This window comes from Megascapheus bottae, chromosome 28 (genome assembly GCF_031878675.1).
Source record: "Megascapheus bottae isolate mThoBot1 chromosome 28, mThoBot2.hap1, whole genome shotgun sequence".
NCBI classification, from domain to species: domain Eukaryota; kingdom Metazoa; phylum Chordata; class Mammalia; order Rodentia; family Geomyidae; genus Megascapheus; species Megascapheus bottae.
In genome coordinates this window covers 17,189,485-17,301,772 of record NC_143536.1, presented here as the reverse complement: position 1 = coordinate 17,301,772, position 112,288 = coordinate 17,189,485, and the positions used below count along the sequence as shown (strand labels likewise).

At 43.5% G+C, this 112,288-nt stretch overlaps 1 protein-coding gene, 2 long non-coding RNA genes and 2 pseudogenes across 3 annotated transcripts; 3 read left to right on the top strand and 2 right to left on the bottom strand.

Annotated features, from left to right (window-relative positions):
- Positions 1-1,885: 1,885 nt before the first annotated feature.
- Positions 1,886-1,981, bottom strand: LOC150045347 (U6 spliceosomal RNA; annotated as a pseudogene).
- Positions 1,982-12,512: 10,531 nt separating this feature from the next.
- On the top strand, positions 12,513-20,796 carry LOC150045346 (uncharacterized). The gene is made up of 3 exons (XR_016532904.1): positions 12,513-12,691; positions 20,535-20,603; positions 20,740-20,796. It is a non-coding gene; the product is annotated as an uncharacterized LOC150045346 (long non-coding RNA).
- Positions 20,797-24,123: 3,327 nt separating this feature from the next.
- LOC150045345 (uncharacterized) lies at positions 24,124-41,499 on the top strand. The gene is made up of 3 exons (XR_016532975.1): positions 24,124-24,490; positions 28,215-28,313; positions 41,376-41,499. It is a non-coding gene; the product is annotated as an uncharacterized LOC150045345 (long non-coding RNA).
- A 13,172-nt stretch (positions 41,500-54,671) lies between these two features.
- Positions 54,672-57,150, top strand: LOC150045344 (soluble lamin-associated protein of 75 kDa-like; annotated as a pseudogene).
- Positions 57,151-71,952: 14,802 nt separating this feature from the next.
- Upb1 (beta-ureidopropionase 1) lies at positions 71,953-103,256 on the bottom strand. The gene is made up of 10 exons (XM_090320688.1): positions 103,055-103,256; positions 93,133-93,304; positions 90,240-90,327; positions 87,019-87,113; positions 83,307-83,462; positions 81,102-81,271; positions 76,810-76,891; positions 75,884-75,926; positions 74,583-74,737; positions 71,953-72,789 (listed from the first exon to the last, which is right to left on the bottom strand). The coding sequence occupies exons 1-10, from the start codon at positions 103,156-103,158 to the stop codon at positions 72,628-72,630; spliced, it is 1,227 nt and encodes a 408-aa protein (XP_090176814.1). The 5' UTR covers positions 103,159-103,256; the 3' UTR covers positions 71,953-72,627.
- Between the last annotated feature and the right edge of the window lie 9,032 nt (positions 103,257-112,288).

Genomic DNA, 112,288 nt, shown 5'->3' with positions numbered 1-112,288 from the left:
GCATTGCATAGATTTTATACATAAATATATTTTATTTCTAATGAGCCATTCTCAATAAACATTACTCTTACTGTATAATAATGACATTTCTTGGCTGTCTTCATGAACTTGTGCTGAGCTGCAGAATTCCTGTCTCATATAGTTCCTAGCATGAGCACATGAGAATCCTGGTTCTTGACTTACCATATCCCATTTTAGCTGCAATAAATTCCTCCACTCAAACCTTGATGTTTATCCAAGGCCTCAAGAGGCATTTGGCTGTAGAAGGGCTTCAGAATCCAGACTACTTTTTAAAGAGGGTGGAGAAGAACAGCTGGTTGTGGGAGGAACTAGGAACCAGGGAAACAAATCCACAGGAAGGAGCAGAGCTAGCAGTTCAAGTAGGCAGGATTCCAACTCTCCCTGGATCCTGCACCGTGTGCCTTGACCTGTGACTACACTTGCCAGCCAGGTAATGGATTCTAGGATTTCACTTAAATCATTTTATTTCAGAATTCTGCTCAGAAAAAGGAAATGTTTGAAAGTTGTGGCTGATCTAGCAGCCTTGAAATTGTTACAAGAGCTGGGCACTGGTGGCTTACACCTGTAACCAATCCTAGTTGCTCAGGTGGCTGAGATCTAAGGATCTCAGTTCAAAGCCAGCCTGGGCACAAAAGAACCTGAGACTCTATCTCCGATTAACCTCTAGAAAATGGGTAGGACAGTAGCCTTAAGCTGAAGAGCTCAGGGACAATACCCAGGCCCAGGGGTAGGGTGGTAGCCCTGAGCTGAAGACAGGCAGCGCCCAGGCTGAGTTCAAGCCTCATGACCCATTAAAAAAAAATCTCGCAGACCAGACTTTCCTGCCAGGATTGGCTTTGAACCATGCAAGTCAGATCTCAGGTTCCTGAGCAGCTAAGATTACAGATGTGAGCCACTGGTGCTGTCTCCTCAATTTTCTTAATTTTGTAGGATATACATTTGTTGCTAACTGCAAACGGGGTGGAATACCAGAGCCAAAGAAATAAGAAAAGGTAGAAAGTGGGGAGCCAGCGGGCCCAGTGCTCACCAACTTCTGAACCCCAACCCTTCATAAGCAGGTTTATTTATCTAGTACAATACAAGAGAGGTCACTCCAGGTATATGCAGAACATAGGGTATCAATCTGTCTTGTGGTTACAACCATTAACATGAAGTATAGTTTGTATACGTAATGATAATTGATTCCCTTGTTAGGTAAACATTTACCTGTAACACAAATATTTATCTTACTTCCAAGGTCTCAAGCTTTTAGGGCTCAACCAACCAACCTCTTAACCCTTTCCTAGGCTCACTGCTTATCCCCAAGAATTCCCTCACTTCCTCTCTTCATTCATCTACTTTCCCCACCTCCACTCCCATTTTTGAGTACATTATTCCTGGAGTTAACTTTGTTGAACTGTGATTTACACCATTTGAGTTTTCCCCATAATCTACCATATTTTAGTTAATATTACTGTATGTCCTTGGATACCAACCCCAAAGTATGTGCGTGTGCGTGTATGTATGTATGTATGTATGTATGTATGTATGTATGTATTTTTGCCTGTCTTGGGGCTTAAACTCAGAGCTTGGGCACTGTCCTTGAGTTTTCTCAAGGCTAATGTCTACCATTTGAGCCACAGCACCACTTCCAGTTTTTTCTGTGCATGTGGTACCAAGGAATCAAACCCAGGTCTTTGTACATGCTAGGCAAGCACTCAACCACTAGGCCCACACTCCCTACTCCAATTTATAGGTTAATTCTAGCTTTTACATATGAGAGGGTTTTCTTATACATCCTTTGTTTCTCTAAGCTTGACTTATTAATGTGATTTTTTTCTAGGTCCTTCCATTTCTTTGCAAATGATACAATATCGTTCTTTCTTAAAACTTGGAAAGCTTCATCAAGTTGTGTGTCATCCTTGTTCAGGGGCTGTGCCAATCTTCTCTGTTTCTGGGGTGTCCAGCTAGAGTGTGCTGGGATGCATTCAGGTGCTGTGTGTTTGCTAACTGCTTATAAGGTTGGTAGTGAGCTTGCCCTTCACTTCTGCTTGAGCACATCTTGGGCTCAAACCCCAGTGCCAACAACAACAACCAAACATCTTTGCTTGTACTTGCTTTGGCAGCACCTACACTAAAACTAGAAGCCCAGTTAGAAGCTAAGAGGCAAGGTAGGGCAAAGATTTGGGCCCCAGAGAACACACCAGTACTTGTACCCAGAAGTTAGAGGGCACACATGCCATTCTATCTTGCTAATCTATTTTGTCCTACCTGGTGTTTGGTAGACAGACTATAGTACCGCCTTGCCATGGTGAACCTGTCTGCACATGCCCTGGAGAGGCCATCACCCTCTTTCACTGTATGATTTCTATGGGCCACCAGGGGACATTGGACCCTCAGTTCCACGGAGAGAGACAAAAACATGTTACAAAATGTGTCATTTCTACCATTACACCTATAAGCAGTTTTACCAGTCACACATTGATGGTAGTAGACTTTATGGAATTTTACTAGTTGTAAATTAATGATATCAAACTTACCAGTTTGAAACAACAAACACCAAGGATTATGAATCTGGACGCACTAAGCTAGCACCTATGGCTTAGAATTACTCATACTGTTTCAGTCAAGCTGTAGGTTAGAGCTCCAGTGGGTTTTGTTTTTGTTTTTGCCAGTCCTGGGGTGTGATTTCGGGGCCTGAGTGCTGTCCTTGGGCATTCTCTAGAGCTCTACCACTTGAACCACTTGTGGCTTTTTCTGTGTAGGTGGTGCTGTGGACTCGAAGCCAGTCTTCATGCATGCTAGGCAACCACTCTACCACTAGGCCAAACTCCTGGCCCCCAGGGCTACAGTGTTTTCAAGGCTAGTTGGGGCTAGACCAACTGCTCACTCACAGGAATGCTGACCACCGGCTTCCTAAGTGTCCTTACATAATGGCAGTAACCTGAGTCATGATGATGAGTCTGATGAGAGCCACGATCTTTTTATAACTCTAGTTTCAAAGTGACATTCCAGCACTTCTGCAATATCCTATCTGCTAGAAGTGAATCAGTAACCAGGAGTTTGTCTCCACCATCAGAAAAGGTCAGTGGCCTCAGTTGTACATACCAGTGTGGCCTTGTCCTGAGTGAAAATGAAACAACCAGGCCCCAAGCATGCAGGATCCCAGACACATATTAGGTTCAGAGGCCAGAATTCATCTCTCCTTAACAGAAAGAAAATGTTTATTCATGGGGGAAAAAAAGAAATCTGTAAATGCAGTGGTGAGAATCTAGAGGCAATGGGATACCCCATTAGGCCAGTTTGGCAAACCCTTTGTGCTACAGTCCCCTCCAGGAGATTTAGGATATATGGAAAAGGCTCCATATAATTCCATAGCAAGAGGAATCCATTCAATATTACGTGGCCATAAGATGTGTTGTTATATAGCACTGGTATTCAATAGAATATGTTAAAAACTTAAATAAGGCCAGGGTCACCGCTATCATTCTAGCTACTCAGGAAGCTGAGATCTGAAGATAGTGGTTCAAAGCCAGCCCTGGCAGGAAAGTCCATGAGACTCTTATCTCCGTTTAACCACCCCCAAAAGCTGGAAGTAGAGCAGTGCCTGAAGTGCCTAGGCACAGAGTTGAAGCTCCAGAACTGGTGCGCGTGTGCGTGCCTGTGTGTGTGTGTGTGTGTGCGCGCACGTGCCCTCATGCACATGCATGAGTACAGGTCTAGTCCAAAGTAGAGACTGGGGCCCAGAGAGGGACAGTGACTGCTCAAGGTCATCACTCAACAATCTAAAGACAGACTTAGACTCAAACTTGTTTACCACGGGGTCAACCAATGCTGGAAGAATCAGAAAATAAACTCTGAATTCTGGAGCCAGATACTGGGGTGCTGCTGGCCCTGGGAGGCCTATCCCCAAGTAGAAAGGTTATCACATTGCCTAACAGCTAGGGGAGGACAAATTCTTCACTGGCTTCCTGGCTTGCCTCCATCTGACTTGCCCCAGTGGATGATGTGTGTATTTGCCCCTAGGTTCCAGTTTCAAAACAGTATTGAAGAAACCAGGAAACCAGAGGAGCCAAACGATGGGACCACACCGGGGCTTGAATGTTCATGGGAAGACAGTGCCTAAGAGTAGAGACTCACTGCCATCCCCAGGTTCACACTAATAATCTCTACAGTGGCTTCCTTCCCCCTTCCTTCCTGCTCCTTATTTCTCTCCTGCCTTGCCCAGACTGAGGCATTTCACTACCACCCAGAGATCTCTATGGATCTGGTATACCCTTCCCCAAACTGATTAGAGAGCCGGATGTCCACAGCTTATTTAATCTTCACAATAAACAACCCCTTCGCTGTTCCTCCCACTTGTCAAAGTCCTCCCTCAGGACCTTTGCAGCTGCTGCCTCTCCAGCTCCCCAAGCCTCTCCTGTTAGGGATTTGTCTAAATTCCACCACCATATCTATCTATCTATCTATCTATCTATCTATCTATCTATCTGTCTGTCTATCTAATTTTTTCCCATAGTGCCAGTTGCAGGTTTTGTTTTGTTTTGCCAGTCCTGGGGGGCTTGAACTCAGGGCCTGAGCACTGTCCCTAAGCTTCTTATACTCAAGGCTAGCACTCTATCACTTGAGCCACAGCCCTTTTTCTGTTTACGTGGTACTGAAGAATCAAACCCAAGACTTCATGCATGCTGGGAAAGCACTCTATTACTAAGCCACATTCCCAGCTCCCACCTGTTTGTTTTGTTTTTGTTGGTTCTGGGGCTTGAACTCTGGGCCTGGGTGCTGTCCCTGAGCTCTTCAGCTCAAGGCTAGCGCTCTACCACTTTGAGTCACAGTGTCTCTTCTGGTTTTCTGGTCGTTAATTGGAGATAAGAGTCTCAAGGACTTTTGTGCCTGGCTAGCTTTGAACCTTGATTCTCAGATCTCAGCCTCTCGAGTAGCTAGGATAACAGTGTAAGCCACCAGCTCCCAGCTGTCCACATCTTTTTTTTTTTTTAAAGAAACATCTCCACTCCTTCCTATCCTTCTTCAATTATATCACCTTGGCAACCTATCTCTGCTACTAGAGTCTAAGAACCTCACACTAAATTAGTTTAAGTGAATAGGCAGTAGGTGCTCAATCTGTAGTGATATTTGTTTCAAAGCTTTTCTGTATTTTTTTTCAGGTTATCATTACAGGAAAAGCTGCATTTGAACTTTTAATATAATGAAGAATTCTACTGACAGTCTCTCCTAACAAGGAATAGTGAGATTATCCATGGATAATGGATTTTTACAGGGTAATTTAGCAGAATAGTAAGCCTATACCTGGGCTCTGTACACACAGATTCAGCCAACAATGATTCAAAACATTTTAGGCTAGGGATGTAGCACAGTGGTACAACCTTTGTTTAGCATATTCAAGGCTCAGGATTCTATCCCTAGCACTGCCAAAAAAGCAATACAGTAAAACAATGATTAGACTGATTATATTATATAAAGTATCATAAGTAATCTAGATATGATTTACAGCATATTAAAAGATGTATGTTGTTTTAGGCAAAAAAAAAGCATGCCTCTTTTATTTTTTTTGTACTGATCCTAGGGTTTGAACTCAGGACTTGGGCACTGCCCTTGAGCTTTTTCATCCAAGGCTAGTACTCTACCACTTGAGGCACAGCCCCACTTTCTGTTTTTTTTGGTGATTAATTGAAGATAAGAGGCTCACAGACTTTCTTGCCAGAACTGGCTTTGAATTATGATCCTCAGATCTCAGCCTCCTGAGTAGCTAGGATTATAGGTATGAGATGCCACTGCTGCCAGTGATGCCTCTTTTTTTTTGTCAGTCACTGGGCTTGAACTCAGGGCCTGAGTGCTATCCCTGGGCTTTTCTGCTTAAAGCTAGTGCTCTACTACTTTGAGCCACAGCTCTACTTCTGGTTTTCTGGAGGTTAATTGGAGATAAAATTTTCATAGACTTTCCAACCCAGGCTAGCTTTGATCAGCAATCTTCAGATCTTAGCATCCTGAGTAGCTGTGTGAGCCACCAGCTCCCAGCTGTGTCAATTTTCACTTTTATCTACTTGGTATGTTTTGTTTTGTCAGTTGTGGAGCTTGAACTCAGATTCTAGGTATTGGCCCTGAGCTCTTTTTGCTCAAGGCTAGCACTCTACCGACACTTTGAGCCACAGCTCCATTTCATGTGCCATTCTTAAATAAGGGACTTGAGTATCCTAGGAGTTTTGGATGAGGATATCCTGAAACCATCGATACAGAGAGTTGGCTGTGTGCTGTTGGCTGGCAACTCTAATCTCCCCCCCTCCCTCTCTGCATATATACATAGTAAATCGAAGTACTTTGCTCTAAATAATATTTGTAAGCATGTTTGTATAGCAAATAGCCTTGGAAGACAGTAATGGTGTCTTCATTCAGAGCAAAAGACAGACATTGCCCATTAAAAAAATTCAGACCGGGCTGAGCACTGGTGGTTCACATTTGTAATCCTAACTCCTCAGGAGACAGATCTGAGAGTCAAGGTTCAAAGCCAGCCAGGCAGGAAAGCCTGTGCTACTGGAATATCCATTTAACCACCAAAAAGCTGGAAGTGGAGGTATGGCACCAGTACTTGCCTTGAGCATAAAAAGCTAAGGGACAGATCCCAGGCTCTGAGTTCAATCCCCAGTACTGCCATAAACAAACAAAAAGGCTCTGAAATTTTTTTTTGAGAGTTGGGGTCTTTATGTTTCTCAGGGTCACCTTGAACTCAAGGAATCCTTTTGACTCGGTCTCCAAAAAAAACATTCAGATTTTTTTTTTCTAGTTCTGGGGCTTAAACTCTGGGCCTGGGTGTTGTCCCTAAGCTTTTCAGCGCAGACAGGATAGTGCTCTATCACTTGAGCCACAGCGCCACTTCCAGTTTTCTGTTGGTTAACTGGAAATAGACTTTAGTGCCAGGGCTGGCTTTGAACCTTGATCCTCAGATCTCAGCTTCCTGAGTAGCTAGGATTACAGGCATGCTCAGCTTTGTATTTTCTATTGTAACAACTAGAAATTGAACTTTGTCTCAGGTGGGCAGATGTGTTCCAGACTCTTCCAATTACTGTGATGCTCATCCATATTAAAATGAAAATGGGGAGATCATGATCGCTACATGCAGAAAGCAGGAGAATTGTTGGAATACTAGCTGATTTGCTTAAGCAATAAGGTGGGACATATAATACTTTTTTTTTTGCCAGTCCTGGGCTTGAGCTTAGGGCTTGAGCACTGTCCTTGGACTTTCTCAAGGTTAGAGCTCTACCACTTGAGCCTCAGCACCATTTCTGGCTTTTTTCTATGTATGTGGTACCAAGAAATTGAACCCAGGTCTTCGTGCATGCTAGGCAAGCACTCTACCACTAGGCCAACTTCTGGCCCGGGACATATAATACTTTTAAAGAAGAAATATCATACCTTGTCTATCTTTCTGTAGAGTCTCTTATTCTTACTTTGTATATGTTAGGTCCTCCCAGAAGAAATCGCCCCTTCCCTTAACTCTCCCCATGCGCCCTAGAAGTTCCTGCCCAGCACCCATAACCCAGGCAACTGGCATGGGGGGACAGATCCCCAGACTGAGGTCATTTCCCCATCCTCTGACGTCACTTTTGCTTCTTCATCCTTCCCCTATATAATCTTTCTCCTCCCACTATAAGCTCTCTTGCTCTGCCCAACTCCATCTTGTATGCATGGAGGTTTACTCTCTCCCTGTACAATAAACCCTCTTCTCTTGAACTGGGTAGGAGTTTCCTTTCTACAACCCATGCAGAATGTCCTTGGCATGTGTCCTATCACTGAACTGTAAGCACTGGCCCTTTTATGCCAACCTTAAATCCATTAGGAAATAAAGGTAAAAGGTCCTGGCGTTTGTTATGCTTTGTTTTCTAGCAGGTTCTGGCTGCTAAAAATGATCTCTAGCCCTCTCAGGAAAATTCCTGTGCAATAAACTCCTATAGAAAACCATAGAGGGGCAGGGATATAGCTCAGTGATAAAGTGCTTGCCTTCAAGTGCAATATACTGGGTTCAATCCCCAGTACAAAAAAAAAAGCCAACAGCAACACAATAAAAATAAACAATAAACAGAAGAGTCATTTTGGGTAGGGAATGTGGGTAGAGTGCTTGCCTAACATGCGTGAAGCCTTGGGTTTGTTTCCTCAGTATTACACAAACAGTAAAGGCTGGAAGTGTGCTAGCCCTGAACAAAAGAGTTCAGGGATGGATAGTGCCCAGGTCCTGAATTCAAGCCTCAGGACTGGCAAGAAGGAAAGCGGGGAAGAGAGGGAGGGAGAGGAAGGAAGGAAAACCATAGAGAGAGCACTGACTGCTGACTACTATTTGAACTCTTATTGCACGAGATTGGATTTGCAATTATCATAAAGACAGCCCATTGGAGAATGAGAAATGAGCCAAAACAATTAGGAAGTTTTCCAGTTTGGATGTTAAAACTAGACAAAACCAGCCAAGCACTAGTGACTCATGACTATAATCCTAGCTACTCAGAAGGTTGACATTTGAAGATCTTGATTCAAAGCCAGCCTGGGAAAGATAGTTTTTGTGAGACTTTTTTTTTTTTGGTGGGTCATGGGGCTTGAACTTGGCCTGGGCGCTGTCCCCAAGCTCTTCAGCTCCAGGCTGCCGCTCTACCATTGAGCCAAGCCCGACTTCCCATTTTCTGGAGGTTAATTGGAGATAAGAGTCTCAGGTCCTTTTGTGCCCGGGCTGGCTTTGAACCTTGATCCTCAGTTCTCAGCCTCCTGAGTAGCTAGGATTACAGGCATGAGCCACCTTGCTCGGCAGTTTTTGTGAGACTCTTATCTCTAATTTACCACTAAAAAGCTGAAAGTGGAGATATGGCTGGAGTATGAACATTGAGCAAAAAGCTGAGGAACCCCAGTTCTAGCACCAAAGCAAACAAAACAAAACAAAAAAACCTAGTAAAAACTAAGCAACGTATGACAAACAGGGCAGAAAATATTTTGGGTTTAGGTTGGATTTCTCAAGCAACCAACTACCAATTAGGTGTAGAATGAGTCAGCCAAAATAAACAGCCTGACTGGGCAATGGCGGCTCTTGCCTGTAATTCTCTCTACTCAGGACATAGAAACCTGGGGATCACAGTTCAAAGCCAGCCCGGGAAGGAAAGTCCATGAGACTCTTATCTCCAGTTAACCACCAGAAAAACCAGAAGTGGTGCTATAGCTCAAATGGTAGAGTGCTAGCCATGAGCAAGAATAGTGCCAAGCCCCAAAATTCAAGCCCCATGCCTGACAAAAATAAATAAATAAATAAAATGAACAGCCTGAAATGCCAGCCAAAAAGCAGTATAGCTTTCACATGATGGTCCAGGAGTCTAAAAGCTGAAATAAATGCCAGAGGTGAGAGCTCTGCCACCTGACCTAGGGCTAGGATAGACTAAAATGGCAGCAGATCATATAGGCAAGCCCAAAATTCCTGCCACACCCTTCAAACTGCCAATATGCCTTGGTGTTTAATGATCAAGAGCCACTTTTGTAAGTTTTTTTGTTTGTTTGTTTGTTTTTGCCAGTCCTGGGCTTGAGCTCAAGGCCTAAGCACTTTCCTTGGACTTTCTCAAGTCTAGGGCTCTACCACTTGAGCCTCAGCACCACTTCCGGCTTTTTTCTATGTATATGGTTCTGAGGAATCAAACCCCAGTCTTCGTGCAAGCACTCTACCGCTAGGCCAGACTCTCAGCTCTCCTTCTGTAAGTTTGATTTCTTTTCTCTCCCCCAACCTGAGCTGCTTCAAGGAGAGATGACTAGTGATAGAGGTCTTTCTGTGCTCAATGGGAACAAAAACCATCTGTACCTGCCTAAGAATATCAGAGAATTTGGTGATAAACTTCTCTTGATCTGTTAAGTTATGAGTGCCCAAATCATTATCTTACATGGTATCCTTGGGAGAAAAAGAATTTCTATATTCATCTGATGGGGTCTGAGCAACTTTCACAGTGGGAGGAAGAAAAGGTAAGTACCTGGACCCTTCGGTCCAATTAAACGTATTGTATTGTATCAACACCTGACATAGTAGGGGCTGATGCTGGCCTTCCAGCCTTGGAGTGACAGGATTCTCCAAATACAGAAGAAGTGCAGTCAAGAATGGCATCCAGGTGTGGGTAGTATGGATATAAACCATCTCCCCTACAAGGAGCACATATTGAAGATTTGGTTCCCAGCTGGTGGTGCTATTGAGAGGTGATTTGATCTTGAAGGCACTGATGTAATTGATCGATTAGATCGGGGATGGATTCACCACATGGCATTGTTGGAAAGTAGGATCATTTTAGAGGAATTAGGTTTCTGGGAGAGGATGTCTTGGAAATATATAACATGCCCTGGACCTCACGATATAGCATCCTCTACTATACACTCCCACTTTCATGACATCCTACCCTCAGGCCCAACGCAATGCATTCAGCTGACCAGTGACTAAAACCGTTGAGACCGTGTGCCAAAATAAATTCTTGTCTTGTTTTCTTTCAGATATTTGTCACAGAAACAACAACAAAAACTGCAGCCTTGTAATCTCAACACATGAATGGCTAAGGCAGGAGGACTACAAGTTCAAAGCCAGCCCAGGCTACATGGCAAAACCCTGTCTCAAAGCATAATTTGTTTTTAGGGGGAGGCAGGCACTAATGGCTAATGCTAGCTACTCAGAAGGCAGAGATTACAAGGGTGGAGGTTCAAAGCCAGCCTGGGTAGAAGGATTTGCAAGAGCCTTTTAACAGGTGCTGGGAATGTGGCTTAGTGGTAGAGTGCTTGCCTAGCATTCATGAAGGCCTGGGTTCAATTCCTCAGTACCACATACACCGAAAAAGCCAGAAGTGATGCCATGGCTCAAGTAGTAGAGAGCTAGCCTTGAGCAAAAGAAGCTCAGGGACAGAACCCAGGCCCTGAATTCAAGCCCCAAGACTGGCAAAACAAAAGAGGCTTTCAACAATAGAAGGAAAAACCTGTTCTAGCTACTTGGAAAGCATAGCTTCCAGGCTAGCCTGGGTTGGGGGGTGGTGGTGCAGAAATGACTATCTCCAAGTTAACCAGAGCAAAAAGGGCTGGAGGCATGACTCAAGTGGTTGAATGCCTGTCTAGCAAGCATGAAGCCCTGAGTTGTAACCCCAGGACTACCCAACCAAAGTCCAAGTCAAACACCATTGTGAGTATAAATGACCCTGTCACTTGCTTGCAATGTGTAAGTCAGGCTTTAAGTGATTCCCTTTAAACTTTGATATCTAAAACTTCCGTGACCCAGATGATGTCCTGTTAGGCAGCTAGATAAGAGCTGCAGCCTCAGACATCCCGTCTGTAGCTTTATGATACCACTACCAGCAGAGATGACAGATAATGTCTGCCCAGTTTCTGTTTCTTGGGAATGAGTGGGCAGACTCACCTAATCCTTCAAGCAGTCAGGGAAAAGCTACCATTGTCTCTTAATTCTTCTGCCCTTTCATCACCATTAGAAAATGAGGCTGTGTACCTTTTGGACGCTGGCTATTGGAGATAGCATATGCCTTTTATTGTACAAATCAGTGCTATTTGAGTGGGACTCAGAACAATAGGCAACATTGGAAGCTGTCCAACAAACTGGGTCACTATCTACTTTGGGAGTCCAGAAATCCTAATATGATACCATATATATATATATATATATATATATATATATATATATATATATATATAGTAGCTAGGCACGGTGGCTCACACCTGTAGTTCTATTCAGGAGACTGAGATCTGAGGATCAAGGTTCCAAGCCAGCCTCGGCAATAAAGTCTGTGAGACTCTTATCTCCAATTAACCACTAGAAAACAGGAAGTGGTGCTGTGGCTCAGGGGATAGGGTAGTAGCCTTGAGCTGAAGAGCTCAGGGACAGCCCTAGGTCCAGAGATCAAGTCCCATGACCGACAAAAAAAAAAAAATAGTAATCTTTTTACTAGGTGCCAATGGCTCAAGCCTGTAATCCTAACTACTCAGGACGCTGAACTCTGAGAATCCTGGTTTAAAGCCCCGTGAGACTCTTATCTCCAAGTAATCACCAAGAAAGCTGGAAATGGAGCTGTGGTTTAGTAGTAGACTACTAACCTTAAGCAGAAAAGCTCAGGGACAGCACTCAGGAACTGAGTTCATATGTGCATATGCACACAATTCACTTTTTCTCTCTCTCATACACACACACACACACACACACACACACACCATAGAGAAATTATTAATCTTCAGTGATAAAAAAAATTATCTTTGGGCTGAGAATGTGCGTTAGTGGTAGAGTGCTTGCCAGGCATTCATGAAGACCCAGCTTCTATTCCTCAGTACCACATACACAGAAAAATCTGGAAGTGGTGCTGTGGCTCAAATAATAGAGTGCTGGCCTTGAGCAAAAGAAGCTCAGGGACAGTGCCTAGGCTTTGTGTTCAAGCCCCAGGACTGGCAAATTTATTTTTCAATTTTCCAGGTCTTCTTTTCCTATTAATCTCATTGCAGGGAATGCTTTATCTCTGAAGGCCATAGACACTGAACAATGCAAGTCAATTCAACTGAGAGTCTGCCTCAGGACCTTAATGGAGATCACGGGATAGATTCACTGAACAAATGTTTACCGAGTATCTACAAATTCCTGCAACTCTGAAATGACCCTGCCTATGAAGCTGTTTCTAGGCAAACAAAGGTATGGATGATCAATAGAAACTGGTACATTAACATTCATTTCATAAAAGCACCAACTTGTCACCTAAGTCCCTATATGAGACTGACTGTCTGCTTCTCCTGGAAATCAGAGGCATGAAGGTTTGGGATGCTGAAAGAACCCCCATAGAAAAAGAGCATCCTACCTGCAGGAATATATTACATGAAGATCCAAGGAAAGCAGTGGCCCTGTAGCAGTAGCTGGGAGGTTAACACAGTTGTGGTCAGGCAGCTCTATTAGGCTTTCTCAGCTAACGGGCTATCCAGGAACACCCTGTCTAACACAGGGTTGTCCATGCAGTTCAGCTGCTGGCCCGTCAAGACATGAGGCTACCTTCTCTGATTGGGTAAAACTACTGGACACCATCCACCAGCCTTGATACTCTGCTCAGCTGTTACTTGTGGCTTAGCCGGTTGAATTCTTCCCATGTGGTTGGTGTAAGGGACAGAGCCCACACAGACAGGGCATGCAGTGCCAGAGGGCTCCTCAGTTCATGTACTCTTCTCCTCAACAACATTGTGGGCCAAAGCAGGTAAGGATGCATGGTCCATATTGCAAATGTGGAAACCAAGGGCCAGAGAGGTGAGAAAGCTGATGTGCAAAGCTGATGTAGCTGATCAGCTACAGAAGCTGAGCAACTAGAATGGCTTCTCAGGGAAGCCTGAGTTCTGCTCTTCAGGCCTTTCAGATTTGGTGAGGCTCACTCAGACTGTCTGGAACATTTTCACTTGCTTAGTCAACTGGTGATGGACTTTAATTAATCACAATGAGAAAAGATGTCTGTTTTATACAGGGGTGAGTGTGGTGATTCATGCTGGTGGGCTCAGCTACTTGGGAAGCCGAGTCATGAATCTCACAACTTGAGTCTCAGAGTTAAAGGTCAGCCTGGGAATTGTATTGAGACAATTCCAAGAAGCCTAAAAGCTTTTATGTATTGAGATAAGTGTCTGACTATTAGCTAAGGGATATAGTCAAGCCAGGCCAACATAAGCAAAGGCCATTTCCCTGCCCAAGCCACCCTGAAAGCTGTGACTCCGTACCTGTACTTACCCTCTTTCCACATGCACATAGACTCCTCAGTGATACAGTGACCCTCCAGCATCTTGGATTTTTTTTGCCAGGCCTGGGACTTGAATTCAGGGTTTGGGCATTGTCCTTGAGCTTCTTTTGCTCAAGACTAACACTCTACCACTTGAGCCACAGGGCCACTTAACCACTTTTTCTGTATATGTGATACAGAGGAATCGAATCCAGGGCTTCATATATGCTAGCAAGCACTCTACTACTAAGCCACATTCCCAGCTCCATGTGTTAGAATTCTATGTGTCTGATTCCAAATCCACTACATACGCAATACATGGTTCTTTTTAAATTACATTAGAATTCTCATTTCAAATGAGAAACAAAACATGTTAAAGCATATAATCTGGTAGTACTTGAATTATGTGGAGTCTTGTGAAACCAGCATCTGAATCTAATCCAAAAACATTTCCATCATCCCATTATTTTTCTTCTATGACTGTCCATCATACCTGTCCCCAGCCTGTGCATTTAAAAACTCCTCTGGGGGACAAAGGATGGACAAATTGGCTACTGTGTTGAAAATGAACTATACAACTTATGAGTAAGGATAGGAGGCAAAAACTGGGAGAGAGTGAGGGAAGGGATGATATTGTCCAAAAAGAAATGTACTCATTTTTTTGTCTTTTGCCTGGGCCTTAAACTCAGAGTATAAGTACTATCCCTGAGCCTCTTTGTGCTTAATGCTAGTGGTAGATCTACCACTTGAACCACAGCCTGACTTGTGTTTTTTTTTTCTGAGTAGTTTATTGGAGGTAACAGTCTTTTGGACTTTTCTGCCCAAGCTGGCTTCAAACTGCAACCCTCAGATCTCAGCCTCCTGAGTAACCTCTCTATACATCACCCCCCCACACACACCCTCCGCCCCAGGCTGAAGCCAAGGACTTGTTCATCATGGGGGGGCTGTAGTCTAGTTTGACATTGTTGGCAAACTCTTGAGTCTTATATTTTCACACCATCTGAAAGCAAACCATATTTGGAATTTCCAGTTTACAGGCATTTGCCTGTCACTTATTTGCCACCACCTTTTGCCACTAGGGGGCAGCCACAGCACAGGATTCATCAGGCTGGCTGTCAGGACAGTTTCAGACTGGAACAGAAAAACACCTCCAGGGTGACCCCTCTGCACTGATTCCAGCAAAGTTCATGAATGGCAGGCTCTCACAGCCCAGCCCAGCCTGCTGAGACCTGAAATCAGCACCTTCCAGGAGGAATGGACTCCTCTGATGCAAGCAGAAGGCAAGCAGGGTTTCCCAGAGTTTGATGAATCTCAGAGGAGAGCCTAAGGTTAGAGAAGGGATGGACTTACTCCAGATCACCAACCAGAAGCAAAGAGGGCTGGGAATCTGAACTCAAGTTTCTTGGCTGCGTTTGATGTATGTAACAATTTTGCCACATACTTGTTAGCAAGAGGTGGTTGTCAGTCTTGGCTGGGACTCTGCGTTCACCTTAGCTGCCCATAGAAGAAATATAAATACATGAAAAAAAATTTCAACGTTCTCAGTAGTAAAGAAAATGCAAATCAAAACTACACTTAGGCAGAATGCCCATGGCTCATATCTATAATCCTACCTATTCAGGAGGGTGAGATCTGAGAGTCTGTTGAAGCCAGAGCAATCAGGAAAGTCCATAAGACCCTTATCTCCAACTAACCAGTAAATATCCAGAAGTGAGCTGTGGTTCAAATGGTAGCACACCAACCTTGTGAGAAAAAACTAAGGGACAGCACCTAGTCCCTGAGTTAAAGCCCTAGTTCTGGTGCCAAAAAAGAAAAACAAAACAAAGAAACTACACTTTGATTCTACTGGGTCCCAAAGGCACCCAACAGTAAACCCAACTAATCGGAAGGCTGAGATCTGAAGATCAGAATGCAAAGCCAACCTGGGCAGGAAAATCCATTATACTCTTATCACCAATTAACTACCAAAAGTCAGAAATGAGCTATCTAGCTCAAGTGGTAAAGTACCAGCCTTGAGAGAAAAAGCTAAGGGATAGATAGTCCTTAGTTCCCAAATCCAAGCCCCAGCACTGGCACCAAAAGAAAAGAAAAAAAAGAAAACCCTACATTTAGATTCAACCAGGTATCAGTGGCTCGCCCTCTGAAATCCTAACTACTTAGAAGGCTGAGATCTGAGGTCTGGGATGTAAAGTCAGCTCTGGCAGGAGTCCATGAGATTCTCATTTCCAGTTTACCATCAAAAAGTCAGAAGTGGATTGTGGCTCAAATAGTAGAGCATCAGCCTTGAGAGAAAAAAAATTAAGGGACAGCACGCAGACCCTGAATACTGGTGTACCCCTCCCCCCACAGCCCACCACCCACCTCCACCCCCACCACCATCAACAATAAAATAAAACAAAGCCACACTTAGAGTCCATCAGACTCGCCATCACTAAGAAAACAAACAACTTCAAATGCTGTTGGGGGTGTGGGGAAAATGGAGCCGTCAAACACTATTGGTAGGAATGGAAACTAGAAAAAACTACAGAAATCAGGATGGGCAGTGTGAGGCCTGGATCCAATTTCTTATCCATTTCCCACCATTGTCCAGGCCTACAGTGTGGAGCCTGGTCACAGACAGAACCAGACACACACATTTATCTTTCAACAAGTGCAAATGCCTGGAAAGGAAAAAAGGATTACAGAAGCCAATCTACTCGAGTCTCTGGACAAATGAAATTGAGATTAATTTGTGTGAAGGCGCTACACTCTAAATCAGATGAGAGGGGAACTTGAGGCCTGCTGCAGGTGCATCATTCAATCCAATGGCTCATCCCTGCAGGCGGTAGGGAAGCAGAGGCCTGGCTCCCTGCAGGTTGTCTGAATATAAACCAGGCAACTGCAATTTCTGACCCAATAGGCAGGATGATGAAAAAGGAAGAGAGGGAGCCAGGCACCCATGGCTCTTGCCTGTAATCCTAACTACTCAGGAGGCTGACATCTGAGGATCAGGGTTCGAAGCCAGCCTGAGCATGAAAGTCCGTGAGAGTCCATGTGGGCTCTGCAGAGGGGCATTCACACCAAGGGAAAACAAAGTGTCCACATCACCCTCTCCAGAGTCTGGCAAATACCTAAGCCCAAAGAACTTGCCTGCTTTCTCCTGCCTAAACACCTACCAAGAGGCTGCAAGATGACCTTCTTGGCATTCCACTTGGACCGTGAGAAAATTTCTAAATGTCATCCTTAAGAGGTGCTGGCCTTTCCTTGCAACATTTCCTTGCCAACATTGCCCATCCACCACCCCATAAAGTCATGGGGCTTCTGGTATGACCCATTTCCTACATATTTTATTTGGAAAACTGGGGGGCATACTCCTAATATCTTCCAGTTCTGTCATATTACTCCCAGTTCATGCCTCAGCTCCCTCACTAATCATGGGGAGCTAAGAGATATCCCAAGAAGTAGAAAGGGTACATGGATGCAGGGCCAGCCCTGTCTAGCTATGACACTCATTCCACTACCTCTTTCCTATGGTCATGTCCAGTGTGCTAACTGATACTGAAGACTGAGTCTGGGTGCCATCTGGGTACTCATAAGACAGATATATCTTTTTTTTTTTCCAGTCCTGGCTTTTTTCTCTGTATGTGGTATTAAAGAATTGAATCCTGGTCTCCGTGCATGCTAGGCCAGCACTCTACCACTAGGTCAAACTCTCAGCCCAAGGCAGATACATGTCAGCACCCTGTGGTCCCAGGTTCAGGGGGTGACCTCCAGGCAATTGAGACACCTAAATGAAGAAAGAAGCCCTTCCCCACCCTCAGCCAAGAAATGAAACCTGGTGATATAGGTTTCCTGGAAGAGGTATGGTGGGGTTTCTCAGATCAAAACCAACTATGTACTCTAGAAGCCTAAGGCAGTCTTTTCTGATTCAAAGGCATTTGTACAGCTTGTTTAGGGGAAGGGACAGGTACAGGAGGCAAAAATTTAAAAAAAATAAGTAAAAAGGAAGGTGAGGGCTTTGTGAGCTGCAGGGAGCCTTATAGGGAGTTCTCACACATTTTCACAGTCCATTTTCATACCAGTTCTGGGAGAAGTATGGAGTCTAGTCCAATTCTCATCGTATCCTCTTTTGGGGTATGAGGTGGCCCCAAGCCCAGGACTGCTGGCCATGCCACAGAAATTCGCCCACCACAGGCAACAGAGCAGAGGAGTCAGTGTCTCCTCTGTGCTGCCAGGCATATAGACTCAGGCTGTGGGGCAGACCCTGCCAGGAGTGAGCAGATGGAAAATGGGAGGGTGGGACCCACCAATACGAGAGTCTATGGAATCTACCTTTCTTCCCATCTCCAGAAGTGAATTCATTGGGGAAGTGCTCCTGTGAAGGAAAAGCAAGCAAGGTCAGAAAGAGCCTGTGGGTGGCATCACTGTGACATGCATTCCAGATCATTTGTCCAGAGCAACAACAGTGGGTCTGCTGAGGGGCAGTTAGCTAAGAAATAGTTGAGGGAGGTGCAAGGATCTGCAGTCTCTGGAAAAACTAAAATGCATTAAAGGTTCTACTGAGCACTCAACTTTGGACAGCTCACAAGGAATTTAAGAAGGCAGGTAAAATAAGGAATTTGTACTGAAGGGAAAGGGAAAATAAGAGAATGAGTACCTAGTTCTTAGAATTGTGGAAGGCAAGGAAGGTTGGCCTGGATAAACCACAGAGTTTCTTTGCGTTCCCAGAATCAGACTTACTACACAAACCTTGGTGGTGCATTTCTTACACAGAATGAGTTTCACATCAGATTAATAAAAACAAGGGAGTAAGCATCAGAAGCTCTCATCTGTAATCTGAGCTACTCAGGAGGCTGATTTGAGAATCGTGGTTCAAAGTCAGCATAGGCAGGAAAGTCCATGGGACTCATCTCCAGTGAACCGCCAGAAAATCAGAGGTGGTGCTGTCTATCAATGTGGGGAGAGTAAGAAACTAGAAATAAGTGAATGAAAATTCCCAAATCAAGATCCCCTCAGAATTATTTTAGTTGAAACAAAAATATAGAAACTGGGGCCAGGAGTTTGGCCTAGTGGTAGAGTGCTTGCCTAGCATGCATGAAGACCTGGGTTTGATTCCTCGGTACCACATACATAGCAAAAAGCCAGAAGTGGTGCTATGGCTCAAGTAGTACAGCCCTAGCCTTGAGAAAATCCAGGGACAGTGCTCAGGCCCTGAGCCCAAACCCAGGACTGGCAAAAAAACCCAAAACAACAACAACAACAAAAAACCACATAGAAACTAAGTAGGGCCAGGAGTTTGGCCCAGTGGTAGAGTGCTTGCCTAGCATGTGTGAAGACCTGGGTTCCATTCCTCGGTACCGCATACATAGAAAGAGAGAAGGAAAAATAAAAGGCCAGAAGTAGAGTTCTAGTCTTGAAGAAAAAACAAAAAACAAAAAAAACCAAGGACATTTCTCAGGCCATGAGTTCAAGTTCCAGGACTGGGAAAAAAAAAGAAAAAGAAAATATCTAGGTAGCTGGGCGCTGGTGACTCACACCTGTAATCCTAGCTACTCAGGAGGCTGAGATCTGAGGATCCAGGTTCAAAGCCAGCCTGGGCACAAACGTCTGTGAGACTCTTCGCTCCAATTAACCTCCAGAAAACCAGAAATGGCACTGTGGCTCAAGGTGTAGGCTGGTAGCCTTGAGCTGAAGTGCTCAGAACAACACCCAGCCCCAGAGTTCAAGCCCCATTACTGACATATATATGCATATATATACAGACATTACACATACGTGTGTGTGTGTGTGTGTGTGTGTATACCAACGGCTCATGCCTATAATCTTATCTACTCAGGAGGCTGAGATAAGGATCATAGTTTGAAGTCAGCCTGGACAAGAAAAGCCCATGAGACTCTGATCTCCAATTTGCCACCAAAAAGCTGGAAGCAGAGCTCAAGTGGTAGAGCACTGGCCTTGGGTCACAAAGCTCAGGGTCAGTGCCCAAGCTCAGAGTTCAAGCCCCAGGACTGGCACAGAAAAAGGAAAGTAAAAAGAAGAAAGAAAGAAAAAAAAAGAGAAAGGAGAAACAAAACAGCACCAGATGAAGCCAGTTTCCCCTTCTGAGCTGGCAGCGATGGATGCATGAAGAACAGGGTGGCACCTGTGATGTGTCCCCACCAAGACCACAGGACAGTGGCTCCTTTCCTCAAGGACAATTCAGAGACTTATCTTGCCCACACGGTTAATGGCACAAGTCAAACAGTGGTTGGCAATGGCTGCGTTTCTGGCCTCATTTGGCCACGGGGATTCACTGAAAAAAGAAAGGGAGAAGTTTTGACTAGTCCAACTACATCTTTTATTTATTTGTTTATGTATATTTTTTTGCCAGTCCTGGGGCTTGAACTCAGGACCTGGGCTGTCTCTGAGCCTCTTTGTGTTCAAGGTTAGTGCTCTACCACTGGGGTCACAGCACCATCTCTGCCTTTTTCTGAGTAGTTTATTGGAGTTAAAAATCTCCTGAACTTTCCTGCTTGGGCTGGCTTCAAACTGTAATCCTCAGATCTCAGCTTCATGAGTAGCTAGGATTATACAGGCATGACTCACCGGCACCCAGCTTGACTATATCTTTTAATTGTTCATAGGCATCTGTTAAGACTTTGCATTGTCTTTATAATAACACTTCATTGTTTACTTTTTGTCCATCATGGGACTTGAACTCTGGGCTTGGGCCAGATAAGTGTCCTTATCTGTCAAGGGGCATGACCACTGCAAGAGCTCAAAAAACATACTGCTTTGCCCTAAAACCTGCTATGGTTTTTATTGCAGGCCTAACCACACCTTTAAAAGCTGAAGGCTAGATGATTTGGAGCTAAGGAAGATAAATCAACCATTTCGGTAAGTTTAATAGGCTGCAGAGAACCTAAGAAGATATATGCATATTCAGTAGATTCTGTTGGCTCAGGGAGAGCCTCTGTAGGCACAAAGCGATGTGGCTGCCTGTATTTGCAACAACAGCTTTTTTTCTGCCCAGAAACCAGTTCATAGTCAGGTTGGACACCAGAGCACTGGGCTGTCCAGCACGCCTCCCTGCTGTCCCCACTTCAGCACTGCTAAATGGCACTGCTAAAACCTGAACACAGGACACCTTGTGGAAGCCAGCACCAAATGCTGCAGGCGTCCTGCCTTGGAGGAAGTGAGCTGAGGACAGAAATATTTGCATATAAATTCCCAGAGCGCTATTACTTGTTAGGAGGTAAGGTTGGAAAGCATCCAGGTGCTCGGCCTTAATGGAAGATCCAAGTGGCCAAGCATGGTCTTGTAGAGCTATCTCAGCTCCCGTGCTGCCCACATGAAGTGAGGGGCACTGAGAGTCCTGCCCCGGGGCTCAGGGCCCACCAGAACCTATGCTGTGGTTTCAAACGTGGGATCCTCAGGCTTCAAACTCCCGAGTGCTGTGATTATAGGTGTGTACCACCATGCCTGGCTCCAATTTATTTCATAACCAATCCACTCTTGAGACTCTGAGATCAATCCATGATTAGGGTAGAACGCTCAGCTCTTTTTTTTTTTGTTTTGTTTTGTTTTGTTTTGCCAGTCCTGGGCTTGAGCTCAGGGCCTGAGCACTGTCCTTGGATTTTCTCAAGGCTAGAGCTCTACCACTTGAGCCTCAGCACCACTTCCGGCTTTTTTCTATGTATGTGGTACTGAGGAATCGAACCCGGGTCTTCGTGCATGCTAGGCAAGCACGCTACCACTAGGCCAAACTCCCGGCCCAGAACGCTCAGCTCTTAAAAGACCTCCCTTGTAACACCCATCATGGGGATGGGGGTCAAGTTTCTATGACTTGAATACATTCAAGTCATAGCAGGCACTAAATGATAATAAAGGTGAGCAGCCCAGCTGGTCACGTGCCCTGTATTCTGATTGGTCTATCATAACCTCTAGCTTTAATGACAGTGGATAAGGAAAGGTTTGAATGGCACCACTAGGGGCTGTGTCCATGGAGGTCTGTCTCTGCTTAAAGCTGGCAAGTGTCCTCCCAGTACCAGTTTTCATTCACACCCTCTCACCAGCCTTAGTTCAGGCTTATTAACTACAATAGCTTCCCATCCAATTTTCTATCTGCTTTATCCATAGCAAAGAATCTACAGCCTGATGAATGAGAGATTTTTATTCTGTTATCCTAAGAATACCAATGTTTAGAATAGGAACTCAGTATTGATAAAAATCACTATGACTACAGCTCTGCCTAAAACTTTAAATGTATGTATAAACTCTGAAAGAGAACACCGAGATATGAAATGAGTGATGCTTTTGTCAGAACCCAGAATAAAGACAAATTACCATCTGTCACCTCTTTGAATGTTACTGAGTTTTTTAGATAACAGATTTATTAAATCGCAAGCATAAAACTCACTCTTTAAAGTATGCACTTAAGTGGGTTTTTTAGTATATTCACAGAATTGAGCAAATATCACAATCTAATTTTGGGACATTTTTTTATCACTTCAAACAAAAGCTGTATGCTCCTTCTTCCCTCACAACCACGAATTCTTCCCTGGGAATCATGAATTTGCTTTATGTCTCCAGTCATTTACCTTCTGGAAAGCTCATTTTTAAATGAATTCATATCTGAGCACTAGATCTGCCTCTTGCCAGACTTACTCTGTCCAGCCATATATGGGTGGCTCATCTCTAATATCAGCTACTCAGGAGGTTGAGATTTGAGGATCCTGGTTCAAAGCCAGCCCAGGCAGGAAAGACTGTCAGACTCTTATCACCAATTAACCACCAAAAAGCCCTAAGTGGAGCTGTGGTTCAAGAGATAGACTGCCAACCTCGAGCAAAAAACCTAAGGGACAGCATCTGGGTTCTGAGTTCAAGCCCAATATTGGCACAAAAAGAATAAATAATCATACTCTGTCTCTATGGGCTGTAGCAACCTCACTTGACAAAAGCACTAAGAGCTCTTTGGCTCTGAGACACTACAAATTTAAGTGAAAGTATACTTTTTAAAAAGGTAGCAAATAGCCTTTTTTTTTTTGTCAGTCTTGGGGCTTGAATTCTGGGCTTGGCACTGTCCCTGAGCTCTTCAGCTCAGGGCTAGCACTCTGTCACTTTGGCCACAGTGCTACTTCCAGCTTTCTGGTGGTTAATTGAAGATAAGAGTCTCGTGGACATTTATGCCTGGGCTAGCTTTGAACAGTGATCCTGAGATCTCAGCCTCCTGAGTAGCCAGGAGCAACTGGCGCAAATAGTCTTATCTAATCTTATCTGGCAAAACACCAGGCAGGTTCATTTTCCATGGTGTAAGGTCCCATCCGACAGAGTACACTGTGATCCCCAGGTTGGCGGCTGCAACCCCAGGAGCAGTTAATGTCTTACCATCTGACAGAAGCTGGTGGTGAGCCCATTCTCTGCCGACTCAGCAAATTCTGTCCAAGGGAGCTTCTCTCTTGTACAGAAGGCAAAGGGCATAGCTGCAAGGAGAGAGGGGTTTGAGTCACAACACATAGGGACTCTGCAGGTTGTCCTCAGCCCGGCAGCAGGGGACTATTGGGACCCTCCCCCTTCCAGGATAGAAGAAATAAGAAAAGCCATTCAATGACTCCACAAGAAGTTTACAAACTGATGGACAGGATGAGCATGCACAAGGATTAATGTATAGCTTCAGGATCTGTGCATAGATCCAACTAGGAAATTTTAATTCAGTAGGAAATTATGTTAAATACAACTCTCTCTCTCTCTTTCTCTCTCTCTCTCTGTCTCTCTCTCTCTCAACATTGTATTGAGGACTACACACAGAGCTTTACACATGGTTAGACAAATTGGCTCTTCCACTTTTGTGATCTGGAGTTCCACTTGCCAACTTGGGAAGAAGGGTTGCTGGCAAATAGACTTAGTCCCCACACATTAGCTCATGGTTTTGTTTTGTTTTGTTTTTTTTTCTTTCTTTCTTTTTTTCTTGAGGAAAAGTTTACAGATGTTGTTCCCTCCCACATTCTCACATTTCCTGGATTCAAAATGACAGTTTCCTGTGCAGCAGTGGATTCTTTTTTGTCAGTCCTGGTGCTTGAACTCAGGTCTGGGCACTGTCTGTGACCAACAGTTCTGGCTTTTGTTATGTATGTGGTACTGAGGAATCAAACTCAGGGCTTACTACATGCTAGGCAAGCACTCTACCACTAAGCCACACTCCCGGCCTATGGGAAGGACATTTTGATAATATCTATGCACTTAAAATCTCCCTTCCAGGGACAAGATATAGCTTATAGGCACCTCCTGTTTAGTATGTGCAAGGCCCTAGCTCCACCCCCAGAATTCCAAACAATAAAATGAACTAAAATAATACCCTCCTCCCATCTGTAGTTGTTCAACAGATAAAGAAGAGCTGGGAATACCCTGGCAGGGAAGCCTCTAGAGCCAGAGTCCAAATAGTCTTGGGTGCAGGGAGACTAAGCCATGAATGAACACTAAAGTGAGTCTGGACTTTATCTGGCAGTAGATGAGGAGCTCTAGCAGGAGGCAGCATGGGTAGGTTTGGCAAAGGGAAAAAGTGTAACTAATCACAAGGTTAATTTTTTGGAGTTACTGACATTGGGACAGGTATTAAAATCCCAGCAGCACACACAGAAAGGAGAGAAATGATTTCAAGCCTAGGGACGGGGGTCGTCTGGGAAGAATGGGGGCTCAGGAGACAAGCCTGATAGAGCAAGAGCTGACTATGAGAAGGAAAAATGAAGAAGGCCCTACAGGAAGGCCATAAGGAAACTGAGTCTCAGGTGGGTGATCCCCAGGGCCCTATCCTCTGCTGCTCCTGCTGAGGGGTCTGGTACTATATCTGGTCCTAGGTGGGCTCCATGGGCCCAAATATTCAGATGAAAGATCCAAATATTCAACCAACAGTGTAGTTTATTAACAAAGCCTAAAGGCTTATTTATAAACACCACCTTTACCCAAGTGACCATTGGTCGGGCAGCAAATGCCCCCGGACACTTGTTACATGCCCAGGGCTGGGGTGAAACCTCCAGAGGCACAGTTCATGGCCCCCAGCCAGGAAGGGCTTACCATGTAAGGATGAGAAGATTATGAAATCCTCAGAGAACACCTCAAAAAAGAGCCTGACAGCCATTATCTAATAATAATATTTCTCTCCTGCTTTAAATGGCTTTCTTAAAGACATTTCTCTCAAAATCACAGCCCTGTCAGTCCAAGCCCCCTGTTGCCGCCCCCTGCCAAGTGCTTTCCATGTGACAGCCCTGACAGCTCTGAGTTGGGCTCCACCCCTGACAAGCAGCCTGCTTTTCAAATAGTCAAGGTTCCCTTCCCTCCAGCAGTTAGAAATAGCAGCTGTGCCCACACCTTGCCTCCCCTGGCTGTGACTGCCTGTCAGTTCTCCCACCCTTGGGTGGAAGGTCCCGGTTGTGGGCCACAGTCCAGGGAAAGTCATTCATGGGGGATAGAGTCATCCAGCTTTCTCTTCAGAAGCTACAACTGGAGAGTTCAGGGAAGTCACAAGGAGAAAAAAAAAAAATGTCTGGTGGCCCCTGCATAGGACTTACCTGGGAGAGTCTTGTGCTCATAGTCCAGGAAGATGTCAGGTAGAACAAGCCCAGGGGAACCTACCACACTGTGTACATCTTCCTTCTTCCATAGCCCACATCTGTCCTCTCTCACCGTTGTTCCCCCTGTCTATGTAGAGTTTTGCTGCTCTCCCTACCAGTGCTAAGGTAGTTCACGCACTCATTCAGCTCCCTGCTCATTCATTCTCTTAGGGTCAGACCACTCCATCTTCTAGGTCAGCTGCCTTTGGGGCTCTACCTCTTCCCAAAGGCTTTATCTCTCCTCTTTCTCCTCCTCCTCCTCCTCCCCCTCCTCCTCCTCCTCCCCCTCCTCCTCCTCCTCCTCCTCTTCCTCCTCCTCTTCCTCCTCCTCCTCCTCTTCCTCCTCCTCTTCCTTCTTCTGTCCTGGGGCTTGAACTCAGGGTCTAGGCACTGTCTTTGAGCATTTTTTGCTCAAGGCTAGCACTCTACTACTTGAGCTATAGCACCACTTCAGGCTTTTTCTGTGTGAGTGGTACTGAGGAATCGAACTCAGGCTTTGTGCATGCTAGGCAAACACTGTACCACTAAACTACACTCCAAGCCCCATCATCTGTTTTTCAACACTCATAAAAATCTCCTTTTCCTATTGTTATCCTAAGTGTCCTGACCCACTAGATCTAAGATATTCCAAACTGACACTCAGGGTGAACCCTTGCACATACAATAAGCCTGTTCTGTGTCCACCAATGCTTGGCGTGGGAGATGAGGTAGCATGGTAGGATAGACTGAATGTATGTGTCCCCTTCTCTTCTCCCACAAATCATGATGAAACCCTCATCCCCAAGAGGTCCAAGGAGCCTTCACAAATGAGACCAGCGAAGAATAAGGTAATGATCCATCCATCTAATTTCATTTTCTCCCCCACTTATCTGTTCTTTCCAAGTAGCCCTTGCCTTCAGTTTTATTTTAACTATCAAGTCTGATTTAATATCTTGAAAAGCAAACAGAGATTACTCTTTCCTAGGACCACAGGCCAGATAGATACACATCCCGTGAAGCTAATGGAATTGGTCCCAGAGATGCAGGAATATCTTCGGCCTTGGTAGGACTGTTTTCTGTGAAATTCCTCAAATCTTACCTTGGTTTCTTTGTTTGTTTGTTTTTTTGCCAATCCTGGGCTTGAGCTCAGGGCCTGAGCACTATCCTTGGACTTTCTCAAGGCTAGAGCTCTACCACTTGAGCCTCAGCACCACTTCCGGCTTTTTTCTATGTATGTGGTACCGAGGAATCGAACCCGGGTCTTCATGCATGCTAGGCAAGCACTTTAACCACTAGGCCAAACTCCCGGCCCTTACCTTGGTTTCTTTCCTGCTACTTAATCACTAGTGTGCCATTATCACACTGAGGATAGCCCTTAGACTTGTCCTCTCTGTGTGGCCACACTGCAATGATAGTTCCTTTTCCTACTTCCTCATCAACTTTTCCACTTGATTTCCTTCTTGGAAAAAGTGGCTGAGCCTCAGTTACTGGGACACTCAGTATGGGTTTCTGCCCTGGGCACAAATCGGGCACGCTATCCAAGAGGACAAAGCTGGACTGACAGGATTGCCACCGATTACTAGTCAATCTTGGCCCCAATGGTAAGAGGGGAAGATTGCTGCAACTGCTGAAATTAACTTCATTTGGGGGTTTGTTTTCCTTCCATTTCAGATCTCCATTGTTTGGCTCCACCCCCTCCGTTTGGTGAAGCACAGAAATTAACCCTTGAATTCACAGGTACAGTTTGGACCTTGTTCTTTTCCTAGCTCCTTTTAGTTTGAGCTCTTTTTTTTTTTTAAGGTTCTCAGAGCCTTAAGCCATTTGTTTTAATTGGGAAATTTGAACAATTTTTGAATTTGTGGTATTGAATAGTGAAAAAGAGATGTGAGATTCCTAGAGGAACCAGGGATTTGCGGCATGGGGAGATATCTGTGTTTATCTGTAACTATAGGAAATAGTAAAAAAGCTTCCTCAGGAGAAACTTAGCTGACTGATTTACCAATAGCTTTAAAGTCTAAGAAAAAGATGTCTCATGCCATGAAATGGCCTGGCTGGGTGCCAGTGGCTCATGTCTGTAATCTTAGCTACTCAGGAAGCTGAGATCTGAAGATTCAAGCCAGCCAGGGCACTAAAATCCATGAGACTCTCATCTCCAATACACTACTCAGAAAATACCTGGAAGTGATGCTGTGGCTCAAGTGGTAGAGCCCTAGCCTTGAGCACAAAGAGGCTCAGAGACATCACCCAGGCCCTGAGTCCAAGCTCCAGGTATGGCAAAGCGACAGAGAGAGAGAGGGGAAGAAGAAGAAGGAGGGAGGGAAGAAGGGAGAGAGAGAGAGAGAAGGAGGGAGGGAGGGAGGGAGAAAGAGAGAGAGAGGGAGAGAGAGAAAGAAATGGTGAATTCAGAAAAAAGAATGACCTTTGAATGGGTCATTGCATTGCCATACTATTTTACAGCTCTATTTTACAAACTATTTTTGTTTTGCCCACTATCAAGGCTAAAATACCATATGCTTCATCGCTTATACTTTTATACAATCAAAACTCTAAAGAATGGACTAAAGCCGGGCACCGTTGGCTCACACCTATAATCCTAGCTACTCAGGAGGCTGAGATCTGAGGACCATGGTTCAAATCCAGCCCAGGCACAAAAGTCTATGAGTCTCATATCTCCAATTAACCATGAGAAAACCAGAAGTGGCACTGTAGCTCAAGTGGTAGAGCACTAGCCTTGAGCTGAAGAGCTCAGGGACAGTGCCCAGGCCCAGAGTTCAAGCCCCATGACCAACCAAAAAGTAAAATAGAAAAAACAAAACAAAACAACAGACTAAACTTATGGCAGGAGGATCTTAGATGTCTCTGCCTGATGACAGTAAATACGTAGAATTGAATGTTGCTGCTTTAAATCCCTGTTCCTTCACAGTCTTCTACCTGCTTCAACTGCATTTCAACCAGCCCTCCATCCAGACATGGAGCCAGAACCATGGGGCGTCATGAGAGGCCACTCCCCCTGGATGTGGTGGTAAGTCCAAAACTGTCTTCCCCTATAAGACTTATCAGGACACTCTATTAGGCTAGAGCAGGGCAATTCCCACTAAGATAACATCTCTTGGGAATGCCAAGGGTCAACCACTTGGTTGTTTATGGACCTGCACTCCATTTTCAACCTTTCTTGGGGGGGGTGCCAGTTCCAGAGCATGAACTCACTATTGTTAAACTTCTTTGCTCACAACTAGTGAGCAAAGTGGAGGTTGTGGAGGTAATGAGGTCCATTTTCTGACTTGTTTACATGGAAAAATTTTAGCCCTCTTTACGCCATGATAACCTCCAGAAAATGGGAGAACAACTCCTTCTCCTCGTTGTCGTCGTTGTCGTCGTCGTTGTCGTCGTCGTCGTCGTCGTCGTCGTCCTCCTCCTCCTCCTCCTCCTCCTCCTCCTCCTCCTCCTCCTCCTCCTCCTCCTCCTCTTCCTCTTCCTGAGGAGGGCCTGAGCACTGTCTTTGGGCTTTCTCAAGGCTAGAGCTCTACCACTTGAGCCACAGCACAACCTCTGGCTTTTTCTATATATGTGATACCGAGGAATCGAACCCAGGTGCTGGTGCATGCTAGGTGAGCACTCTACCACTTGGCCAAACTCCTGGCCCATCTCCCACCCACCCCCCTTTCTCTCTCTCCCCTTGTTCTGAGTTCAAGCCTCAAGGATGATGCTGTTCTTTTGCTCAAGGATAGTGCTCTACCATTTGAGCCACCACTCCACTTTCTGGTTTTTCTGGTGGAGAAGCAGTCTCATGAACTTTCCTGCTAGGATTACAGGTGTGAGCTGGTGAGATCTCCCCCCCCTCCCGCTCTCTCTCTTTCTCTCTCTCTCTTTGCCAGTCCTGGACACTGTCCCTGAGCCTCTCTGTGCTCAAAACTAGCACTCTACCACTTGATCCACAGCACCATTTCCTGCTTTGTCTGTGTATGTGGTACCAAGGAGTTGAAGCCACGGTGTCATGCATGCTAGGCAAGTACTCTACAACTAGGCCATGCTCCTAGCCCAAGATGTCTCATTTTAAAATAAGGCTAATAAGGAGTCTCTGCTCCTTCATCTAGGCAATTCCCTAAACATTGAATCCAGAAGATGTAATGCCCACAACACAACTGAAGTGAAATCTAATAATGATAGAACACGAGTCTATAATATACTAGTAAAGTATATCCTGGAATGGCTCTACTGGAGAAAACCTAAGTCAAATAGCTTAATTAAAACATAATAGCTACATACAGCAGAGGTCCTCAGAGGCTTCCTCAGTCTGGTTTAAAAATGTATATCAGGGACCGGAAGTTTGGCCTTGTGGTGGAGTGCTTGCCTAGCATGCACGAAGACCATTCCTTGCTACCACATACATAGAAAAAAGCCGGATGTGGTGCTGAGGCTCAAGTGGTAGAGCTCTAGCCTTGAGAAAGTCCAAGGACAGTGCTCAGGCCCTGAGCTCAAGCCCAGGACTGGCAAAAAAAAATTTTTTTTTAAATGTATATCAGCCTTGCAAACAATGTGCTGAATTAGAACTACAAGTCCATCAGAACGTCACAAATCATCAGTATGAACTTTAGTGAATGGAATATTCTTCACATTAGGTGAAAACTTCATAACACTGAGGGAGGCAAAGTTTAAGACTGAAAGAGTTGTGGGAATAAATCTTTCCCAGTGGGTGGCTATAGACTACAAGGTTTATACTGAGTAAGCAATTAAAAATGCTATTAAAAAGTCACTATTTTCATTCAAAGTAAAATAATTTACCAAGATGAGAAAGTAGGAGAAACAAAAGTTTATTAATACCATATTAAAGGAGGTTCAATGGCCGGGAGTTTGGCCTAGTGGTTAAAGTGCTTGCCTAGCATGCACGAAGACCCGGGTTCAATTCTTCAGTACCATATACATAGAAAAAAGCCGGAAGTGGTGCTGAGGCTCAAGTGGTAGAGCTCTAGCCTTGAGAAAGTCCAAGGATAGTGCTCAGGCCCTGAGCTAAAGCCCAGGACTGGCAAAAAAAAATAAATAAATAAAAATAAAGGAGGTTCAAGGCCTTGAGTTAAAACTCTAGTACTTCAAAGAAAGAAGCAGGGGAGGAGGGGAGGGGTGTCATCATTTTGGCTAAATTTAAACAATAAAAAAGTTTAGAAGTGTCACTTAGGCCGACTTACATGGTCCATTGCATTTAAAGATAATCTTCTAGCTCAAAAATGTTGCTCAGGTTGCGATTGTTAAGAGGCATACTTTTGCACTATGCCACTTGAAAACAGTTACAATGTTTTACAAGGAAAATACAAAACAAAGCCCAACAAAAACAAATATCTAAAAGGTACCTCATTTGGTACATAAGTACTTGTAGGTGTCAAATGTCATCCTCAATGAACCCAACTCTAAATGCTCCAAAAAAAAAATTGCAATGACAAAAGACTTGGAATAGCACTGGTGAAATTTGAAAGAACATATGGCACAGTGGCTCACGCCTGTAATCCTAGCTAATCAGGAGGCTGAGGTCTGAGGATCTTGGTTCAAAGCCAGCCCGGACACTAAGATCTATGAAACTCTTTTATTTTTTATTTTTTTTTACCAGTCCTGGGCTTGAGCTCAGGGCCTGAGCACTATCCTTGGACTTTCTCAAAGCTAGAAGCTCTACCATTTGAGCCTCAGCACCATTTCCGGCTTTTTTCTATGCGTGTGGTACCAAGGAATCGAACCCGGGTCTTTGTGCATGCTAGGCAAGCACTTTAACCACTAGGCCAAACTCCCGGCCAGATCTATGAAACTCTTATCTTCAATTACCCTCCAGAAAACTGGAAGTGGTGCTGTGGTTCAAGGAGTAGGGCAGTAGCCTTGAGCTGAAGGGCTCAGGGACAGCACCCAGTTCCAGAGTTCAAGCCCTGTGACTGCCAAAAAAGAAAAAAATAGAAAGGACAGTCTAGTTATTTGTTTTTCATGCAGCATTTTGGAATAATTATGATGGACATTACATTAGAACCATTACATTAGCATTACATTAGAACCATTAAGCAGCCCTGGTTACAGTTTGGAACATAGGGACATAAGCCCGTAAAGGGATAGCTTCAATAACAATTTTAATTTGCACGGCACCAATTTGATAAAATGTTTTCTTTTCTTTGTAGTTTAGGAGACCTATATATATGAGGAACGGTCACTGTAGACCAGTGACACAATATAACAGCCCCACTATGGTGGTTGGTAGTGGCTGTGGCAGTGCCAGTGGTAGTGGTGGTACCAGCTTCCTCCTCCCACATCCTAGAGAGGTTGTGTCAACTGGTAAGATTTTACCAAAGGGCTTTCAGATGGAACTGGAAGCCACTTTAAACATGACACACAAGCACAAAGTATTTTGTGTTTGGGGGCATATTTTGTTTAAGGTCACAGAGGGCTAGGGCAGTGGAACCAACATTAAACTCTCCCAAATTAAATAGTGCTTTCTCAATTATTAATAGGGCTGGCATCATCCTAGGGGTTTGGGGAAGTGAGCCAAACATATTCAGCATGCTTCTTACCTGTCTGGATCCTGTAAGAGGAATGGGAATGCCTGAGACATGAGAGACCTTAGGACATCAGGAGGAATTGGGGCAAAAAAAGGACTAAGATGGCCACACACCAGTTGCACGTGATTATAATCTTCTTACCCATACAATCCTAGCTACTCAGAAGGCTGAACCTTGAGAATGGAGTTGGAAGCCAGGCTAGGCAGATAAATCTGAGAGCCTCTTATATCTCCAGTTACACAGCAAAAAGCCAAAAGTGGAATTGTGGCCCAAGTGGTCGAGTATCAGCTGTGAGTGAAAAAGTTGAGCAAGAGTACGATGCCCTGGTCAATAGAAACATACTAGAATCTTACCTCCCATTCAATCCCACCCCAGTCCAGAGTTTTCCAAATGTGGATAAAATCCCTCTTGCATGGGAGTCTTTGATTTAATCAACCTACATCAGTCATTTCTGTGGGAAACTTATTTTTCCCTTCCTAGCCCCTCAGTTTTACCTCTCTCTGATACCCAGCAGCTCATTCCATCATTTTCTCCAGCATACTACACTGTATTCCCCTTTAAAATAAACAAATTCGATTGGCCATTTGGGACTCACATCTGTAACCCTAACTGCTTTAGGAGGGTGAGATCTGAGGCTCTTGGCTTAAAGCCAGCTCAGGACAGAAAAGTGTAAGATGATTTTTTTTTTTGCCAGTCCCAGGGCTTGAACTCAGGGCCTGTGCATGGTCCTTGGGCTTTCCTCGAGACTAGTGCTCCACAACTGGAGCCATAGCACCATTTCCGGCTTTTCTATATATGTGGTCCCGAGGAATTGAACTGGGTCTTTGTGCATGCTAGGTAAGCACTCTATCAGTAGGCCAAACTCCCAACCCCAAGATAATCTTAGCTCCAATTAAATACCAAAAACTCCGAAGGGGAGCTGTGGTTTAAGTGATAGAGTTCTACCCTTAAGCAAAAAAGTTCAAGGACAGCACTAGGCCCTGAGTTCAAGCCCCAGAACCTGCACTAGATAGAAATAGATAGATAGATAGATAGATAGATAGATAGATAGATAGATAGATAGATAGATAGATAGATGCTAATTCCTTTCCCTAGAAACTAGCTTAAGAAGACAGAAACCTCAACTCAAACCCTTCTTCAGTGATTTGTCTTTACAGGTGCAGTGGAGGGAGAGCAGAGCATGGATGTATTGGGAGTGGATTAGGGTAATTCAGCCCCAATTTGAGTACGAAGAACCTTTTTGAATTTGTCAGTCATGGGGCTTGAGCTCTGGGCCTGGGCGATGTCTCTGAGCTCTTCAGCTCAAGGCTAGTGCTCTACCACTTGAGCCACAAAGTCATGTCCAGTTTTTCTGGTAGTTAGCTGGAGATAAGAGTCTCAACAGATTTTGGGGCCCAGGATCCTCAGATCTCAGCCTCCTAGGTTGGTAGGCTTTTTTTTTTTTTTTGCCAGTCCTAGGCTTGAGCTCAGGGCCTGAGCACTGTCCTTGGGCTTTCCTCAAGGCTGGAGCTCTACCCTGAGCCACAGCACCACTTCCAGCTTTTTTTCTGTGTATGTGGTACCAAGGAATTGAACCCGGGTCTTCGTGCATGCCAGGCAAGCACTCTACCACTAGGCCAAACTCCCAGCCCAGTAGGCTTTTTTTTTTTTTAAACAAAATGCCAAGGTAGTTTCCTTACTCTTCCCATTCACTGTGAAAATCTGCAAATCTTTTTGCATTTGACCTCCCTGGACCTACCTCACAGTGTCTGGAATCCACTGATTCATTCACCACCATGCAGTTAGGGGTGAGCTACTCAAGTTCCTGATGCAAGGGTACTGGCACTAGGTGGAGCTAGCAGTCTGGTTAGATTGAGGGGAGGGGATACTAGAGCCCTAACTGAGCAAGGAAGTGGAAAGAGAGTCTTCCAGCTGCTCCTAAGTGCCGAAGGTTGCACTTCTTTCCAATAATTAGGCTCTCCCAAACTAGATGGTGCTTGCTCTCCTCTGATGGGTCCTAGGCACTTTTATGAACTGTAGATTAGGCATTCTAACTTTAATTTTATGCATATAATTGTCAGCTCTTCCCTGGATGAATTGGCTAGGGAATAGTCTATCATTCAAGATTGAATTTAGGCATATATAAAACCACAATTTTAGTGACATAGTGTCTTTGTCTCACTTCTGTTTAAACTTTCTACAGGATTTCTGCAGAAATGGACCAAAATCACAGGTCAGCCCTTTCTGTTTTTGCTACTTTTTGAATATAGTCATGCTTTTTGCTCCTGTACCTTGATCCTACTCTTTATGTTTCCTGCATAGCTAGGAGGACAGGCATGTGATACTGTGCTCTAAGTCCCATCCTGGTCACTTGGTCCTGCTGCATCTTATTAGACTTTGTAACACAGACTATGTTGCCAAATCCCTGGGTCTCAGAGCCTTCTATTTGGGTGTGGTGATTGCTATAGTAATTCTAAGAACCAGACATCACTTTATCTTCAGGAGCCTGTTCTATAATCCCAAGTTTCTTTTGGATTCAAGACCAAGTTGGTCTGACCATAATGTATAACTTCTGTATATAAGAAGTTAAACTGGCTTTTTTCCTCTTCTTTTTCATTACTACTAAATTGATTTTTGATCTATGTCCAGAGAATCAGAGAAGGCCATCTTCCAAACTCAACCACTACAAAAAAGAGTTTCTGGGCAGGGAGTGTGGCCTCATGGTAGAGTACTTGCCTAGCATCCACGAAGCCCTGGGTTTGACTGCTTGGTACCACATACACAGAAAAAGCAGGAAGTGGTGCAAGGTCTCAAGTGGTAGAGCCCTAGCCATGAGAAAGTGCCCAAGCCCTTAGCTCAAGCCCAGGACTGGCAAAAAAGATAAAAAAAAGAAAAGAGTTTCCTTAAGCTTGTGCTATGTATCTTGCTGGGCTTTGGGGAAAGACAACTCCATCTCTGCTATGGGCTTTTCATGACTCAGATCCGTGGAATTAGTTTCATCACTTCACAACAAGCTTTACCAAATGATGAAGGGTCTCACAAGGGCCTTTTAGCAATTCAACATGTGTTAACTTTATTGGCTAGTTTCTTATACATATATCAATGAAATAGATGTGGTTTTTTGTTCAGGGATTGGAGTCTACTATGGATATGGTTCTTGTTTCCATAAATTATAATCATAGTAGCTTTTGTTGTTTTTTTTTTCTTCTCTTTTTTATTCTTTGCCAATCCTGGGGCTTGAATTCATGGCCTAGGCAACTGTCCTTGGGTTTTCTCAAGGCTAGAGCGCTACCACTTGAGTCACAATACCACTTTGGGCTTTTATTCTATGTATATGGTACTGAGGAATTGAACCCAGGTCTTCATGCATGCTAGGCAAGCACTCTACCACTAGGCCAAACTCTGGCCAAAGCTTTTTTTCCCCATATATTTTTATTGTAATTAATAAAAGAGTTACATTATATTCACCATTACTTCACAAACATTGATACCCTTTCTCATGTCTTGGTCCCCATTTCCCTCCCCCACCCTCATCTTATTTTCCCCCTTCCCTATTCTATTTCAAATAACCAAATAAACATATGCACAATATATCAGATAACAAGGTGAAATACTGTAACCATATGAGATAACCAAGGGACAGCAAAAGAGATGAGAGATAACATAGTACATTAAGGATAACAATCACTCATTATATGGCTTTTGTTTCTTTATCCTGGAGGTCCTTTCACTTAGCTTCGTACTATATGGCCTTACCTATCTAGGTTTTGCTCTATTGTAAATCTCTGCTAGGAGAGACCAAGGTTTCTACTGATTATGACAAATGAGGGAAACCATTGAGCCTATGTTCCTTTGAGTCTGGCTTACTTCACTTAATAATGATTTTTTCCAAGTCTTTCCATTTCCTTACAAATGGGGCAATGCCATTCTTTCTGACAGCAGCATAGAATTCCATTGTGTATAAATACCACATCTTGTTGATCCACTCATCAACTGAGGGGCATCTGGGTTGGTTCCATATCTTTGTTATGGTAAATAGTGCTGTAATGAACATCATTGTGCTAGTGGCTTTAGTAGAGGAAAGGTCAAACTGGAACAATGTATGGGAAACTGAGCTAGACAGTTTCAGAGGCAGGGAGAACAACTCTTGCTGTGAAACCCTTTACTGCATTCACAGGAGAAAATGACTGAATGGATTTGTAAAACCCAACGAATCAGACATAAGCCTGAAAAGTATCCAGTGAAAGGAAGGAAGATGGCAGATTGCTTAGTCACCTGCAGGGAGAGAAGAGTTTACCAAATGAGAGGATTACATCACTTAAGTGAGCATTGATCAGCACACTTGGCAGGAAAGTAGAAACATTTTTCTCTTAAATAATTGAAGCCTGCAGGCTTCCAACTCAGTTTAAGATGATCAGAGTTTGCTATAAATAGTGTAGAGTAGAATGAGTGAACTTAGAGGAGGCGAATGAGGAGAACTTAGAGGAGGAATAGGCAAAATTTGTTGTGTTCAATTCCGGGTGAATGAAAAAAGGCTCTGATGGCAAATGCACAAGAGCTTTCATTTCATGGCATTGTATCAGGGGCAGGAAACTCAGTTCTTTGACAACCAGCATTCTAACATACTCAAAACTCTACTGTGCAATCACAATCAGAGAGTATCACACCTGATGATCATAAGCGACTTCTACTTATTATATGCTCTTTCTATGAAGTAGGTTTAACTCAAAATCCATGAAAAATTTGTAATGGCTGATCCTCATATTATCCTTAATAATTCCTTTGACTTAATTAGCTTAGAGAACTGTAGGGAATCAAATGAAGTGAAAAACATAATGAAGCCTAGCACTGGTAGTCCAGGCCTGTAATCCTAGCTACTTAGGAGGCTGAGATTTGAGGATTGAGGTTTGAAGCTGGTCTGGCAGAAAAGTGTGAGATTCTTCTTGCCAATGAATCACCAAAAAGCCACAAGTGGAGCTAGGGTTCACATGGTAATGCATTAATTAGCCTTGAACGCAAAAGCTCAGGGACAATGCTTAGGTCTTAAGTTCAAGCCCCAGGACCAAGAGAGAGAGAGAGTGAGAGAGCGAGAGTAAAGGCCAGAGATAGAGACAGGGACAGAGACAGAGACAGAGACAGAGAGAATGGGAGCTATAAACATATACTATAGAATCACATAGTAATGATACTGTTAATAATATTTCCATCCATTGGAAGTGGTTTTTATTTTCTTGGAAACAACATGGAATAGTAACAAAATCGTAAGTTTTTCTTAACTTCTTAAGCTTTGGTATGTGTATAGTTTTGTGTAACAGAGCCAGTTATTTCTCCTCATCCTCCTGCTACTGCCATTGTTCTTTTACTTCTCCCCTTCCTTTTATCTCCTCTTTCTCATTCTTCTACTTCCCTTCTTCCTCAGCCAACTGTGTAGCTGATAACATAGACTGGTACCACATGGCTCCTTTATCTTCATTTTGTGGGTGTGTGTGTGTGAGGGAGTCATGGGGCTTGAACTCTGGGCCTGGGCATTGTCCCTGATCTCTTCAGTTCAAGGCTACCACCCTACACTTGAGCCAAGCCCCACTTCCCATTTTCTAGAGATTAATTAGAGATAAGAGTCTCAGATCCTGACCAGAAAAGGACATCCCACCACCACATTATAATCCAAACACGATCAATAGAGACCAAAGAAAGGATCCTAAAAGCAGCCAGGGAGACCTTGATCTTCAGATCTCAGCCTCCTGAGTAGCTAGGATGACAAGGCATGAGCCACCTCACCAGGCTAGCTTTGTTTATTATACCATAATGTGCTCATATGATTGCTTCAATGAGTAAATGAAATTTTGAGCTATTAATTTTATGTCAGGCTTTAAAGTCCATAATTCTTTTCAGTTGAAAATATTATTCTACTTATAATATATCCAAATTAATTGAATAAACCACTTTATATTGGGGCAAAAAAGGATGAAACAAAAAGTAAGTATGAAATAATTACAAGTTTAATGTCCAACTCATAATTAATTTCTGTTCATTTCTTTCCCATAACAGTGTTACTCTTCTCAGAAAGTCTGGGAAGCCACTTTCAGAGTTTTCTGAATCTATGGCATAACTTTTATATAAGTTCTTAATGTTGATATTCAGGAATCTCTTTCTTATTCTTTCTGGTGAGAGTAGGTTTTTACTATTGAAAAAAAAGGTTCATTCAGACTGTTAATGGGTGATCAGGTTGAAGATGTTTACAAATAAAGTATAACAACATAATGTGTTACTAAGCTATGATGCTACAACTTAGTGACTTCAAGTTTATATCTGCCTTACATTGTCTTTATTTAGGTCTAGCAACATGCTACCAAGAATTACCTATAATTTTTTTATTTGATTATAGAAGGATTCAGAAATAAACTTTGCCAAAACTCCAGAAAAAAAAGTCCCAGAAAGGCTTTTACCCAATCATCCAGAAACAAGGACATACTAAAGCCACTAGCACAATGATGTTCATTGCAGCACTATTTACCATAACAAAGATATGGAACCAACCCAGATGCCCCTCAATTGATGAGTGGATCAACAAGATGTAGTATTTATACACAATGGAATTCTATACTGCCATCAGAAAGAATGACATCACCCCATTTGTAAGGAAATGGAAAGATTTAGAAAAAAATCATATTAAGTGATAGGGACCTCCAGGATATAGAAACAAAAGCCATATAATGAATGATTATTGTCCTTAATGTACTATGTTATCTCTCATCTCTTTTGCTGTCCCTTGGTTATCTCATATTGTTACAGTATTTTACCTTATTATCTGATATATTGTATATATGCTTATTTGGTTAATTGAAATAGGATAGGGAAGGGGGGAAAACAAGATGAGGGGCGGGGGTGGGGGAAGGGAAATGGGGACCAAGACATGAGAAAGGGTATCAATGTTTGTGAAGTAATGCACCTTCTATCTGGTGAATACAATGTAACTCTTCTATTGATTACAAGAAAAATATATGGAAAAAAGAGTGCCAGAAAGGGCCAGGAGTTTGGCCTAGTGGTAGAGTGCTTCCCTAGCATGCACAAAGAGCCGGGTTTGATTTCTTGGTACCACATACATAGAAAAAAGCCAGAAGTGGTGCTGTGGCTCAAGGGGTAGAGCTCTAGCTTTGAGAAAGCCCAAGGATTGCGTTCAGGCCCTGAGTACAAGCCCCAGGACTGGTAAAAAAAAATTGCTAGGGTGGGGGGTGTGGGGGGGAGGGAAATGGGTACCAAGACATGTGAAAGGGTATCAATGTATGTGAATTAACGCACCTTCTATCTGGCAAATATCATGTAACCCTTTTACTAATTACAATAAAAAATAAAAAAAAATTGCTAGAAGTACTTGAACTCAGTTCTGTATAAATTATTGTAGTATTGTTGCTTTATAATCATATGTCATTTTTTGAAAGGATGATGTAAACCAAAATTGATAATAGAGACTAATGAGGAGAGTAGAACAAATAAAACTATAGAATATATACATAGATATCACCTAATTGGCAAAGAGCCCAATTAAAGCATTTTAGAATTAGTCCTCCCTCTCTCCCTTCCTCCCTCCTCATTCTTCTCCTCCTCCTTCTTTTTTGCCAGTCCTGGGGCTTGAACTCAGGGCCTGGGCACTGTCCCTGAGATGCTTCTACTACTTGAGCCACAGCACCACTCTGGCCTTTTCTGTTTATGGGATACTGAAGAGTTCGAACCCAGGGCTTCATGCATGCCTGGCAAGCACTCTGCTAAGCTACATTCTCAGCTATGATTTTGGTTTTACTATTGAGTTGTTTTGTTTCTTGGCCCCTTATCAGATGTCTACTTTGCAAATATGTTCTCCCATTCTGTAGGTCATCTCTTTGCTCTGTTGTTTGTTTCCTTTTCTGTGTAAAAGTTTTTAGATTTATGGAATTCTACTCCTCTATTTTTGGTTTTGTTTCCTGTCCTTTTGCGATCTTAGCAAAAAACAAAAGACAAACCAAACCAAAAAACAACCCTCCTTGCCTGTCTCTAAGTCCTCTATGTTTTCACCTAGTAGTTTTAGTTTCCAGTCTGACATTTTAGTCTGTAAGCCATGTTATGTGTTGATTTTGTATATGATAAGAGATAGGGATTTAATGAAACTGTATGTGGATATGTGATTATTCCAATTCATGTATTTAAGAGACTTTCCTTTACCCACAGAGGAAAGTTGCATGTTCTTAGCACCTCTGCTGCTGGTTTGCACAACATAACTTTTAAAGGGATTTAGGGTTTTAGTGTTTGTGGCAAAACTGTCAAATTTTCTTCACTTGGAGCCACGATCGCTCTGCATACATTTTGTCTTGAAATTGGGCCTGTTGTTTTTAAAAAAAGTTAGGTAAAAAGTACATTTCCTTTTGGACAGTGTCACTTTTCCCCTCCCTTTCTTTCCATTTTTCTCATCCCCACCCACAAGTTGTAGAGTTCATTTTCAGCATAGTGTCTAGTGACTTCCTCTGCTGCATTTGTTCACCCTTTATTCCTCCATTTCTGTGCTCTCCTTGCCCTTCCAAATACAGATAAACAAGACAAAAAGAAAAGAAAACAAGAAAGAAAAAAAACTCAATGTTTCCATTTCCTGGAGTTCATTTCAATAAATATTTTATATTATCAGAGGCACATAGGCATTGTACCTTTGTGTTCCTCTCTTAAGAGTATACTTCTTTCGTCTCACTTTGGGTGAATTCCTAGAGTTTGATACAGTTTATCATGCCCGGTTATAATTTAGATCTAGATTCCACATGTGAGAGAAAACATGTGGTCTTTGTAGCTCTGAGTTTGGCTTACTTCACTTATCATGAATGGAGCTGTTCGTTGAAGAAAGATGTATGTTGCATATCTTGAAATGTCATACAATATACAATATTTGTTTATTTATTTATTTATTTATTTATTTTTGCCAGTCCTGGGTCTTGAATTTGGGGCCTGGGCACTGTCCTTGAACACTTTGTTAGAGGCTAGTGTTCTGCCATCTGAGCCACAGTGCTACTTCTGGCTTTTTGTGTGTGTGTTTGTATATGGTACCAAGGAATTGAACCCAGAGCATTGTGCATGCTAGGTGAGCATTCCACCACCAGACCACACTCCCAGCCAACAAAATTTTATATAAAGAAATAGTGTCCAGAAATTGTCATTGATCAGTTTATAAGGTGCTCATTATCAAGGGTTAAGCCCCAAATCTTTCTATGAATTATATTTTATACTGCTCTCAAGCTTTTCTTCTTTGTAAAACACTTTTTTCAAAAAAGTTACGAGTGGAAGGGGATAAGAGGCTCATTCATGGGGAGGTTAGAACTCAAGTAAAGAGAGGATTCTGAGTGGGCAAAAGGCCCAGAGAAGCAGTAGGTGTCTCCTGGACAGAAACAGGAGATGCCAAAGAGTGAGCAAAAAGAAACAGAATTGAGAGCCCGCCATCACCACCACCACCACACACTTGGCCTACTTGAAAATCTACTCAGCCAAACAGACATACACAAGTGCCCCTCTAGATCTTAGTATTTCTACAGCTGTGACTGAAGTGCTGCTTATCTTTCCTCCAGGAGATTCCTTGGAATGAAACCAATGGGAGTCCAGGCTTCGGGAGAGTCTCATCAGAGCAGATGGGCCGGCAGCAGCCAGAAAGCTTGTTGCCTTTGGCTGAGAGCAGCATCCTGGAAGTGCATGTCTTGTGAGTAAACTCCAGCAGGCTCAGCCACAGGCCTGAGTAGCCTGGCCTGTGTCTCCTTGAAGCAGGACCCCACATCTTCCCTCCCTTCTCGTGCAGTCACAAATCACATTCCCAGAGCACTCCTCATCTTAAGGCCAGGCCCCTGAGCATGGCTGGCAAGATGGCTTCTTAGCACTCTTGGGCCCATGGTAGATTTAGAACTGTCTGGCATGGAGGGTCACGAGGCCTGAGTTCTGTCACTACAGGGCCATTGATTTTCCCTGGGAACCCTGCTTCTGTGGGCCTTCCTGTGTTCCTCCTTGGCTCCAGTTTCTTCACCTGCAAGGTTGTTTAGAAAATGAACAGTTTTCATTTGTGACATGTTTACTATGTATTATCTCACTGAATTCTTTCAAACAATCCTATAAGATACTATACAGATGAGGAAACTGAGTCTTAGAACTTTATATTCCAACCAGTGTATTTAAATTCCTTCCACTGGACTGGGAATATGGCTTAGTAGTAGAGTGCTTGCCTTCCATGCATGATGCTCTGGGTTCGATTCCTCAGTACCACATAAACAGAAAAAACCAGAAGTAGTGTTGTGACTCAAGTAGTAGAGTGCTAGCCTTGAGCACAGAGAGGCTTAGGCCTTGAGATCAAGCCCCAGGACTGGAGCCCGTGGCTTATACTTTGAATACTAGTTTTACTCAGGAGGCTGAAATCTGAGGATTTTGGTTTGTAATCAGCTGGGTCAGGAAAGTCCATGAGACTCATCTCCAGTTAACCAGCAAAAAGCCAGCTGGTAAAATCTGGTTAAGTGGTAAAGTGATAACCCTGAACAAAAGAACTCAGAGATAGTGCCTAGACTCAGAGCTCAAGTGCCAGGACTAGAAAACAAAAACAAAAACAAAGCAAAGCAGTGTCATCTGCTCTGTGTCCAGAAGATTCTTCTCCAAGGAGGTGAGTAACTGTGCTGGGGGTGATCTTTTCTTCCTTCTTTTCACTGGAAAGGAAAAAAAAAAGTCTTAGAAGTTTATGACCATGAACTCATACATTGTAGATGTGCCGTCAAGTCTGCTCAGCTTATATGTGCTAAAGGACTGAATGAATGGATATAACACGTTTTACAAATGAGGACTGAGAGGTCCAAGCAGCTCAGGATCTTCAGTGGCAGAGCTGAGGCAAGAAGCCAGCTTCTCTTCTCTGACTGCCAGCCTTCTTTCCTCCATATCCTATCAGATTTGGGATCAGAATATCTCAGAATATAGTAGAGCCCTTTCCTTTCCCAAATAGGAAAGTGAAGCCCAGAACAGAATGACTTGCTCAAGGACCCAGAAAGAGGCACTGCCAGAGCCAGCCAAGTACAGAGATCTTCAGACTCCTAAGCCAGTGCCCTTTCTTCCTAAAAGCCTAGAAAAACACCAAGTTACATTGGGCTTCTTGCCAAATCCCTGCAGGAGGTCACATAGCCGAGCAGCTCTCAGAGTTCCTTGTCTATTCTTAGCCTGAACTTTGAGTGACTCTGGTCTTCAGCAGAAAGGGGAAAGGAATAGACAGATAAAGAGAAAAGAGGAAGAGGCAGAAAAATGCAGAGATGAACCCAATGTATATCCTTCAGATTTTTTCCTGTACATTTAGCTTGTTATGCAAATGTGGTGGGTGTTTTAAATGAATGGTGTCCTAGAGCTGACCTTCCTGCTGCTTGTCATAGCTGCCACCATAAGACTAAATCCCCTCACCCAATTAGGAGGAAATTGCCAGAAGCAATTTGCAGGAATGAATAATTGATCATCCAAAGCCTCCTTTTGAGGCCAATCAAAATCAGTTACTTCGTAGCTCTAAGTCATTTATCAGTCAGCCACCAAGCCTGAATTCTGTCACAATTCTAGCCTCTCTGAATCTACCCTTTTCTCTGCTGCACCAAATGTCTGTCCTGAACGAGACATGCTGCTTATGACAGGTAACTTGAAGAGGACAGGAAATACATTTGATGGAAGGTATAATTCATTAGTGTCGCTAACATACACAGCGACCGGTGAGAAGGGCAGCTCTTCATTACGTTCAACTGAAGCAGGTTTGCTCTGTGCAAGGAAAAGTCCAGGAAATTCACGGAAGCAATTTGAGGCTGGTTTGTGTGTTATGTATTCCTATGTAACATATTTATTCCTCCTTTGGCTATTAGATGTTGAATGCTGTGTAACAAATTCCTTTAATATTTATTGTCTTAAAAAAAAGAAATATACATTCTCCAATATTTTCTGTGGCATCATTTATCTGGGTGCCTCTGGCTCAAAGGCTCTCATAAGGTTCAGTTGGGCTCACAAGCAAAAGTCTCATTTTGAGTTGAAGGAATTCTAATCTCAAGCCCATTGAAAAGGTCTCTGGGATCTCTCTCTCTCTCTCCCCCTCCCTCCCTATTTCACCCCCTCCCCCTCTCGTTGTTGTTCATAAGGCTTGAACTCAGGGTTCATTATCCTTTAGCTCTTTTGCTCAACACTAATGCCCTATCACTTTGAGCCACAGCTCTACTTCCAGTTTTTGAGAGGTTAATTGGAGTTACGAGTCTCACGGGAACTGGCGGGCTTCGAACTGTAAGACTCAGATCTCAGCCTCCTGAGTAGCTGGAATTACAGGTATGAGCTACCAGTACCTGGCTTTCTTGGTCTCTCTGACACAGGCCTCTCTGCAAGGCTACTTTAAGACTTTGGAAAAGCCAGGGTAAGAGATTTAAGAAAGAGTAAGATTTATAAGATTAATAATTTGTATACACTTGCATGCCAATATATTTTCTTCTGAACTTGTAAGCTAAATCTAGCTTCTACACATAAGGGAAAGCATGGATCCTTGTCTCTGGGCCTGACATACCTTCACCTGACATAACTTTATCCAAGTTTTTCCATTCCTTTACAAATGGTACAAGTAGAATTTCATTGTGTATATATACCATATTTTCTCAAACCATTCATCCATTGAGGGGCATCTGGTCTGATTCCATACCTTAGTTAAGTTCATAAAAATAAAACATCAGGAATCAAAAAGGTGGGTTCATGGGGCCAGGAGTTTGGCCTAGTGGTAGAGTGCTTGCCTAGCATGCATGAAGACCCGGGTTCACATACATAGAAAAAAAAAAAAAGCCAGAAATGGTACTGAGGCTCAAGTGGTAGAGCTCTAACCTTGAGAAAGTCCAAGGACAGTGCTCAGGCCCTGAGCTCAAGCCCAGGACTGGCAAAAAAAAAAAAAAAAAGGTTGGTTCAAGGGGAAGGGACAGATGAATGAAGAGGAGAGGTGGAAAATGGAGACAAGAATGTACTATAGGGCTGGGACTGTGGCTTGGTGGTAGAGCACTTGCCTAGCATGCATGAAACCCTGGCCCCCAACCCCTAAAATAAGATTCTACAGTATAGCCTACAAAATTAAGAAAAGTGAAGGAAAGGTTGAGTAGGGAGGGATAGGTGAGACTGTTGAAAGGGTGACATTGATCAAGAGTCTTGTTAAATGATAACCCCTCCCCAACTTTTTTGCCAGTCCTGAGGCTTGAACTCAGGGCCTGGGCAATGTCCTTGGCCACTTTTTGCTCAAGGCTAGTGCTCTGCCTCTAGAGCCACAGTACCACTTCCAGCTTTTTCTGTATATGTGGTACAGGAATCGAACCCAGAGCTTCATGCATGCCAGGCAAGCACTCTACCACTAGGCTACACTCTCGGCCATAAATGACAACTCTTTTGTACAAATTTAAAGGTGAATTTAGACAAAGAAAAGGAGGAGGGGGGAAGCAAGAGTGATCATGAATCAACTCCACAGTTTTTAGTCATCTCATCTTAGAAGTAATAGCCCATCTTTTTTGCTGTATAGATTTTAGAATGTTTAATTTTATGATGATGTGACAGGGTACCATGCAAGCTTCCTGTTTTCCTCCTTCAGCACAGTATTCAATAAAGTATATCCTGAGTTCATCAGGACATAATCTCACTGTAATTGTAAGTCAATAGCATCTACATGCATTTTTGGTGTGGGGGATGCGCTGGGGTTTGATTTCAGAGTCTTGCACTCCCTTAGGCCTCAAGTGGGTTTTGTTTTCAGACAGCATCTTATTTTCTACTCTAAGACCAGCCTTTGGCCACAATTCTACCTATGGCCTCCTTCCTAGTACAATATTTTTTTTTTTTTTTGCCAGTCCTGGGCTTGAGCTCAGGGCCTGAGCACTGTCCTTGGACTTTCTCAAGGCTACAGCTCTACCACTTGAGCCTCAGCACCACTTCTGGCTTTTTTCTATGTATGTGGTGCCGAGGAATCGAACCCAGGTCTTCGTGCATGCTAGGCAAGCACTCTACCACTAGGCCAAACTCCCGGCCCTCCTAGTACAATATTTACATGCATCATGACACTGGCTTCTTTTGTTGAGATGAGAGCTTGCTAACTTTTTACCTCAAAATAAGATGCATCAGATCTCTACTTTCCATATAGCTGGAATTACAGATTTGAGGTAACACACCTACCAGTATTTTCTTTATCAGAAGCAAGGCATTAAATTTAGTGCACACATAAGGATGAATATCAAGAGATGACATCTCTATCCTAGAGACTGCCTATCACATTTTTCTAAACAGAACTGAATTTTAAAACAGCCAAGGATATTCTAGAAATATTCTAGGAATATCTGACTGATGGTGATTTAGATACAGCCAAGTGTCTGATAGGATTGAGGTAACTAGAAAGGTTGATTTTTCCTTCCTTCGTTCCTTCCCTCCTTCCCTCCTTCCTTCCCTTCTTCCCTTCCCTTCCTTCCTCCCCTTCCTTCCTCTATCTCTCTCTCTTTCCTCCCCCCTCTCTTTGGTGGTATTGGGATTTAAACTTAGGGACTTGTGTTTACTGGGCAGGTGCACTATCACTTGAGCCAGGCACCCAGTCCTGCATGGTTTTGTTACATTTCAAATAGTTTCACTTTTTGTTTGTGCAGGTCAGCCTGGCCAGCCATCATCTGGATTTACAAGTTTACATTTAATGCAGAGCTAAGGTGATAGGCATGTAGCACGGAATCCAGCTTTTTATTGGTTGAGCTGTGGTCTTGTGAACTGTGCTAGTCTCAGACTGTCCAGTCATAGCAACCTGAGAAGCTAAGATTACGTGTGGAAGCCACCATTCTCAACTCAACTGGGTATTCAAGACCAGGCCCAAAACTGTCACTTTTTTCCCCATCCTGGGACTTGAACTCAAGGCCGAGGCACTATCCTTGGACACTTTTTTGCTCAAATCTAGTGTTCAAGGCTAGTGTTTTTCCACCTGAGCCACAGCACCACTTCAGACTTTTCCTGTTCATGTGGTACTGAGGAATTGGACCCAGGGCTTTGTGCATGCTGAGGATTTTTGTCTTTATTCTCTCATTCAACTCTAAGACTTAGATAAACAGGAATTATACACATTTTGTTCTTCTTGAACCTCTATGATTTATAGTAAACATCTCCATAGAATATGTGTGATCAAGAAAAGTCAAATGGAAAGAGGAAGGGTCAGAGAATGCAATCATAACATTCAACATGTATATATCAAAATAGAACTGGGAAAACGGGAGGATTTTGGATGCTGAGAGAGATGAGGGAGAATGATATAAGAGATGACAAGATGTAATGTAGGGCTGGGAATGTGGATTAGTAGTAGAGTGCTTGCTGAGCATACATGAAGACCAAGGTTTGATTCCTTGGTACCGCATACATAGGGAAAAAAAGCTGAAAATGGTGCTGTGGCTCAAGTGGTAGAGCTCTAGCCTTGAGAAAGCCCAAGGACAGGGTTCAGATCCTGAGTTCAAGCCATAGGACTGACAAAAACAAAATATGAAAAAGAAAAAGAAACCATGATTTTATAAAGAATAATTCAGTGGGGCTGGGAGTTTGGCCTAGTGGTAGAATGCTTGCCTAGCATGCATGCACAAAGGTTCAATTTCTTAGTACCACAAACCACACAGAAAAAAAACAGAAGTGGTGCTGTGGCTCAAGTGGTAGAGCTCTAGCCTTGAGAAAAACCCACGGACAGTGCTCAGGCCCTGAGCCCAAGCTGAGGACAGACAAAAAAATAAAATTCAGTTAGCTGACTACAAAAAATGTGACAGGATTTAATTTCACACCCATGTAATTTTGAAACTACCAACAAAACGTTTGCTTTTATTTTTATGAAATTATTATTCAAATTATCTAACATATACCAAAGAAGGAAGCTGACTTTAATTCTTCCCTTGAACAAAAGTTCTTAAAACTCCTCATCTTTCTGTTGAGCCTCAGGATCTTGGCACACAGGTAAAAGAAGATAAACTCAATGTGTAAACACAGAGAGAGCTGATTTCCACTCACCCAGCAGTCCAGGAGCATAGCCTGCCCTTGGACTGGGCAAGATCCGACCCCGTAGCCCTTCCCATTATCCACACTACTGGGGGCAGGGATGTCTCAGGAAGGTCTGTGTGTAGCACCTCTCATTAGGAAGACAGGAGCTGTTGTGGAGGAGAGAGTAAAGGAAGGAGAACTGTAAGGGGAGTGTTAGTCTGTCTGGACAATCATAACAAAATACCACAGGTGGGGTGGTTTATACAACAAATTTATTTCTACAGCACTGAAGGTTAGATGCAAAGACTAAGGTGTTGGCAGGTTTGTTTTCTTTTCTAATAATGGTCATCTCACTGTGTCTTCACATGGTCTTTTCCCTGTCTGCGTCTATTCCCTGTGACTCTTCCTCTTCTTCTAAGAACTCCAGTCCTATTAGATCAGGGCCACTCTTTTTACTCTCATTAACCTTAGTTGCCTTCTTAAAGCCTTATATTTAAATACAGTCACATAGGACTCTAGGTCTTCAACACAAGCATTTTAAGTTAGACACAATCCATAGCAATGGATGGCTTATTATAAGTGTAACTCCTATCTCTCCATCCATACTTTTTTTTTGGGGGGGTGGTGGTTGTCATGGGGCTTGAACCCTGTGCCTGAGCACTGTCCTTGAGCACTTTAGCTCAAGGCTATTGTTCTACCTCTTGAGCAACAGCACCACTTCTGGTTTTCTGGTGATTAATTGGAGATAAGAGATTCACAGTCTTAGGGCTAGGCTAGCTTTGAACCACGAACCTCACATCACAGTTTCTTGATTTGCTAGGGTTACAGGCATATATATGTATATATATATATGACTCTTGAACGATAATGCTCCTCTGCTAGGATTATTTTAGACATTTATTTATTTATTTTTCCAGTCTTGGGCTTGAGCTCAGGGCCTGAGCACTGTTCTTGGACTTTCTCAAGGCTAGAGCTCTACCACTTGAGCCTCAACACCAATTCTATGTATGTGGTACTGAGGAATCGAGCTTGGGTCTTTGTGCATGTTAGGCAAGCACTCTACCACTAGGCCAAACTCCCGCCCCCCCCCAGACATTTATTAATTATTACAAATGAGGGAAACCATAGAATGTATGTTTCTTTGGTTCTGGCTGACTTCACTTAATATGTTTTTTTCCAAGTCTTTCCATTTCCTTATGAATGGGAAAACGTCATTCTTTCTCATAACAGCATAGAATTCCACTGTGTGTGTGTGTGACATTTTCTTGATCCATGCATCTACTGAGGGGCATCTGGGTTGGTCCCATACTTTAGCAATGGTAAATAATGCTACAGCGAGCATGGTTGTGCTGGTAGCTTTAGTATGGCCTTGTTTGTGATCATTTGGGTAAAATGCCCAAAAATGGGATTGCTGGGTCATAGGGGAGCTCTATGTTTAGTCTTTTGCCAGTTCTGGAGCTTGAACTCAGGGCCTGGGTATTGTTCCTGATCTTTGTTGCTCAAGGCTAGCATACTACCTTTTGAGCCACAGCTCTACTTCCAGCTTTTTATGGTTAATTGAAGATAAGTCTCATGGACTCTTCTACTGAGGCTGGCTTTGAACTGTGATCCTCAGATCTCAGCCTCCTGAGTAGCTAGAATTACAGGTATGAGCCACCTACACAGCTTTTATTTAACCTTCTTAACAGCAGTGTAGAAAAGATTCTCTGTGTTAAAAAAAAAGAAAGAAAGAAAGAAAGAAAGAAAGAAAGAAAGAAAGAAAGAAAGAAGGAAGACAGGTAATAGAACCTGTTCAACTTCAAAGGCCTTCTTTGCTCTAGTACCTCTATCCACAGGGACCCCAAGCCATCACTCTGCTCATAACAGGGAACCCAGCAGTGTAAAATCCCTGGACAGAAATAGGGGGATCAGGGCAGGGAGCAGAAGCCGAAGGTCTCCCACCCTTGGTACACTCCCACCCATTATTCCTCCTGCCCTACTCTAGGGTAACTCATACCCTAGTTGGCCTTTGCCCTCCAAGGAACTGCTTGTAAATGCAGAGCTTGAAAGAGTAGAGCAAAGGCAATATTCTAACCATTTGTAGGAAGAGTCCTATAAGATGTTTTCATTATAAGCTGTGCTCAGCCCAGCACAGGTAAGGGAGGAGACACACAGGTGGTTCACTGGATTCAATTTAACATTTGTTGGGAGATGGGCCAGGCACAGCCCCCATCATGGTCCTTGTAGGCATCAAATAGCAGGATACCTAATAATTGTGGATAAGAGACTGTATAACAGTAAGGAAAGAGGTAGTAATGTCTAAACTAGGGACAAGGACTAGGGAAGAAGTTTTACAGACAAACTTGACCAACCTCAATATTTAGCTAGGGCTGGCTAACTCTGTCCCCAGGAACTCCAGACTTCCTGCTGGTCTTCCTGTACTAGACAACTGAAGGGACACCAGTCCTTCTAGTAGGAAAAGACAGGAAAAAAAACAAGCAGAACCGTATATTTCTGCTTCTGGTATAAGGCTAGCATTCTTCTTCAGTTGCAAAATTCAAAATCAAATTTATTTATATATTGAACATCTCATGACCCTTTTAGCAAGAGGGCAGGCAGGCAGGCATTTCTACATCCTGAGAAGAGGAGGAAGGACCTTTGAGTTTTCATTTTGTTTTGTTCTGTTGGTCATGGGGCTTGAAATCAAGGTCAGGGCACTATTCCTGAGCTTTCATGCTCGAGGCTAGCACTCTACCACTTTAAGCCAAAGCACCATTTTTTTTTCCTGGTGATTATTTGGAGATAAGAGTCTCAAAGACTTTTATGTCCAGATTAGCTTTGAACCACAATCCTCAGATCTCAGCCTCCTGACTTTCTAGGATTACAGGCATGAGGCACCCATGCCCAGCTTAGATTCTTGTTCTTTTGCTGATTCATTAGTGTGGTTATGTTGTATAGCAAGATGGAAATTGTTATCAGTTTACAGATAAGAAAACTGACACCAAAGGATTGGCTTATTTAGAAAGTCACACAAAGATTGAGTGGCTTAAGTATGTCACAAGCTAATAGGGGACATAGAAGCTGAGACCAGAGCTGTCTGGTGACGTTTGAGGGACAGGGTTCCAGGCTGGGCAGTGCGATCCATTCTCTTGGCTATGTTGTGTGATTATCTGTGGCTTTACATGCTACCAGGAGGACCCAGGGATGTTTGGGGAGAAAGCAGCACCTACATACATGGTTAAAATTTTGGAGCTTGACGGGAAGTGTGGCCTAGTGGTAGAGTGCTTGCCTGGCATGCATGAAGCCCGGGGTTCAATTCCTTAGTAGTGCATACACAGAAAAAAAAAACAACAACTGGGGCTCAGTGGTAGAGTGCTAGCCTTGAGAAATCTCAAGGATAGTGCCCAGACCCTGAGTTCAAGCCCCAGGACTGGCAAACACACACACACACACACACAAAACCCCAAAATGGGAGCTAACTGTAAGCAGAAGTGTGATAACCATGAATACTGGCACATAAGATAGAAATTCAAGGCCTACCTAGTCTGGAAATAGAGAAATTTACCTTGGAATACACAATGGGAGTTGATATATCAAGTTCATGTTATCTTCTATATGATAGCTTGCTAAAGGAAAAAATATCACGACTTTATATGTCCATTCCACCTCTAACACTTGTTAAATACTAAGAAAAATAGTTATTTTTATTCTTTCACTAGAAAAAAAAAGCTCAGGGAGCTGGGGCTGGTGGCTCACACCTGTAACCCTAGCTACTCAGGAAGCTGAGATCTGAGGATCAAGGTTCAAAGCCAACCGTGTGTGCACAAAAGGACCTGAGATTCTGATCTCCAATTAACCTCCAGAAAAAGGGAAGTGGGGCTTGGCTCAAGGGTAGGATAGTAGTAGCCTTGAGCTGAAGAGCTCAGGGACAGCACCCAGGCCACCCAGGCTGAGTTCAAGCCCCATGACCCACAACAACAACAACAAAAAAAAACCAGAAACCAAAACAAAACAAAAAACCACTCAGGGACAGAGCTTATGTTCTAAGTTCAAGCCTCAGAACCAGAAAAAAAAAAAAAAAGAAACAAAAACCTATATTCCAGTTGGAAGGGATTGTATTTGATTTTCAGGTTGATTTGGGGAAACTACCAGTTTTATAACATCATCTCTTCTCATTTATGAACATGCGTACAGCATTTGAATCTCCTCTTTTTTTCCTTTTCTATTCCTTTGCCTCCTCCTTCTCTCCCTCTTCCTTCTTTGTGCGTGTGTTTGTGTATTGTACAATACAAGCCCTTATAACTATTGACTACAAAATAGCTCAAAAGCTATGTGCATGAGGCTAAGCAAAATGAGCTCCAGGGTAGGGAAATGAGATTTATCCTTCTGACTGTTGTCTTTAAATGTACTGTGTAAAGTTATTTCTTTACTCCTTTTGCCTTCCTTTTTCCTTTTTCCCTTATGGTTTATCCTCTGTTGTTGCTATATCTGACTTTGGTACTTGGTGTATTGTACATACATTTATTTGTTTATTTGAATCAGGGACGGGAAGGGGAAAAACAAGATGATGAGACAAAGGACAAAGGATGAACCAGTGTAACAGTGATGCTCACAAGACAATATGTTGGAAATAAATTTTACAACTTGGAGGGGGAGGAAAAGTGGGAGAAAAACATGGGAAGTGGTAACAATGTTCAAGAAGTAATGTACTCACTACCTTATGAATGCATAACCCCTGTATACATCACCCTGATAACAAAATTAAAATATTATTAATAAACAGAATTAAATAAAAATAACCACTAAGCACAAACTCTACCACTGAGCTACACATTGTTTCAAGTCTTCTTTCTTGTGCATTTTTATTATATGTATGCTATAGTTATCTTCTGATTTTCACGCTATTGTAAGCTATATATTTTAAATTTCTTCATAAAGTTTTTACCAATATATTGAAACACATGATTGATTTTTATGTTGTTTTTCTAAGAGACTTTGTGAACTCTCGTTAACTAATTTTTTTCAGATTTATATATATAGACAGTTAATTCAGCTGAAGACATTAGCCTTATAGCTTTTGGTTTTCCTGTCTTATTGTGATAGCTAAACTCTTTACTATTTTATTGACCCAAATAGTAGGTTTGCTCTTGACTAGAAAAGGAAGGCCACTAAGTTCAGCCACTGACTATTTGTGAGATTTTTGAAAAAAATATCCTATACTGGCTAAGAAATTATAAAACATTTCCATATTTATTTGAATGGTTTCTCTCATTTGTCATAATTAGTATAAACTTTGGACTCTCCTAGCAGAGGTTTACAATAGGGCAAAACCTAGATACATAAGGCCATATATAGGATGAGGCTAAATGAAAGGACCTCCAGGATGTAGAAACAAGAGCCATATAATGTGATTGTTGTTCTTAATGTACTATGTTATTTCTCATCTCTTTTGTTGTCCCTTGGTTATCTCATATTGTTACAGTATTTCACCTTGTTATCTGGTATATTGTATATATGTTTATTTAAAATAGGATAGGGAAGGGGGAAAACAGGATGAGGGGAGGGGGTGGGGGTAGGGAAATCGGGACAAAAACATGAGAAGGGATATCAATGTTTGTGAAGTAATGCACCTTCTATCTGGTGAATATAATGTAACCCTTCTATTAATTACAATAAAAACATAAACCAAAAAAAGAAAAAATTCCAAGTTTATTTGAATGGATGTTGAATTTTTATCACATGTATTTATTTAGTATGTGTATGGAGAAGCTCTTTAGTTTTTTTTAAATTAATATGATGACATTACTTAATTATCTAATATTAAACCATTCTTGAATTCCTGAGATAAACCTAAAGGGTTTATTTATAAGGGTTTATATTTCTGTTTTTTCTCTTTTTGTAGTACTGGGAGTTAAACTCAGGGCCTTGCACTCACTAGGTAAATGTACTCTCACTTGAGCCAAATCCCCTTTCCTTCCTTCCTTCCTTCCTTCTTTCCTTCCTTCCTTCCTTCCTTCCTTCCTTCCTTCCTTCCTTCCTTCCTTCCTTCCTTCCTTCCTTTCTCCTTCTCTTCCTCTCCCTCTCTCTCTGTCTCTTTCTTTCTTCCTTCCTTCTTTTTTCCTTCCCTTTTTTTTTTTTTAAACTAGTCCTGGGCGGTGATCTCAGGGTCTGGGCACTGTCCTTGGGCTTTTTCAAAGATAGCATTCTACCACTGGAGCCACGGCACCACTCCAGCCTTTTCTCTGCACGTGGTACCGAGGAATTGAACCCAGGGCTTTGTGCATGGTAGGCAAGCACTCTACCGTTAGGCCACATTTCTGGCCCCCATTTTCTTTTCATTTGTATTTCAGATAGAGTCTTACACTAACTTTACCTGGCCTGGCCTTGAATCAAGGGCTTCCCTTCTCAAATAGGGTAAATTACAGGTATAAACCACCCCTCCCTAACTATATTATTTGGTCTACATTTATAGATATGGTTTGTTAATATCTAGTATTTTGTATCTCTGTTCATGGAAAACAATTGTCTTCTGATTTTTTTCTTTCTCCTTTCTCCATACTGTGTACAGGTATAAATAAAACTACTTAGCACAATTAAAGTAATTATCTCCAGATCAAAGTCAGGGAGGTGGAGTCTCCCGGCAGACACTCGCGGGGGGTGGGGGTGAGGGGGCATGATTAGAGTGAAGGGGGAGGGGATCCAGACTGGCTGGCGCCCCTGCCTCCCCTCCCCCATCTGCCCCCCCTCCCCCGCCCCATTCTGGGCCCAGATGGCCGTGCACACCTGGGGCGATTTCAGGTGTGGGGTATGCAGGCTGGAGCAGAACACCACCAGCAGGATTCTACAAAGGCTGACTATTCAGCCAACGGCTCCCCCCATCTATTTTTATGCAGAGGATGGCATTCCCTGTGTGTCTGCTGGATAACTGCAGTCATGAGGAATTAGAACTTCTGCTGAAGATTACATGTCAGATTTAAGGTGTGGGGACCCTGAAAATCCAGAATGTGATTCTCTTTTCAATATGACGATTCCCATTAGCCTCTCAAATGTAAGCTTTGTACCTCTTTATGGTGGAGATCAGTCTCAGAAAAGTCTTGCTTTTTTTTTTTTTTGCACCTGCGGAATCACTTACAGCGGTGGCACTTTACCTTGGTAATCAGTGGTGGGCCATTGATATTGTGAAAAAAATCTGTTCCTTCTAGAGAGGGGCTTAAGCCTGTGAGCCTCTTGGAGAAAGCGTGGTTCTGTATGTACTCAATCGAATTATTTCTAGAAAACAAGAAATGAGGAGAAATGAGGTCCCATTCCTGGGTCACAGTAGTACTGATTATGCTAAGATTCCATGCAAGAGAGGAGAGGCTATTGGGTTTTATTTAGTTAAGCCTACAGGAAGCTTATGTAACTCATATCTTATACAAAGTTACCAACTGCCAGTTCTCAATACAATGTTTGTAAGAAAGAAACACATAGGCAAAGATGGTGGGCTTGTTATGCTCGAGGATGTTGTTGATTCCTTTACAAAAGACGGGCTGGCATTGCACTATACACTGTCTTCTCTCATGTACACAGCTTCCAAGCAATATGTGGAAAAGTATCCAGGAGACCATGAACTACTTTGAGGAGTTGAAAGTGTTGGATACTGGTACCAGTGAATACCAGTCACCAGAGCATTACAGAGAGGCTCTTAAAATCACAACCCTTTCTCAACATGAAGCCAAGCGACCTCTGTCCGGGGAATGTAGTCTTGCAGCAGATTCAGAATATGAACTGGGTGCTGAAGACAATCAGTCTAGTGAGATATTGCTAATTATTGATTCTCTAAAAGATGCTTTTGCAAGCACTTTGTGTGGGGGGGAGTCATGGGACTTGAACTCAGCCTGCCTGGGTGCTATCCCTGAGGGCTACAGCTCAAGGCTACTGCCCTACCCCTGGGCCTGGGAGTTGTGCCTGATCTCTTCAGCTCAAGGCTACCATCCTACCCTTGAGCCAAGCCTCACTTCCCATTTTCTGGAGGTTAATTGGAGATCAGAATCTCAGGTCCTTTTGTGCCAGGGCTGGTTTTGAACCTTGATCCTCAGATCTCAGCCTCCTGAGTAGCTAGGAGTATAAGTGTAAACCATCTCGCCCAGCTGGAAACACTTCTGAAGGCCATGATAAAACCCCTGTTTCCACCCATACTGGAAATGGTCATCTAAAGCGGCCAGAGATAGGAAAGCAGTTTCAAGATGGTGAATTTAGTAATTCTCAATGGGAAAATGAGAAAACTGTCCAAACTTTACCTACAGCTTCAATAAACAAACTGGAGTCTACTGTACATACTTCAGAGAGCTCAGAAGAATTCCTGGAAGAACCTGAGCAGCAAGTAACAGAATTTGATGACAAAATCAGTGACAAAGATGCATAGCCTGCACTAGAAACCCAGATAGGCCTAGAGAAACAAGATGGTACAAAGGACCCTGGTATAGAGCCTATGAATGTCGAGATAATGGATGGTAATCTTTTTTTTTTTTTTTTGCCAGTCCTGGGCTTGAGCTCAGGGCCTGAGCACTGTCCTTGGACTTTCTGAAGGCTAGAGCTCTACCACTTGAGCCTCAGCACCACTTCCGGATTTTTTCTATGTATGTGGTACCAAGGAATCGAACCCACTAGGCCAAACTCCCGGCCCCATGGATGGTAATCTTAAGACTTCACTTATAGCTGAAGAGGAAGGTTCCACTAGTGAAGGTTTAGAAGAAGAATTAAAAGTAGCCTTTTCATTCTGGTGAAGATGCTACAAATCTTGTTCCATTGATGGCAAAATCTTCAAAGCCTGCTGTGGCTGTTCCACTGGATAAGGCTTGACATATAACTGACTCAGAAATGTTGATGGATCAAGGCCCATCTGATGATAAGGGTGCACACTGGAGAGAAACTGTCCCTAGTTTCAAAACAGAAAGCACATGAGGGAAGTTCAATGTTACTATCTCAAATGAAGAACAATCTGATAGTGGTTTTCCAAACTCTGTGGTAACAGAATTTTCTGAACAACTCGTCTCTGAGAATTGATTACCCCACACAACTTCCTCATAAGAAGACCCAGGTGAGGAGGTTGCACCTGAGCCCAGGAAATGTCGAACTGCTCTTCCTCGGAGTTCTCTAATACAGGTAGAACTTGAGGATGTGCCGTTTTCTCAGATTGCAGGACAGAAGATCCAGGCTGAGGAGCCGTCTGAAGCATCTTTGGAGCAACTTGATCAGTTCACCGAGTCAGCAGAAAAATCTGTAGATAGCAGCTCAGAGAGAGAAGTGGACGTGCCTGTAGTGGAGAGGGGGAATTTAAGAAAAAAGGCCAAAGGGCACAAAGGACGTGCCAAGAAGAAAACCAAGATGACCTGAATGAAGAAATGCATATGATGAGTTTTCTTTGCGACATAATCATTGTTTTTTTTTTTTTTTTTTTTTGCCAGTCCTGGGCTTGAGCTCAGGGCCTGAGCACTGTCCTTGGACTTTCTCAAGGCTAGAGCTCTACCACTTGAGCCTCAGCACCACTTCTGGCTTTTTTCTATGTATGTTGTACCGAGGAATCGAACCCGGGTCTTCATGCATGCTAGGCAAGGACTTTAACCACTAGGCCAAACTCCCGGCCCCATAATCATTGTTTTTAAAACATGATAATTCATGAACAGCATGGGGCACAGGACAAAATTTTCTACAATTTCAATGTGAATAGTGTTTCTCTCCCCTTTAGAACTAGTGTTCACCATCATTTTTAATTTTGAAGGCTATTTTGTGTATATAACAATTTCTTATTTTTATTTAACCATGTTTCAATTTTGGGAATCCAGATCATATTAGATTTTTCTTTAGCAAGTGGGATATCTGACCATTAGTATTAAAATACATATACAGGGGCCGGGAGTTTGGCCTAGTGGTTAAAGTGCTTGCCTAGCATGCATGAAGACCCGGGTTCGATTCCTCGGTACCACATACATAGAAAAAAGCCGGAAGTGGTGCTGAGGCTCAAGTGGTAGAGCTCTAGTCTTGAGAAAGTCCAAGGACAGTGCTCAGGCCCTGAGCTCAAGCCCAGGACTGGCAAAAAAAAAAATACATATACATATACATTAAAAAGTTGTGAAAGTAGTAGGCTTTTTTTCCTTGTAAGGGTCACAGAAATCTTTTCTATTAAGGGTTTTTTTTTTTTTTTTTTTTTTTGTGCCAGCCCTGGGCTTGAGCTCAGGGCCTGAGCACTGTCCTTGGACTTTTTGAAGGCTAGAGCTCTACCACTTGAGCCTCAGCACCACTTCTGGCTTTTTTTTTTTTTCCCATGTATGTGGTACCAAGGAATCAAACCCGGGTCTTCATGCATGCTAGGCAAGCACTCTACCACTAGGCCAAACTCCTGGCCTCTATTAAGGGTTTTAATAATAAAACATAGTGAGGGTTCTAGAAGTTTTAGATATCGAAACCCATTTTTTTGTTGTTGTTAGTCCTGGGCTTGGGCTCAGGGCCTGAACACTGTCCTTGGGCTTTCTCAAGGCCAGAGCTCTACCACTTGAGCCTCAGCACCACTTCTGGCTTTTTTCTATGTATGTGGTACCAAGGAATCAATCCTGGGTCTTTGTGCATGCTAGGCAAGCACTCTACCACTTGGCCAAACTCCTGGCCCCCAAACTCTTTTTTTTTTTTTAATGTAGGCATGCCTAAACAAAAACAAGCATAAATAAATAAGAATACATATAATGTCAACTAAATGAGAGCACAACAATTTATGATCAGAGATTTCTGAAGCCATTGTTCTGGTTTTGGGCTTCCTACTGTTTCTTTTTTTTTTTTTTTTGCCAGTCCTGGGCTTGAGCTCAGGGCCTGAGCACTGTCCTTGGACTTTCTCAAGGCTAGAGCTCTACCACTTGAGCCTCAGCACCACTTCCAGCTTTTTCTATATATGTGGTACCAAGGAATCGAACCCGGGTCTTCGTGCATGCTAGGCAAGCACTTTAACCACTAGGCCAAGTTCCTGGCCCCCTTACTGTTTCTTTCTGCAACGTTTTTATCTGTGGAATGGTATACATAAGATCTACTTCTGACCCTTTATGATCTTGTATTAACAGCACTAGTCTCTGCATATTTGCTTACAAATTTAGAGTGTACTACTTTTGATCTGGTACACACTCTTAACTAGGGGAATGGGGTATAGCTCATCTTGAATATCTCTCTGGTCCTGCTCACAGATAAATTTAGCTAAGTATATACTTTTGATCCTACCTAGTTAATACCTATACTTGAGAAATATGTAGTTTTCTCCTAATCCTCCTTGTGACCTAATTCTATAGTCTTATTTTCTCCTCAGTTTTCATCTGCCCTTCTAACTAATGGAGTCCTTCTCAGGACTTTGTGTACTTGTATCCAATGTTTGAATAGTTATAGAACTGCACTTTAGGTCTTAGACCTAAAATGTCAGGGATATATCTGCCCTAGAAGCTGTAGTTACAAAAGCTTCAATGAAATGGGGAAATTCAGCTGTTGCTTAGGTCTTGTCAATCTAGATTCATTCCAGGAGTTTTGGTTTAAGCTAGATCACTGTGTGTGCTTCATGTTGCCATAATAAGAGCATTTATTGTTTAGAGAAGTCTAGAGGGAAAGCAGACATTCCTCAACTGTTTTTTTTTTTTTTTGCTGTATAGTAATTTATTTATTTATTTTTGTGGGTCAGGGGGCTTGAACTCGGCCTGGGAGCTGTCCCTGAGCTGTTCAGCGCAAGGTACTGCCCTACTCCTGGGCCTGGGTGTTGTCCCTGAGCTCTTGAGCTCAAGGCTACCTCCCTACCCTTAAGCCCAGTCCCACTTCTGGTTTTCTGGAGGTTAATTGGAGATAAGAGTCTCAGGTCCCTTTTTGCCCGGGCTGGCTTTGAACCTTGATCCTCAGATTTCAGCCTCCTGAGTAGCTAGAACTACAGGCATGAGCCACTGTGCCTGGCTGGTAATTTATTTTAAAATGAACAAGATAGTTATTTTAGAACTCAAAAGAATCTCAAAACTAATTTTGTTCTTTGCCAGTCCTGGAACTTGAACTCAGGGCCTGGGCACTGTCCTTGAGCTTTTTTGAAGGCTAGAGCTCTACCACTTGAGCCATAACACTACTTCTGGCTTTTTCTGTGTATGTGGTGCTGAGGAATAGAACTCAGGTCTTCATGCATGCTAGGCAAACACTCTACCACTAAGCCACACTCCCAGCCCAAAACTAATTTTTTGAAATTATATGTGTACTTTAGTTTGTGCTTGATTGGAGAATGTTTTCATACCTCTTCAGCTGTTTGAACTAGCTTGTTCTTGAGTCATATATAAAAGTGCCAACTGGGCACTGGTGGTTCATGCCTGCTATCCTAGCTACTCAGGCGGCTGACATCTGAGGATTAAGATTTGAAGTCAGCCTAGACAGACAAGTCTGTGAGACTCTTATCTCCAATTAGTCAGCAAAAGAGTGGCAAGTGGCTTCTGTGGTAGAGTATTAGTTATGAGCAAAAATCCAAGCAAGGGTGCAAGGGCATGAAGTCAAGCTACAGTACTGGTACCAAAAAAGAGAAAAAAAGAAAAACAGAAGAATGTTATACAAGGAAGTCAAGAAGTCAAGTTATATTATGACTTGTGTACTTGTTTGAAGTGTTATGTTTATGTTGAAGGTCTGCCCAATCTTCAGTTAAGTTATATGTTATCACCACATTTTATTTTTGGATGTTATTTTTATAAAGAACTAGTTAAAATATTTAAGCAGACAAAATCGACTCTGCCATTCATGTAACATCTAGATTTATTGTATTTATCATTTTTTTTGCAATTTTTCAGAGGCAGTTAAATAATTTCTAAGTGAGGACAAAGTAAAACTAAAACTTGTGAATCTATAACATATGCTGCTTTATGTTTCTGAAAAAGTTGTTAATATTACATCGAGGCACATAAGATTCTGAAACTCCCATTCTTTTCATTTCTTAAAATGAATTCTTTAGGTACTTCACTAATTCTTTTTTGCCATTTTTTTTCCTTTCAGATACTTTCTTTACATAAAAGTAAGGTTTCTAAAGAAAGATTGCATTCACTGGCAAGTCTTGACATGTCAGTGATTCTCTTGAGTTTATGAAAGTATTTGCTCAGATACCATCAATGGAGACTAACAGTGTAAACTTACTAAATTTTGGTTTCAAGAGTAAAAAAAAAAAAGAGAGAGAGAATTAAAGTAATTGGAATCAGAGGGGAATTTAAAGAGCACCTAAACCAGTCAGTTGTGATTGTCCATATCTGTAATCTTAGTACTTCAGGGAAAGAAGCAGGAGAATCAGGTGCAAGAGCAGCTTGGGATAGCCTAGCATGACTCTGTCAATAAAGAGATGGTTATCTGGGCATCTCTGGCTCATGCGGTAGTTTTAGCTTTTTAGAAGGCTGAGATCTGAAGATCACATTCAAAGCCAGTCTGGGCAGGAAAGTCTGTAGTTTGTGAGACTTTTTCTTCTTCTTCTTCTTCTTCTTCTTCTTCTTCTTCTTCTTCTTCTTCTTCTTCTTCTTCTTTTTTTTGTGGGTCATGGGGCTTGAACTCTGGGCCTGGGCACTGTCCCTGAGCTCTTCCACTCAAGGCTACCACTCTACCCCTGGAGCCACAGTGCCACTTCTGGTTTTCTAGAGGTTTATTGGAGATAAAGGTCTCACAGATTTACATTTCCCTGACAATTAAAAAAAAAAAGTCACAGATTTTAGTGCCCAGGCTGGCTTTGAACCGAGATCCTCAGATCTCAGCCTCCTGAGTAGCTAGGATTACAGGTGTGAGCCACCTCGCCTGGCTTGACTCTTATCTCCAATTAGCTAGCAAAAAGGTGAAAAATAGGAATGGGAGGGAAAAACTCAGAAAAGGAAGGGGTGACATTGTCCCAAAAGAAATGTACTCTTGCTCGGCATGGTGGCTCATGCCTATAATCCTAGCTACTCAGGTGGCTGAGATCTGAGGATCAAGGTTCAAAGCCAGCCTAGGCACTGAAGACCGTGAGACTCTTTTCTCCAATTAACCACCAGAAAACTGGAAGTGGCGCTGTGGCTCCAGAGGTGGGGTTGTAGCCTTGAACTGAGAGCTCAGGGATAGCACCTAAGCCCAAAGCTCAACAACTGACCCCCCCCCCCGAAAAAAAAAGTGGTAAAAGAAAAAAATCCTGAAACTCATTGCAAGAAATGAGTCTTTATGAAGTCACATGACATTAGAGACAGAGTTGACCTCAAGTTTCTGGCAAAACATTCAAGTTTCAAAGGAAAGGTAATGTTTATTGCCACCCTTGTATGGATGGGGTAGCTGAGGTCCTGAGATATCCCATCCTGAATTAGGGGACCCAGCAGGGCCAAGAATAGAATAGAAGCCAAGCTTTGACTCCTAGATCAGACCGGGCCTTCTCCAAAATTTTTCTTGTTCTTCATCCAAACCCTGTGACAAATCCACCTGTTATCCTGATATAGTAAGAATCCCATCAGCCTCACATCCAGAATTACATCTTTTTTGTGTGGGTGCTAGTCCTGGGGCTTACACTCAGGACCTGGGTTCTGTCTCTGAGATTTTTTTGTTCAAGACTCGCACTCTACCACGTGAGTCACAGCTCCATTTCTCACTTTTTCTTGGTTAATTGGAGATAAAAGTCTTAAGGACTTTTCTGCCCAGGCTGTCTCTGAACTGTGATCCTTAGATCTCAGCCTCCTGAGAAGCTAGGATTATAGGCCAGAGCCTGACTTAATATTAGCATTTTTTTTTTACAAGAGATTAGCCATCTTTTCAAAGGTATGTCAAACAAATAGCTCATCTAGGAGCTTACAGTGTGACACTCTTAAGCCAGGATAAGTCTGTGGTATCTAGGAAGTTCAAGGTCCTTAACTGAATTATTTGTAGCAAGGTCAGAATGAAAGTTTCCCCGGGGGTCTGTCTTCAACATCCCCATGGAAAAGGCTGCCAGACACCTACCAGCCCTCCCCCATCTCTCTCAGCAAGCTGCTTCCTGCACCAGCGCCCTTATTTTGCTTGTGCTATTTGTGTCTGCTTCTAACAGCTGGCCCCAGCCTGGCAGCCCCTAGCTCTGAGGATTATCCAATTATCCCATTAGCCCAGCATGTCCTTCCTTCCTCCCAAGCTATTAGCTCTCCCTATCTCCCTCTCCCTCTTTCAGGGTTTGTCCATAGCCTCCCTGTGTCTTCCTTCCCTAGCCAGTCCTAAAGCCGGGTCAGTCTCTACTCATACAGGAACATGGAGCTAGAAGGGACAAACACAGGTGTCCCTGAAGCATGCTTTATGGTAGAGCCAGCATCCCAAGAAGAGGCCTGTCTGAAAGTAAATGCAAGGAACGGATTAAGAAGGTTGGTAGAGTGGGGCATCAGTGGTTCATGCCTGTCTATAATTCTAGCTTCTCAGGAGGCTGAGATCTAAGGATCATGGTTCAAAGCCAGCCCGGGCACAAAAGTCCATGAGAATCTTATCTTCAATTAACCACTGGAAATGGCACTGTGGCTCAAAATGGTAGAACACTAGTCTTGAGCTCAGGAACAGTGCTCATGCCCAGAGTCCAAGCCCCACAACTGACAAAAAAAAAAAAAGTTTGTAGATGCTTCAGTTTGGCTCAGTCTAGGATAAGAGAAAAAATCTATAATCAAAGACAAGACTGAGCTTATGCCCCTAAAATGCTCAGGCCCCCAAAATGTCCATCCCCAAAAAATGGAAACTTGATCCAAAACATTTACTCTCTTCTTGTCTGGAATAGGAAGCTCTACTTGGGAAAGGATAGGATTAATAGATAGTGGCTGAAGCTAAACACAAAGAGATTGGTTATGATTTTTTTTTCAAGTTGAACTGGGTGCCAGTGGCTCATGCCTGTAATCCTAGCTACTCAGGAGGCTGAGGATTGCAGTTCAAAGGCAGTCCAGGCATGAAAATCCATGAGACTCTTATCTCCAATTACCCACCAGAAAACTGAAAGTGGTACTGTCACTCATGGGTAGAGTGGTAGCCTTGAGCTGAAGAACTCAGGAACAGTGCCTAGGCACAGAGTTCAAACCCCACAACTGACCAAAAAAGAAAGAAAAAAGGTTGTTATTAAAATGTAATGTACAGGGGCCGGGAGTTTGGCCTAGTGGTTGAAGTGCTTGCCTAGCATGCACGACGACCCAGGTTCGATTCCTCGGTACCATATACATAGAAAAAAGCCGGAAGTGGTGCTGAGGCTCAAGTGGTAGAGCTCTAGCCTTGAGAAAGTCCAAGGACAGTGCTCAGGCCCTGAGCTCAAGCCCAGGACTGGCAAAAAAAAAAATGTAATGTACAGAGGAGTTATAGTTACCAAAGTCAGGTAAAGGCAATAATCCTTCCCTCACTCTCTCCCAGTTTTTCCCTTCCATTTCACCCACAAGTTGTATAGTTCATTTTCAGCCTAGTGTCTAGTACCGCTGTTGTACTTGCTCACCTTTTGTCCTTCTATTTCTGTGACCCCCTGCCTTGCCCAGGATAGAAAAAAACAAAAACAAAAACAGCGACAAAGATTAAAAAAACCCAAAACAACCCTCTTGTTTCCATTTCTAGATAGATCTTATCTACATGCGTAGACATGATGGGGCGAGGGTCCAGGTACAGCAGACACAACGGTTTCCAAAGATGTTTGGGGAAAAGAATTAGCAGAATGTAGTAGATTGGATTTGGGGTGATAAGGAAAGAGTAGGAGTCCAAACCAGTGGGACTGGAGAAATGAGTGACCGTGGGAACTACAGGGTAGGGCAGAAGAGAGAGTGAGGACCTTCTGCTATTCAGTGGTGACAGCAATTTGTCACATTGGCAAAGTCTTCTTTAATGCTGTGCTTAGGGGACCTTCACTCTGTGTCCCAGTGCCTCAGTTTCTTTGCCAGATGTTCACAGGCTGATCCCATAAGCTTCATGCTGCCACACCAGACAGCAAAGGCCTGTCACTTGGAGAGACACTGATGTCACTAAGAATGAATTTCAAGGTCTTGGAGTCAATCTCATTGATAAAAGACTCAGTGTTTCCTCTATTCCTTTATGCAACTAGGTGCCTTCCTCTTTATACATATACAAAATTCAGATAGTGACTTGTCAGTAACTTGTCATTTCCTCTTCCCAATCTCTCGTCTGCATGTTTCCTTGAGCGTCTATGAACCAGAGATGGGAAAGCACCGGCCTTCAAAGATGAACTGTCTTTCCTGGGCCTGAGCCCTGCAGGTGCAGGCCTATACTTTGTGTAGGCCTGAATGTCCTTGGAGCACATTAAGCACCCAGCCTTGAGTCTAAGGTGGCTACTAGTTGTTCTATCAGAGCTTCTGTGAGCCCTGGAACTCCAGTTTATCACCCATCACCCATCAAGTTGTACCTTTGGACCAGCTCATGACAAGCTGGGTCTTCCTGCTGCTCTGTTTACCTGCTTTCATATATCTCCCTGAGTCTTCTCTCACCTCACTTCTGACTTTCCAGACTCTCCCTATCTTGATCCCCTTCCTTTGGTCATGTGTTGCTTCTGTTACCCAGCAGGCTTGTCCTCTGCATTAGTCCATTTCGTGTTATGGTTTATATTTTGTATATTGAATTATGTCCAAGTATGTTATATGTAATTAGGTATATTTGACCCATAATGCTGATGCCTGGAAGGTCCAGATAGTGTGGCACTGGTGTCCCAGCAAGGACCTTTCCTTGGCTATGTCACATGATGGCAGAAAGGCTAGAGAGCCAAGCGTAGGAAATAGCCTCTTTCATAAGAGTTCATTCGGTCACATGGCAGATGCATCTATGTCTTCCACCTCTCACTAGTCCTACCACTCTGGGGAACAAGCTTCCAGCACACAAATGTCTAGGGGACACATTCAAATCATATCTTGCATCCACATAGGGTATTTCAGTTTGTTCACCATCAATGAGATGCTGCAGAGACCTGAGCAGCATCTTCTGCCTTGAGTGGGGACCCCACACCCCCTTGCCATGGGAGAGTCCTATTAATTTGGCTTCATGTGCACAGTGAGGCTGCAGGTGCTCGTTTCCCAGGCAAGCCGTCTGGAGTTATCCAGTGTCAAACTTGGCAAATGAAATGTCTGCCATAATTTTTAAAACTTTTTGTGTCCATCCTGGGGTTTGAACTCAGGGCTTGGGTGCTGTCCATGAGCTTTTTATTTTGCTCAAAGCTAGCAGTCTTACCATTTGAACCACAGCTCCATATTTGGCTTTTTGGGGGTGGTTTAATGGAGATAAGAGTCTCAGGGCCTTTTCTGTCCAGCCTGGTTTTGCATCCTGAATCTCAGATCTCAGCCTCCCTGAGTAGTTTAGGATTATACAGATAAGCTACTGGCACTCGGCTCTGCCACACTGTTTTGGAATTACTTTCTTATAAGCCAGGTTTATCACTTCTACATCTCTCTGCACATTGGCCTTTTCAAACTTGTGCAGGAGTTCGTCTATGTGTCCATTTTGTCTAAGAAATTCTGAATCCTGATGATTAGTTCAGTCATTTGCTATCTCCTTTTCCTGTTCACCTTTTCTATAAACCCCCACTTCACTTGTTTCTTGACATAAAGCTATGGAGTTGGAGATAAAAATGATCCACATTCATATTCCCTGTCTGCATCATTTCCCAGTTACACAGTCACTTCCCAATAAACTTTGTCAGCAGTCTGACTATAAAAACCAAGTCAGTAGCCCTCTGTCTTATTTCCTTTCCAGTCTTTTTTCCACTCTGATATTAAGAAACATGGAGCTGACACTGGTGAATCATACCTGTAGTTCCAGCTACTCTGTCAGCTTAGGCACAGAAATCAGTTAGACTCCAATTTCTCATGAACTGCCAAAAAGCTGGATATGGATCCAAGACTCAAGTGGCAGAGCACTAGTTGTTGAGCAAAAAAGTCTCAGTGCCTAGGCCTGGACTTCAAGTCGTAGGATTAGTGCATGCACACATGCATGCACATGTGTAGATGTACACACACACACACACACACACACACACACACACACCACTACCACCACCACCACCACACCAAAAGAAGTGAGGAGCTATTGACTGGTTTCCCGCTTGTGTTTTTAAATTGAAAATCGATTCGTTATTATAATAATTCTGGGTAATTATGTTATATATGTGTTCCCTGTACTTCTGCATTTATTATCTATTTTTATCTAAAACTAGCATGACATTTCAGAGAGGGATTTGCCCACAGTCAAGAAGCCAGGCACTTATCCTAACTACTTAGAAGACTGAGATCTAGGGATCATGGTTCAGAGCCATCCTGGGCACTAAAGTCTGTGAGACTCTTAGCTCCAATTAACCATTAGAAAACTGGAAGCAGCACTGTGGCTCAAGAGGTAGAGCATTAGCTTTGAGCTGAAGATCTCAGGGACAGTGCCCAGGCCTAGAGTTCAAGTCCTACAATGACAAAAAAAACAAAAAATAAAACAAAACAAAAACTCATGGCAAGGTCTTTTGACTCTCGTTCAGATGGCTGTTGGAAGGGAGGAGTGGTGGGATTATTTGGTATTTCTGAGCTAGGCAGAAAGAAGAAGCAAGGTGGAACCCCATTACCTAGCCTGGTCTCTCTCTCCCTACTACCTCTGAAAGTGACAAAAGAGCTGTGACACTAAGGGTTTTTTTTGTTTTTGGTTTTTTTCTTTGTGGTCATGATGCTTGAACTCTTGGCCTGGGCACTGTCCCTGAGTTCTTCAGCTCAAGGCTACCGCCCGACCCCAGGGTCTGGGCGTTGTCCCTGAGCTCTTTGGCTCAAGGCTACCACCCTACCCTTGAGCCAAGCCCCATTTCCCATTTTCTAGAGGTTAATTGGAGATAAGAGTCTCAGGTCCTTTTGTGCCTGGGCTGGCTTTGAACCTTGATCCTCAGATCTCAGCCTCCCGAGTAGCTAGGATTATAGGTGTGAACCACCGCACCCAGCTGACATTGAGTTCTGTGATTAAAGTTTCCTAAGAGAAAATTCAGTTTCTGAAAGTCTCACTTACCTTTAACAATCTCCACACCACCCCCCAAAAGTCTCTAAAGCGAAACTAGGATCTCTCACCTTCTCTTACTCCTCTTCCAAACCCAACTAGAAAAATGTGGGTGGATTAAGAAAAGAAAGATCAAAATGGTGACAACCCTCTGACAACAACTTAACTTGAAAATTGCCTCTAAATTGATGGCATAATTCTGTGTAGGCAGATGTAAATCAGGCACGAATTTATTCAAGTCCTTCTTGTTCTGATTTCCTAACCACCATATTGATAAGCCAGGTGATCACCATCACCTTGGAAAGGTCAACTTGACACGACCCCTTTCTGGGAAGCCTGCCCTCACTGCCCAGTGGATGTGGTTTAATCCCCCTCATAGCCATCACCACACAACATCTGCCTTCGGTCTCCAGCTCAATGTACAACTAGCAGGTATTCATAAAGTGATTGGAGAGGGACAGAGGCTCCGGACCAAGGCAACATTCTCCATTGTCTTGCTCAGGTGCCAATCCAGTTGTCTGATTTGACAGAATCTGTGCTTCCCCAGATCCCAGGGGGAAAAAGTTACTCAAGTTCCTTGGACAAGGCAATGAAGTATTTGTGTGGGTAAAGCCTTTCTTACTGGTAGGAAGAAAGTTCCTCCCTGGAAGGACCCCATGTAGATGCCATGAGAGTTGTATTTTCTCTACTTCCTTACCCACAGTGCTTGTCTGGGTTTTGCTGACACTAGTTATTCGAATCAGTGTTAGGTTTTATCATTGTTGTCTGGGTCCCTACTGACTCATGAACTTCACAGGTGTTTGCTTTAGAGAAATGTCTATTTGAGTCCTCTGCCCAAGATCAAAAATTTTGTTGTTGAATTTCAGGAAATCTTTGTGAATTCTGGATACTGCCTTTTCAGTATTCATGTTATGTGTGTTTTCTCCCATTCTAAGAATCGCTTTTTTGGGGACCAGGAGTTTGGCCTAATGGTAGAGTGCTTGCCTAGTATGCAGGAAGACCCAGGATTGATTCCTTGGTACCACATACATAGAAAAAGCCAGAAGTGGTGCTGGGAATCAAGTGGTAGAGCTCTAGCCTTGAGAAAGTGCAAGGACCGTGCTCAGGCCCTGAGTTCAAGCCCCATGACTGGCTAAAAAAAAATAGCTTAAAAAAAAACTCTGTTGGTAGTGTTTTTTGATGTGCAAAAGTTTTTATTTTTGATGACGTCCAGCTTGTCTAGTTTTTGTTTACTTGGCCTGTGGCTCTGGTATGGTGTTCAAGAAATTATTATCGAACTTAATATCCTCTTAAGATTTTTATACTTTAAACTCTTACATTTGCATCTGTGTGTGTGTGTGTGTGTGTGTGTGTGTGTGTGTGTCGTGCACATGTGTGCACATTAGTCCTGAGGCTTGAACTTAAAGCCTGTCCCTGAGCTTCTTTTCCTCAAGGCTAGTGCTATACCACTTGAACCACAGCCCCATTTCTAGGTGGTGTGTGTGGGGGGGGGGTGTAGTTTATTGGAGATGAATATTGTAGACTTTCCTGGTCTGGCTGAGTGGTGATCCTCAGATTTCAACCTCCTAAGGTTAGCACTCGACCCCTTGAGTCACAGCTCTATGTCTGGCTTTTGGAGTAATTGGAGATTAAGAGTTGCACAGGGCTTTCTGTGAGGGCTTTGAACCTCTATCTCCAGGTCTCAGCCTCCTGAGTAGTTAGTATGACAGGCATGAGCCATGGGCACCTTGGCTTGTCTGTAGTTTTTTGTGGTGTCTCATTTTGGCACTAGTCGTATTGGCCACATAGGATAAGTTAGGCAGTATTCCTTCAATTTTTTTGGAAAGGGTTTGAGGAATGTTACTAGTTCTTTAGGTGTTTTGGTACAATTTATTACCAGGTTCAATGTCTTTATTGATTAATTTTCTTTGCTAGTTATGTCTATTCAGATTTCCCTGTTCCTTCATCACTCCATCTGAGTAGGTTTTGCTTTTATAGCTTCTATAGTCCTTTGACCCCTAGAGTATCCAGGTTGTTGGCATAGACTGCCCATATGATTCTCTTTATTTCTGTAAAATCAATAATAATGCTCCTATTTTTATTAACTTTAATCACCAGGTATTTTTTTTCCTTAATGAAAAAGTTGTCAATTTTTGTTGTGTCTTGGTCATGGGGCTTGAACTCTGGGCCTGGGCACTGTCCTATGCTTTTCAGCTCAAGGCTACCAACCTACCCCTGGAACCACAGAGCCACTTATGGTTTTTTAGTGGTTAATAGATAAGTCTCTTGGTCTTTAGTGCCCAGGCTGGCTTTGAACCTCAATCCTCAGATCTCAGCCTCTTGAGTAGCCAGGATTACAGGCATGAGCCACCATGCCCAGCAAGGCTGTCATTTTCTTTTTATGATACAGCCCAGGCTGGCCTTGAACTCACAATCAATCCCCCTGCCTTCACCTCCCAATTACTGGGTTTACAGGTATGTATAGACCACCCAGCTTTATCTTTTTGAAAAATAAACATTTGATTTCACTAACTGCTATTTTTTTCTTTAGTTTTTTTCCTCCTGGGATCCTTTGGTCAGTACAGGGTTTCATTCCCTCTTTGTTCATTAACACGTGAATAATGGGTGATGTTTGGTTGTTGGTTTGGGTTTTGTTTGGCTGTAGTGGGATTCGAATTCAGAGTCTTCTGTTGCAAGGCAGGTGATCTGACACTTAAGCCATGCCTCCCAGCCCTTTTTGCTTTATCAAATGGGCTCTCATATTTATGCATTTGGGTCTAGACTGTGATCCACTTCATGTAGCTGAAATGACAAGAGCAGAGTACCATGCCTAGCTTTGAAATGGAGTCTCACAAACTTTGTCCGGACTGATTCTACAACTGCAATCCTCCCTATCCTTAATGGTGTTAACAAGCACAACAGGTCTGTATCTCTGCTGCACAGCCATACCACCTTTTTATTAGGTTGAGATGGGATCTCATGGACTTTTTTTTGCCCAGACTGGCTTCAAACCACAATCCTCCCAATTTCAACCTCCCCAAAAGCTAGAGAAACCTATTTTTCAATGTAAGAATTTATACTACATTCCTTCTTGGCACAGCTTTTTGCTACATTTCGTAAGTTCTGGTGTAGTGTTTTTTTTTTCTTCTTGGGTAGTAGTAGGGTTTGAACTCAGGGCCTTATATCTGCTAGCTGTAACGCCTGCCCCAAGAAGGCAGTTCTGGAGGCCTCCCCCTTTCCTGAGGTCAATCCAAGACCACCCCTGGTCACCTCGCATGGGACCATAGATGGGCCCTAGGCTCTAGGTCACACCTTTCCCTACATAAGTGGGGGCCAAGCTGCTCCATGGCCCCCTTCAGTCATGTGTCTCCACCAAGCATGGAGGGAGCACACAGTTCCAAATAAACTTCTTCCTTCTTGCCTGAATCCCAAGTGGCATTTTCTCTTTTATCAGTCTACCTTAATTTAAACCTAACACTAGCCAGTACTCTACCACTTGAGTCATGCATCCAAATTTTCTTGCCTTCATTATTCCTTTAAATGGGTTCTTCTTGCCCAGACTGATCCTATTTATGCTTCCATGTAGTTGGGGTACAAGTGTGTACCACTGCACCTAGCTTTATTGGTTGAAATGAAGTCTCATGAACTCTAGCCTGGACTGGCCCTAATTCTATAGACAAGTCTTACAGACAAGAGCCTCCACTCTGGTGACCCTGTTTTTTTTTATATGCATTTTAAGATATTTTCTAACTTTGCTGTTTTGTTGAGTGGGACACCGGTGGCTCACGCCTGTAATCCTAGCTATTCAGGAGGCTGAGATCTGAAGATCGTGGCTCAGCATCAGATCAGGTAAAAAAGTCCCCAGGAGTCTCTTTTTCTCCATTAAACTACTCAAAAAAACCCTAAAAAACAAAACAAAACATGAGTGTTGTGGTTCAAGTGTAGAGTGCTGGCCCTGAGTACAAAGAGACTCAGGAACACACCCAGGTCTCAGGTTCAAGTCAGGAGTATAAAAGAAAAAAAATGTTTTGTTGAGCAGAATAGGTAGCTCACTGCTGGAGGGCTTGCCTACCACAAACAAGGCTCTGGGTTTGATTCCCAGCAGTGGTGAAAAAAAAAAAAAAGAGAAAACTATAAAGAACGTTCATTACTTCCCACCAATTTTCCTATGTTCCAGATTTCTTTTCAGTTGTATTCAGATAATTGTTTTAAGGTATAACATATGGTCTATTCTTGAGAATTCAGTATGGGTTTATTATTTATGAGGCTCAGAATTCAATCACTAGTACCAAAATAATTCAGTGACCTATCATTAAAGTTGCGTGTTAGAACTGGAGGATCTAAGAAAAGCTTTGCATCTTAGTCATTTCATAGATGCCACTTTCTCATGGCTGACAAAACTGAGGGATCTGAAGACTTCCTCCAAGATTTCACAGGGATCCTAGGGTCACAGATCCCCTCAAGTTCTTGACTGGGAATCTGTCCTTTGACATCTGTCCTAATCACAGGGCAGAGTCATTGAACACATTTTCACTATGCAACTAAGTTCCAGGTATGAGGCCAACCCTGAAATGACCCCATCCATCCAGGGTCTGCCTACTCTTAAGGCAAGTGCCTCCATTCTGTTTCTATACAATCAAGGATGTGATATCAAACAGTGTCTAAGACATTAGTATTCATTTCCTAAAGGTATCAACTTGTTACCCTGGAGGCCAGTTACCCGCTTCTCCTGGAAAAACAGAAGCAGAAAGATTTTGGATGCTGAAGGACCCCCACAATCTGGTGGAATCTAATTTCATTCAATCTTGTATAATCATCACTGAATCTAACACCAAAATACTCTGTACACATTCTTAGCAGTCACTCTGCATTGCACCTCCCTCTGCAGGTAGATTCAGAATGCCTCTACGCACTATGACATGAATTGGCTAGGGACATAATTTCTTGGTCCTCCCCTTGTTGACAGGCAGGGGCTGAAGCCAAGGACTCCATCATGATGGTGGGATGGTAGCTGGGTTTGACAGCTTCCGCAAGCTCCCGAGCGTACATTTCATATCTGCCAGTCATCTGAAAGCAAAACACACACATTTGGAGTTTTCTGTTTATAAAAGCTTGCCTCCACCTTTTGCCACTAGGGGGCAGCCACGGGATAGGAATTCATGAGGCTGGCTGACTGGACAGTTACAGACTGGAATAGAAAATCATCTCCAGTGTGACTCTCTTCACGGATTGCAGGAAAGTATATGAATGCCAGGCTCACTCTTACAGCGCAGTCCAGCCTGCTGACATCTGCAACCAGAACCTTCTAGGAGGTAAGTACTCCACTGAGGCAGTTGGGAAGAATTTCAGAAGAACAGCCTAAGTAAGGCTCAGAAAAGGGAGTGACCTCCTCCAGGTCACTGGATCCAGGAGCAGAGAACACTAGGAATTTAAACTTGACTTTCCTGGTTGAATATGAAGTATGTCTGCCCCATGTGGAAATTGCATATGTAAACAGCGACTAGGGATGAAAAGCCAGAAAGGCCACTCAGCTTGCTCATTCCCCTGCCTCTCTCCTCCATAAGTCAACTCCTTCTAAAAACTTGGACATCAGCTCATACTCATCACAATTATTGGGAAGGCTTATGTTCTGAGAATGTCTAATGAGAAAGTGATAATGGTTAAAAGAGGTAGTTGGTAATATTGGCTGTGCCCTCTGAATTACCAGAATACTGTATTCATCTTAGCCGCCCAAAAAGCTATCGGGGAAAATCTTTGTTTGTCTGGCATAGATTTGATGTTGGAGGACATTTCCAGTGCCCCATACACAGGTAAATGGGAAATCAAGGCTTCACACTCAGCTTCCTTATAAGCAGCCCCAATGATGTCTGATTGTTAGGACTCAATGGTTTAGTCTGGTTGGATGAGGAGGACCCTAGACTGGAAGTGGGACAAAAAACACTTCATGAAAAGAATATAACACACATTGTACTTTCCAAATGACCTGAGACTTGGCAGCCTGTCTCCCGCCTCAGGCGACAGGCCTCAACAGTCCTCTCAGACTCACTGTGGTGTTCTCAGGGTGCTCCATCTCAAAAGCAGCAGAGAGTCTGAGTTGGGTCCCTCATTTGATGATCAGTCCCAAAGCCTAGAAGCAAAAGCTGCCTGCAAGGCCAAGGCCAAGCTAGAGCCAGGCCTGGATCCAGTTTCTCTACATGATCCATTTCCCACCATTGTCCAGGCCTACAGTGTGGAGCCTGGTCACAGACAGAACCAGACACACACATTTATCTTTCAACAAGTGCAAATGCCTGGAAAGGAAAAAAGGATTACAGAAGCCAATCTACTCGAGTCTCTGGACAAATGAAATTGAGATTAATTTGTGTGAAGGCGCTACACTCTAAATCAGATGAGAGGGGAACTTGAGGCCTGCTGCAGGTGCATCATTCAATCCAATGGCTCATCCCTGCAGGCGGTAGGGAAGCAGAGGCCTGGCTCCCTGCAGGTTGTCTGAATATAAACCAGGCAACTGCAATTTCTGACCCAATAGGCAGGATGATGAAAAAGGAAGAGAGGGAGCCAGGCACCCATGGCTCTTGCCTGTAATCCTAACTACTCAGGAGGCTGACATCTGAGGATCAGGGTTCGAAGCCGGCCTGGACAACTAAGGTCCATGAGACTCTTATCTCCAATTAACCACCAGAAAACTGGAAGTGGCCCTGTGGCTCAGGAGTAGAGCGATAGCCTTTAACTGAAGAGCTCAGGGACAGTGCCCAGGCTGAGTTCAAGCCCCATGACTGACACAAGAGGGGGGGGGAGGGAGGAAGAGGAGTGGAGGGGAGGGAGATAAAGCAGCAGCAGGAGGGGGCTTGGGCACCCACCTTAAAGTTCCACACATCATTCATCTGCTGGCAGAGGTTGAGGTTGAGCTCAGCAACTAGCAGCCCATCCCGGTTACGTGACAGCCCGGGAGTCCGGCTGCCATCAGGGGCTGCCACATAGCTCGAGCCATAAAAGTAGCCAAAGTCATGGTGAGCTTTAAGAAGCAAAAGGAAGCAATCACAAGCTTGCACAGACACAGTGTGGGCTCTGCACAGGGCATCCACACCAAGGGAAAACAGTGTCGACATCACCCTCCCCAGAGTCTGGCAAATGCCTAAGCCCAAAGGACTTGCCTCCTTCTTCCTGCCTAAACATCTACATCTACCTGAACATCTGCAAAGGTAACCCTGGCGTCATTCTACTCTGACCCTGAGACACTTTCTAAATGTCATCCTTAAGCAGTGTTGGTTCTTCATTATCAACCTTAGCCACCCACACTGGAGGGCTTCCTGTATGACCCACTTCCTGTGGTGTCCCGCTAAGTAAACTGTCCTGCTATCTCTGTCACTTTACTACCCCAGCCCCCCACCCTTGACCCTCTCATCAGTCATGGGAGGCCAAGGGATACTCCAGAGGCTGTGAAGAGTTTGTGGCTGCAGGGCTGGGCCTATGTAGGTAAGACACTCATCCTTCTGCCTCTTTCCTACATTCGTGGCCAGTAGGCTAATTGATATAGAAGACTGCAGGTCTGGGTTGTCATCTGGGGACTGGTGATGGGAATGTGGAATCCCTTTAAGAAGTCTTTTCTTGGGAAGAAAATGGATCTCAACATCTGGCTAAATCTCTAGGTTCTTCGGGAGGGACACCCCCCCACTTCCAGGAAATGGAGACACTGAAGCAGGAAGGAAACCCTTTCCCATCCTAAGCCAGATAGGATCTGTGTAGGTTTCCTGCAGAGGTGTTGTGAGGCATCACAGATCAACACAAGCTGTGGGCTCCAGAAATCTAAGGCTCTCTTTGTTGACTCAAGGGCCAGTTGGATAGCTGTGGGTGGTGGCAAGGAAAGGAGGGGAAGGGGTTGTGGGTTGCAGGGAGCTGCCTTATGGGAAGTTCACACATTTTCATACAGTTCTGGGAGAGTATGACCATCCTCCTTTTGGGGGAATGAGGTAATCACAAGTCCAAGATTACTGGCCATGCCACAGAAATTCGCCCACCACAGGCAACAAAGTAGAGGAGTCAGTGTCTCCTCTGTGCTGCCAGACATGCAGACTCAGGCTGTGGGGCAGACCCTGCCAGGAGTGAGCAGATGGAAAGTGGGAGGGTGGGACCCACCAACACGAGAGTCTATGGAATCTACCTTTCTTCCCATCTCCAGAAGTGAATTCATTGGGGAAGTGCTCCTGTGAAGGAAAAGCAAGCAAGGTCAGAAAGAGCCTGTGGGTGGCACCACTGTGACATGCATTCCAGATCATTTGTCCAGAGCAACAACAGTGGGTCTGCTGAGGGGCAGTTAGCTAAGAAATGGTTGAGGGAGGTACAAGGGTCTAACTCTCTAGAAAAACAAGATGTACTTGATAAATGTCTCACTGAGCACTGAGCATTGGATAGCCAGCAAGGAATTTGACAAGGGAGGTAGACAGATTCTTTTTTTTGTCTATGAGGAATTTGTAATCCAGGAGGAAAAAAAAAAGATACTGGATACCTAGACTTTAGGATTGTGGAAAACACATGAGTCTAGTCTTCCTAAAGTACTGAGACCCTAGACGGCTAAAGTATGGAGTTTATGTTGCCAAATGTGTGAAGGCAGTCGACACTGTGGATGTGTAGGAACTTTGATTTTCTCAGACTGCTCAGATGTTTTAATGAGAGTTTAACAAAATCTGATTATGAAGAAGGAAGAGAGGTTGAAAGTGTGGCTATTGTATAGTAGGCATGCTTCAGATGTACAGGGCCCTAGATTCAAATTGTGAGGGACACACATACCCAAAAGACAGAGGAGGAAGAGGGTTAGCATGAAACAAAAAATATCTACCAAAACTATTCAATTCATGGGATTCATTCATGGGGTCAAAGAAGAAAACTTGGCAATGAGTGACAGAACCACAAAACCAAAGATACTCTCAGAATGATTTTGGTTAAAACAAAAACATTAAAAAAATGCACCAGATGAAGCCAGTTTCCCCTTCTGAGCTGGCAGCCATGGATGCATGAAGAACAGGGCGGCACCTGTGATGTGCCCCCACCAAGACCACAGGACAGTGGCTCCCTTCCTCAACGACTTACCTCACCCACCCGGTTAATGGCACAAGTGAAACAGTGGTTGGCAATGGCTGCATTTCTGGCCTCAATTGGCCACAGGGATTCACTGTAAGAGGAACAGGAGGGAGAAGGTTGGAGACTTGTAGATCTGGCTCAGTGGATGCTCGGCCTGGGGCTATAGCCTGCTGCTGTGGTGGGGACAGCCAGGAAGGATCACTGTACTTGTGGGTCACCTCAAACTTGCGAGTAGAGCCAAGCACAGTGGCACAAGACTGTACTGTCAGGACTTGAGAGGCCGGGGGAGGATGATCATGAATTTGAGGTCAGACTAGGCTACACACACCACAAAATAACAAAAACAAAAGCACTCTGCAAGCAGATCAGCTTGTTCTCAACACCTTGCTTGAGCTCATGCAACTTTTCGGGGCTGGAGGGGGGATGGCTAACTATAAGCCTAAGGCAGCTTTAGGCCTGCTGTGGTTTACCAGGAGAGGCAAACGACCATAGAGCAATCTCTTTCTAAGCCTTAGTGTCTTCCTTCCTCCACAACCTCCTCAAAACAAGGCTGCAAAGTAAATGAGCACGCAATGCAGACAAAGCCCCATATGGTGTGAATCCAGTAATTGCCAGGTTGCCCAATTCTTTCCCTCCCTCTGGGACGTCCATCATCCAGGCTGAGCTCAGATTCTCAGAGGAGCTAGGGGCCTAAGGAGCTGGTACCTGGCCTGTGAGCACTCAGTACCATCCCTCTCAGTCCTACCCTGCTGTGCTGCCTTACACGAGTCTCCAAAGGGCAGGGTTTCAGAGTAAAGCAGGAAAAGGTAGTTTAAGTAATGATACTGGCCAGAGGTGTCACATGCTACCCACTTCTCAGTTGGTCCCTGTTGCCTAATACCTTGCCATTTCCCTCCTCTGCACACTTAGTCTCTAACCAAAGGGCTCCCTGGTTCTCTTATTGAGAGAGGCACAGCTGAGCTGTGTGGGGGCCTTCTTCCATCTAGCACCCATCACAGAAAGAGAACCATGGGAGACTTTTATTCCTTCAGTCCACCAACTGAACTGTGCCATGGAATTCAGCAAGCTTGCTGGTCATTATCTCTTGTTTAAGGAATGTCACTAATATTCTAGATGGGAGGATGCAATTGCCCTCTTAGAAACACTTAGTGACTGGGAGCAAAATGTCCCGGAATCTTCCTGTCGCCATCCACCTGGTTTCAACTAGAAAGTAGGTGGTTGGAGTGGGTGATTGGCATGGCCTACTGCTCAAGAGGATTCACAAATCTGGAAAAAAGAAAATCTTGAGCTTGACTGAGGGAACTCATTTTGTTGGGATATTTTTCCCCCAGCTGCTAAGCCAAAGCTGACAAAACTTTTAAGAAAGCAGTTTTATAGAAACACACCCACAGATGACATTTTAAGGAATTAAATAGGCATGCAGGGGATAATTGCTATAAAGTATCTTTCTTGCAATTCTCCAGGGAGGTGATGTGCACAGGACCCAAACTGCACAGCTGGCAATGGAATGAAATGGTCTTAAAAATCAATGAAGAAGAAAAGGAAGCAGAAAGTTTGAGAGACCAGTGTATGTGTGAATTGAGAATCTGATGGAACAGGGGTATCTGTCATATTCCCAGTATATCATATGCAAGTCCCTAAAATTATAAGAGCAGGGAAAGCAGGATAGTGACTTTGATACTAAACAAAATGTGGACAGTGCCATATACATCCTGGGGATTTTCAGGATGCTCACTGAATGAAAAAACACAGTATATTGTTGACTTACAGCTGTGAGACCTACAATGAGTAAGGACTCCTTGTTGATTCATACAGAGTACAGGCACATGTATGTTTCTATCTCTGATAAGGAGGCTACAGGTTCCAGAGATGTTGGATGGCTTTAAATCTAGATTGAACATGGGAGTGCCTAATGTTGTATTGTAAAAACACTACCTGTTACATACTCATTTTAAGACTTATCCACCATCCTAATAAACTACCCTTTGTCATTTTTCTATAATCACATGACCATCCTTGTCTATGGCCAAAAAATTTTACAGTATTTGGATCAGTCTCAATGCACTTTTTGCCAGTCCTGGGACTTGAATTCAGGGCCTGAGCACTGTCCTTGGGCTTTCCTCAAGGCTAGAGCTCTACCACTTGAGCCACAACACCACCTCTGGCTTTTCTATGTATGTGGTACTGAGGAATCAAACCCAGGTCTTTGTGCATGTTAGGCAAGCACTCTACCACTAGACCAAACTCCCAGCCCCTGCGTTGTTTAATTGTTCATAGGCTTTTGTTATAATCTTGCATTACCATTATCATGTCTCTTTCTAGTGGCAATAACCCATGAAATTTCCTCAACCATGACATTTCTTTGACAGATTTTATATTATAAATAATGCTGTCACAAACGCTTTCACATACTCAGCCTCATCCTCCTTTTTACATCACTTCCTCAGGCTATAAGCAGTTCTAGAAATATCATTATCTGGTCAAGGGGTGTGAAACATACATCGTCCCCAAAGATCTGCTACAGTTGTTACCGCTGGCCTAGCCACACTCTTAAAAGCTGAAGGCTAGATGTTCTTGGCTAAGGAAGGGAAATAAGTCATTGTTAATAAGCTTAATAAGTTGTAGAGAACATAAGCAGTCACTGACAGGCCTGGGTTACTTCTGTTTGCTTAATGGGGCCTAATAAAAGCCTAAGACAGCTGGTCAGGGAGGGCCTCTGCAATCACCAGTGAGGAGCCTGTCCGGTCTGTAGTCAGTTTTGTTTGCGTTGGCTCAGGTGCCCAGGAGCTAGGCTTCAGCCTCCTCTGAGACTACTTTAGGGAAGATAGAGTTCTTAGAATGTTTACATATAGTTGGTAGAAAGGGATTCCTTCTACCCAGGCCTAGGGGGTAGATAAGGTGATCAGTAATCACCTTGCTTTGCAACTGCCAATGATTGCTGTATCTTATATTCCAGTCACCAAGAGGCCCTGGTATATTCACTGAAGGGAAAAGTCCAAGGCTCGATTTTTTCCTCCTAGCTAATGGTGACATTTCTAGACCCAGTGACATTTCTGGATGCACAAATGGGGGGGAGGGTGGACGTGAAGTAAGGAACTAAAGACCCACATTCTGGCTCAGCTAAAGACGTGCTGTGCAAACTCGGAACGGGAAGGAATGCTACTTGTGAAGGGGCATCATGCTCAAATAAAAAGGCAAACTAAACATTACACTCTAACATGTGGAAGACACTCCCCAAGCCAGGTGCCAGCGGCTCACACCTGTGACCTTAGCTATTCATGGAGAACTGAGGATGCTGGCTTCCTCAGCACAACAGAAAATTCTGGGGAGTCTATTTCTAATGAACCAGCAAAAATTTAGGACTGGATGTGTGGCTCACATCGTAGAGTGACAGCTGTGAATGAAGCAAGACCATAAGGCTTTCAGTTTGAGCCCTGGTATTAGTACAAAAGAATGAGAAAGAGAACGGAGAGGAGGAAGGAGGAGGAAAAAAAGGAAGGAGGGAGGAAAGAAGAGGGAGAAGGAGGAAAGAGGGAAAGGGGGAGAAAAGGAAGGAGACAGAAGGAATAAACTATTCTCCCCAAATTTCTTTGTTAGGGAAAGAAAAACAAGCACTGGGCCGTCCAGCACGCCTCCCCGCTGTCCCCACTTCAGCACTGAGAATGGCACTGCTAAAACCTGAACACAGGACACCTTGTGGAAGCCAGCGCCAACTGCTGCAGGCATCCTGCCTTGGAGGATGTGAGCTGAGGACAGAAATATTTGCATATAAATTCCCAGAGCTCTGTTACTTGTTAGGAGGCAAGGTTGGAAAGCACCCAAGTGCTAGGCACCACTAGCAGCTGTGCCCAAGGAGGTCCCTGTCTTTGCTTAAAGCTGCAAGTGTCCCTTCCAGTACCAGCTCTCATTCACGCCCTCCCACCAGTCTTAGTTCAGAGGTGTTTTGTTTTGTTTGGGCAGTTGTGGGGCTTAGATTATGGGCCTGGGCACTATCCCTGAGCTTTTCAGCTCAAGGCTCCCTACCTACCCCTTGAGTCACAGCACCACTTCCCATTTTCTAGTGGTTAGTTGGAGATAAGAGTCTCATAGTGCTTGGGCTGGCCTTGAACCGCGATCCTCAGATCTCAGCCTCCTGAATCGCTAGGATTACAGGCGTGCGCCACCACGCCTGGCTTCTTTTTTAGTTCTGGCATATCAACTACAAAACTTCCCATCCAATTTCCAATCTGCTTTAATCATAGCAAAGACCTGAGGTGGTATCTAAGTCCTAGGGAGGCCCTAGATCTTGTCTCCCAAGTGACCTGAGTTCTCCGATGGTTGCTGAAGGGTTGAAGATGATCTCTGCTCCATTGATGCTGTACATGAGCCAGTTGAGGGGGTGGTGCCGCCCATAGCAAATATTTACTGCAATCTTCCCAAACTGGGTCTGGAACACAGGGTGACCCAGGTTTCCCTCCATGTAGTATGTTGACTGAAAAGGAAAAAAAAAAGCAAAGGGTTTTATATTAATGCCTCTGAGCTATAAGACTTTCCATCTTCTTAGACACAGTAGAAAGTAATACTTCAGATATGGCTCAACTTTAAGTTTCAAATTTTACCTTTCTTCCTTCCCCCTCCTCTCCCCTCCCCCTCTTTCTGTAAGTTGTAGAGCTTGAACTCAAGACCTGGGCACTGTCCTTGAGTTTCTGTGTTCAAGGCTAGAGCTCCACCACTTTCAGCCAGCTCCTCTTCCAGTTATTTTGGTGGTTAATTGAAGAGTCTCATGGACTTACCTGCTTTTGTTAGTTTCGAAGCATAATCCTCAGATCTCAGTCTCCTGAGGAGCTAAGGTTATAGGCATGGACCACCAGTGCCCAACTCCAAAATTTCAATATGATATACTTTGTCTGTCTGTCTCTTTCTAATACACATGAAACCTCAAAGGAAATAACTCCGGCTTAAGCATTTACCCACAATCTTTGTGACATGTCCCACAAATTCCAAAAGCAACTTCCTATATTTCAACAATAAAAAAGGCTGAGGTGTGAGCAATGTTAACGTGAGTCAGTTCATGTCTTCAGCAACCACATGACCTTACACAAATGTCACAGCTTGTGGTCATGGACTCATCTATGCCCTAAGAGGGAGGGGAAGAAAATACAACTTTCCTTTTCCTGGAAGGCATAGGATTTGCCCAGCTACTAAGACCAAGTCTGTGGTAAAAACCAAACCTGCCACAAAATGCCTTAAGCATCATGTCGGGATTAAGAATGCACCTGAAGAACAAGCAGAAACAAACCTCACTGTCCCATTTCTACCTCTTTTGCCCACCCCCTCAGGGTGCTGGCTATGGAACATTATCAGGACTAGAGGGAAAATTAGATCCTAAATAGATATGCAACTGGAACCTTTAACTGATTCTAGTGAAATTCAGAATTTACTGGGTCATTTAAGAACCAGGATTTGTACATGTGGTAGACAATGAGTAGATAGGTCCTCTTCCCTGTATTGCATGCACACAGGGAACAAAAGGTCAATTTCAAGATAACACATCTACTGAGCTTTCTCTCTCTAGGGACATTGGTGATTTCTCACCTGCTTGACCAGTGTGAGAGTGACTTGAATTCCCATAATCAGGATGGGAGATTGAAAGACAGGAAATCTTGACCTACCATAATTACTGGAAAATCATGTCCAGATTTAGTGACTTTGGGATTAAATTCATATCCTTCCCTCAAACATCCTCTCTCATCTCACACACCTATGGATTGACATTACCTATTCAAGACAGCCTCCCATCTTTGTGTGTGTGTGTGTGTCAGGCCTGGGGCTTGAACTCAAGACTAGGGCACTGTCCTCAGACACTTTTTGCTCAAGACTAGCCCTCTGCCACTTGAGCCACAGTGCCACTTCTGACTTTTTCTGTGTATGTGGTACTGAGGAATCAAACCCAGGGCTTTGTGCATTCGAGGTGAGCACTCTACCACTAGGCTACGCTCCCAGCCCCAGGCCTCCCATCTTATGTCTAAGTCACAGGTGTAAGGAGTTCAGTGTAGACACCATGTACGCAGACAGGCACATCCACCTCCTATTCACTTGATATATGGACATTGGCCAACGTAGACACCATGAGCCATGGACAAGGGACAGCATCCCTAAAACTAACACTGGTAGATCACAGGTGACTAGGAACGCAGAGCCCAAGTGGTCACAGGAATCATTTTACATCTGTGTACTGCTATTTTGGCTTTAATTTATGGAGCAATTACTGCAAAGGAGAATTTCAAAAAGCCAACTCTGGTTATGATAAAACACACACACACACACCCCTCACCAGGCTAAAAACATTTGTGGTTCACTTGAGTACCATTTAAATCTCATCTGCCTATGTGATACAGGGCTATGTCATGAGATCTATTCGTCTTCTGCTACATGTTATACTGTATAACACAGAACTTCCGTATGGAAAGGTATTTCATATACCAAAGGCTAAGCAAGCTAGGCTTGTCATCTGACAGGCAGCTCACCTCATTGAAGTCACCCACTCTGGGGATGTGGTTCTTCCTGGTCTTTCCCAAGATGGCTCCAGAATTGGAGATTACCACAGCTGTGTTCCACAGGATGCCCCCTCTGTCTCGTTCCAGAATGGGAGATACTACCACCATTTCATGCTTCTTTGCCAGCTGGGAAAAAAAAAGGGTTATCACAGTTCCACTTGAAAATAAGTTGTCCTATTTTTTTTAATTGGAGACCTCTGATACTTCCAAATAATTAAAGCTTGGTTTGGAGCTAGCACTTGCCATAGTTGTATCAGTGTTCAAGAAGTAATATACCTACTATCTGATGAATATAACTGTAACCCCTCTAGATATCACCCCAACAATATAATACAATAAAAAATTAATTGCCAATGTTGTCCTGGTATAGATGCTCAGTTATATTAAGAATCATTATCATCCTTGTGCACTGCTAGTGAAAATGTAAAATGGTACAACCACTGAAAAAACTATATAGAGTTTGCTTAAACAGAAACAATCATGAATTATATGATCACACAGCTTGGTATATATCCAAAGGAAAGGAGAGAATATGTTCATTAAAGCCTTATTCAGAAGAGTCAAGAGGTAGAAGAAAACCAAATAGGGGTCTAGCAACAGATGAATGAACAAAATATTATATATGGAAATGCTGGAATAGTATTCATATTTTAAGTTTAAAGTAAGGAAATCCTGTCACATTTGATAACATGAATGAATCTAAAGGACATTGCACTAAATGAAATCAGCCACGTATCAGGGGCTGGGAACAGAGAGAAATGTGGGGGTACTCTCCCACTGGTTCAGTTTTATATTATGTATTTAGTTACTCATTTATTGTACCAGTACTGGGCTTGAACTCAAGGCTTAGGAGCTGTTTCATAGGTTTTTTTTTTTTCACTCAAGACTGTCATTCTATGACTTGAGCCCTATGACAGCTAGCCCTGCCTTTTTGCTAATTAATCGGAGATAAGCGTATCATGAACTTTTCTTGCCCAAGCTGACTTTGAACAGGGATCGTTAGATCTCAGGCTCCTGAGTAGCTAGGTTTAATAGGTGTGAGTCATTGGCACCTAACTGATTCAGTTTTACACTTACGGGATGAGGACATTCTAGGGATCTGTTGTACAACAGCATGAGCATACATTATATTACTTACATTTTACTACTTAAGAGTACATGTGAAGTCAGATACTGGTGGACCACACCTGTAATCTTAGCTACTCAGGAGGCCGAGGTGTGAGGATCACGGTTTGAAGCCAGCTTGGGTAGAAAAGTCCATGACATTCATCTCCAATTAACCACCCCAAACTGGAAGCAAAGCTATGGCTCAAAGGAACACTAGCCTTGAGCACTAAAGCTCAAGGACAGTATTCAAGCCCTGAGTTCAAACCCCATGACCAATTAAACAAGTAGTACATGTGATCATCATAAGATAACGATATTAATCACTGTACTTTTCTCCTATGCAAATAACAAAAACCTCCCCCACTGTCTTAATCTATTTTGTGCTGTTATAGCAGATTACCAGTGACGGTCATTTAAAAAGAACAGGTTGATTTCTTATACTTCTGAAGGGTGGAGAGTCCTGCTTGGAGTAAGCCTGCACTAGGCAAGACTCTTCCTTCTGTCTCATCACATAATGGAAGGCAGAAGGGCAGGAGAGCACTAGAGAGCAGGAACCCCCAACCCCAACCTCCTTATATAACAAACTCATTTTTGAGGTATTGATGTTAAGCCATTCATGAGAGCAGATCCCTCTTGGCCTAATTACGTTCACACTCTCATAATGTTTCTACTGGGGATTCAGTTTCTAAACTTTATCTTCTTTGGAATACGTTCAAGTCTTAACAAGGCACTGAATTCCTTTGGCCTCAAGAACATGAGGAGCTAGTGATAATAAAGTGAGCATCCCAACTGGTCACGTGTTCTCTTATAACTGGTCCAGCATAGCCTCTAGAGTTAATGACAGTGGAGAGAGAAAGGTATATATTTTTTGTTTTTTTGTTTTTGTCAGTCATGGGCCTTGAACTCTGGGCCTGGGCACTATCTCTAAGCTCTTCAGCTCAAGGCTACCACTCTACCCTTAAGTCCCAGTGCCACTTCCAGCTTTCTAGTGGTTAATTGGAGATAAGAGGCTTATGGACTTTCATGTGCCGGGCTAGCTTTGAACTGTAAATCTCAGATCTCAGCCTTCTGAGTAGCTAGAATTACAGGCGTAAGCCATTGGTGCCCAGCAGAAAGGAATATTTAGATGGCAACAGCTCACTGGCTATGCTCAGGGAGATCTTGGGTCCCTGTTCCTGCTTAAAGCTGACAAGTGTCCTTTCCATGCCAGCTCTCATTCACACCTTCCCACCAGCCTTTCGTCAGACTTACCAACTTCAATAGATTCCTCTCTAGTTTCCTGCCTGCTTTATCCATAGCAAAGAACCAATATTTTTTTTTTACCATTGCCCTAAGAAACCAATGTTTAGAATAGAAACTCAGTATTGACACAATCACTGTGACTACAGCTCTGAGCACCAGTCCCCATGCCCTTTATCCCTAACTACATGCATAGCTGAAAGAAAACACAGAGAAATGAAATGAGTGGTTCCTTTCTTTGTTAGACCTGAGAATAAAAATAAAATGTCATCTCTCACTTCTCTAAATGTTATTGATTTTTTTAAAAAATATTAGGTTTGCTAAAATGATTTGTGTAGCATAAAACTCTTTCTTTTTCATGGTACTGGATTTGAATTCAAGGCCTTGAGCTTACTAAGCTGATGCTCTGATACTTCTGACTTCTTACTGGTTAATTAAAAATAAGAGTCTCAGGGACTTTTCTGCCTCTCCCAGACCCAGAGTTCAAACTCCACAATGGACAAAAAAAATAAATAAATAAAAATCTACATCAATCAGAAAGCTCTGAAATGTCCTTCGCCCCTGAGTGCCAGATCTGCCGCTTGTCAGATTTACTAGGGAAGTCATCTCCTGACAGGTGTTTACAGCTCACACCTGTAATCTTAGCTACTAAGAAAGCTGAGACCTAAAGATCCCAGTTCAAAACCAGCAGAGGCAGAAAAGTCCCTGAGACTCTTATTTTTAATTAACCAGTAAGAAGTCAGAAGTAAAGCTGTGGCTCAAATGGTAGTGGGCCATCCTTGTTCAATAAAAGGGACAGGGGCCAAGAGTTTGGCCTGGTGGTAGAGTGCCTGCCTAGCATGCACAAAGACCTGGGTTCAATTCCTAGGTACCACATATGTAGAAAAAAGCCAGAAGTAGTGCTGTGGCTCAAGTGGTAGAGTTCTAGCCTTGAGAAAGCCCAAGGACAGTGCTCAGGCCCTGAGCTCACTACCTGGGACTGGAAAAAAAAAAAAAGCCAAGGAACAGTGCCTAGGCCCTGAATTTAAGCCTCAGAACCAGCATAAACATTAAAAAAGAAAAAAAAAAAACTACACCCCTGTTTCTCTGGGCTTTGCAATAACTTCACCTAACAAAGACACTAATGGCTCTTTGAGCTCTGAAACTATAAATTTAAGTGAAAGTACATGCAGACCTCCCTCCCCGCCCACCACACAAAGGTGTAAACTGTCTTATCTAATCTTATCTGGCAAAACACCAGGCAGGTTCATTTTCCATGGTGTAAGGTCACATCCGACAGAGTACACTGTGATCCCCAGGTTGGCAGCTGCAACCCCAGGAGCAGTTAATGTCTTACCATCTGACAGAAGCTGGTGGTGAGCCCATTCTCTGCCGACTCAGCAAATTCTGTCCAAGGGAGCTTCTCTCTTGTACAGAAGGCAAAGGGCATAGCTGCAAGGAGAGAGGGGTTTGAGTCACAACACATAGGGACTCTGCCGGTTGTCCTCAGCCCGGCAGCAAGTTACCACCGGGACCCTCCCCCTCCCAGGATGGAAGTGGCTTCTTTCAGAAATAAGAAAAGCCATTTAAGAAGTCTGGGGGCTAGGGATGTGGCTTCATGGTAGAGTGCTTGCCCAGGCCCATCCTGAGTTTAAACCCCAGGACTGGCAAAAAGGAGGAGGAAGAAGTAGAAGAAGAAGTAGAAGTAGTCATTTGGGAACCCCTGAATAACACACCTGATACCCTATTTATAAACATATCCAGAGTTGACTGCAATATTTCCAGAATTTCAGGATAAACTCAAATGACCAGAAGTCTAATTTAGTAGATAATTAAACTTCCCTTTATTTTGGTGGGGAATTGGTCCTGGGATCCAACATATGGACTTGCATATACTAGGTAATAGCTCTTCTACTGAGCAATAGCCTAGATTTTTTTTTCCTTCAGTACCAGGGATTAAAATCAGGGCCTTGTGCATGATTGGCAAGTGCTCGACCACAGATTCTATCCCCAAACCTAAACTCACTGTCTTTCATTTGCTCTCTCTCAGTAAGTACATAATCAAGGAAATGTTCAGAAACCCCCACATATATACTAGGTTCAGACAATTGTCTGTAGGGACCAAAAGAATGTACTGAGGAGTGAGCAGAGACCTTCAACTACCTTTGCAATGTTGCATTCACAGGCCTCAACTGGAATATATGCAACATGTGCAGGTATGTGCCTATTTCCCACTGGACTGTTTGATTTCTTCTTTGTAATTTGGAGTACTGAATGCCATGAATTGACCAACTCTGCAAACTTCTTTTACATGTAATTATTTTCTCATGTATTTTATCCTTTATATAGTATACACTCCTTTGTTAACATTTTCTATGATTTTCACACTAACAGTATCTTTGATGTGATTTCTACATCCATCAATATACCATTTTAACTTGTCCCTCTCACATGAACCTTATTTGCCTCTCACATGAACCCTGTTTGTTTTAAAGGCAGTAGCCAAATGGATGTTTCTAAACATCTGCTATTATTTTGCTGGCTTGGAACTGACCAACTTTTAAAGAGTGTTGGCAGGATACTTCATGATGTAAATGTGTGGTGATTAGCTGGTAATGTTTGTCACCTGTTTAGGATCCTGAGGATTGCTAATATTCTTCAAATAGAAGGTGCAGAGAAAGTTTCCTTCCAGTCCTGGGAAACTGGCCCTAAGACTGTGCCAGAGAGTTCTCTTCATGGCATTACAGTTCTCTCTGCTGCGCAAGCAGGGAGCAGGTGCTGCCAACAATAGCCCCTGGGGCCTTGGGTCCTGTCTTAAGGCTCCCTAGGGTCCCTTCAGTAAAGATAGATGAACTATTTTAAGGAAGTCAACAAGAAAAGCTGTTGATAACAAAAATATTTTTAATGGCCATTCTCAGCTCTCAGAGCATTTAGAATGACTCAAGCACCCCAAGAGAATAAACATGTCCCACTCTAATTTCTCTTCAACTTGCTAAAGACTCTAAATGTCTCCATCTCCATTTTAATGGCTTCTTTTCCTGATCACACAAATACTCCAACATAAAGTTGGGTATGGTGGCTCACACCTGTAATGCTAGCTACTTAGGAGTCTGATAGATGAGGATCAAGGTACAAAGCCAGCCTGCCCAGCACTAAAAAGACCTAAAAAAGATGGTGACTTCTATCTCCAATTAATCACCAGAAAATGGGAAGTGGCGCTGTGGCTAAAGAGGTAGGGAGGTAGCCTTGAGCTGAAGAGGTCAGGGACAATGCCCAGGCCCAGATTTCAAATGCTACAACAAATGGACCAAAAAAAAAAAAGTAACAAGTAAAAATATAACAGAGTAACAAAATAAAAATACAACAGAAGTTCAAAAGTAAAAATGTAACAGAAGAGAATAATAGTCCACCAGGAGGTAGAAGCAGGAGAATCACAGTCTAAGACTAGTCTGGGCAAAAGCATGAGACCTTTACTGAAGGAAAAAGGCTCCAAGTGTGGCTCAGATGGAAGGCTTACCTCATAAGCTTGAAGCCCTACATTCCAACCCCAGTACACCCACCCCCCCCCCAAAAAAAAGAATTAAAAAGTATCACTGATCAAAGTGCACTGCATTCATAAACTGCTTTATTAAATAGAAACTCCCTTGTACACTTAAAGATAATAAAAAATTAAAACCTAGAATCTGAAAAGATACCAGAAGTATATCTAAATAGAGAATTTTAGGTAGGGACAGTGAGTGGCTGGACTAGCTTAGATCAGAAGGTTAAGTAAGGCTTAAGAGGGACCAGTATAGAGGCAGCAAGGAAACTAGTTGGGGGTTATTACAAAAGACAAGATTAATGGACTGTGTGTACATGTATTATTTTTCCTTTGATTTATGTATGTGCCTAGGCACTGTCCCTGAGCTTTTCTGCTCAAAGCCAGAACACTATCACTTGTGCCACAGCTCCACTTCTGGATTATAGGCATGACCACCAACTACTGGCTTTTTTCTTTTTCTTTTGTGGGTCATGGGGCTTGAACTCGGCCTAGGTGCTGGCTTTTTTCTTTTAAATAAATTATTCTATAAAACAGAGAGAGAGAGAGAGAGAGAGAGAGAGAGAGAGAGAGAGAGAGAGAGAGAGCGAGCGAGCTAGTCAAGGAGGACAGGGAGTATAGTAGGTTAGAATAAACAAAGTTGTGGATTTGATATCCAAATCTGATTAAAACAAGCTGGGAGAGGTAGCTCATGCCTGTAATCCTAACTACTCAGGAGGCTGAGATCTGAGGATCAAGGTTCAAAGCCAGCCTGGGCACACAATTATCTCCAATTAACCTCTAGGAAATGGGAAGTGGGGCTTGGCTCAAGGGTAGGGCAGTAGCCTTTAGCTGAAATGCTAAAGGGCTGAATTCAATCCCCATGACCCACAAAGCAAAAAAATAAAAAACTACTGGTGACACTTAGACCAAAGAAGAATTAGAGGCTTTCTGGTGTTGCTTACAAATACACTTTCTATTGATCAGTGAAGGAGATGCTTTCTTAATCAGGTAGCATGTATTCTAACTGCTTGAAGAAGCTGAGAAAGCACAAGACTTACTCCATGCTTCTTGGAAACAAATGATGTTGACTCCACACATTGCAGCAACCTCCACAATGGCCTCAATGCGTCTGTGCAGGGCAGAGACCTGGTGATTTAAAGAGTAATAATTAGCTGGATTCTGGTGGTTCATGCCTATAATCCTAGCTACTCTGAAGGCTTGAGATATGAGGATTGAGGTTCAAAGCCCGCTGGGACAAGAAAGTCTATGAGACTCTTATCTCCAATTAAAACACACACATTCTGTAGCAACCGGAAAAAATAACTTTCTAATCTGTGCATTTCATAACCCCTTGTCTGCCCAGAAATAATGATATTCCAGATAAGAAAAATGATCTGAATAGTAGGATGTCAAAATGTCTTTATTTCACACACACACACACACACACACACACGGAAGTGAAGCTGTGGCTCAAGTGGTAGAGCACTAGCCTTGAGCACAAAAGCTCAGGGACAGCACCCAAGCCCTAGGTTCATGTTCCAGATCTGTGAAAAAAAAAATTTAAAACATAAACATAAAAAGGGAAGAGGGCCTGGGGTTTGGCCTAGTGGTAGAGTGCTTGCCTAGGATGCACAAAGACTCGAGTTTGATTCTTTGATACCACATACATAGAAAAAGCTGGAATTGGTGCTATGGCTCAGGAGGTAGAGCTCTCGCCTTGAGAAAAGTCCAAAGACAGTGCTCATTCCCTGAGCTCAAGCCCAGGATTGGAGGGAAAAAAAAAAAAAAGGAAGGATCCATTCAGTTCTATTGGTAGGAGGTCATTTTTAAGAATTCATCCCTGGCTGGGTACAGGTGCTTACATCTATAATTTCAGATACTTGGCAGGTAGAGATTGGAAAGATCTTGGTTTGAGGCCAAACCAGGTAAAAGCTAACAAAATTCCATCTCAATAAATAAGTCGGGTATGGTGGCACATTATCTAATAGTATCAGCTACAGGTCAGGCCATAGGTGGAGAACCATTGTCTGAGGCTGGCTCCAAGCAAAAATACAGACCTTAAAAGTTAAAAAAGAGCTGGAGGGGGCCAGGAGTTTAGCCTAGTGGTAGAGTGCTTGCCTAGCATGCACAAAGACCTGGGTTCAATTCCTCGGTACCACATACATAGAAAAAAAAGCCAGAAATGGTGCTGTGGCTCAAGTGGTAGAGCTCTAGCCTTGAGAAAGCCAAGGACAGTGCCCAGGCCCTGAGTTCAAGGACCAGGACTGGCAAAAAAAAAAGAGCTGGAGTCATAGCTCAAGTGATAAAGGTGAGCACAGAAAGTATAAAGCCCTGAGTCCAAACTCTAGTACCACCAATAGATAAATTAAAAAAACCACCAATAAATAAATGAAATAAAAACACCAACAGATAAGTAAAATCAAAACAAAGAGTTCAGCCCAGTGTAAATGGAGCCACATATTCTATCAACCCAGGTATAAAAGAATTAGAGAAGTTTCTAAAGTGCAGTTCTCTCATCACACATAAATCTGCAAGATAAGTCGAGGTACAATAGGCCTGGGCTCCCACAGAAACTGACTCAGTTTTCCCAGCCAGCAATGGAGAAACTACTACCTTTCTTTCAGGGTTGTTAAGAGGTCTGACTAATAATGTGTCTGCACACATAATCACCCTGGGCCAGCTGTTCAGTCAAGTACAGTTCTTTGCCACATCCTGCATTCAAGGCTTGGCTCCTCTTATGTTGTATCACTTCCACTGTACTGTGAAAATCTTCTGGCCTTTTAAAAACCTTAGTGCTTTGGAATGTTCCCTGCCCAGAAAATGTGCTTCCCTCTGGCTATCTGGTCTATCTGGACGTGTAATCCCTGTCTTATATCATTTCTTGGTGAACCCTCTGCAGACTCTCAGCTGCCTTTGAGCACCTGTGGCAGGGCTGTTCCCATTGTGCTTCTGCTGTCAGGTAAGTATCCCTTTCATCTCTCTCCTTAGCAAAATGCCTGGTGCCTGGGAAACAGAATGGTAGTTCAAAGAAAGACTAAAGGAATCAAGTTGGAAGCCCATAGAACATACTCTTTCCTGTGCTTTTATTCTTATCCACTGAGAGGCTGTGTGTGTGCACTACAGAGCTCCAAGTATATTTGCTGACTATCAGCCATGTGAATACCTTAATTCCACAATGGCAGTATTCAAAGTGTACTTCGAGGTACAGTGGTGGCCTTATAAGCTGACAATCTAAAATGACTGAGATAGTATATCCACTAAAAGTCCAGACACAAAGTAAACTTTGAATCAGACATTTGGGACAGGGTACTTGTAGTAAAACCCATGTCCTCACCCATGCAAGAGAAAAACCAAGAACACCATCTGTTTCAACAGTTAGAAAACTGCTGTGATGACATAACAGGAAGTAGGAGGGAAGGGGAAAGGTTCAGAAAGGAATGAGAAGGGTAAGAAGAGAAAGGAGAGTGGAGACCAAGACAGAAAGGAAGTAACACAGAAAAAAAAAAGAGGATAGAGCAGTAGCATTTTAGCTACTTTTTGAGATTTATGCACCTGTACACTCAAAGTGAGCTGCCAGCCAGTTGCAATGTGTTCAAAAGGAAGAATAATAGCAATGTGTTCAAAAGGAAGAATGATAAAAGGCTAGGAATGTGGCCTAGTGGAAGAATGCTTGCAGAGCATGCATGAAGCCCTGGGTTCCATTCCGCAGTACCAAATACACTGAAAAGGCCAGAAATGGGACTGTGACTCTAGTGGTAGAGTGCTAGCCTTCAGCAAAAGCACATCAGGGACAAGCCCCAAGTTCAAGTCCCAGGACTGGCAAAGAAAGATGAAGGAAGAAGAAGGATGAAAGGAGAAAGAAGGAAGGAAGAAGGAAGGAAAAAGAAGGAAACAGGGAGGGAAGAGGGAGGAAGGAGGAAGGGGGAAGCAGGGAGGGAGGGAAGACTATACCTGTTCTGCCACAGGAGCAGATGTGGGGAGGGGAATTCTGTTTTGAACTAGCCCCACACGCACGATTTTGGGAGCTCTCAGCTGTTCCTCAGTCGCCTCAAAGGCATATCCCTGCAGTTCAAAGCCTCTTTCTGAAGCAGCTTCTAAAGCTTTTCTGGGAAGATCCAGCTTCCTAGATGGAAGGAAACAACAAGGAAGTTGATGTCTGCTGCGTGAAATATAGCCCTCCCCGGCTTGAGAGTGTAACTGAGAGGCAATGCAGGCTTCGAATGTACAAGATCCTGGGTTACATTACCAATATTCCAAATGATAAAATGAAGTAAATAACTCCCCCTCCCATCTCTAGTTGTTGATCAAGTAAAACTGGGAATGTCCTGGCAGGAAAACTTCCAGTTCCAGTGTCTACAGAGCAAGGAGAGTGAGCCATGAATGGACCCAATAGTGAATCTGGTCTTTACCTAGCAGTAGATGAGGAGGCAGTATGGCTAGGTTTTGCAAATGAAGGAAGTATAACTAGTCAAGATGTTAATGCTTTAGAGTTACTGACATTGGGGCAAGAATTGAAGTTCCAGTAGTAAGCAAAGGAGAGAAATGATTTCAAAAATTAAATCATTAGGATTGGGAGTTTGACCTCAGTGTAGAGTGCTTGCCTAGCATGCATGAAGACCTGGGTTCAATTCCTTGGTACCACACACATAAAAAAAAAGCCAGAAGTGGTACTGTGGATAAAGTGGTAGAGCTCTAGCCTTGAGAAAACCCAAGGACAGTGCTCAGGCCCTGAGCCTAAGCCCAGGACAGGCAATAAATAAATAAATAAACAAATAAAATAATATACCAGAGAATAAAATATTTAAAAGTTAAATTATTACTGGATGAAATCATTACAGGCTCATGCCTATGATCTTAGCTACTCAGGAGACGGAGATCTGAGGAACACAGTTCAAAGCTAGCGTAGGCATGGAGGTCCATGAGATATTTATCTCCAATTAACCATAAGAAAACCAGAAGTGGCTAAAAGTGGGAGAACATTAGATTTGAGGAAAAGAACTCAAGGATAATGCCCAAGCCCCATGAGTATGCTATGCTGAGGCTAGGGGCTAGAGTACCCTCAGGAATCAAGCCTGATGGAGACCAAGACCTTACCCTATGAGGAAGGCCATAAGGAAACTGAGTCTCAGGTGGGTGATCCCCAGGGCCCTGTCCTCTGCTGCTCCTGCTGAGGGGTCAGGTACTATATCTGGTCCTAGGTGGGTTCCATGGGCCCAAATATTCAGATCAAAGATCCAAATATTCAACCAAAGCCTAAAGGCTTATTTATAAACACCACCTTTACCCAAGTGACCATTGGTCGGGCAGCAAATGCCTCCCGACACTTGTTACATGCCCAGGGCTGGGGTGAAACCTCCAGAGGCACAGTTCATGGCCCCCAGCCAGGAAGGGCTTACCATGTAAGGATGAGAAGATTATGAAATCCTCAGAGAACACCTCAAAAAAGAGCCTGACAGCCATTATCTAATAATAATATTTCTCTCCTGCTTTAAATGGCTTTCTTAAAGACATTTCTCTCAAAAATCACAGCCCTGTCAGTCCAAGCCCCCTGTTGCCGCCCCCTGCCAAGTGCTTTCCATGTGACAGCCCTGACAGCTCTGAGTTGGGCTCCACCCCTGACAAGCAGCCTGCTTTTCAAATAGTCAAGGTTCCCTTCCCTCCAGCAGTTAGAAATAGCAGCCGTGCCCACACCTCGCCTCCCCTGGCTGTGACTGCCTGTCAGTTCTCCCACCCTTGGGTGGAAAGTCCCGGTTGTGGGCCACAGTCCAGGGAAAGTCATTCATGGGGGATAGAGTCATCCAGCTTTCTCTTCAGAAGCTACAACCACAGGCCTCAAGGCAGTATTAGGGAGAAAAAGAAAAGTTAGTTGCCCCTGAAACCAAGACTCACCTGGGAGAGCCCTGTGTGCTTAGTCTAGAAAGACAGAGGGACCAAGACTGGCTATAACCACTCTGTAGACATTCCTGTTCATTCATAGCTCACAGTTGTCCTCTGTCCTTTCACTACTCTCAACTGCATAGTTCTGTAATTGGCCTTTCCTCCCACGCTTCCTATGCCCAGGGCTGCCGCCACTCTGACACTGTATGCAAGCTCATTCTTAGCATCTTGCAGACATTTATTCTCCCAGAGAGGTGGCTGCTGGCATAATACAGTATACTGTTTACAGTATACAGTTATTCTCCTGGGGTGAGATACTTTTAGATCAGCTGCCTTTAGAATCTGTATTTCCTCAACATCTTGATCTCTTTTCAAGGTTATCACCTATAAATAATACCTCTGCCCACTAGGTACCTGTGGCTCATGCCTACAACCCTAACTACTGAGGAGGCTGAGATCTGAGGATGGTGATTTGAAACTACTCAGGTAATAAAAGCAAATGAGATTCTTACTTCCAATTAATCAGCAAAATGCCAGAAGTGGAGCTGCCTGTCACTCAAGTGGTAGCATGCCAGCCCTGAGCAAAAAAGCTAGGGGACAATGGCTAGGTACTGAGTTCAAGTGCCAGGGCATGCACATGCAGGCTGGTATGCTACCTACCCCCCCCACACACACACCGCACATGCGGGCTGGTATGCTACCTACCACACACACACACACACACCTCTGCCTTCTTGTGATCTAGAGTGGCATGTCATCATATCCTGTTTCCCTGTGTCCAAAAAGTACACTCAAGGAGTACAGATACGATCAATAAATAAGCCACCCGTCAAAGGCTTGGCATGAGAGGTAGAAGTGGGCACTGCAATGCACCAAACGTTATGTCATTCCCCTCTCAGGCACAAGGTGAAAACCCTCAAGGGATCAGACCAGATTACAACGGTGGGACCCTCACCGTGAGGATTAGTATCTTCATAAAAGAGTTCTAGAGGGACAGGAGCTTAGTCTACTGGTAGAGTACTCGACTACCATGCACAAAACACTGGGTTCAATTCCTCAGTACCACATACACAGAAAAAGCTGGAAGTGGCACTATAGCTCAGGCTGCAGAGCACTGGCCTTGAGCAAAAAGTATCCAAAGACAGTCCTAAATTAAAGCTCCAGGACTGGCAAAAAAAAAAAAAAAGAGGTCTGGAAGAGGTTCCTTAGAGAGAGATAACAGGAACTACCTCTGAACCATAAACTGGGCCCTCCAGACACTGGTTAGCATCTTCATTTTGGCTCCTACTGCCTGTAGCCTTCTTTGGTCCCTACAGTTGACTTTCATTGCCAACTTCAAGAAACAAGTTACTTCTGGTCCTGCTGCCACACCCTCCTGGCCCTCTTTCCTGTCCCTCCACTGGTCTAGGAAGACTTGTCCAAGGACTATAAGCATCTGCTTCTTCAGCAAATTCTCACTTAGAGAACTTCATCTTTCCCCATCATCATTTAAAGCATAAAGCTAGAGTTCTGTGGTCCAGGCATGTGACCTAGCCATAGAGTGCTTGCCTAGCATGCATGAAGACCCATGTTTGATTCCTCAGTACCACATGCAAAGAAAAAGCTAGGAGTGGTGCTGTGGCTCAAGTGCTAGAGCTCTAGCCTTGAGAAAGCCCAAGGACAGTGCTTAGGCCCTGAGTTCAAGCTCTATGACTGGCAAAAACAACAACAACAACAAAAAACTAGAGTATTTTTTGTTACAAACAGAACATGGTCACTAGAAGAGGACAAATAGAAGAAAGGGTATAAAATTCCAATATTGGTTTTCCCTATAAGTCCTAGTTCCTGATTCAGTGATGACCCTCTTAAAATGTTGCCTCTTTCCAAAGATTCTATACAAGGGCAGAAGTCTCAAATATCAGGGTTCTCTGCATTTTCTTCTCTTTACCTAGCCTTTTCATTTGACAGTCATGCACCACATGTTTCTATTGGTGCTGGAACCTATGCATGACTATTGTTCTTTGGGATAGAATGAAACCCTAATGGAGCTAAGAAATAGCTGTCATATCATAATACAACACATTATTTACATGTTTGTGGGAATCCTGGTGTAAAAAAACTTACTACACTGCCAGTCATAAAAGTCTAGCGCATAAAATTATATATAGTACATAATACTTGATAATAACTATATTATTGATTTTCTATATGTATTATAATTTTTTTATGTGTGCCAGGCTTGGGGCTTGAACTCAGGACCTAGATGCTGTCCCTGAACTTTTTGCTCAAGGCTAGTGATTTTTTGGGTGCTTAATTGGAGGTATGAACTTTTTTGCTCTGGCTAGCTTCAAACCACAACCTCAGATCTCAGTCTCCTGAATAGCCAGGATTACAGTGGCATGAGCCACTGACACCCAGATATGTACTTTTTTGGTGATACTGGGAATTAAACTCAAGGTTTACTATCCCTAAAACGTTCTTTCAGAGTATATTTTCTTAGTGGTCCTGAGGTTTGAACTCAAGAACCTTGTGCGTGGTAGCCAAGCTACCAACACACTCTTCCACTGAACCATGCCTCTACCCTAGAGTATATTTTCTATTATTAAAAAAATGTTAATGTAGTGGCCAGCAGTGTAGCCTAGTAGCAGAGTGCTTGCCTAGCATGCACATAGCCCTGGGTTCAATTCCTCAGTATCATATACACAGAAAAGCCAGAAGTGGTACTGTGGCTCAAATGGTAGAGCACTAGGCTTGAGAAAGACCAAGGACAGTGCCCAGGCACTGAGTTCAAGCCCTAGGACTGTCAAAATAAATAAAAACAAAAACAATCTAGCTAGGTGATGGTGGCTCATGCCTATAATCCTAGCTACTCTGGAGGCTGAGATCTGAGGATCATGGTCCAAAGCCAGCCTAGGCAAGAAGGTCTCTAAGACTCTTTAATAAACTATTGAGTAACAGCCAATAGTGGTGTTGTGAATCAAGTGGTAGAGTGCTAACCTTGAGTACAGAAATGCTTAAGGATAGAGCCCAGGTCCCGAGTTCAAGCCCCAGGACCACACAAAAAAAGGTTAATATAAAACAGTATACTATATTATGCCAGTAGCAACGTCTAACGCCTCATGTTTACTATACCTGATTGCATCAAGAGGACATGTTCGGCCAGATGCTGGTGGCTCATACCTGTAATCCTAGATACTAGAAGCTAAAGATCCAGAGGATCCAGATTCAAAGCCAGCTCAGGCTGGTTGCAAGACTCCATCTCCAAAATAACCAGCAAAAAGTTGGGCTGGAGTCATGGCTCAGGTGGTAAAGTGCTGACAAAGGTAAGGACCAGATTTCAAATCTCCAGCTGGTGGGGTTCGGGATAGCTCAATATTAGATTACTAGTCTAGCATGTGAAAGGCCCTGTATTTAAAACAAAACAAAACAAAAAACACTTCAAGTCATTGACCTACACTGTGCTAGTTTGTCAGTAGCTTAGTGTACACTATGGTATTCAAACTCCAAAAATCACCTAAGGATGAAAGTATCTTATTGTTAAATGACATGTTTATGGAACTCAGTTATCTTTTTTTTTTTTGTGGTCATGGGGCTTGAACTCTGAGCCTGGGCGCTATCCCTGAGCTCTTCAGCTCAAGGTTACTGCCCTACCCCTAGAGCCACAGTGCCTCTTCTAATTTTCTAGTGGTTAATTGGAGATGAGTCTCACAGTCTTTAGTGCCTGGGCTGGCTTTGAACCTCGATCCTCATATCTTAGCCTCCTGAGTAGCTAGGATTATAGGTGTGAGCCACCCTGCCCGGCGCAGATATCTTTATTTAGCATATATAAACTTACATTTTCACCATTAAAAAAGAAGAGACTTTCCCCTACACTTTCTTCCTCTACCCACACTTACTCTCCCTTCCACCTAACCTTGCCTCTGCTTATCCCTCGTCTCTAGTACTCTCCTCATTCCTCTAGTTTCTGGCTCCCACTTCCCATCTTCAGATTGCCCATGTCCTTTTGTCATGTACGCCAGAACTTCCTCACCTGACAGATATCTGTATATCACCTGGTTTCTTTCCAGCCCCACCATGGAGCCTTACCATCTAGACATCCTCACTTCTAGAGTCTCTTTCATCAGATTCCTTTAATAGCCAGCATTCACTCTGGGTCTCTCCCATGCTATACCCACTCCTCCTCCAGCCAGCAGGGGCTATTTTCAGTACCCAGCTCCCTCTAATCCCACCCCCAACCAGCAAATCACCTCTCTAGATAAAGATGACCAAGATTCCAGTTGCTGGCAGAAACCTGTCCAGGCCTTAATATGACCTTATTTGGAGAAAATGTTTTCACAGTTGTAGAGGTATTAATCTCATACTAAGATCATCTGGATGAGCCAGATAAACCTTAAGTCTAAGGACAAGGATTCTTACAAGACACACCCAGAGGAGATATACAAGGCTAAAAGGAGAAAATCAAGACAGATTGGCTGCTACAGATTAGGAATGCCAAAGTCATCAGAGACTAGGAAAGAAATGGAAAGATTTCCCCCACACCCACATACCACACCCAATGTTGGGAGAACAGAGGGCAGCCTTACCTTGATCTTATACATCTAATGTTTTAAGCTGTCTAGTTTGTGGTGAGTGTGACAGCCCTAGCAACAAAACAGTATACTCCAAACTCAATTCATCCCAAACCGAACCCATTATTCTTCCAAAACCTAGTCCTCAACGGATGAACTTACCTGTGCATCCAAGCTAGAAGCCAAACATAATCCTCACCACTTTCCCATCCTGTCCATGACCCCTGAGCCCTCAGGACTCTGGCTTCTACACCTCTCATCCTTCCCTTGGCCTATAGATGGGATCAAGAAATACTTTAACAAAAATTCTTCCATTGGGGCCGGGAGTTTGGCCTAGTGGTTAAAGTGCTTGCCTAGCATGCATGAAGACCCAGGTTCGATTCCTCGGTACCACATACATAGAAAAAAGCCGGAAGTGGTGCTGAGGCTCAAGTGGTAGAGCTCTACCCTTGAGAAAGTCCAAGGACAGTGCTCAGGCCCTGAGCTCAAGCCCAGGACTGGCAAAAAAAAAAAAAAAAAATTCTTCCATTACATGCATACAGAGCCCTTAGGACAGCCAGTCCTTCCTCTCTGCAAATAAATTCCTGTCTCCAAGCTGCAGCTCAGAATAGCACCCCTAGAAAAAGTCTTCCTGATTTCCCCCAAACATATGAATTCTCTTGGGTTCTTCTATCCTTCCATCAAGATGTAATGCAACCATTAAAATGAAAGCAGCCAGGTCCTGGTGGCTCATGTCTTTAATCCTAGCTACTCAGAAGGTTGAGATCTGAAGATCACAGTTTGAAATCAGGCAGGACAGGAAAGTCCATTAGACTCTTACCTCCAATAAACTACTTAGAAACACCAAGCAGTAGAACTCTAGCTTTGAGCAACAAATAAATTCATGGACAGGCCCTGAGTTCAAACTCCAGGACTGAAAGAAGAATATAGAAGGCTGAAGGCATTGGTCAGTGCTGTCGTGCATGGGACCCTAGGTTTAATTCCCAGCAACCACCCTAAACTAAACTAAAACCACCACTATCAAAAAGTTCTAGTGCCCAACACAAACATAGTGATCCATAAACCTGTGTAGGATGTGAGATTGCTTCTTGCCATCTTAAAATTAGAAGTCTATTCCTTGGAGATGTTTATCTGTCTGGCACAGGCAAAACCCATTTTGCTCATTCACTTAGCAAACATTTCCTCTGTATTTCAAAAGGCAAGTAGAGAAAGTAGTCTTGTGTAGAGCACAGTTGAGAAGCTCAGGGAAAGGACTGGGTACTCTAAGGTTACCAGACCTTCCCATGAACCAGAGTTTAAATGGGAAATGAATTTTTTTTGCCAGTCCTGGCTTGAACTCAGGGCCTGAGCACTTTCCTTGGGCTTTCTCAAGACTAGAGCTTTACCTCTTGAGCCACAGAACCACTTTCAGCTTTTTTCTATGTAGGTGGTACTGAGGAATCGAACCCAGGTCTTCGTGCATTGCCAGGCAAGCACTCTACCACTAGGCCAAACTCCCAGCCCCGGGAAGTGAATTTTTAAATGTAGTTAAGAATAATTTTCTAGTTTGTTAAATCCTGCTCATAAGCCAGCCCATCTAATGACAAAGACTAAGCAAGTACAAAGTTTACATTTTGAAAGAGAAAACCTGGAAGGGCTATGTGGTAAATACAAAAGAGCAGAGGGAAAGAGTAACTTGTTATTATGAGCTAGGTCTGAGGATAAAGCCTGACAAATCACTGATCAATAGAGGTTAGCTAGCATTTTACCTCACGCTTAATCCCACTCCACTCTACAATTCTCCAAATGTTAATAAAATCTCTCTTGCATGGTAGCCTTGACCTACTCAGCGTACAGCAGTCACTTCTCTAGAAAGCTTATTCTTTTCCTAAACCCTTCAGGTTTACTTCCTTCTAACACCCACTAACTCATTCCATCATTTTCTACAGAACATACCTACTTAAAACAAGCTAATTCCCTTTCACAGACTCCAGCCTGATGCTGGATGGCAGTGGTTCATATATGTAATCCTAGCTATTCCAGGAGGCTGAGATCAGAAGGAGGAGGAGGAGGAGGAGGAGGAGGAGGAGGAGGAGGAGCAGGAGGAGCAGGAGGAGCAGGAGGAGGAGAATCAAGCACAGAACAACAGGAGCCTCAAACCCTCCCTAGGTAACTCGTCTTTACAGATGCAGTGGAAAGTAGAGCAGAGAATGGACACATGGGTACACTGGGAGTGAACTTGAAAGTTATCCAGCCCCTCTTTGGATGTGAAGGTCCTTTTTTTTTTCCCGACAAAATGCCAAAGTAGTTGCTCTACTCTTATCAACCACTATCTGTGAAGACATTCTTACATTTGGCCTCCCTGTATTAATTGACATAGTAGGAACCACTCACCCAATCACCACCCTCCAGTTAGAAATGAGCAGTTCACATGAGCAAGCAGTCTGGCTGAATTGAAGAAGGCATGGAGCCCTCAAATTTTCAAGGAAGTAAAAGGATGGCAGTCTGTAATTTGAGAGTCAGAGTTTATATTTTATTCCAGTAGCCCAAGATATCCCTTAAAGAGTTGGGTTTTGTTAGTAGTGGTGGTTTGGGGTTTTTTTGGTCATGGGGCTTGAACTCTGGGCCTGGGCCCTGTCCCTGAGCTGATGATCTTCAGCTCAACCCCTAGAGACACAGTGCCACTTCCAATTTTCCAGTGGTTAACTGGAGATAAGAGTCTCACGGACTCCCGAGCAGGGGCTGGCTTTGAACCCGAATCCTCAGATCTCAGCCTCATGAGTACCAAGGATTACAGGCGTGAGCCACCGTGCCCAGCTTCCCTTAGAGAGTTTTGAGTGAGAGGTGAGAGAGAGAGGGAGGGAGAACTACAGGATGTGAGTTACATTTTAAAGACATCTCCCAAAACAAATGAGTGGAAAAAGCAGCAGGTCACTGCCTTCAGAAAGTCCTCGTGATACACGCACAGAGGCTGAAGAGCAGAAAGTCATTCGCACCGACATAGAGGCTGCACCGTCAGTGGGGACTAATTCTTGTGACTCAACACTGAGAACGTTTCCTTTGCTTGCGGGTTAGGGGCCTTTCCTTCCAAGGCACGAGGTCACTGCAGAGAGAAGGTGGGGCAGAGCAGTCAACCGCATCGGCGCTCCCAGGTGGAAGGCATTACACTGACTAGGCCTTGACAAGTGCAGTGGAAAGTAGAGCAACGCGTTCAGCTGCTGAACCAGGTTCTGAGGAAGGCAGAATTGAGCGGAGAATTAAGGTGATCAGGGAATAACGCGCCCCCCTCCCCCATCGCCATCATTCTCCTCCATTTCAAGACAGCGTGGATTAGAAGGTTCGCCCCAGAATCCTGGAGCCCCTGAAGACCACAGGCTCATTCTGCGTGTCTGCCTCGTTAGGCAGGATCCCCAAAACATACACTTGGTGGCCCCACAACCTGTTACTGAGCCTCCTCCGGTGCCCCGCACCTGGTCTCCTTGCCATACAGAATGCGCTTCACTTCCCGTAAGTCGGCTGAGGGCACATAGGCCTCCAAGCACTGTTCAAGTGACGGCCACTCGGCTCCCGCCATGGTCTCCAATCCACCAGCGCTGGCGTCTGATCCCAAATGCCTGCTGCCTCTGGGGCCCAGGAGAAGAGGCGGGGAGGCGCCGCGCCCCGCCGTCTACTTGGGCGCCCAAAGCGCTAGAGCTCAAGCGGGGGAGGCGGGGGCGGGGGAGGAGGCGGTGAGCAGCCAATCAGCGCTGCCGAGCCTCGCGGGTCGGCCCGCCCCCTCGCCCTTCGCGCCTCTCCAGCCACGCGCCAGGACACGCCCCCTCGGGCCTCCAGCCAGCGCAGCCCCAGGCGCCTCAGGCGTGCGCCGCCGGCAAGGCCCACGCTCGCTTACGCGGTCCCTCGCTCCGACCCACCCACCGGATCCGAGGCCTCCGCCCGGCCGCAGCTGTCCTCTTCATTGGCTACCGGTCCTGGCCTTGCGCTTGGAGGCGGGGCCCTGGAGACAGGTGGAACCAGTGGGGAAGGGGGTGGGCGGGGCCTGCGGAGTGTGTGGCGGGCCAGGCCCAGGTTTCACATACAGTAGGGGTGAGAGCATCTATGAGATGTCCCTGGCTGCAGAGCCAGAAAAGGGGTGTCTTTTCAACCCTCTGACGAGCAGAAGAGCAGACCAGCTTCTCTCAGGCAAGCAATAAGGGACGGAACCCTTGATCCAACCAACCAATCTTTGGTGAGCCCCTTGCAAACCTGGAGATCTCAGGGAAAGTTATTCACTCACTTGGGCCTCTGTTGCTTTATCTGTAAAACTGGAATGCAACCACCTAGCAATGTTTAAAAGTAAGGTAAGGGCTGCGGGTGTAGCTCCACACTCACGTGCTTGTCCTGTTTGAGGACCTGATTATGATTCCTCCAGCATCTTCCCCCCCTCTCTCTCTTTCTCATTCTTTTCCCCTCTTTTTCTCTCCCTCTCTCTTTTAGATATTAAATAATATTAATCATTTTTTTGGTTTTTTTGTGGTTCTTTTTTTATTGTAATTAATAAAAGCGTTGCATGATATTTGCCAGATAGAAGGTGCATTAATTCACATATATTGATACCCTTTCACATGTCTTGGTCCCCATTACCCTTCCCTCCACCCCCCCTCTTGGTTTTCCCCCCTTCCTTATCCAATTTCAAATAATCAAATACAAATAAATCCAATATACCAGATAACAAAGTGAGATACTGTAACAATATGAGATAGCCAAGGGACAGCAAAAGAGATGAGAGATAACATAGTACATTAAGGACAACAATCATTCATTGTATGCCTTTTGTTTCAATATCCTGGAGGTCTTTTCAATTAGCTTCCTACTATATGGCTTTATGTATCAAGATTTTGCTCTATTGCAGATCTCTGCTAGGAGAGCCCAAGGTTTCTACTGATTATGACGAATGAGGGAAACCATTGAGCCTAATTTCCTTTGAGTCTGGCTTACTTCACTTAATATGATTTTTTTTCTAAGACTTTCCATTTCCTAACAAATGGGGCAATGTCATTTTTCCTGACAGCAGCATAGAATTCCATTGTGTACAAATACCACAACTTGTTGATCCACTCATCAACTGAGGGACATCTAGGTTGGCTCCATATTTTTGCTATGGTGAATAATGCTGCAATGAACATTGTTGTGGTAGTGGATTTAGTATGCCCTAGTTTCTGGATGGTTGGGTAAATGCCAAGTAGTGGAATTGCTGGGTCATAGAGGAGCTCTATGTTTAGTCTTTTGAGGCACTGCCATATTGCTTTCCATAGTGGTTGAACGAGTTTGCACTCCCACCAACAGTGTAGTAGGGATCCCTCCTGGCCACATCCCCTCCAGCATCTGTTGTTATTCATTTTCCTGATCTTGGCCATTCTAACTGGAGTGAGGTGGAATTTTTGAGTTGTTTTGATTTGCATTTCTTTTATGACCAGAGATGTTGAGCATTTCATGTGTCTATAGGCCATTTTTGTTTCTTCTTCAGAGAAGACTCTCTCTGGGTCTTTGGCCCATTTTTTAATGGGATGGTTGTTACTTTGGGGATTAGTTTTGGAGTGATTCAATTTTTTGAGCTGCTGATATATTTTAGATATGAGGCCTTTGTCCGTTGTTTGGTTGGTGAAGATCTTCTCCCACTCTGTAGGCTTCCTAATTAATTTACTAGCTATGTCCTTTGCATACAAAAGCTCTGCAATTTAATGCAGTCCCACTTATCCAGCCTTTCTCTTATTTGCTGTGATTCTTGGTCCTTATTAAGAAAGTTTCGACCTGTGCCAAGGAGGCCTAGGGTATCTCCTATTCCTTCTTGTAAAGTTTTCAGTGTGTCAGCTTTTACCTCCAGGTCTTTGATCCATTTGGAGTTAATTCTAGTGCAGGGTGACAAAGAAGGATCCAACTTTAGTTTTCTGCAGGTGCTTAACCAGTTCTGCCAGCACAACTTGTTGAAGAGGCTGTCTTTCTTCCATTCTATTTTTTTGGCTCCCTTGTCAAAGATTAGGTGGCCATAGGTCTGTGGTTTAATATCTGGGTCCTCAGTTCTATTCCATTGGTCTTCAGGCCTGTTCCTGTGCCAGTACCAAGCTGTTTTGATAATTATAGCTCTGTAATAGAGTCTAAAGTTTGGAATTGAAATTCCTCCGGCGCTGTTCTTTCAGCTAAGAAGTGTTTTTGCTATACGGAGTCTTTTATTATTCCATATGAAATTTTGGATTGCCTCTTCTATTTCTTTAAAGAATGCCATTGGGATGTTGATGGGTATTGCGTTGAATTTGTAGATAGCCCTTAGCAAGATTGTCATTTTCACAATGTTGATTCTTCCAATCCAGGAGCATGAGAGGTTTTTCCATTTCCTTAGTTCTGCTTTAATTTCCTTTTTTAGGATTTTAAAGTTTTCATCAAAAAGGTCCTTTACATTCTTAGTTAAGCTAATTCCTAGGTACTTTATTTTCTTTGAGGCTATTGCTTGATAATTGTTTTGATGTTAGTCGACAATTTATAGTATCTGGTGGAGCTATCCTTTCAAAACTGCATTTTCTGCACTGTATCAATAGCCCATAATTTTAGGTACTTGGGAGGTTGAAATCTAAACAGTCTCACTAAATAGGATAGGTGTGCTTTTTTTTTTTTCTAAAAGTGGAGAAGCAGGGAAGGCATATTTAGGCTATGACTGCTCACAGGTGCCACACAAATTACACTGTCTTTACAGGGTCTATTTTGAATTATTTTCCCTTGTACTGGAGCTTGAACTCAGGGCCTCACATTCTGATGCTCTACAATTTGAGCCACAGCTCTACTTCCAGCTTTTTTTTTTTGCCAGTCTGGGGCTTGAACTCAGGGCCTGAGCACTGTCCTTGGCTTTCTCAAAGCTAGAGCTCTACCACTTGAGCCACAAAACCACTTCTGGCTATTTTTTTCCCTATGTATGTGGTACCAAGGAATCAAACCCAGGTCTTTGTGCATGCTAGGCAAGCACTCTACCACTAGGCCAACCTCCGGCCCTACTTCCAGCTTTTTGCTGCTTAATTGGAGATAAGTCTCACAGACTTTCCTGTCCAGAATTTTTTTTTTTTTGTCAGTCCTGGGCTTTGGCTCAGGGCCTGAGCACTGTCCTTGGACTTTCTCAAGGCTAGAGCTCTACCACTTGAGCCTCAGCACCACTTCCAGCTTTTTTCTATGTATTTGGTACCAAGGAATCAAACACGGGTCTTTGTGCATGCTAGGCAAGCATTTTAACCACTAGGCCAAACTCCCAGCCCTCCTGTCCAGATTTGCTTCTAGCCACAATCTTCAGACCTTAGCCTTCTGAGTAAAGGTATGAATTACCAGTAACAAGCTATTTTGGAAAGCTGAATCTCATGTACCACTGTTTAATATTTCTGATATTCCCTCTTAACTGCTCATTTCTTTGTCAACAGTAATATCTACTCTCTCATTCTTATTCTATATTGCCCTGAAATTCTTGGAGCAATAGTTCAAGAGAATGAAAGGGATACAAATAGGAAAAGAAGTCCAATCATCCCTACTTGCAGATCCTGAAATGTAGTTTACCTTTCCTACCTAATGCAGAGGCAATTAACTGCAGCAAGAAAAAAAAAATGATATGGCTTAGCAGGAGAAATTCACAATAAAATCACAAATGGAAAGGTGGAGAAAACTACAAGGTAAGATATTTGTTTAGAGATTCTCAAGCTCAGCAATCTATACCCTCAGCTTCTGAGTTTCTTCGGCCTTCAGTGAGAATCCTGAAAAGAAAAAGTTGTTAAAGAAAAACAACTGTCTAGAATGAAAGAAAATGACTTACAAGCTAGTTGCCTTTTTTTTTTTTTTTTTTTTTTTTTTTGCCAGTCCTGGTGCTTGAACTCAGCTTAGGCACTGAACTTGGGTTTTCTCAAGGCTAGCGTTCTACCCTTGAGCCACATCACCACTTCCAGCTTTTTCTGTGAATGTGGTACCAAAGAATCGAACCCAGGGTTTTGTGCATGCTAGACGAGCACACTACCACTAGGCCATGCTCCCAGCCCCACTAGTTGTTCTTATACTTTTGTCGGTTATGTGGCTTGAACTCAGGGCCTGGGGCACTGTCCCCTGCTCAAGACTAGCGTTCTACCAATTGAGCCACAGAGCCACTTCCAGTTTTTTAGTGGTTAATTGGAGTGTCTCACAGGGACTTTTCTGCCAGGGCTGTCTTTGAACAATGATCCTTAGATCTCCTGAGAAGCTAGGATTACAGTTGTGAACCACCTGTGCCCATCTTTGCTCTTCTACTTTCTGAGACTGAAAACTAGATCTGCTGATCTTACTTGGGCTCTGTACACATGTCACATGTCCAGACTCCCTCCCCTGAAAGCAGATACTTTTTGTTTTGGCAGTGCTGGGGGTTTAATTCAGGACATTACAAGTCCCAGACAGGTACTCTACCACTTGAGCCATGTCCCAGCACTTATTGCTGTAGTTTCTTTTTTGCCAGTCCTAGGGCTTGAACTCAGGACCTGGACACTGTCCTTGGGCTTTCTCAAGGATAGCTCTCTACCACTTGAACAACAATACCACTTCTGTCTTTTCCTATGTATGTGATACCAAGTAATCCAACCCAGAGCTTTGTGCATGCTATGCAAGCACTCTAACATTAAGCCACACTCCTGGTGTCTGCTTTATTTGTTGTTTTTTTGTTTGTTTGTTTGTTTTTGCCAGTCCTAGGCTTAAGCTCAGGGCCTGAGCACTGTCCTTGGATTTTTTCTCAAGGCTAGAGCTCTACCACTTGAGCCTCAGCACCACTTCTGGCTTTTTCTAAGTATGTGGTACGAAGGAATTGAATCCGGGTCTTCGTGCATGCTAGGCAAGCACTCTACCACTAGGCAAAACTCCTGGCCTGCTTTAGTTATTTTTTAAAATAGGATTCATGTTGATCAGGGCAGCCTGAACCATGATGTATGCTTTCTGTGTAGCTGGATAACAGCTTTTTTATTGACTGAGATGGGGTCTTGTGAACATTTGTCCAAGCTGGTCTCAACTATGATTTTCCCCATCTCTACTCCAAGTAGCTAGGATTACTGGTGTGGGCCACCACTCTGGCCTCTGAAAGCACTTTTTTTTTTTTTGCCAGTCCTGGGCTTGGGCTCAGGGCCTGAGCACTGTCCTTGGGCTTTCTCAAGGCTAGAGCTCTACCAGTTGAGCCTCAGCACCACTTCTGACTTTTTTCTATGTATGTGGTACTGAGGAATTGAACCTCGTGCAAGCACTCTACCACTAGGCCAAACTCCCAGCCTGAAAGCACTTTTATGATAGGTAAATGACTGGATGAAACTTACAATGATTGAGATGTTGAGTAAACATCATCTGACTCGACAGTGGTTTCTCCAGGCAGTATAAGAAGTATTATAAGCCAAGTGTCAGTGACTTAGGCCTATATCACTTAGGAGGTTGAGATCTGAAGATTGTGGCTCTAAGCAAACCCAAAAAGGAAAATCCATGTGACTCTTATCTCAAATTAACCACCAAAAAGCTAGAAATGGAGTTGTAGCTAAAGTGATAGAATACTCGCCTTGAGCATAAAAACTCAAGGACAGTGCCCAGGCCCTGAGTTCAAACTCCAGGACTGAAAAAAACCAAAACTTTTGTTTGTGCATCTTTCATTGCCTTTGAGCTTTTCTTCCCCCGACCCACTTTGTTTGTAAAAACTGATAGTAAAACTGGGTGTTGGTGACTCATACTATAATTGTAGCTACTCAGGAGGCTGAGACCTGAGGATCGATCAAGCTTCCAAGCCAGCTCAGGTAGGAAAGTCCATGAGATTCTTATCTCCTATTAACCACCAGAAACCTGGTAGTATAGCTGTGGCCCAAGTAGTAGCATGTTGACTTTGAGTAGTAAAACTCAGAGAGAGAGCCCAGACCTTGAGTTCAAGCCCCAGGACCTGCCCAGTACATATACAAATATATACATATGCAATTTCTATATATAATAAAGTGTGTATTACATAATAGTAATAAGATTATTTTGTGAATCTGGCTAGGCACTGGTTGCTCATACCTATATTCCTAGCTACTCCAGAAGCTGGGACCTAAGGACCAATGTTCATAGCCAGCTAGGGCAAACTCTTCAAGACTTTTCTCTCCAATTAACCAGTGAAAAGGCAGAACTGAAGTCATGGCGAGAACCACCGTGAGCAGAAAAAGCCAAGTAATAGGCCCTAAGTTCAAGCCCCAGTACTGCTGTGCATGTACCCATACATAATGATTATGTTCTATATCAATACAAACAAATTTTGTGCAGTGGTAGTTGTCACAGTCCACAGCATAATAACAAGTCACGAGTTTTGCAGTTTGTTAACATCCTAGTATGTCTCTGTTGTACCTGAATTCCTAGAACCCCAAAAAGACCACCAGAGCCCACAGTCAAAGCTAAAGAGCAGGGGTCATTTTATTTACGAGTCTAGATTCGGGCCTCCGCGTACCAGCAGCCGGCAATGCTGAAAAGGCCCTGAGTAAGAACTTTACACTGCTTTTATAGGGAAAGTACAATTACCTGATTGGCTATTTAACTCAAACCACTGGTTGAATCAGAGCTCAGGTGTCTAACCACTGAGCACCAAGCTGTTACCACCTGGGGTTCAAGTACATGGCCCTAAACAAGGGGGGGAGGGGGTCATTCCCAGAACATGGAACAATCTTGGCACAACATCTCTTGCTCATGAGTTTTATAGTTATGTAATGACAAGTTCCTTAAGAACATATTAATTGGCTGGATGAATTGGCCTGCATGCCTGAATTCCAGCGCTCAGTTTAGAAAGTGAAGGCAAAAGGATACATAAATGGGGGAGGGAGAAGAGGGGGTAGAAAAGAAAGGAGGGAGAGAGGAAAGAGCTCTGAAACAAAATGGACTTCAGAAAGCTGAAGAAGTCTTTTAGTTTGGATGGCCATAGAAAGTGTTGTTTTTCTTACGCATTAAAGGGGTACCCCTTGTCAGAAAACAAGTTAGAAGAATTTACCAAGTAGATAAATTATACTTGCAGGTCTTTCTGCTAATTGATTATTCCTTTTGACTTTTTCACTTTTTTGCTTCCACTGAGCCTTACAATGGTGTTTAGGTTAAATTTTGGGTCTTTGACATAAGAAACTACTTTATAAGTTGGGCATGGTGGCTCATGCCTGTAATTCTAGCTACTCAGGAGGCTGAGATCTGAAGATCAAGGTTCAAAGCCAGCCCAGGCACAAAAAGAGCTGAGACTCTTATCTCAATCAACCTCTAAAAAATGGGCAGTGATGGGGGCCGGGAGTTTGGCCTAATGGTAGAGTGCTTGCCTAGCATGCACAAAGACCCAGGTTCGATTCCTCGGTACATAGCAAAAAGCCAGAAGTGGTGCTGAGGCTCAAGTGGTAGAGTGCTAGCCTTGAGAAAGTCCAAGGACAGTGCTCAAGCCCTGAGCTCAAGCCCAGGACTGGCAAAAAAAAAAATGGGCAGTGGGGCTTGGCTCAAGGGTAGGGCAGTAGCCTTGAGCTAAAGAGCTCAAGGATAACACCCAGGCTCAGGGGTAGGGGGGTAGCCTTGAGCTGAAGAGCTCAGGGACATGTCGCCTAGGCCAGGCCGAGTTCAAGCCTCATGACCCACACAAACAAACAAATCCCACTACATTATTTTATCCTTTGGAAGTGCAAAATATTAAGGATTGTTTTGGGGCCTTGGAAGAAATTATCACATTATAATCTAAAGAAAGAAAACTTGGCAAATGATGTAATCTGTAGCATATTTGTTTTATGTGTAGTTATGCATTGTATGTTATCTTTCTATTGATATGCTTATATTTGCATGTTGCTTACATGGTATCAAAATGAATTTAGAAATAACTGAGCACTGATGAGTTAAAAATGAACCCAAAAGCTTTTTTTTTTTCCTTTTTTGATTTTTTGACACAAGGTATCACTAGTCAAATCTGCCCTCCACGTAATTGTCTTTCTGTCTCTGAAGTGCTGGGATTATAGGTGTGTACCATTATGCCCAGCCCCAGATGCTTTTCAGGATTTACTGGACTTGGGGAAATCTTAAGTAGATAAGATTTATTTAGTATTAGTCTCATAAAAAGCAGCCATATCTTCTCAACAACAAAATATTCATGCTCTTAAAGAACTCTTGCTTAAATAAACACTGTATATTATACACATGGCTGTAAAAGATTATATGTATCTTTCCTCAATGCCTCCAAATCTACATTGCAGCTAGAAAAGTGGGTAAATAGTATATATCTGTCTCATTATATTTAGACAAAGTGTTTATAACTTAAAATACTGAAATATCAGTTGATAAATACACATTCAAGTAGTCAAGCATTTAAAGCCTGTGGGGGAGGGGGGAAAGAGAGAGAGAGAAAGAGAGAGTGAGAGAGACAACTTGTAGTGCCAAATGTGACTCATAAAGTATTAGTATATATAGAAACCATTCAGGGGGCCAGGAGTTTGGCCTAGTGGTAGAGTGCTTACCTAGCATGCACAAAGACCCGGATTTGATTCCTTGATAGCAATACATTGAAAAGGCTGGAAGTGGTACTGTGGCTCAAGTGATAGGGATCTAGCCTTGAGAAAGCCCAAGGACAGTGCTCAGGACTGGCAAAAAAAAAAAAAAAAAGTATAGAAACCTTTCAGGACCACTCTTTTTCTGTTTTTTGTTTTGTTTTGTTGTTTTAAGTTTACTAA

Coding starts and splice junctions, on each gene's coding strand:
- Upb1 (XM_090320688.1), bottom strand. CDS start 103,158: ATGGCGGGAGCCGAGTGGCCGTCACTTGAACAGTGCTTGGAGGCCTAT. Junction 93,305..103,054: donor CTGTATGGCAAGGAGACCAG/GTGCGGGGCACC, acceptor CCTTCCATCTAG/GAAGCTGGATCTTCCCAGAA. Junction 75,927..76,809: donor CCATTAACCGGGTGGGTGAG/GTAAGTCGTTGA, acceptor TTTCCTTCACAG/GAGCACTTCCCCAATGAATT.